This window comes from Cydia pomonella, chromosome 28 (genome assembly GCF_033807575.1).
Source record: "Cydia pomonella isolate Wapato2018A chromosome 28, ilCydPomo1, whole genome shotgun sequence".
Classification (NCBI taxonomy): domain Eukaryota; kingdom Metazoa; phylum Arthropoda; class Insecta; order Lepidoptera; family Tortricidae; genus Cydia; species Cydia pomonella.
In genome coordinates, this window is record NC_084730.1 from 8,091,435 (window position 1) to 8,212,238 (window position 120,804).

General features: G+C 37.8%; 4 protein-coding genes across 5 annotated transcripts; 1 reads left to right on the forward strand and 3 right to left on the reverse strand.

Annotated features, from left to right (window-relative positions):
• Positions 1-2,455: 2,455 nt before the first annotated feature.
• LOC133533123 (serine/threonine-protein kinase BRSK2-like) lies at positions 2,456-75,732 on the reverse strand. The gene is made up of 26 exons (XM_061872082.1): positions 74,167-75,732; positions 69,752-69,895; positions 63,050-63,144; positions 60,282-60,367; positions 58,573-58,713; positions 57,561-57,711; positions 47,478-47,594; positions 46,684-46,782; positions 44,926-45,060; positions 43,708-43,772; positions 41,470-41,605; positions 40,795-40,868; positions 40,076-40,131; positions 39,302-39,367; positions 37,469-37,540; positions 32,966-33,064; positions 32,056-32,146; positions 27,666-27,769; positions 22,412-22,581; positions 21,120-21,224; positions 17,576-17,657; positions 13,316-13,447; positions 8,829-8,950; positions 8,251-8,310; positions 6,134-6,221; positions 2,456-5,333 (listed from the first exon to the last, which is right to left on the reverse strand). Exons 2-26 carry the CDS (start codon positions 69,825-69,827, stop codon positions 5,200-5,202), a joined length of 2,556 nt encoding a protein of 851 aa, XP_061728066.1. The 5' UTR covers positions 69,828-69,895; positions 74,167-75,732; the 3' UTR covers positions 2,456-5,199.
• On the forward strand, positions 47,840-52,904 carry LOC133533114 (kinesin-like protein KIF23). Its single transcript, XM_061872071.1, has one exon. It carries the CDS (start codon positions 48,782-48,784, stop codon positions 51,398-51,400), a length of 2,619 nt encoding a protein of 872 aa, XP_061728055.1. The 5' UTR covers positions 47,840-48,781; the 3' UTR covers positions 51,401-52,904.
• Positions 75,733-82,595: 6,863 nt separating the features above from the next.
• LOC133532996 (zinc finger protein 808-like) lies at positions 82,596-83,905 on the reverse strand. Its single transcript, XM_061871899.1, has one exon. It carries the CDS (start codon positions 83,647-83,649, stop codon positions 82,663-82,665), a length of 987 nt encoding a protein of 328 aa, XP_061727883.1. The 5' UTR covers positions 83,650-83,905; the 3' UTR covers positions 82,596-82,662.
• Positions 83,906-87,872: 3,967 nt separating this feature from the next.
• On the reverse strand, positions 87,873-99,759 carry LOC133533119 (uncharacterized). Of its 2 annotated transcripts, XM_061872078.1 has the most exons (5): positions 99,321-99,759; positions 96,149-96,223; positions 94,732-94,835; positions 93,773-93,907; positions 87,873-88,473 (listed from the first exon to the last, which is right to left on the reverse strand). In XM_061872078.1, exons 1-5 carry the CDS (start codon positions 99,538-99,540, stop codon positions 87,895-87,897), a joined length of 1,113 nt encoding a protein of 370 aa, XP_061728062.1. In that variant the 5' UTR covers positions 99,541-99,759; the 3' UTR covers positions 87,873-87,894. The 2 variants fall into 2 exon arrangements, with proteins under 2 accessions (XP_061728062.1, XP_061728063.1); XM_061872079.1 differs by lacking the exon at positions 96,149-96,223 and having other exon boundaries at positions 99,321-99,758.
• Positions 99,760-120,804: the final 21,045 nt, after the last annotated feature.

Below are 120,804 nucleotides of genomic sequence, written 5' to 3' on the forward strand. Positions count from 1 at the left end.
GGGAGACACCCTGTGGCATAATAACTTAACATCCAATACTGCAATGTTCTATCAACGATGTAGTTTAGTGAAACCAGAAATGATTAATTAGTTAGAAACTTTGCCCATAACTATTACTACGAAATACTATGAACGCACATTTTTCTTTCGTTTTCGAATAAGTGAATTTTCTTTATCGTATAATGTTTTACGATTTTTAAATAAAGTAGGCAAAGTCACATTAAACGGGCAAAGTTACATAATCTTTTAAAAATAACTAAGTAAGAGCAGTTTTTGACAGAAAACTGCTTCATGAAAATTATATAAATAAGTGACTAGATGTATTTTATGTTACCTAGGTATGACATTTATGATGTTTAGGTGATTTTTTGTATATGATAATATACGTGATTCTGAAGTTCATCCTGAGATCTACAATAAAATTAGACTTTCACGTACTTAATACAGACATATTTATCGCCCTCTGCTAGTCAATAATACAGTAATATTCAGCTATTTGGTTTATACAAATTTAAATTATGTTTAACAAATAAAACAAAATAATATTTTAAATTAAATTAAATTAAATATAAATCATTATAGATAACCCTTTCATTTGTAAGAATTTAATGATAGAATACGATTTTATTTACGACATTTAGAACTATGTGTATGTATGTCGGTGCTATTCATATAATCCTCATACAATGGAGCGGCCAGGTTGTTCAAAAATATCTGACCTTGCACTTTCACAATCATCTTTCCATTCTCAAGAGATAATGGAAGCTTTGTTCAGATATTTGTGAACGCCTTGGTCGCTCTGATATATCCGATGGCGACTGTACTCACTATTATTATCATATAAAATCATTATCACAAATGAAAGGGTCTCCAAGTCGGATTAAATTGACATATTTGTTACATATGGCAAGTTTCGCCCCTGCGTACAGTAATAGTATATAACCGGACATATAAGCATTTATACATATATTTAATGTGGACACCGGTTTCGACTAAGTTATGTGCACACTATATAATTTATTTATACATAGGAGCAGAAATCGGAATGGTAACATCTACTTGTTTTACTGGACAGTTTTTGCTTTAAGTACTGTAATCCACTTGGAATTTACAATATGACGATCAGAAGTAGAAAATACATAAATATATACGTGTATTATATACCATTAACCGATTTCTGCAGAATCTATAAGCAATGCCTATGGTTAATATGGCAGTAGGTAAGACAAGACAGATGACCGAAGGCAGTCCCAAAGAAAATGTATTGCTCGTAAGATTGACTAAGACTGGGAACTTATAAACATGAACTGTCAAGGTCATAGCATAGATATATACGTTTATGACCTGATAATTAACAAGAAATATTGCCTAACATGATCATCATCAATGTTTTAAATACATTTTATATCAAGTGGTTTGTGGGCAAAGTTATAAGAAAAACGAAATATAATAACTATCACGTTTTTGTTATAACTTTGCCCATAAACAAAATAATACATTTGACTGTCGGTCAAAAATCCTGTCCGAAAATTTTATAGGGTTTCTTTAAACACATTCTTTGCAAAAATACAGCGTTAAGTTTACATCTCCAGGCCTTACCTATGTTAATTATAATTCAGTACATGGATAGCATTTAACATACAATGGGCGGTTTCAATAATGATACACGTCGGGGATACATCTTAATTGAAAGACCAGCCCATTTGGGTATTTTATTTAAACTGATGACTACATGCTTTGGGAATGAAAAAAATTATTTCGCGTAAAATTATTTAGAAATAAAAATACCGTGTCACGAGCTCTTTCGATTCTCATAGAATAAAAAAAGAGATTTTTCATAGACTTTGTAAGACGATAACGGAATGGAAGAAACGAAAAATGTACAGAGAATTGTAGGGTTTTTTTCTCCTATTAGGATCGAAAGATTTCGTGATTCTAGGTAGAAATAACTTCAATTTTCCTAAATTTGAAAACTGTAGTGTACTTTAAATTAAATAACCCACTGATAAATAATAGTCAATTTTAATTTAATAATACCTGAATTTTAATTTAATTTTAATGTAATATAATACCTGTACTATTATTTCTAAGTGCAATAATAATGGTACAACATAATTATGATGAGGAGTTAACGGCAAAATTAAACCATCTCTAAGTTTCGATCTTAAAACTAAGGTATACCCCCAACACATATAACTTTTAACGTACATCAATTAAGCTTACTAGATACAGCTATTATATATAGTATATATAAAAAAATTCGCTAATTCTCATTGGGCGTTAAAAACTCGAAATTTGGCTTCGAAATACTTTTAAAAAACCGACTCTGATACCGAAAGCACTCCTATATTTGAAGATTTTTGGTATTTCCTATTTTCTTTATAGCATCTTCAATGCATACCGCCAGATCGAGAGAATATGCCTATATTTAAATGTTTTAAATTATGACTGTGTTATTTCATAAAATAGGAAATAATACTATTTACGATCATGTCCCAAAAATCTTCTACAGTATATCATAATTGTTCAGCAGATTCGCCAATAAATATATACATCCACTCCAGAGTCGGTTAAAGATTGGAAGTTTGCCGAATTTTCTCGAAAATCGTGTTTTTAAGGAAGCGTCTGTGAGATTTTTAAAATCCTATAACTGTCATTGGCGTAACTAAGAATAATCAGTACCCCTAGTGTAAATAAATTCGATTTCGAAACGTGACGTACGCGTTTGCGTTTAGTCTCATTTTATATTGGATTTAGAAAGAGCGCGCCAAGCGGGACGTTTTGGAAATTCAAAATCCTATACAAAATGAGACTTAACGCAAACGCGTTCGTCACGTTATGATGTCGATCAAATTTACACTAGGGGTACTGTACTCCTAGTGTAAATTTAGTCGATAGCGAAACGTGACGTACGCGTTTGCGTTAAGTCTCATTTTGTATGGGTTTTTGAACAGCGCGCCAAGCGGGACGTTTTGGAAAGTCAAAAATCTCATACAAAATGACACTTAACGCAAACGCGTACGTCACGTTTCGCTGTCGAAAATATTTACACTAGGGGTACTGATACTTGCAACAATTTCGTCATGTTTTTGCGGTTTTGCTATGGGATAAATTTATTTAAATACAAGTATCCCCATAAAAAACAAATTAAGGCTGTTTAAACTATTATTTTTGGTTATAACGTTAACCCCGATATTCATAAAATCAGATAATTGTCAAAATGCTGAATTAGTTGATCGAACTGTCTTGTACAATCGCCATCAGATATATCGGAGCGGCCAAGGTGCTCAAAAATATCTGTACACGTACTCTAACGCCATTACAATAGCAGCGTGTTCATATATTTGTGAGCACCTTTACCGCAACGATATATATGATGGCGACTGTACTGGGATATAAAAACATGGTTTTCTTACTAATAATTCAAGAAAGTGCCGTCATAGTTACGCCAATGTCAACTGTAAATAGCCATTCATAAGTCCATCCGTTTTCATTTTTGTGCACTCCATACCAAGCCTAAGCCAACTAATTATCTATTCTTAATACTTTTAAGATTTTGGCGTAAAAAAACGAATTTGACTAGATGCTTATCTCTGGTGTAAATGCCACGATTGTTTTTCAATTATGCCTAATATTGCAACTTTGCCCACACAAAACGTCATATGTTTTTCTCTCGTATGAATATCGAAGTAAAAATGTCACTGGATAGAAATCAAAACTCTGTAAGTAATAAATACATAACACATTGAGTGCTGGGAACCCGCTCGGCGGATCCTCTGTTCGTAGTCGCTTTCCTCCACAAAGCGGTAAAACGCTGGGATTGGCCACGAGCGTAGCGCTACGAAAACGTTGGCAGTGAACATGATAAAACAAATATCTAATTTAGTATTGATTTAGCATTTAATTGAATTGAATATGTTTAAATATCGAATGAGAACTCATACGGGCAAATTTAGTATATTAAAATGTTTTGCAATTTACACCAAAGATATTAGCGATTTAAAACTGTACAAAAACTATCATCTCAACAACACGCGTATTATTTGTTTATTTATTAGTATTAAATAGGTAGAATGATTTTTGGCGTTAGTGAACCGCTTCATCCTTTTTTTTGTTCAGGTCTAACTAAAAAAACATTCTACAGATTTTAATACAACCAACGTATATGAAATGATTTGCGATATCTAATACATTTCAACGTGACGTCTCACAATAAATCTGTCACATACAATTGTGTCAAACTTTGGTAACTATGTGTATAGTACAAAATGTATAATACAAAAGTACATGTACAATGTATTTGTACTATTGTATAATACATTGTATGGTGTGCTACCAATACCAAACAGTGTAAAATACAATACCAATGGTATCTAATCCAATACAGCCATATTTTGTATGACAAGAACAATAATGATCTTGCCCAAAGAGTCTGCGAGTTGTTGTCATAGTAGATTACAAAGTTATAATATTCATGAATTTCAAATTCAAACATCTATGAAAACTTTGAAATACAAACGGATTATATTTGAAATTCATCAACATACGACGACCCTCAACATACATCTTGGACATAACTTTGCCCATATGAAAACAAAATTTATTATATCTTTACCAACAAGATGTAGCAATTTTGCCTATATTTTATGGCAACTTTGCCCACTCCAGACGCCACGTATACTTTGCCCATATGAATATGATATTACTAAAATTGTGTCTACTATCGCAACTTTGCCGTCATGATATAACAATAGGAGTATTCCACGGGTATTAGCGTTATTTCTGCATTATTAATCGAAGTAATCAAACACGCAATTTCTGAGTCTCTTTGAAAAAACCTCCTACACGTGAAATTTTCGTTTTTACGAGACATCATAGACTGTTCTAAAATACAACTTTGCCCACAAGTTACTTCAACTTCCTCGACATAGTATGACTAAGCAAGAGGTCACGCATTTACATTTACAACGAGTCGAGAGACGAATGACGAGGCAAATATCTGGAGTATTTGGACGCTGAAAAAATGGTAATAACCTCTCATTATTCGCCTCGTTCGCATGCTTATCAAGTCAACTGTAAACTCAGTCAACTAAGCGTCAAACGTTTAAAAACTAGATCTCAACACGCTACCTCAATTTCGACAATATTAGGACGATTATGCCCAAGTAAGTGTCGTATCAAGTGCTTGTCTTGACAGTCTCACGCGACGCGCGGCAAGTCTCGCTCGCCGCGGCGCTCTCGTAAACTGTTGTTGCGGCGCAGGTCGTCTTTGAGGGACGAACGAGAGTCTAGCGAGTCTCGGTGCTCGGAGGAAGAGCGTTTTGTATGGGTGCCTGAAAAAAAAATAGGCTTCGTTAAGACTTCCATAAATCGTTTATAGAACAGGATTTCCACCGGCTGCCTAATTTGCGAACAGTTTAGCAGTTTGCCACGGCTCATGAAGAAAAAGAAAGTAAAATTAGGGCCGGTTTATTACATTAATAATATTTATAATATTAGATAGATTAAGCCCTTATGGATTTTGATAACATTGGATAAAGTCGTAGAGTTTGAGTAAAATGACTGCAGATACAAAAGTAGGATTCAGGCACTTTTGTCAAAATGTGAATGAGAAGAAATTTAACTATTAATACAAAAATAAATTCCATTGAAAAGAGTTATATTTGTATTGTACCGTGTGGATACGGCGATGGATGAAACAATACACAATATTTTTCATAAAAATATACTAAATAATACTGTCATTCAGCCTGATTCATTAAAAAATAGCGTAGGTATTTAATATTAGTGGAAAGTGGAGTAATCTCCATTTTATTATTAAAACCTTTGACAACATTGCCAATTGGCCTCAGCAATTTCTACAACTTTACCCACCCACCCAATATTTACACTCTTAATACAAAACTTACTGGGCAACTCTCTGGGACAGCTCGCGGTCCACGCGTCGCCGCCACAGACTTTGCTATAAGCTAGTTACGTGTATACCTACAACTTTGCCTACCTACAGCTATACTCGCCGACAATTTAACACATTTACAACTTTGCCCACCATAACTGTGCTCACCCACAATTTTGCCCGCCTAGAACTTTGCTCACTCACAACTATGCTCATGTTTTCATGATGAATACTCACCGGGCAGCTCTCTGGGACAGCTCATGATCTCGTGGTCGAGGGAGGCGGACGCCGGCTCGCGGTCGACGCGCCGCCGCCGCACACTTTGCTGCAATCGGACGACTGTCATCATGCATATTGATAGCGTTACAGCAATGCAGCATTTTTGTATCATCAACGGCGAGCGAGACAGCGCTTTAGACTTGCAGCGCTGTCTCACTCGCGCACCGGAAATAGATTATTAATCGAGCGTTTGTTTAGATTTCCTTTAGGCGCTTTTCTGTCTTGACAATCGGACAGACATTCGTAATTTTTAAAGGGTAAAGTTAAAATATTTTAGACCTTAGGATAACTTTGCCCATTGAAAAAAAGGTAAGTACATAAATGTCAGGGGTCGGCAAACTTTTTAGAAGAAGAGCCAATCGCAGTGGAAATCACCAGTTTTAGGAATCCCAAAAAGTTACAAACGAAAAACACGTTGTCTAATACCTTTAAGTATTAAGTAATCTTGTAAAGTGACAAAAAGAGCCGCAACTGGCAATTGAACCACATTTCATCATAAAAGACATTTAAACTAAATTCCTAAAGGAATCGTCAGCCTCCGAACAGCAAATTAAGTATGTAGATTTAATCCAAGTTCATAATAAAAACAGGTCAAACCAAATTTTAGAAAAGTAACAAAGACCAAAATAACATATACGTAAAACCCAGCCAAGACAAATCTTATGTAAAATCAGAATTTTCTACACACCACAGAACTTGGCACCCATATAAATCTCAATTCTTTTGTCGGCGAGTCAACAAACACATATTCTTAACATTAAACTTGGCTCTCATTTCGTTTAATAGTCTACCTTCATGCCAAATATCAAGTTTTTAGGTCATCTAGAAGTGGGGTAGGTTTTATGGCCTATAAGTGTTAATTAATATAATGATTATCTATATATGATTTTGTTTCCATCCAATTATCCATAATTTTCATTTTTCTGATTTTTTTTTATACTACGTCGGTGGCAAACAAGCATACGGCCCGCCTGATGGTAAGCAATCTCCGTAGCCTTTGTACGCCTGCAACTCCAGAGGAGTTACATACGCGTTGCCGACCCTAAACCCGCCCCCCTCGTTGAGCTCTGGCAACCTTACTCACCGGCAGGAACACAACACTATGAGTAGGGTCTAGAGTTATTTGGCTGCTGTTGTCTGTAAGGTGGAGGTACTTTCCCACTTGGCCTCTGCTCTAGATCTGGAATGACATCCACTGGCTGTGCCCTACCACACAAAGCGAGATGACATTCACAATGCCCATACCTCTCTTTTGGACGTAGTTTAAGGACGTACCCGGGTCGGGATTATATCCTCTATATACAATTAATATTTTACATTAATACCAAATTTCAAGTTTCTAGGTCATCTGGAACTGGGTTATATTTTTGATAGGTTTTTGATCTATAAGTCAGTCAGTCACAAAAATGCCGATTTTTAAACGTTAATTTATCAATAACTGTTTGAGGGACGTTTATGAAAATTTGTATTGTAGACAAGCTAAGGGGCTTCAATAAATTTGCCAAATTTCATATGTGCAGGTTAAATAGGTTTTAAGTTGTGAAGGGGTCAAAAGTAGCTCGAAATGGTTCGTGTAACACACGGTTGCTGCGTCGCCAGTTTTTCTTTGAACTTGGCTGGACACGCTACCGCGTGTCTAGATATAACTTTTTAAATCAATGTTATTCATTTTAACATAATTAAACAAAGAATTTGGATTTGGACAGTAACAACAAACACAACACAACAACAACACAGTAACAAGTATTTTACAGTACATATGGGGCTACTTTATAGCACTAGTGCGAGAAGTAGCATATTACGTTACTGTGTCGAACATTTAAAGGGCCATATGTACTGTAAAACGTTGTACGATACATGTGCGAATAGGTAATTCGCAACTCGTGTCGATTTAAAAACACTCCCTTCGGTCGTGTTTTAATTTATCGCCACTCGTTTCGAATTTCCTATTTTTCGCACTTGTATCGTAATGTACTATTTTAATACCTATTAAGTATTTATTATAGACAAAATTCTTATCTTCGTAAATAAATATCTAGGTTTAAAATAAAGTGTATGAAGGAGTAAATACTTACTTTGTATCCACTAGAACCGCTAGTCACTGAAGAACTCGACCCCAGTGTGTGAGAGCCATTCTGTAACAACGACATTTATAAATTAACAACAACATTTATAAGTTAACAAAAACATTTGTAAGTTAACAACAACATTTATAAGTTAACAACAACATTTGTAAGTTAACAACAACATTTATAAGTAAACAACAACATTTATAAGTAAACAACAACATTTATAAGTAAACAACAACATTTATAAGTTAACACTAACATTTAAAGTTAACACCAATGAACTAGAATAACTATAGAGGTCTGCTAGAGCTCAAATAAGATTTTGGCAAAAATTTCATTTTTGATACAAGCTTTTATCGCTGACTACTTTTCTTACCAAAGAAACGCGTAATTTTTCCGGATTGCCATAAAACAAACCTAACCTAACCTATATAAAGGATAACCCAAGAAAATTCCTGAAAAGTGAACGATTTCAGAATGAATACTAATGATAATATGACTATCATTACATTATGACTTTCAATAATTATGCCAAACAAAGGGATCCGATAAGAATATCCTATAATTTTTATTTATTATAGTACCTGGTCTAGGTTGTCTATAGAGTTGTGGCTGGTATTCGTTGGGCTTTTGGTGGCATCGAAGGTGGTGTCCTCGTGTTCCTGATGATGAGGGGTCTCTGGGCTGTCTGGGATCTCGTTGGCCGCTGGAAAATAGAAGGGTGGATTCACAATCAGTCGAAAAAAATGGCCCCACAAAACTAATGCTCGCCTTGGGCACGACTTTTGCTCCCAGTCTCGTTTCGGCCGTCGACAACAACAACTGTCAAACATGACGAAATGTTTTGTGAAAAAATCCGCTTATAATTAGCAAAACAACAAGAAAAAAACCGGCCAAGAGCATGTCGGGCCACGCTCAGTGTAGGGTTCCGCAGTTACTCTTCCGTCACAATAAGCTAAATTGGAGCTTAAAGTATAGTAAATTGTTAACCAAGGGATGAAACGGTACCTTTCACCCGAGTTAAACAAATAGGCAAATTTGCATAATCAGTACCTAATTAAAGTAAGTCTTTTTACTATGAAGGGAAAACTTTTTGCGATAACTGAAAAACAGCTAAACTGATCATGTCCGCTATAGTTTTCATTTAATGGCTTTCTTAAGCTCTACTTCCACGATTTATTTCATATTTTTTGGACCTATGGTTCAAAAGTTAGAGGGGGGGACACATTTTTTTTTTCTTTCGGAGCGATTATCTCCGAATATATTCACTTTATCAAAAAATGTTTCTTGAAAACCCCTATTAGTTTTGAAAGACCTTTCCAATACCCCACACTCTAGGGTTGAAGCGAAAAAAAATGTCACCCCCACTTTACGTGTAGGGGAGGTACCCTAAAAAAAATTACATTTTTAGATTTTATTGTACGACTTTGTCGGCTTTATTGATTTATATATCCATGCCAAATTTCAGCTTTCTAGCACTAACGACCACGGAGCAAAGCCTCGGACAGACAGACAGACGGACATGGCGAAACTATAAGGGTTCCTAGTTGACTACGGAACCCTAAAAAGGATGGCATATATTTCTTTCAGTGAGTTCTAATGATATTTTAACAGAATTAATGTCAATTCGTCGTATTTCAGGGTACTTTATAATTAATTCACTCGCTATTTATTTTGACGTTTGCAATGATCAACTTACCAAAACGTCATTTAACCCATAACACAAGCCTTATTGAATGTTTAAACTAGTGGAATCATATAGGTAAGCAATCCAAAAGTATACATCTTACAAGGAAGGGTACCCAACTGTCCGACTCCGATTTGATTCATTTTGATATATGTTATAGAGTATTCTAAAATAACGGACACGTATTTTTTTTTAGCTGCCCAAACTCAACCTATTGGGAGAAATTGTCCTCCAAAGTACTAAAAAAATACTAAATCTTCTAACTCCTATAGAAAGTGATGCTCAAGCAACTTGCTAGTTAATGGCTTGTTTGAGTATATGTTTGAGAGCAGGAAAAAATAATGTACACGTGTTTTGTTATATCTGCTAAACTCAAGTTTTCCTAAAAAAACCCCCGTCTTTATGTGTAACTATAGTGATAAGATATTATAAAACTTAGAATGTCGATTTTTTTAGGAAAAAATGAGTTTTAGCCGATATAACAAAACACGTGGTCATCATTTTTTGCTGCTTTCAAACATATACTCAAACCAGTCATTAACTAGCAAGTTGCTTGAGCATCACTTTCTATAGGAGTTAGAAGATTTAGTAACTTTTAAGTACTTTGGAGGACAATTTCTCCCAATAGGTTGAGTTTGGGCAGCTAAAAAAAAAACGTGTCCGTTATTTTAGACTACTCTATAACATATATCAAAATGAATCAAATCGGAATCGGACAGTTGGGTACCCTTCCTTGTAAGATGCATACATTCTTACGCGCCGGCCCGCCCGGCCCGGCTGGTCAACGACGTCTTCTCGTAACTCATGAGGCCCTGGTACTTGCTCTGCGCTAAATTCTATATTTCGACTGTTTTTTTTTTCAATTTTGGCCACAGTAGCCTATGGAGACTAACAAGCACCGCTAAGCGGTCTTCGTAGTCTATGAATGTTGCTATATTAAGGGTGTCACATGCGCGTTTCTGACTTATGAAACAATAATTGTTTCTATTATACAATACAACCTAATGAATATTTTGTAAGTTGGCAGAAATACGCTTAGTTTGAAATTGTGTTAATTTTGATTTTGTAGGTTGGTAGCCATGAATCGTATCGTTTTAGGGATTTTAAAGCACAAGTACTGTTATGTAGAATAGACAGTATAGAATTTTCTTCAAACCTTTTATGTAGGTTATTATATTAGTGTTTATGAATTTATAAATGACAGATAACAGTAGAGGAGTAGGAAAACTTAATAATATGGCATATCCTCCTAAGGCCCAGCCATACAAACGAAAAATCCAAAATTTGACACTGAAATTTCAACCTATAATGCAGGGAATAGAGTTGATTTTGCTCCGTTTGAAAATCGAACGAAAGAAAGCAAATGAAACTCTGTTCCAATTGATAATGATTTAAATTTCTTTGAACTGAATAAGTACTATAGGTAGGATCTTGGGCCTTAGGGGGATATATGGCTGTTAGCAGTTGCTCGAAGTACAAATTAAAGAATAATTACTTTCCACCCTAGGGTGGGAAGTGCAATTTACAGTACATATGGTGCTACTTTACCGCACTAGTGCGAAAATTAGCATATTACGTTACTATGTCGAACATTTAAAGGGCCATATGTACTGTAAAACATTGTACGATACATGTGTGAATAGGTAATTCGTAACTCGTGTCGATTTAAAACACTCCCTTCGGCCGTGTTTTAATTTATCGCCACTCGTTTCGAATTTCCTATTTTTCGCACTTGTATCGTAATGTACTATTTCCACCCGGCTATCAACCTATGAAAGGTGAACTTTCCGAATAGGATGGATAAAAATGAATATTTTGTAAGTTGGCAGCTATACTCTTAATTTGAAACTGCATTAATGTTGTTTTTTTTTAGGTCGGTAGCCATTAATCGCATTATCGTTACAGCAATTTTAAAGCACAAGTGCTGTTATGAGGAATAGACAATATAGACTTCTTCAAACCTGTTGTGTGTTCTTATATTAGTGTAAATTAATGTATAAATGAGAGATAACAGTAGAGGAGTAGGAAAAAAACATTCATGAAGCGCTGGTGGCCTAGCGGTAAGACCGTCCGACTTGCAATGCGGAGGTCGCGAGTTCAAACCCCGGCTCGTACCAATGAGTTTTTCGGAACTTATGTACGAAATATCATTTGATATTTACCAGTCGCTTTTCGGTGAAGGAAAACATCGTGAGGAAACCGGACTAATCCCAACAAGGCCTAGTTTACCCTCTGGGTTGGAAGGTCAGATGGCAGTCGCTTTCGTAAAATCTAATGCCTACGTCAAATCTGGGATTAGTTGTCAAGCGGACCTCAGGCTCCCATGAGCCGTGGCAAAATGTCGGGACAACGCGAGGAAGAAGTGTAGGGTCTCGTCTTATTTATTCAAGTAAAATCACTTTTAGTAGTTATTCCCATTTATTAATGAATTATAATTAAAAATAAGCAGGAAAAATCATTCAATCATAAACGTCAAGTCTCCCTCTCAATTATATGTCACCATCGTCATTAAAAAAACAATTAAGTTGCCATATCAAAATGACATTACCCAGATTGACATAGAATTGCCACAACAATATCGAATTACACCCAAAAGGATACAAAAATACACTACAGCATTAGTATTAATCGGTTATACATATTATAAAGATAGTACATCTTTATAATAGTATTTTATGCAACAGTTGTATAAGAAGGGTCAAAAAAGGCGAGTGGCGTGAGTTACAAATTGTAAAGGAATACGCCACGAGAATTTTTTGACCTACTTATACAACGTTGCATACAATATTTTTCCTACGAGTCAACAAAAAGAAATCTTAATTTAGGTAAACAAATTACAGCAAAAGTATATAGCCAAGACGCGCGAGCATACCTTGTTCCGCGCCCGGCCCGCCCCGGGCCGCGGCCGGCCGGTCGGCGACACCTCCTCGTAACTCATTAGGCCCTGGTACTTGCTACTTGCTAAATTAATTTTTTGGACAGTTTTTTCTCAATTTTGGCCACCGTAGCCTACGGAGACTAACAAGCAACGCTAAGCGGTCTTCGTAGTCTATGGGTGTTGCTATATTACGGGTGTCACATGCGTGTTTCTGACTTATGAAGTAATTATTTTTACTATGCAACCAAATGAATATTTTGTAAGTTGGCAGCAATGCACTTAGTTTAAAACTGTATTCATTTTGGTTTTGTTAGGTTGGTAGCCATTAATCGCAGTAACGTTATAGCGTATAAAAGCACAAGAGCTTTTGAGGAATAGACAATATAGACTTTTCTTGAAATCTTTTATATATGTTCTTATATTCGTGTTAATGAATGCATAAATGACAGATAACAGTAGAGGAGTAGGAAAAGAACCTTACAGCTGAGAGTAGAAAAAAAACTTACGATGTGATGGAATGTTCCTCCTGGAAGCCCTCGGGCTGGGCGGGTGCAGCGGCGGCGCGCGGCCCGCGCCCGGCGCGCGGCACACGGCCGCCTGCACCACCTCGCACACGCGCCGGAAGCGCCGGATGTTGCCTGCGGGGTGTGACGCGCACGACTTGCATTCATTACACATTTACGGCTCTCTATTGGCTTAAGATGCTGTCAATACCTAAAGCGCGCACACTGTCTATTTCTATCGGAGTAAATGAGATAGCACTGTCGCATGTTACCGGGCCTGGGCAAGGGAATAATAAGAAATATATTTAAATAAAAAAAAGTTGATTATTAGTGTAATATTTTACTCAACCACGGTTTAGATATAAATGTTTTGAAATTGTGATTTTAATTGCAGACCCATAAGTCAAAACAATAAAGACATAGAACCGTTTAATTGTGATTTTAAGACCAATCTTTGCAATTATTTTCTATCGAGCCGATTTCGTTCAATCGTGTATCGAGTACGACCACGGTCTTTGAAATATAATTAATATGAACATATATTTTTCTTACTTGACTAAAACAAATAGTCTTTCTTAAAAAACTGTTTAAGTAACATAAATTTCAAGGACATTGGGTGTTGACAGCCTCTTAAAGGACTCGCATCCAGGCCATAATTGTTAAAAAAAATTATGGGAAACAATTTTGAAAAAACAAATTATGAGTAACGAAAATGCGGACAAACAATACGTTATGACAAAAAAGTTTTGTCATAACGTATTGTTTGTCCGCATTTTCGTTACTCATAATTTGTATTTTTTTTTTTTCAGAAACGCGCAACATATCAGGATTGCCATAAAACATACGTAACCTAACCTATCTATAGGATAACCTAAAAGTTCTGAAAAGTTAACGATTTCAGAATGATGGCTAATGATAATCTGACAGTCATTACATTATGACTTTCAATAATTATGTAAAAAAACAGAGATCCGCACATTTACAGATGACGCGAACTCAAATCAACAGTGGCGAATGGGTCCCTCACCCACAGCCTCGCTCTTAAGAGGCCGTTATCGATTTTAGTCGCAAAAATGTGAAATTGATGGATTTAGTCGATGAAATTGTACACCTTTTGTTAACTATTAGAAATAACAAGTACTGGTTTCTATTAGCACGTCTTGTTATCTTTCATTTATTTATTTTTTTAAACAGACTCAATTAGTAATGATTCTTTTTCTGATGGACGTTTAGATAAACGCGCGTAAAGCATTGATTTTGTCGATCTTATTTGTAAATTTCGTAAAGTTTGGACTGCTCAAAATGGTAATTTAGTATTACACATATCCTGTACTTCAACTTTAATAAAGGACATTTTTGTTATTATACATTTGAAGTAGTGTACATAAAAGTTAGACGAAATCTATTTTCTCCAGAAATTACTTCAAAACGAGTTACTATTTCTCTGAAAATCGACTTAATTTCAACGTGATTTTGATATTTAAACATTCTACAACATTTGCTAAAACTGTTCTTATACATCATTTTGTATAATTCACCGCCATAATTTTTTGATGAATTTTTAAAAACTGTCTCTTGTCGTCACATATTACCGGGGACGCTCGCTTGCGACCTCAATATTAAAAGGCAAGATGAGTAAACGTGTTAATAGAAACCAAAACTTGTTATTTAGATAGTAAGTAACAAAAGGTGTACAATTTCAACTACTAAATCTATGAATTTTACATTTATGCTGTAAAATCGTTACCGGGCTCTTAAGGGGCCCACAGATTACCAGTTCGCCGGACGATATCGGCCTGTCAGTTATTCGCAAAAGCTGACAATCGCGAATAACTGACAGGCCGATATCGTCCGGCGAACTGGTAATCAGTGGGTGCCTTTAGAGGGACCTCGCAGTCACCCTTTTTATTACCTTGGGAAAACACATTAAAAAAAAGGCCTTGCCGATGTGGTATCGCCCACGACTACTTTAGTTCATGCTACGCCACTGCAAATCAAAAGACTCATTACTATAGTAGGCCTACTATAGTAATGAGTCTTCTCTCTATGAAAAATTTCAGTGCCTGTTTAAAAAAAAAAAATTTTAAAGGAGGGTGGGCTAATTGGGTTCTCTAAATTATTACCGAAAATTATTTTTTTCGTCCTCGCTTCGCTCGTCGTCGCACCTATCATGTCTCTGTCAAATGATTATCGTATTTTTTTTGGCCAAATCTATGATTTGGCGACAGAAATATATTCCAAATGTTGTATACCATAATAACAATCTAATTAACAATAATTGTACCAAAAAAAACGTTATCATAAAAGTTTGCCGAATGTAGGTTGCCAAAATAAATCATCTGCGAAAAGTTGGTTGACAAATGAAATTCGGTCAATATTTTACATTGAACTAAACAGAAAAGTGCCGTGAAACCCTGTCGGGTTTGTATCGACACTCCATTCGTGGATACTTTTTACATTATAAATTGTTGTGATACATAGGATAAATAAATATACATTAAGTATATAAAAATTACGAATGAGTTAAGTACAAGAAATACATCGGCGGGTATAACTAAATAGCTCATACACAAGTAGGTGTAGGTACACAGTCCGGCCGGGCATTCCTTATCATCGCTGAGCGGCTTGCGTGATAAGAAACTCTTAAACGGCGAAGGTTTTCCTTATATAACTTCGGCGAAAAGGCAGAACACCGCTAATTGGCCCATTTGACCAATAAGGGCAAGCGGTATGTTATCGGATAAGTTATAATTTGTAAACCCTCTACATCTCCAAGGATAATTTAATATCTTTTTTATATTTTATTTCTGACACTTAGAGACTTATACATCTCTAAAGAATTTTAGTATTTGTTGGTTATATTTTTTTATCATAGTTTTTTTTTTGTCTAATTTAACATTTAGAGACAGTATACATCTCTAATAAAGTATTTATTATTTCATCGATTCCATATTTGTAATTGGTTTTTGTAATTTTATTGTTTGTAAAAATGGACATGTAAAAGTGCCCCTGTGGCCTATTTGCTGGATAAATGTTGCCACGACCAGTGAAACCTGCGTCGGAACGGAACGTCGGAAATAAAGGTAACAAAATAAATTAGCGATTCGGTTTCAAATATGTTTTTCACCACACCAACTGGTAAAGGCCCTCTTGATTGTTCAAAAACTAATGAGAAAGTTGTATTTTATCCACATGTGGGGCAAAGTAATCAGATGCAAATTTTGAGTTGTTTCCTTATGTTAGCTGGTGGAATAGACTTTTATTTGATGTTTTTGATGTTTTTGGTATTTCATAGTTAGTATTGTCCTCGCGTTGGTGTGGTGAAAAATTATGTGTTTCACTCGGAGGCAAAGTTAGTTTAACCCTCGTGCCTTGAAACCCTCGCAACGCTCAACATTCCACTTCTCGAACTTCAATTTTGGAATCTTTCACTTGCTCGGGTATCAATATTAGCACCAGCGGTTAAACAACAACTTTGCCCCCTTGTAAAGCAAATAACTATTTCTGCCCTCCGGGCGGGAAGCGTCAACTTTGCTCCCGCTGCGCTAAACGAAGTTGCCGCTTTCTGCCTCCGTCAATAAGAAAAATAGTATGCGCACCACGGGAGAAAACGGTAGGACATTCCATCCCGCGTGTCTTTGCCATCGTCTTCGGCTCAGGTGACAATTTTACACGCGGCACGCAATTGGCTACTTGACTGTTTTTTGTAAATAACGTCAAACGATCTTGATTTTCCTGAGGATCAAATGTCTATACAGGACTCATGGCATTTAAGCAACACAAAGATCAGAAATGAGAGTTAAAGTCTGACGCTCGCACTCGACGATTGAAACGCCTCTAACAAAATGATAAGGTGATGTGACGTCACATCATATAAGTCTGTCCTAAATGTATGGAAGATCAAGCAAATTGCCATTTTGACCCTGAAACCCTTGCGTTTATGTGTATAATTGTCATACAATTTATTTTTCAATAAAATGTAAGGAATCGAATGGTACCATTTTCTTTTCTATTTCTGAAAGACAAAAAAATTTTTTTTTTTTAGATTTTCCGAGCCTTGTATTTTTTTATAATCTCAATATATTTTTTTAAATTCCACTTTTTTTATAATGGATGGCTCATTTTCTATCCATTTAACTAAATTTTGTTATAAAATTCAACATGTGTCAAGTACCCAATTACCTACTTTTCCTCCCTTGGGACACAAATAACTATTGAAATGTGTTCAAAACGCGAAAGTTTTAAATGTGATATTGAACTTACCCGACAATAGTGTGAAAGTGATAGCGTATAGATACTCTTTCCCGTTCTCGCCCGGCGCCTTGGTAATAGTCGAAATATCAACCTGGAACATACATTTATACAATACAATTAATACAATTTATACAATTAAATACTAATTTAAATTAAGCAGGGTCTAAAGTATGAGATTCTTCAAAAAAGGAGTGTACAGATTTTTAAAGGGTCGGCAACGCGCATGTAACACCTCTGGTGTTGCAGGCGTCCATAGGCTACGGTGACTGCTTACCATCAGGCGGGCCGTATGCTTGCTTGCCACCGTCGTGGTATAAAAAGAGCATTCAAATTAGATTTCAATTAATTTGTTGATGTAATTTATTCTATCTTTTTAATTTAATTTTTATATTTATTTACCAATATTTAAATTAATTTTATTTTTTAATATTTTATTTTTATTCCCGACCGGTTTGGCCTAGTGGGTAGTGACCCTGCCTACGAAGCTGATGGTCCCGGGTTCAAATCCTGGTAAGGGCATGTATTTGTGTGATGAACATGGATATTTGTTCCTGAGTCATGGGTGTTTTCTATGTATTTAAGTATTTATAAATATTTATATATTATATATATCGTTGTCTAAGTACCCTCAACACAAGCCTTATTGAGCTTACTGTGGGACTTAGTCAATTTGTGTAATAATGTCCTATAATATTTATTTATTTATCTAATTGTATAATTGAATGTTGAATTTATTATTATAATTTTTTGTTATCTATTTTTAGTAGTAGTAAAACACTTTATTGTACAAAAAGAAACATAAAACACGAAAAAACACACATCATTTATACAAACGCGAACTTATCCCTTTCAGGGATCTCTTCCAGCATTGTATTTTTGTAGCATAACATAGAATAAGTTTTGTATGTGTAACATTTTATGGGTTTATGGCCTGAAATAATAGTATTTTATGCAACAGTTGTATAAGAAGGGTCAAAAAAGGCGAGTGGCGTGAGTTACAATGTGAGCCGGAGCCGAAGGCGTAGGCGAACATTGTAAAGGAATACGCCACGAGAATTTTTTGACCTACTTATACAACGTTGCATACAATATTTTTCCTACGAGTCAACAAAAATAAATCTTAATTTAGGTAAACAAATTACAGCAAAAGTATATAGCCCAGACGCGCGAGCATACCTTGTTCCGCGCCCGGCCCGCCCCGGGCCGCGGCCGGCCGGTCGGCGACACCTCCTCGTAACTCATGAGGCCCTGGTACTTGCTACTTGCTAAATTAATTTTTTGGACAGTTTTTTCTTAATTTTGGCCACCGTAGCCTACGGAGACTAACAAGCAACGCTAAGCGGTCTTCGTAGTCTATGGGTGTTGCTATATTACGGGTGTCACATGCGTGTTTCTGACTTATGACGTAATTATTTTTACTATGCAACCAAATGAATATTTTGTAAGTTGGCATCAATGCACTTAGTTTAAAACTGTATTCGTTTTGGTTTTGTTAGGTTGGTAGCCATTAATCGCAGTAACATTATAGCTTATAAAAGCACAAGAGCTTTTATGAGGAATAGACAATATAGACTTTTCTTGAAACCTTTTATGTATGTTCTTATATTCGTGTTAATGAATGCATAAATGACAGATAACAGTAGAGGAGTAGGAAAATGTTTTTATAATTATTTGTACAACTTTCCCATTACGGAACAATTGTGTTCCAAACCTTTGGGAGGCGAGCGCGGAGCCGGACCCGGGTACGTCCTTAAACTACGTCCACAAGAGAGGTATGGACACTGTGAATGTCATCTCGCTTTGTGTGGTAGGGCACAGCCAGTGGATGTCATTCCAGAGCTAGAGCAGAGCCCAACTGGGGAAGTACCTCCACCTTACAGAGAATCGCAGCCAAATAACACTAGACCCTACTCATAGTGTTGTGTTCCTGCCGGTGAGTAAGGTTGCCAGAGCTCAACGACGGTGGGAGGGGGTTAGGGTCGGCAACGCGCGTGTAACTCCTCTGGAGTTGCAGGCGTACATAGGCTACGGATACTGCTTACCATCAGGCAGGCCGTATGCTTGTTTGCCAACGACGTAGTATTAAAAAAAAAGCCGAAGCCAACACGTAGAGGCCCTTTTGACACTTTAATGAAATGTAAGGGGTACACTGAGCGGATGCTGCCCATGTCATGGGACCCACGCAGAGAATCTAAACAGAACTAGGTTATTGGGCGAAAGCGATGGACTAAATACTGGGCTATGGGATAAAAAAACCGGACCATTATTATTATTATATGTCTTTCCCAATGGTGTTCCGGACCTTTGGGAGGCGTGCGCGGAGCCGAAGCCAACACGTAGAGGCCCTTTTGACACTTTAATGAAATGTAAGGGGTACACCTAGCGGATGTTGCCCTTGCCCGTGTCATGGGACGCACGCAGAGGCAGCACCCGCCAGGGTGTAAGGACTATTTGAGAGTTGATGGAATCTAAAATGAACTGGGCTATTGGGTGAAAGCGATGGACTAAATACTGGGCTATGGGATAAAAAAACCGGACGCCTGCCTAATAAAACGGTATTCAATTTTATTTCCGGCAGACGGTGACTCGCCCCCCAAGATGGGCCCCCACAAAGAGCGACATCTAGGATGGCTCAAGGGCAACACCGGTGTGTCGGCTCAGGGGTGTCGAGAGGTGTACGCCGCTTTCTATCCAGTGGCTGATAACAGCCACTGTGCCAACTCGCGTCTTATGCAATTTTTCACTTCCACCCCTGGAGCTTATAGCTCTAACGACTCCACTCTGGGCGGCCGGCTAAGGCAAGCCAGAGGCAGAGAATCCTGTCCCACCCACCCTCCTTGCGTACTCGGGTACGTGAGGTCGCTACTCCCCAACAGCTCGCCACAAGCTGCCCTGCGTTGACTGATTGCACTGGTAAAACCAGCGGGCGATGGGGTCGTCACATCCCTACGCCTTTATTATTATTATTCTTTATTATTTTTTAGGTATTTAAATAAAAGTAAACAATTTGTAAATTTTCGGGTAGTTATAACATTATTTGGTTAACCAACCAAATACAAAACCGCCTGGATCTGTCACTGAACGACCTGACTTTAAACCTACATTATTTGATCATGTAATGTTTTCATCTACCCTCAACTGGCTTAATGAGCCATATGAGGGTAGATTTTGTTTACCTTTTTTTAAATACCTAAAGATGAGAGGTATGGGCATTGTGAATGTCATCTCGCTTCGTGTGGTAGGGCACAGCCAGTGGATGTCATTCCAGATCTAGAGCAGAGCCCAACTGGGGAAGTACCTCCACCTTACAGAAAACAGCAGCCAAATAACACTAGACCCTACTCATAGTGTTGTGTTCCTGTCGGTGAGTAAGGTTGCCAGAGCTCAACGAGGGGGTCGGGGTTACGGTCGGCAACGCGCATGTAACTCCTCTGGAGTTGCAGGCGTACATAGGCTACGGAGACTGCTTACCATCAGGCGGGCCGTATGCTTGTTTGCCACCGACGTAGTATAAAAAAAAAAAAAGATACAGAGTTATAGTCGAAGTGTTTACCTGAAACCGGACGTGTCTCTGAAACATGGCGGGCGCGTTGGAGCCCCTTTTATATTCCACCCGAAATGACATGGGGCTCAACACGCTATGAGACAGCTCTGCTATCTGTAATTAAAATATTATTTATTTATTTATTTATTTATTTAAACCTTTGGGAAACAAACAGGCAAAAACAACACATATAGTTAACCATATTACACATTCATAAGCCAAACAGTTTCCACTAATGAATAATAACAATTATGTTGCTCAGAAATTAACATTAATATTAAAACATGCAAAACTCAAATAACACTAACTGTTGAAAACAATATTAACAAATTGGCAAGTATGCTGAAATATACTAACTAATCAATATTATTATTAGCTGTACATTTTATTGCAGTAACAAACTGCTGTAATGATGGAATCGTTAAATATACTTAAAAACTTAGAAAAAAAGAGAATTTGAAATAGAAGTGGATTGTCAAAGTAAACTTTGTAGCCACAGTAAATTTACTGCCATCTTTCGACACATGATTAAAAGTTTTAGAACGCCATTTGACTTTTATCCATATTCTTTCAGTGTTATGTGTTAAATTTGTCTGAAAGTAGTGGCGCCATCTACTAGAGCATAGGCCAAAGATATGGCGCCGAAACTCGAAAAGATGCCGACATACCTTTGGCTTTTTTTGTAGACTGGCACTTGACATATCGTTCGACAAGTTCGTACATATTCATTAAGTACGAACTTTATCTAAAATAACAGCTCTGTCGTAAAAATTGACGCAATCAACAGTTTTTTTTTATTCGTAATATTTTTGTATATTTCATAAAACTCGCCAAACTGTGACGTTTGATGGCGAGGTACGCTCATTTTTTTTATGCTAATAACTTAACTTATTTTTAATATGGTTAACTCGTTAGCGTTTTTCGTGTAGACATCGCAAAGTTACAAAAATCTAAAATTTTACTACCTGGGATAAAAAAAAACAAAGATTAACCTTTTGACCGCCAAAGACGTCATATAACGCGCGCGGCTACAGCCCAATATCAACCTTCATGCGTACCGACAAGGTTCACGATTACGCGCCGCGTGCGATAGGCGTGGCGTTCAAAAGGTTAAATACATTAAGTCAAAATGGCGCCTACTTTTAGTTGTCTCTTCTATCCATCTATCTTTCAATTCAAAGTAGGACAGAATACTTACACTTAAGAAGCTGTCGTTTTTGAAAGTAGTTAGACACAATCAGACCACAAACGAAGAAAATCAAAATGGCGGCGACTTTTCAATTTTTTCTGGGAAAACTTACACTCAAGAAGGCATGTATGAGGTCCGCTTTGACGGTAGCCAGGGGTTTCCCCTTGACGAGCGCCGTGAAGGTTTCCTCCTTATCAGCTGATAGTAGTAGCGACCCGAACCAGGAACGCTTGGTTAACTCTGGCGATGATTCCGGAGTTAAGTGGACTTCTTCTGATGACGCTGGAGGTAAAAAAGGATAGTTAGGTTCTAAGGGATAATTATTAAGGGTGATGTTCATATACATGGTGTAACATGAGGAAACCGAAAGATTTTAACAATGTATTACTGATCACATTTAGAGAATAAAATGTCATGTAAACTTTTCTAGATTTCGCCTTCTTTCATAGTTAATACCGATTAATAAATACATCTTATTGTAACTTAGTGGAAAACGCCTTTTTGATGGTGATGATGCGATTATGGGGCGTAGTCTAAATATACTTATTGATAGATGTCAAAAAGTGACAAATAACCTTTGCAAAAAGTAGATTTTACTTTTATTGTTAAGGAGTTCTTGATGGTGGCCAGCCGCGCGCGCCCGCACTAGTGCACACGCGAGGTAAGACACACACATACCCTGCATCTTGCGGCGGTGGAAGCGCGGCGAGCCCAGGAAGGAGTTCTTGATGGTGGCCAGCCGCGCGCGCCCGCACTAGTGCACACGCGAGGTAAGACACACACATACCCTGCATCTTGCGGCGGTGGAAGCGCGGCGAGCCCAGGAAGGAGTTCTTGATGGTGGCCAGCCGCGCGCGCCCGCACTAGTGCACACGCGAGGTAAGACACACACATACCCTGCATCTTGCGGCGGTGGAAGCGCGGCGAGCCCAGGAAGGAGTTCTTGATGGTGGCCAGCCGCGCGCGCCCGCACTAGTGCACACGCGAGGTAAGACACACACATACCCTGCATCTTGCGGCGGTGGAAGCGCGGCGAGCCCAGGAAGGAGTTCTTGATGGTGGCCAGCCGCGCGCGCCCGCACTAGTGCACACGCGAGGTAAGACACACACATACCCTGCATCTTGCGGCGGTGGAAGCGCGGCGAGCCCAGGAAGGAGTTCTTGATGGTGGCCAGCCGCGCGCGCCCGCACTAGTGCACACGCGAGGTAAGACACACACATACCCTGCATCTTGCGGCGGTGGAAGCGCGGCGAGCCCAGGAAGGAGTTCTTGATGGTGGCCAGCCGCGCGCGCCCGCACTAGTGCACACGCGAGGTAAGACACACACATACCCTGCATCTTGCGGCGGTGGAAGCGCGGCGAGCCCAGGAAGGAGTTCTTGATGGTGGCCAGCCGCGCGCGCCCGCACTAGTGCACACGCGAGGTAAGACACACACATACCCTGCATCTTGCGGCGGTGGAAGCGCGGCGAGCCCAGGAAGGAGTTCTTGATGGTGGCCAGCCGCGCGCGCCCGCAATAGTGCACACGCGAGGTAAGACACACACATACCCTGCATCTTGCGGCGGTGGAAGCGCGGCGAGCCCAGGAAGGAGTTCTTGATGGTGGCCAGCCGCGCGCGCCCGCACTAGTGCACACGCGAGGTAAGACACACACATACCCTGCATCTTGCGGCGGTGGAAGCGCGGCGAGCCCAGGAAGGAGTTCTTGATGGTGGCCAGCCGCGCGCGCCCGCACTAGTGCACACGCGAGGTAAGACACACACATACCCTGCATCTTGCGGCGGTGGAAGCGCGGCGAGCCCAGGAAGGAGTTCTTGATGGTGGCCAGCCGCGCGCGCCCGCACTAGTGCACCACGCGAGGTAAGACACACACAGACCCTGCATCTTGCGGCGGTGGAAGCGCGGCGAGCCCAGGAAGGAATTCTTGATGGTGGCCAGCCGCGCGCGCCCGCACTAGTGCACACGCGAGCTAAGACACACACATACCCTGCATCTTGCGGCGGTGGAAGCGCGGCGAGCCCAGGAAGGAGTTCTTGATGGTGGCCAGCCGCGCGCGCCCGCACTAGTGCACACGCGAGGTAAGACACACACATACCCTGCATCTTGCGGCGGTGGAAGCGCGGCGAGCCCAGGAAGGAGTTCTTGATGGTGGCCAGCCGCGCGCGCCCGCACTAGTGCACACGCGAGGTAAGACACACACATACCCTGCATCTTGCGGCGGTGGAAGCGCGGCGAGCCCAGGAAGGAGTTCTTGATGGTGGCCAGCCGCGCGCGCCCGCACTAGTGCACACGCGAGGTAAGACACACACATACCCTGCATCTTGCGGCGGTGGAAGCGCGGCGAGCCCAGGAAGGAGTTCTTGATGGTGGCCAGCCGCGCGCGCCCGCACTAGTGCACACGCGAGGTAAGACACACACATACCCTGCATCTTGCGGCGGTGGAAGCGCGGCGAGCCCAGGAAGGAGTTCTTGATGGTGGCCAGCCGCGCGCGCCCGCACTAGTGCACACGCGAGGTAAGACACACACATACCCTGCATCTTGCGGCGGTGGAAGCGCGGCGAGCCCAGGAAGGAGTTCTTGATGGTGGCCAGCCGCGCGCGCCCGCACTAGTGCACACGCGAGGTAAGACACACACATACCCTGCATCTTGCGGCGGTGGAAGCGCGGCGAGCCCAGGAAGGAGTTCTTGATGGTGGCCAGCCGCGCGCGCCCGCACTAGTGCACACGCGAGGTAAGACACACACATACCCTGCATCTTGCGGCGGTGGAAGCGCGGCGAGCCCAGGAAGGAGTTCTTGATGGTGGCCAGCCGCGCGCGCCCGCACTAGTGCACACGCGAGGTAAGACACACACATACCCTGCATCTTGCGGCGGTGGAAGCGCGGCGAGCCCAGGAAGGAGTTCTTGATGGTGGCCAGCCGCGCGCGCCCGCACTAGTGCACACGCGAGGTAAGACACACACATACCCTGCATCTTGCGGCGGTGGAAGCGCGGCGAGCCCAGGAAGGAGTTCTTGATGGTGGCCAGCCGCGCGCGCCCGCACTAGTGCACACGCGAGGTAAGACACACACATACCCTGCATCTTGCGGCGGTGGAAGCGCGGCGAGCCCAGGAAGGAGTTCTTGATGGTGGCCAGCCGCGCGCGCCCGCACTAGTGCACACGCGAGGTAAGACACACACATACCCTGCATCTTGCGGCGGTGGAAGCGCGGCGAGCCCAGGAAGGAGTTCTTGATGGTGGCCAGCCGCGCGCGCCCGCACTAGTGCACACGCGAGGTAAGACACACACATACCCTGCATCTTGCGGCGGTGGAAGCGCGGCGAGCCCAGGAAGGAGTTCTTGATGGTGGCCAGCCGCGCGCGCCCGCACTAGTGCACACGCGAGGTAAGACACACACATACCCTGCATCTTGCGGCGGTGGAAGCGCGGCGAGCCCAGGAAGGAGTTCTTGATGGTGGCCAGCCGCGCGCGCCCGCACTAGTGCACACGCGAGGTAAGACACACACATACCCTGCATCTTGCGGCGGTGGAAGCGCGGCGAGCCCAGGAAGGAGTTCTTGATGGTGGCCAGCCGCGCGCGCCCGCACTAGTGCACACGCGAGGTAAGACACACACATACCCTGCATCTTGCGGCGGTGGAAGCGCGGCGAGCCCAGGAAGGAGTTCTTGATGGTGGCCAGCCGCGCGCGCCCGCACTAGTGCACACGCGAGGTAAGACACACACATACCCTGCATCTTGCGGCGGTGGAAGCGCGGCGAGCCCAGGAAGGAGTTCTTGATGGTGGCCAGCCGCGCGCGCCCGCACTAGTGCACACGCGAGGTAAGACACACACATACCCTGCATCTTGCGGCGGTGGAAGCGCGGCGAGCCCAGGAAGGAGTTCTTGATGGTGGCCAGCCGCGCGCGCCCGCACTAGTGCACACGCGAGGTAAGACACACACATACCCTGCATCTTGCGGCGGTGGAAGCGCGGCGAGCCCAGGAAGGAGTTCTTGATGGTGGCCAGCCGCGCGCGCCCGCACTAGTGCACACGCGAGGTAAGACACACACATACCCTGCATCTTGCGGCGGTGGAAGCGCGGCGAGCCCAGGAAGGAGTTCTTGATGGTGGCCAGCCGCGCGCGCCCGCACTAGTGCACACGCGAGGTAAGACACACACATACCCTGCATCTTGCGGCGGTGGAAGCGCGGCGAGCCCAGGAAGGAGTTCTTGATGGTGGCCAGCCGCGCGCGCCCGCACTAGTGCACACGCGAGGTAAGACACACACATACCCTGCATCTTGCGGCGGTGGAAGCGCGGCGAGCCCAGGAAGGAGTTCTTGATGGTGGCCAGCCGCGCGCGCCCGCACTAGTGCACACGCGAGGTAAGACACACACATACCCTGCATCTTGCGGCGGTGGAAGCGCGGCGAGCCCAGGAAGGAGTTCTTGATGGTGGCCAGCCGCGCGCGCCCGCACTAGTGCACACGCGAGGTAAGACACACACATACCCTGCATCTTGCGGCGGTGGAAGCGCGGCGAGCCCAGGAAGGAGTTCTTGATGGTGGCCAGCCGCGCGCGCCCGCACTAGTGCACACGCGAGGTAAGACACACACATACCCTGCATCTTGCGGCGGTGGAAGCGCGGCGAGCCCAGGAAGGAGTTCTTGATGGTGGCCAGCCGCGCGCGCCCGCACTAGTGCACACGCGAGGTAAGACACACACATACCCTGCATCTTGCGGCGGTGGAAGCGCGGCGAGCCCAGGAAGGAGTTCTTGATGGTGGCCAGCCGCGCGCGCCCGCACTAGTGCACACGCGAGGTAAGACACACACATACCCTGCATCTTGCGGCGGTGGAAGCGCGGCGAGCCCAGGAAGGAGTTCTTGATGGTGGCCAGCCGCGCGCGCCCGCACTAGTGCACACGCGAGGTAAGACACACACATACCCTGCATCTTGCGGCGGTGGAAGCGCGGCGAGCCCAGGAAGGAGTTCTTGATGGTGGCCAGCCGCGCGCGCCCGCACTAGTGCACACGCGAGGTAAGACACACACATACCCTGCATCTTGCGGCGGTGGAAGCGCGGCGAGCCCAGGAAGGAGTTCTTGATGGTGGCCAGCCGCGCGCGCCCGCACTAGTGCACACGCGAGGTAAGACACACACATACCCTGCATCTTGCGGCGGTGGAAGCGCGGCGAGCCCAGGAAGGAGTTCTTGATGGTGGCCAGCCGCGCGCGCCCGCACTAGTGCACACGCGAGGTAAGACACACACATACCCTGCATCTTGCGGCGGTGGAAGCGCGGCGAGCCCAGGAAGGAGTTCTTGATGGTGGCCAGCCGCGCGCGCCCGCACTAGTGCACACGCGAGGTAAGACACACACATACCCTGCATCTTGCGGCGGTGGAAGCGCGGCGAGCCCAGGAAGGAGTTCTTGATGGTGGCCAGCCGCGCGCGCCACGGCGCCGCCGCGCCCGCCGCCCCGCTGCCGCTCGCGGCTCCTGCACACGACACATGACACATAAATACTTATAGCAAACACTTTATCAAATAGAGGTGGAATGTCAAAAAAAACTTTGTAGCCACAGTAAATTTACTGCCGTCACATGATTTAAGTTTTAGAACGCCATTTGACCTTGATCCTTATTCTTTCCCTGATATGTGTTAAATTTGTTAAATGTCAAAAAGTGGCGCCATCTAATAGATCATAGGCCAAAGGTATGGCGGCATCGTTTTGAGAGATGGCCTCATAACCTTTTAGCTCGAGAAAATTAATAAAATCAGGAGAAATAGTTCCTGTAGTTTTGAAAATTGACGTAGTTTATACCTTGGGGTATCCAGATAAACATATTAAAAGTCCTCGAGGGTGGGAGTTGTGCTGAGGGTGTTGAGGGGGGAGAGGGGGAGGGGGTTTAAGGTACCTTTTTTTCAGTCATCTGTACAAATGACATTATAATTACTTCAGACAAAAGTAACAATACAAAATTTCCTTCAAATTTGGTTGTTTATTTTTACTCTACGATCAATACTTTACGAGCTACAGGACAGGGTGTGTTAACGAAGAGACAAAACATACTTTTAAGAAATTGTCGTTTTTTCGTAATTATTCATCAGTTTTTAGGGTTCCGTAGCCAAATGGCAAAAAACGGAACCCTTATAGATTCGTCATGTCCGTCTGTCTGTCCGATTCCGTCACAGCCACTTTTTTCCGAAACTATAAAAGCTATACTGTTCAAACTTGGTAAGTAGATGTATTCTATGAACCGCATTATGATGTTTACACAAAAATAGAAAAAAAACATAAATTTTGGGGGTTCCCCATACTTAGAACTGAAACTCAAAAAATCTTTTTTTTTTACGTCATAAAAATTTAAAAAAAATTTTTTTTCATCAAACCCATACGTGTGGGGTATCTAGGGATAGGTCTTCAAAAATGATATTTAGGTTTCTAATATCATTTTTTTCTAAACTGAATAGTTTGCGCGAGAGACACTTCCACAGTGAAAAAATGTGCCCCCCCCCCCCCCTGTAACTTCTAAAATATCAGAATAAAAATCTAAAAAAAATATATCATATACATTACCATGCAAACTTCCACCGAAAATTGGTTTGAACCAGATCTAGTAAGTAGTTTTTTTTTAATACGTCATAAATGGTACGGAACCCTTCATGGGCGAGTCCGACTCGCACTTGGCCGCTTTTTTTTGTTTAGAATAAGCGAGCTTAGTCACCTGTTGACCAAATATAAAAAACTGGCCAAAAGCATGTCGGGCCATACTCAGTGTAGGGTTCCCTAGTTACCCGATCGTCAACATATACTTTTTGCAAAAACTCAAAAACGGTTGGACCGATCAGATTCGCTATAATTTTTCTTAAATTATTTTACTAAGCTTTACATTCACGATTTTTTTCATATTTTTGGATCCATAGTTCTGAAGTTAGGGGAAGTAGAAGTTCTATTTTTCTTTCAGAGCGATTATTTCCGAAAATATAACGTTTATCAATAAATGGTTAAAATATTTGACTTTGACTTTGACTTTAGACCCGTATTCATTTTGAAAGACCTATCCAACGACGTCCCACATTATAGGGTTGAATCCAAAAAATCCCCGCTTTTGGTGATCGTAGAGTAAAAAAAAAACATAACCAAATTTGTAGAGAATATTATTGTATTACTTTTATCTGTAGTAATCATAATGCTATTCGTAAAGATATTCGAAATATGAGTAAAAATCTGAAAAAAAGAACCTTCAAACACCCCCCCTCCCCCCTACACCCTCAGCACAACCGCCACCCTCGAGGACTTTTAGAACAAGGTATAAATATATCAATTTTCAAAACTACACGAATTTTTTCCCCTGATTGCCCATATTCGGGTTAATTTTCTTGAGCTATTTCGCCTATGCCCGGTAAGATGGCGTAAATTTACTGTGGCTACAAAGTTTTCTTTGACAATCCACCTCTATTTCAAATTCTCTTTGCTTATAGTTTATCTTTTCATTACTACTCGCCACTGTCGCGGAGATTCACAACTAGATGATTTTTTTATTAATGCTATCAATCGATCAGGTTTGTTTGATCATAAACTGCTCCAGCGGGCAGCGAGCTCAGTGCGTCGCCCGCGCTCTGACAGAGGCTCCCAAAGATTCGCACTAAACGCACGCCGCTCTTCTCCGCCTTAACGCTAGCTTCTGCTTACGCGCGTTACGCGAACATAATATTCTATTTAGCTTCTTTCCTAAACTCCGCAATTTGCACGCTTGTAATCATCTTTTAATTATTATAAACTTTACATGGATCTCCGAGTTTGATTTCTACGCCGCTGAATAGGAATCCATACTATGGATTCCATAGGCCCCATTGCAAGCAATACAAAAGTCGGGAAGCGCTTCTGACAAAACGATAAGTAAACGTGACGTCACAGTAACTGAGAGCCCATCTTGAAATATGGAAAACAAGAAAATTGCGATTTTGAAAAACATTGTGTGTAACTCCGGGGGTAAGAATATTGCGAACTCGGGTCTTTAATTCCCTCCAGCCTGCGACTGTCGGGAATTACCACCCTCGTATCCAAAATTTCCCTTACCCCCCCTCGTTGCACAATGTACTATTAAAGGTCAAAACCGGACGTAAAAACTTCAACATTTATTCAGCAAATAGGAAATGGAATTTACATACAACCAAAAACAAGCACATCAACAATTATAAAATACAAATCATTGAAAATATTAATGCAAAATAAAGTATTATTGTTTCAAGAAAAAGTATGTACTTAAACTATTATTATTACTTAGAGATGTATAAAGTCTCTAAATGTCGAATTACAAAAAATAATAATAATAAACACAAACAGATACAAAAAAAATCTAAAATTACTTAGAGGTGTCAATATCTCAAAATGTCAGAAATAAATGATTTTTTATCAAATTATCCTTAGAGATGTATAGGGTCTGTAAGAGTAAAAAATCAGTATAATTAAAACATTCATTAGGATAAAAAAAAAACGAGAACCGAATGAGGTGTCTCACTGTAATTATATACTCAATAATAAAGTTAGCTTAAACAGACCAGTCTCCACAAACAGTACCCGTTCACGAGCATGACGCGTATCTCAGCCATCGCCTCCCCCAACCTTCATTCGGGAAAGTGGCGACCCGATCAACGACGCCACCGCAAGCAAAGACTTTTTCCTAAACTTGCTATGAAATGATGACATGACTTACGTCAAATTAGGTCCGGAAATACTACATATCAGGTGCGATGAGTGAAGATGATATGTAAAGGAATTTCATACTGCCTTACACACCTAGGACTGCAAAGCAACCTTCTTTTGTTTTTTAACGTCAAATTGTCACACAACGTCTTGGCATTCAACCATCAACAAAATATAGGTACGCTACCGTTGCTTAGCAACGAATATGCACAACAAATCACCGTTGTTGTGCATATTCGTTGCTAAGCAACGGTGGTGGCGCATCGCGCAGGCGCGCGGACTTACGCGCGTAAGGTTGTACACAGCTGGTTGAGTGGCGAGCCGAGTAGGTCGCCACAAAATAAATTGACTAAATTTTTGTTTTAATTGCAAGTTTGAGAAAAGCACTATACAAATCTCGGCGAGAAACGGGGTTTCCGGCCGCGTATCTCTATCCGGTCTTTATCTACTTGGCCTGCAACCCTACGTTTCCCGGCCTCTATAGTAATGTACTATTAAGCGAGCATGACATGTTCAAGCTAACGGGGTATATTGATATTTAAATAGTAATAACATCTAGCTGTGAGACATAACATTTTGTGCTTGTATGGTATATGAAAGACGGTATAGCTACACAAAATTACTAGCTTAAGGTGGTACGATTTCCATACAAAAAATGATTGCGTTTTATGAAGTCATTACACACTATTACTACATAAATATGTGCGCATCTATCTACTTTCGACTATTAGTTTGCGCTAAAATGATAGAAAAACTATGTTTCATACAGAAACCACGCAAAAAATGTTATTTTGGTGTTATTTTGATAGAAAAATATAACGTTTTTTGCGTGATTTTTGTATGAAACATAGTTTTTCTATCAATTTAGCGCAGACTAATAGTCGAACGTAGATAGATGCGCACATATTTATGTAGTAATAGTGTATAATGACTTCATAAAACGCAATCGTTTTTTGTATGGAAATCGGACCACCTTAAATTTACTTAGAGATGTAAATGATCTCTAAGTGTTAGAATCATTAAAAATATAGGTATATACAATCAAATGAAAGAAAAAATATAACTCACCAGTAATAGTATTTAAATTGGGGAACAGAGACGGCTGCGCTGGCGACTGCGTGCTCGGGGGACCGGGTAAGGACGAGCGTTCCCGAACTGAAAGAGAACAAACGTCATGCGAGGGCGGATGCGGCATCACGAGCAGGTAACGGGTTCTAATGGATTGTAAATGACTGTGTTTTTAGGTTATTCATTCAAAGCAAGTTCTTAAACCTTTATTTTTTAATCATTCACGACATAAAACACTTCTGAAAGATTTATTTTAATTCCTAAAAACAAATCGGTCAAATGTGTCACACAACAAACGTACGTGCAAGTTAAATAGTTATTTGTAAATTGACTAGATATCGTTGCTGGTCGCAATCATTTCAATTTAACCCACTTAAGAGTTACGGCACGCTCGGCCGAATTTCACCTTCTCATACAAACGGAGTTTCGTTCTACTTCAAATATAAACAAATTAAAATATTATCTGAAAATAATTTAATTTGTTCTAATACTTCTAATAGTAATTACAGTACGGCTATACGATATACCTTATCCTATTGTAAGTACAAAGTTTCAGAGCAATCTAGCTAGTCGTGTTAAAATGAGAGCGTAACTACGTTTGTACGGAGAACCGAGCTTGCTGGGGACTTTTAACCCTTTAACGATTAATATTTAAAAAATACACGATTTAGCCTCATCGCCACCTTACATTCCTAAAAATTCTGCTTAAGAAAAAATACAAAAATACGGTGTGAAAGGGTTGGTAATTTTTGCCATATAATTTCCAACAGTGTAGGCATAAAGCATAGTATAGGTTTAACAGGATTAAGGGAATGTACACTAACACTATGGACATGGTCCGAAATAAACAAATTGAATTGGATTAAAAATTTTGGTGTTAAAAATGTTTTTGTAATAGTATTGTACCTCGATGAGACTGCGAAGGGCTGTGCGGTCTGACAGGAACGGTGTTCCCCAGTAGTGGAGATTCATTTATAATAATGACTGCCTCGCCTGGTTCACCGCCTGAAAACATAAGTAAATCATCAATCAGTCTTTAAAAATCGTTTAATTCAGATCAGGTGAACCATATTTGTTAGTAAAGTAGAATAACGGCAATCTACGCGTGCAGACGTCCTCAGGAGGCTTATAGCCGCCGTGCAGGTCAGGATCCCGACAACTCAAATACAACTTCGATTTATAATGAAGTGTTAGTTATAATCTTCCAAAAGGTACTGGTTTACGAGGGTTCTTGCCAAAACGGTTAAATGTAGAAACTGGGTGTTGATAGTATGGAAGATGATGAGAGAGGGATTTGCAATATTTAATCGGTACAAAAGGTGGTAGTGGTGGTCGTTGATTCAACGAACTAGTTGATAAAACGTTCTTCGTTCGTCAACGAACGAAACGTTTTGTGTAACAGACTTAACTAGTTGACGACTTTAACGTACACACGTAATCGAAATGGAACGCTAAGCTAATGGCATGGCAGTATAGTTGAGATCAACATTTCTTTCATTCATTGATTCAACTCAAACAGATTCCTTTGACGCCAGTGCGAGCGAGATGCAAAGACGCAACAGCAAGGGCTCGAAAACGAGATGCAATTAGTCGACGTTGATTGAAAGATACTTCGTTGATCGACAATTCAACTGACTAGATTCCGTTGACGCGAATTCCTTTTTCTCTTCAGTTAAAGCAAAAACCTAGTTGACGAAATCAACCAGTTTTTCAACTAGTTGACGTTTTCTAAGTTAACGTTTCGTTGAAGCGAAAACCGTCAACGACCCACCACTAAAATGTGGTTAAAAAAATTTTTTTTTCTGTTTGGAACTGCCATCAGTCGATAACGACTATAATCAGTTTTGATGTATGTAGGAATTGACATTGGGGTTTTGGAGACCATCGTCTCATTTAACCAAACATTAATTTTGCACAATGTGCTTCCTTTTAAGTCTATGTACAGTTTTAGTCTTATCCAGTAATTTTGAAGCCAGTGGGTTAGGGTGGCTTGCTAGGCGCTCAATATAATTGTTTGTGAATTTTTTGATCTCTTCCTTTATGGTGGTCATATTGAGTAATCGTGTATTTCATCGTTTCGGGTGAACCACGGTGCGTTGGCAATCACTCGAAGAATGGCGTTCTGTGCTCTTTGAAGACACATTATGTTACTATCACTAGCAGTTCCCCATAGCTCTAATTGGCCGCGATACACAATATGTGGAGCGCTCCTATTGGTGCTTTTGAAAAGCCTCCGAATACTAGCCGAGCCCGACGGCTGCGTTTAGCTACTGCATCGGGAATATTTTTATATAATAATAAGGTGCATTCGCAACAAGGCTGTTGCTACTGCCGCGCACGCGTTTCAGCATAGACGCTATTCTTTTACGCCTAAGTGTAAGGCCTGAGTGGACGCTCGCTCGGCGGGCGTGCAGCGTGGCGTCGGGCTCACAGCTGATCAATGCCGGATTTAGAGGTCTGGAGGCCTCGGGCAATAAAGGAGTGGAGGCCCCCTGGCCCCAAATTATTTTCCAAATAAAATGGTAAATTTTCTGAAGTCTCTATTGTGGAGGCCCCGGGGCTGTAGCCCCCTTTTTGTGGAGGCCCCGGGGCTGTAGCCCCGGTTGCCCTCCCCTAAATCCGGCCCTGCAGCTGATGTGAGCAGCGTGCACCGCGGCCGCTCCTATACGTTCGCATTTGTTCAACATGCACGCCGCACGCCCGCCCCGCTGCACGCCCAACTCCAGCGTCCACTCAAGTCCGGCGTCCAGCGTCCAGCCTCACACTAATGGCACAAAATTCATCCATTCGCGCGTCGGCAAACATGCCCGAGGCACTACAGCTAAAAAAAAAAAAAAAAAAAAAAATATATTATAGGACATTATTACACAAATTGACTAAGTCCCACAGTAAGCTCAATAAGGCTTGTGTTGAGGGTACTTAAACCACGATATATATAATATATAAATATTTATAAATACTTAAATACATAGAAAACACCCATGGCTCAGGAACAAATATCCATGCTCATCACACGAATAAATGCCCTTACCAGGATTTGAACCCGGGACCATCAGCTTCGTAGGCAGGGTCACTACCCACTACGCCAAACCGGTCGTCAAGGAGCAAACAGCTCTTCGGCAGTTTCAACAGCATCCTCAGGACTCTATATATTATTAATTTATGTTCTTAGATTAGGTCGTTTATAATATGAATATTAAATTAAAATATAAAACACAAAACAATACAAAATATATTTATTTTTATTTTATTTTTATTTATTTGGAGATCCAACAGCTGTGACATTAACATATAAAAATATAGTAGATACAGGAAGCCAATTATAGGAACTCACAGGTAGTGGCATAATACTAAACTAAGATTACGCACTATTGCAACCACATATGTGAACAAAGCGAATACAAATCTTATACCTTTAAACGAGCAATTCTTGCATATATATAAATATATATATTTCTGTGATCTCGGAAACGGCTCTAACGATTTCGCTGAAATTTGGTATATGGGGGTTTTTAGGGGTATACAATCGATCTAGATTAGTCTTATGTTTGGGAAAACGCGTGTTTTCGAGTTTTCATGCGTTTTTCTTTCGACGCAGAATATGGTCGCTAATTTCGTGTTGCCGGCCGCTGTCCGTCTGGTCCAGCGAGTAAAGACGCGGACTGCTAAACGAGTGTTACGGGTTCGAATCTCGCCCGGTGACTAACTTTTGTTTTTTTTTATATGTTCAAGTTTATATATAATTTTTTAATTTTTATTGTTTTAGACAAGTTTAATTTAGTAAAAAAATGTAGTTAAGATTATCACCTGTAGACCACCATATTACAATAAATAGTTATAACCGAGCAAAGCTCGGTCGCCCAGGTACTGATACCTAATAAGGATAATGTGGGAGTTCAAAATACTAATTAACTAAATTATGTTAATGAGGTCTAAGGCAAAAGTATAAATAGTATATATATACCACACATTATAAAAAACCTAACCTAGGGTGCCGCCAGCAGCGGGGCAGGGCCCAAGCTGCCGGTGGTCAGGGCCGCAGAGAGAGGAACCGGCGGACTATCTGTGCCGTGTCCAAGATCAGAGCCTTCTGCATCTGACCCTTGATCCAACCACCTAGCGAGTCTGCGTTATACCCTTTAATGGTCAGGGTCAACACCCAATGTCCTTGAAATGTATGTTATTTAAGCAGTTTTTTAAGAAAAACTATTTATTTTAGTAAAGCAAAAATAACACATGTTAATAATTCATTATATTTCAAAGACTCGATACATGGTTGAACGAAATCGGCTCGATAGTAAATAATTGCAAATATTGGTCTTAAAGTCACCATTAAACGGTTCTATGTCTTTGACACTGTCGTAAAAACCGTCGGTGGCAAACAAGCATACGGCCCGCCTGATGGTAAGCTGTCTCCGTCGCCTATGGACTCCTGAAACTCCCGTGAAGTTAGGAGGCGGCGCTAGGCGTGGGCGACGTAGGCCTCGCGATCCCAGGGGCCTGGCGCCTATATTAACTTGGACACAACGTAAACAAATATTCGTTATTTCTTGCGTCACCAGAGGGCCTCGCTGAATTACCTGAAGCGCTGGTGGCCTAGCGGTAAGAGCGTGCGACTTGCAATCCGGAGGTCGCGGGTTCAAACCCCGGCTCGTACCAATGAGTTTTTCGGAACTTATGTACGAAAAATCATTTGATATTTACCAGTCGCTTTTCGGTGAAGGAAAACATCGTGAGGAAACCGGACTAATCCCAACAAGGCCTAGTTTTACCCTCTGGGTTGGAAGGTCAGATGGCAGTCGCTTTCGTAAAAACTAGTGCCTACGCCAAATCTTTGGATTAATTGTCAAAGCGGACCCCACGCTCCCTTGAGCCGTGGCAATATGCCAGGACAACGCTAGGAAGAAAGAGGGCCTCGCTGAATTACCTTGCCCACACCAATTTATGGTCTTGACCCGCCACTGCGTTAAGTGATAGGTTTATTGTAAACAAAATCTACCCTCAAATGGCTCCTTAAGCCAGTCGAGGGTAGAATTCATAATTCATAATTCATTTATTGCATTTATAATCATGTGTTACATATGGTCTTACAAAGAGCATTTTACAGCTAGTGTTCACATGAACCCTGTTAGGGTATATGGCAATATACTTATAACTAAAACTATTTACTAAAACATGATATTTATATATTTAACATTTAAACTATTTTTATATATTATATATGCAAGATAGAAGAAAACATTACATGATCAAATAATGTAGGTTAAAATCAGGGCGTTCAGTCACAGATCCAAGCTGTTTTGTATTTGGTTGGTTAACCAATAAATGTTGTAAGTACCCGAAAATGTACCAATTGTTTGTTTACTTTTATTTAAATACTTATATACAGAGTATAGGTATTATACTCACTAATATTGAGGCTTATCGTAGGTCCCGTAGAATTAGCTCTCTGATGGTGGTGTTCACGGACTGACGGCGACGCTGCAAATATATTTATTATTATTATTTTAAATAAATAAAAAATATATATTATAGGACATTATTACACAAATTGACTAAGTCCCACAGTAAGCTCAATAAGGCTTGTGTTGAGGGTACTTAGACAACGATATATATAATATATAAATATTTATAAATACTTAAATACATAGAAAACACCCATGACTCAGGAACAAATATCCATGCTCATCACACGAATAAATGCCCTTACCAGGATTTGAACCCGGGACCATCGGCTTCGTAGGCAGGGTCACTACCCACTTAGCCAGACTGGTCGTCAAAATTGCCCCATGGGATGTTCATATCCTTTATTAAGAGAATTAATTGTTTATTTTAGATAAATTAAGTTAATTATACCACATACTCGTCTATACAAAAAGAATGTTTTTCCACATCTAAAACAGTTTCCATTCTCCATGATTTTTTAGTATGTTATTAACACAATGAATAACTAGGTTTATGGGTTTTACTTTTTTGCAAAATTTGCAAAACATTTTTTTCTTCATAAAAGCGAAATCTATATACCTAGAACTTATTATGCTGAAGCGATCGACATCAAAATCAAAGTGAATTGTTAAGATTTAGTTAAGTTTTCTCCCGAAATGGAATTTCATAGAAAAAGTACCGTTTTATCGTTAGGATCGCAAACCTATAATAATATACCTATATAATTCATTTGTAGTATTACATGTATGTAAAATGTATAATAATTGTTGGTGCAATAAAGAATATTTACTTACTTACCTATTCTTCCCTCTTAACTGCTTTATATAGACCGCTTTTTTGTACCTAGAAACGACAGCCTTCGTCGACCAACTGACAATATTTTTGCGTATAAAAGATAAAGGCAGATACATCTAATAATCCCTAGCTAATCACATAATGTAAATCAGATGGTCTTCTTCAACTAGGGAAGGTCCGACTGAGCTGAGAAAAAAAATATTAAAACAATTGAAATTGCATTAACGTTTAAGAAGGAAGAATATCTTTTCAAATCCAACGAAGGAAATTTTTCTATAAAATTCAATTTCGGGAGAAAATGTAACTAAATCTAAAAAAATCACTTTGATTTTGATGTCGATCGCATCAGCATAATATATTCTAAGTTTATAGGTTTCGGTTTACAAAAAAATTGTTTTTCTTTTTTTTTTAAGTTAGCATGTCAGCAAACCAACACCATAGGAGCCACTTAAGTGTTGCGTTGGTGTTTTGCATATTTTGAAGAAAAGGAGGACCCCCCCCCCCCCCCCAACCTTCCCCTACACACAAAATAGGTGCTAGCCATCGAGTAGCGGAAAATCGCCCGAACTACAATACAATACAATGGTCTGATTGTTGAATATTTTGTTGTCCTCACCATAGAGAAATAAAAAGTAATAGAGTGCTCACTCCATACATCAGTTTTGGTACCAAAATGCTTATTATTTTCGCAGTCGACATCTAGCATCGAGTAGCGGAACTCTCAGTACTGCTACTCGACAATAGATATCGCGGCAAACAAAAAGTCTTATATTTTCAACTCCTACGCTTACTCTGGTTATATAATATTAGCGGAAAATCGATGAGCATTAGCCTTTTTTTTTGCCGCGATATCTATTGTCGAGTAGCAGTACTGGGAGTTCCGCTACTCGATGCCAGATGTCGAGTGCGGAAATAATAAGCATTTTGGTACCAAAACCGATGTATGGAGTGAGCACTCTATTACTTCTTATTTCTCTATATCCTTACATTAGGTTGACATACCTAGTGGCGAGCCCGGCGTGGCCGGCGTGCCTCCCAGCGACGACACCCGGTGCGGCGTGTGGCCTGCTGTGAAGACAATGCTATTTCATTTTCACATATACATTTGGCATGATAACAGTAACAAAGAAACATGGAAATGGCGACGAGGAATAAGAAGGCGCGCCCATGCAGAGCGAACAGCCTCGCTAGGTTTCCTCGCGAGGCAAACACCCAGCCTCGCGCAGCCGCATGCTCGTGTAACTTTTGCCTCAGCCGAGCCATTTTGCTCAGCAAGATGGCGTCAGTCAGTCAGCTGCTCAAAATGGCTCCGCACGTAATGACTGCAGTGGCTTGCGTTTTTTTTATTTTGTTATTTAAAGCAATGCAATAGAAAATGAGGAAAAAAAGGACACGACAATTTTCGACACTCCTTATTATTATTATTTTCCAACGTTGTCACGTTTTGACAACTTTGAATGTAAGTACGATCAAAATAACGACGCGCACCATAAACAAACACACGCGCGGCAAACGGTTGAGGCGCCTTTGAGCATGCCAAAAAACCGACACCAAGCGGCTTGGCCAAAGTCGCGCTCGGGCGAGGAAAACGCGCGCGCCGCCTCGGCCGAGGCACTTCTACACTGGCCGTTTTGTGCGCCAGGAAATTTCCTCGCGTATACTCGCTCTGTATGAACCCACTTATTAGTGAGTTTTGGTGGTCACCTGAGATTTACATTAATACTATTTCAGCATCTAGTCAGTCAGTACATGTGATCAGGACATAGGTATACTCACTCGGCGGGCTGGCCGGCAACTGCGGCGAGCTGCGGCCCTCGCGCCGTGACGCCGACCTAACAAAAACATTATATTACGCGTTATTGTCAACTTCAGGTACTATGTGATATAGTAAACACCTCTATGATGGGACTAGCACCAGAAATTGGATGGTATATACAAATCCTCTAAAACAAGTACAATCAGTTTTTAAATGGTGGCGACATTTGACCATAAACAAGAGCTAAAAAACTGCTTAAGTTTAAGTTTCCATTGATATTTGTTAGTTTGAACATTAATGGCGCCATACATCCCATGACTGGAGCAAAAAAGATAGTTTGAGTTTGTTAATAATATTGAAACCAATTGCAGTATAAAATATAGAACGAATAGGACATTCAACTTTTAACGCATAAAGCGGTAGAAATTTCACAGGTGTCGGTGAAATATCAAAAATCCTCCAAATTTTCTCTTGAATGTCCCATGATTGGTGCCGTTAACATAAAGTAAACTGAAAGAGAATGGGGGTTGTGTCAGTTATGAATGGCCAATGTGGGCTTTAGGTAGACCTTTGTTGATCTAATGTGTGTTTCGATCAGAAAAAAATACCCCGCATTCTTGACGTTAAAGTATCGACATGACATAATAAAATTATCGTACAAAACGATTATGCATATTTTATTTTTAGTACTAACTAGATAATCTAAAATGGGTCTCACCAAAATGAAATATTTTCGCACCTGAATTGTGACCGGCGGGGCGTAATCGGCGAGCCTTCGCTGATTTGCCCGAAATGTGCCGACTGACCGTTCACCTATAAAATAAAAATTTAGACATAATGAAACCCTTAACTCGAACTTCTTTCACACTGCTTATATGTTTTACGGCCGCACAACAAAAGCGCGATGTAGTCGTCAGCGGCCGATCGTAAAATCAGGCAGATCGTAATGTTCCTGTGTAATGTTTTGAAGGTATTAATCTTGGAAGACTCAACAACTGGAGACGCCTTGTCTGTCATTTTCTGTACAAAACAGTCTGCCGATTTTTGTGGGGGAGGGGCACGTCAAAATGTATGAACGTCAGATGAACGTCAGTCCATCAATACATATGACCATTGGCCGAGGTTTTCGACAGAGGGGTAAGCTCTTGAAAGCGACTCCAGTTGTTAAATCCTCCATGTAGCTTTGTGATATATACAACAAGTAGCTTTGTGGTACCTAAAACCGGCGACCGATTCTAGAGTACGACAGGGTAAACTTGACCTTTTTTAATATAAAAAATAAAGTCGGCCGGAGAAATCCGTAATCTACTCGCACTACTTACGTATTCTACGTCAACACATCACTAGCGCGATGTAGGAATCACGCGCACCTGTACAGCGCCCTCTAGCGTGGTCTCGGGTAAGCCGTACTCACCCGGCAGGTGTCGAGCCGCTTGCGCGGCGGGTCGGGCGCGGGCGGCGCGGGCTGCGGCCGCGGCTCGTCGTCGCGCGCGGGTCTTCTTCTTTTGCGTTCCAGAAGTAGGAAGTAGATTACTTTCTCCGTGTTATGGCTGCAAGTATGATAGCATTTCACTAATAAGATACAAATAAATAAATATTATAGTACATTATTACACAAATTGACTAAGTCCCACAGTAAGCTCAATAAGGCTTGTGTTGCTAAGCTAGGTACCTACAACGATATATATGATATATTATAACTACTTGAATACATAGAAAACACCCATGACTCAGGAACAAATATCCGTGTTCATCACACAAATATATGCTCTTACCAGGATTTGAACCCGGGACCATCAGCTTCATAGATAGGGTCACTACCCACTAGGCCAGGCCGGACGTCAAATCAAGTTACTTATACTAAAATACAACAGTAAAATAAAAACAGAAATGCTTTCACCTAACTAAATTCAAGATACAAATAGGTACATACTCGTACTATAAAAAAGTTTTTTTTTTTCAATCAATCAAATCATTTATTCTGCATAAAATGTGGTACATAAGTTATTTCACACATTTTACCAGCAAATGGCATGCAAAATAATATAAAATAACAATACAGGAAAATAAATCATAAAATATAAAACAGAATCTATTTACAATGCCAATATTAAAATGTTTATATAAAAACTTAAATAGTAATACCACGATTTATAATATTCAAAACAACCATGAATAGGCAGCGGCGGACACAGCTCGCTCGCGCACACAACGGCCAGTGTAGACTTGCCTCGGCCGTTTTGCGCGCGAGGAAATTGCCTCGCGCGTATCCCCTCTCTGTGTGGACCGGCCTATTATAGTAGAAGCATTCTTGTATAAACCATTTTTTTTATATAGATATAAATAAGGTACGTGGCAATTCTTTGATGTAATCATGCAATTGATTATAAATACTAACTGACATACAACAAGAAATAAGATAAGTTTGTTATTTTTTTAAGATTACAACCTGAAATATCGTCGCTATACTTAACCTCGTATCTATATATTAGATGGGTGAATCAACTTGTCCAAGGGACAACAGTGGCACAGTTTGTTTGAAGAGACATTGTATACCGTTCTATTAACATGCTTAGTAGGGGGCCCATTATGGACATTGGTTATAACGACCACAAAAACGCAAGTTTGATACATTTAAGTACCATAAAATCAGTATTTCAATGAACTTTTGTCCCCTGGACAACTAATCGTAACCGTGGCAACGAGTGACGCTAAAAAGTTGATTCTCCCAAATACGTATATCAGATACGAGTTAGAGTGAGTATATCGACGATATAAAAGGTGCCCGTGAGCATTGCGAGAGATTTTAACGGTGCATTCCTGATGGCAACAAAAGCTTAAAATGTTATATGACTTTTTGTGAAATTCGAAAAAAAATTTTTTTTTTGTCTTGTTTCCTTTTTTTTTTGAACACTCCTGTACATAAAACGTAATTTTTACTGATAAACACATAACCTAAAATTAACTAAAAAGTTTTTTTTTATTTGGGGGTATAGCCTCTCGAATACATTTTTTAAATTTTTCGATGTCAATCAGTAGACATGTCCAGACTAGACCTCAAAGTGGCAATACCGCAGTCAAAATAGTACATTACGATACAAGTGCGAAAAATAGGAAATTCGAAACGAGTGGCGATAAATTAAAACACGACCGAAGGGAGTGTTTTAAATCGACACGAGTTGCGAATTACCTATTCGCACATGTATCGTACAACGTTTTACAGTACATATGGCCCTTTAAATGTTCGACACAGTAACATAATATGCTACTTCTCGCACTAGTGCTATAAAGTAGCCCCATATGTACTGTAAATGTATTTTGTACCGACTTATGTCGAAAGAATGATGTCGAAAAACATTTAATTATCTCTGAAACTAGGCCTAATCCAGAAAATTTTATATGACATTTCGACGCTTAAGAATCAATACTGTCTAACTAACATTTTTTACGTTTTTTACCTTTTAATGCAGTTAGATGCAGAAAAAGATAACGAACATAACTGCATTAAAAGGTAAAAAAATTAAAAAATGTTAGACAGTATTGATTCTTAAGCGTCGATTTTAGTTTCTAAATGTTACCAGGAATGCTTAGTTAAAATGTCTCGCAATGCTCACGGGCACCGCCTTGTATAACATATGAAGAAACAACTTACTGTGGACTCAGAAGCTCTTGAACTAATTTGTCCCGTTGTTTAAAACATCCTAAACTGCATATAGCCTGCAACACAACAGAAAATTTTGATTACAAATAAATACATAAATAAATATTAGGGGACATCTTACACGGATCCACCTACCACTATGTGGTTACTGAGATACAGTCCTATAAAATCAAAATCTGACAGAGAGACGGACAGATAGCTTAGGCTTAAGAGTCATATAATATATTGAAATGAAATGAAAACCTTTATTTCAGGCAACTAGATACCTTAAAACTAAAATAGTACATTACGATACAAGTGCGAGAAATAGGAAATTCGAAACGAGTGGCGATAAATTAAAACACGACCGAAGGGAGTGTTTTAAATCGACACAAGTTGCGAATTACCTATTCGCACATGTATCGTACAACGTTTTACAGTACATATGGCCCTTTAATTGTTCAACACAGTAACGTAATATGCTACTTTTCGCACTAGTGCGGTAAACTAGCACCATATGTACTGTAATACATATTATAACAATATATTTTAAAAGTAAACACTAGAAATCACATAATGGTTGCGATTAGGGCTGCCATCTCGAATTTCGCCAAACCCGGACAAAGATTAAAAAAAAACCGGACATTTGGAGTAAATCGCATTTTTTCCCCGGACGAGTCCGAAAATAATATTTAAAAAACAAGACCTTTAAATTTACATGTAGTTTTAATGTGCTTCCTTACCTCAAAAGACACTTCTTGACACCCCCCCCCCCCCCCCGGACGGCCTCCAAACTAGGACAAATCCGGGAAAACCCGGACGGATGGCAGCCCTAGTTGCGATGCATTACGCAACCCCCCAGTGTCCGGCAGCCGGCCACGGAACCGCCGAAACTTGACACCCTTCGGCCAAAACTCCTCCTTGTTGAAGGTCGCTAGATGATCAGTCGAACGCTCACCACAAACGAATTAAAATTCGCATTGTGTCGAGATTCCAACTTCGCGATCTTCAGGACGAGTCCGTACTTTACTCTTACATACTTTACGATATTATTAGCACCCTGGATTTTGAAAGAACAGGTTCATAATTGTGTCTAAAAGTTATGCATCATGTCTATTTTGCGTGAAATAAGGTAATACACCTCTACAAAGCTAGGTAGTACATTTGAAACTTATTATCAATTTGTCTCTTATATACTTCTACATGTCGTAATGTCTATAATAAATATACCTGTAACACATCAGGGTCTATGGCTTCCGCACTGGGTAACACCCTGGTCTGAACTACCTCCATCATAGGCAGCTCTTGTTCTAATTCACCCCGGCCTCCTGCAGTCACCCAGCCGTGTCGGGTTATCTCTGCAAGCTGCAGAAAAAAAAAAAAAGATTTTCTAGATTTCATATTCATAATTAAGGTATTAAAATTCATACAAAGAAGAAAGATCTCAAGTGATATCTAAGCAAAGCTCGGAACGTGTTTTTAAAATATCAGTAAATACCGGTTTATTTTGGTTTTACCCTGAACTTTCATAAAAACGTGAACGTATTAAGAACTTTATTATAACCTAAATAAACCGGTTTATTCGACGAGCGACGAGACGGCCGGCCTGGTGGTGTGCACCGTAATTGAAGACCCACATAGGAAGAAACCGGTTTTTATTGTTCGAAACCGGTTAATATGACAAGAACTTTATGGAAATGTTCACCTAAAAAACTGGTTTTACGAACGTAACCGAAATTAAAAAGTTTTTCGCCAAGTACATGATAACGGTTTTGAAATTTAACCAGTTTCTGAGCCTTGTAACTAAGAACCAGAGATCGGATTTTTGGCATCATTACTTGCAATAATTAAAAGACATTACTGCAAACTTCATGAAATTGAAATTGAACTGCAAGACTTAGACCATACCGAACTGGACCTACCTTATATGAGAGGTGAAGAAATAATGCATGCATAACTCACACATGCACATATGAATAAAAATTAACACATTGTCTTTTTGACGCACACAAACATATGGAAATGTATAGACAATTTTTTGCTCAATGTGCAAGGTTTTTTACAGAGGGTAAGTTACTAAAATGCTAGCCCAGTTACTTGTATGTTCTAAGTCATAAGAATAATAATCAATTAATTTCTTACCTGAAGTTTTATTTTTTTTTCTAACAAAATAACTGAGATATATTGTGTAGATTTCTTCTTCTTCTTCCTCGCGTTGTCCCGGCATTTTGCCACGGCTCATGGGAGCCTGGGGTCTGCTTGACAACTAATCCCAAGATTTGGCATAGGCACTAGTTTTTACGAAAGCGACTACCATCTGACCTTCCAACCCAGAGGGGTAAACTAGGCCTTGTTGGGATTAGTCCGGTTTCCTCACAATGTTTTCCTTCACCGAAAAGCGACTGGTAAATATCAAATGATATTTCGTACGTAAGTTCCGAAAAACTCATTGGTACGAGCCAGGGTTTGAACCCGCGACCTCCGGATTGCAAGTTGCACGCTCTTACCGCTAGGCCACCAGCGCTTTTTATATTGTGTAGATTTATAAAGAAAATAAACATATTCACTACACACCTTATTTTAAGAGCATATACATAAAAAATGGATCTATTTGATTTTACCATTATTAGGTACTAAATTTGTTACTGTGAATTTAGGAATCAAAATTAATACAGGTTAGAAATCAATTTATTGATATTTGGATCCATGTTCACATTATAATGAGTTAGGGCCTGTTTCACAATGTCCAAGTGAAGTATTGGAGCTAATTAACAAATTAATTAACTGCCAGAGAAAACTACTTTAAGTTGTAAAGGAATTTACCTATCAGTTACGCTTATTTGAAGATTGTGAAACGCCAACAATGACTTTGTTCGTTGGATAAGTGGCAAGTAGTTTATTCAGGACATTACTTGGATATTGTGACACAAACTCTAAGCCTAAAATTCAATGCCTGTTTGAATAAAATAAACTCAAAAATGAACATACAGTCATTCTCTTCTCCGGGTTGACTTCTATCATGCCACGCAATAGCTGCTGGCAGTCGGGCGGCACGAAATGTGGCACGTGAAACACACCTCGCTTCACCTATAACATAACACATTGTCATCAGTCAGGATTAAGTTATAATTATGTAAGTAGTTAAGATTCATCCAGATTGTAGTTGCAAATTGTAGGCATCTTTCTCTTTCACTCTAATTTGCCGTTGTTGGAGTAAAAGGGAGAGATGCCAACTTGCCAACTTAGGTGTTTACGGTAGGCCCTCTGACAAATAAGCCATGAAGGTGCCGTTGAAGCACCATTAGGTGGGTCCACACAGAGCGAAAGTAAATTACCTCGCGTGTATGCTCGCTCTGTGTGGACCCGCCTATTCGCGAATCGTTCGCGCACTGCACGCGGGGTATACATCAAAGTATGTAAAATATGCGAGCAGTTAGCAAGAATTCAACAGATATGGACACTTTTTTCTTGTTTCAGTTCTTCAATACGAAACAAGCTGTCTAAGCCCTAATTATGACAAGGTATAGCCTGATTGTGTAATATTTTTGGGTAAATTTATGGGCCTTTTAAGTGTTTATAAGTTCATACAATTGCAATAGTTTGCGACTTGTATTCTTACTTAAAACTGTTGAAGTAAGGGTTTTAACAACGATTTTACAACATAAAGTGACTAAAAACTGATCTTGATGCCAACATTTGACTACATTTTGCAGTTAACCAACTTTTATACCTTTCATATATAATTTTTAAAGTGGTTTTGGACGTAGCAAGAATAAACAAACCTTTTCAAGTAGCTGTCGTAGATTATCATCGTCAAACGGCAGGGCGCCGACGAGTAGCGCGTACAGGATGACGCCACACGACCACACGTCGGCTCTTCGGCCATCGTATTTCTCACCCTAAAAATATAAATGAAAATAAACTTATTAAACATTTTGAACTGTAAAGTGTAAACAAATTACAACTCTACACAGTACACATACAGGGAATGAAACTGTCACTGTCAAATACGGAGCTGCCATATGGCAAAATCTAAAACCTCCACAATCACTCTCGCCTCTTAAGTAAAAAATATCAGGAAATAGTTTCCATTTCAATCTATATCAATAAAATTGTTACGTTATGTTTGAACTTAGATGAGAAACAATAAAATTAAGTACTCAATGTTCTTGTTCCAAAATATGAAGCGATAAGTCCATTTGAATCTATATCAATATCAAAATAAAAAAATAAAATAAAGGTTTATAAACTTCCGGTACAAATTCATCCATTATATCTCTTATTTAAATAAATTTTATAGTAGTGGCAACATCTTAAACGCCCCTTTTAACGCAAAATTATATGGAAAATAAATAGTATTTTAGCAATACAATTCTAAAGCATTTTTATTTTAATACAAAATCTTCACAATTCAGGGCTATAAACGCGAAAATCGAAGTTAGTCAATAACGGGCATTTATCTCTGTCACTCTAATTACGTCTTAGTGAGAGTAAAAGAGAAAGATCCCCACAATTTGCGAATTTCGGTTTTCGCGATAGGCCCCCAGGATATTAAGTAATCGGTAAAAATTTAATTATTATTATCATAATTTTGAGAAAAGGAGTGTTTTTTTTATTGTAGCCATAATAGGTTGCCAACTAAATGTTTTCACTTATTCAAAAATAAAGTGCTTGGTAAAACATTACTAAAGCACTTTGGAATCATCTCAAAATATGTTTTTATAATATTAACTAAGAGTTTATTTGATTAACTGAACGCATTGCGAACGTTTAACGTGTGGGAGCACAATTAAAAAGCTTGCAACACTCCTCGCTAGTAAACGTCATTTTTAATGTTACCCGACCCGTTTCTCGAGTCATACTTTTCAACATTAGAAAGAGATACCTACTGCAAATAGCTCAAGAGTAAAAGGGACAAACTTCTTCTGACCCTTGAACCGACAATATTAAATTTGTTCGCATTTAATTTAATCAACGGGCAACGGCTGCTTTGATTTCGTATAACCGTCGAAATTGTAAAACGTTAATTCTTATAAACAGAGTGTGATATATCGTACTACGAGTGTAAAAACGGACATTAATTAAAATGAAGTCCGCCAAATCGAAACAGAAAATCAACGAGATGCGTACGCCGGCGCGGAGTAAGCAAAACGTGAACGGCGAGCGCGATCCTGTGCAAGTTTTCTGTAGATTACGCCCGATGCAACGAGACTCCGATATCCCGTGCATGAAGATTATTTCCCCGACAACAGTACTCCTAACTCCACCAGCAACGGCTTTGAGCTACAGATATGAGAACAACAAGTCGATGAAATACACTTTCAGAGAAGTTTTCCCTCCTGAAACATCGCAGAAAGAAGTCTTCGATAAAGTTGCATATCCGCTTGTAGAAGGCCTAATCAAAGGTAAAAATGGTCTATTATTCACTTACGGCGTCACCGGCAGCGGGAAAACCTTCACAATGACCGGCGAGCCCCAAAACTGCGGAATTTTGCCAAGATGTCTGAATATCTTATTTAAAACTATAAACGAATGCCAGGCGCATAAATACGTGTTCAAACCTGACAAAATGAATATGTTTGAAATTCAGTCTGAGGCGGAAGCCATGTTGGAAAGACAGCAGGAGCTACATAAATTCAAAATGGGGAAGAAAACCAACTCGAACCCAGACTTAGCAATGGCTTCGATGGAGGTTACAAAGGTTGAAGGTTTGAATGAAGACAACCAGTATGCAGTGTTTGTTTCATATGTAGAAGTCTACAATAACAGTGTCTTTGATTTACTGGAAGATGGACCGCCGGTGTCCAAAAATTTACCTGCCAAAATCATCAGAGAAGATGCAGCAAAGAACATGTATGTACATGGTGTTACTGAGATTGAAATTAAGTCTGCAGAGGAGGCATTTGATGCATTCTATTTAGGCTTGAAACGGAAAAGGATGGCTCATACAACTCTTAATGCGGAATCAAGTCGGAGTCATTCGGTTTTCACCATCAGGCTGGTGCAGGCACCCGTAGATGAGGTAGGTGAGGCTATCATACAGAATAAGAAGTTTCTATCCATCAGCCAAATAAGCTTGGTTGACTTAGCTGGCAGCGAAAGGACAAATCGGACGAAAAATACTGGGCAGCGGTTACGAGAGGCTGGCAATATTAATAAGTCGTTAATGACGCTCCGAACGTGCCTGGAAGTGTTACGAGAGAACCAAGCTACTGGGGCAAAAAATATGGTACCATACAGAGAGTCCAAGATCACTCACCTGTTCAAAAACTTCTTTGAAGGAGAAGGGCAGGTACGTATGATTGTATGTGCTAACCCGAGAGCAGAGGACTATGATGAGACGCTTCAAGTTATGAAGTTTGCTGAAATGGCAGCAGAAGTAGAAGTAACTAAAGCCCAAGTCAACGATATTGCAGCCTCTATTGGCCTGGTATCTGGTAGGCGTAAGGCTAACAGACTATTTGCAACAGCCAGAGACAATTTAGGTCGACCTGATGCTAAAGAGTTGGAATTAGACCTAGGTCTTGTGTATAGCCTTGGCCCAGACTTCCCAAGTCTAGAACTGAATAGCTCACAAGCTGGCCACATTATTAAAGAACTCATGGCCCATTTGGAGATGCGGTTAGATCGGAGAGAAACCTTGAAACGGAGTAAAGCTTTGAAAGATGAGAGATTCAGAGCTGCTCTTATAGACATAGAGAAAGAGTCTCTTGAAGTAAGAGGAGAGAATGCTGCTTTAAGAGGACAGCTAGCAGCATCTGAACGCAGAATCAGAGCTCTAGAAGACCGGCTGACAGCTACTGAGAATGAAGCGACTTCTAACAAACGGAAACTGAATGAACTGACTGAATACACAAGCACACTGAAAAGGGAGCTGCAAGATAAAGAGCTACAGCTAAGCCAGAATAAGCTAGAGAAAGAGAAAATGAAGCGCATCTTAGAAAGAAAATACAATCACAAGATAGCAGCAGAACATGAGCGGGCAAAAGAAATACATACTGAAAAAGAGAAATTACGCAATGCTATAGAAGATAAGGAGAATCGCTTAAGGATTATAGCTGAAGCGTTAGACAGAGGTGATATAGAGCCGAAGCATACTGGAGAGTTTGCAGCACAGACTAGTGTAAGAGACTACACTCCAGGGTCGACACCTAGAGCTTTACCAGCGCACTTACTAACTCCATTCAGCTCAGTACCTCATACTCGGGAAACTAGAGACACACCAGCATCGTCTCGACGCGGTGTAGCCATTGCCAACCCTAGGCACCGTCGTTCATTATCCGCCGACGGTCGAGGTTGGATTGAACATGCTCCAAACAAACTCGTCCCAATGGGTACCGTTATGAAACCTTCCATAAGTAACAGCAAAGTAGTCAACAAGCTAACAACAGTCAAAGACATAGCTAATTCTAAAGCATCGAAATACTGCTTAATATCTCAAGAGCAAGACACAGATGGAGAACTAGAAACAAAGCTGTACAAAGGCGATGTTGTGCCAACTTGCGGCGGTGGCGCTCAAGTTATTTTCAATGATGTAGAAATGCTAAAACAGTTCTCTCCGACTCGGGAATCAAATAGGGAGTCGGCTAATACTCAGAGAACTTCAGGATGCGCCAGACATTCAGGAAAGAGAAGAGAGACAACGCATTCGCCGCCGCAAACTCCTTCTAATACTAGCAAGAAACAAAGGGTAGATGATGAATGAATATGTGTTGAAATTGTGACAGGCGAGGTTGTAGTAGGATGATTTGTGGTATAGATATTTCATAGTAGAGAAAGACTTGGCATATATCACATAATTTTTTTCGGGCATAATATAGTGTAAAAATTTGAGAGATTCACATAAATTTAAAGTAAAATATGCCAAAATCTGACACTCTTCGGTTTAAAGAATTTTTTTTTATTTCTCATAAGAATTTTTTACAATTCACTTACATGAGAATTAGGAGTAAATAAGTTAACAATGTACGGGTGAGCGTATGCATGCATATTTACATTCACACAATATTAACAAGTGCCTTAAATTACCTTAAAATATATACATATCTACAGTTTTCATTTAGTGTAACTACACAAAAGGCAAAACATTATTTCTGCACTAAATGCTCTTCTGCTATATATTAAAATCCATGAATATTGGTCCCTGTCGTTTTCTATCGTCGTTTTTTTTTTTTTATACTACGTCGGTGGCAATCAAGCATACGGCCCGCCTGATGGTAAGCAGTGTCCGTAGCCTATGTACGCCTGCAACTCCAGAGGCGTTACATGCGCGTTGCGACCCTAAACCCGCCCCCCCCTCGTTGAGCTCTGGCAACCTTACTCACCGGCAGGAACACAACACTATGAGTAGGGTCTAGTGTTATTTGGCGTCGTCGTCGGCTGTCGTTTTTACTACTCAATAAAAATAATAAAGCAAAATGTGTTTTGTTTAATAAATCAAACGCATTTATACTGAATATACAAAATTTGAAAGATCTTACGGGGTCGAGACAAATCTCACGACTTCTCACCAGCGGGAATGGGGGGGGGGGGCCTAAAAACCCTCAAAAACTGCGTAATTAATGGACGCCCCCTAAAATCAAAGTGAAAATATGAACAAATCAGCCTACGTCCACCTTGCTTTAAATAATAGTGTGTTGTATTGAATTGTGGCAAATAAACACATGCTTTACTTGTTTGTTAAGATCTTCAATATATATAATTAAAGCGCATTTTATACATTGTGGTCTTGAGATACTTGGCAGATTTTCATAATTTATTTTATTTTATTTTGGTTCATAAAACAATTTTTATTTTGCTTTCGTATGTTAACCATCCCTATGATTGGAGCTTGGTATATGTAATAAAGTTGTACATTTAATTAATTTAAAAAATAATTTACATCTGGTTACCTAAACAGGATAAATAAAAAGTAAGCTACTTTAACCTTTTGAACGCCAAGAACACCTTAATGTTGTTGTTACTAGTTGTGCCCACAGCGCCAAGGACAACTATAGGCGTTATGGCGGATGCTGTCAAAGTATCTTTGGCACTTTCAAGTAAGGTTTACATTAGCTCGCTTGGCGTTAAGTGTCGTCTTTAGTCAAGACGTAAAGTTTTCAAAAGGTTAATATTATATAAGTTTCTTGATTATTTTAGGGTTAGGATACCAAAACACTGTTATGATCTGTCAGGTTACTTAGAGCCATGGTGTATAAATTTGGAGGAAATCTCAAAACCTAATCAGTACATTTTTAATCTGTGATTGCATTTGTATTTTTAATTGTTTATAAGAACAAAATAGATTTAGTTTTTTACTTAATTGATTGGGTGATTGTTTTTTAGTTTAATTAAATTAAAATAATTGGTTACATTTGATTTAATCATGATTCTTGGAACTTTTGATTACGGTTTTGATTAAATATTGTCAGTAGATATATGTGCACAGACGAAAGGTTCAAAAATATGTACACAACTACAGGATGTTTATTTAGTCACCTGCAATAATTTACGGGAGAATATATAGGTCATACTAGCAATATTAAACAAATGTTTGCCTATTTCATACATTTTGGTTGTCTGACCTTGACATTTTGTATTTTTTTTTTATACCACGTCGGTGGCAAACAACCATACCGCCCGCCCGATGGTAAGCAGTCTCCGTAGCCTATGTACGCCTGCAACTCCAGAGGAGTTACATGCGCGTTGCCGACCCTAAACCCCCCCCCCCCCCCCCCCCCCTCGTTGAGCTCTGGCAACCTTACTCACCGGCAGGAACACAACACTATGAGTAGGGTCTAGTGTTATTTGGCTGCTGTTTTCTGTAAGGTGGAGGTACTTCCCCAGTTGGGCTCTGCTCTAGATCTGGAATGACATCCACTGGCTGTGCCCTACCACACAAAGCGAGATGACATTCACAATGCCCATACCTCTCTTTTGGACGTAGTTTAAGGACGTACCCGGGTCCATGTATGGGAGAGTAAATTTTTTTTTCGCAATTTCGGGGTTGGTCCCATAGTAAAAGTTGCTCAGTATTTCCGTAAATTATTGCAGGTGACTAAATAAACAACCTTTATATTCCGAATACACATACCCCCTTATTCTTAAACGTGTACTAAAGTTACGATGCCGCTGATCATCGTTTGTCCCTTTCCGACGTATTGGTATGATGGAAAGGGACAAACGATGATCACCGGCATCTTAACTTTAGTACCCGTTTATGAATAAGGGGGAAAATATATAGCTGTGTTATGATGTACTTAATTAGAATAATATGTTAAAATATATCTAGAGACGAAAGTCTATATTTCGTTGTCTTTAAAGACTACGATGAGGGCATCCGCTGTTGTGGGCGGGCGCACGCACGCGGGTGCCAATATAGATAAAATCTGTCGCACACGTCCGCGCAAATCAGGGATATAACCACAAAAATCGAAGTTCGTCCTTCGCGGGCGTTTTTCACTGTCACTCTAATTACGTCTTAGTGAGAGTAAAAGAGAAAGATCCCCGCAATATGCGAATTTCGGTTTTCGTGGCAGGCTCCCAGGTACACCCCACATTAGTCTCCCGAGCGTCGGCGTCTAGTCAACTCTATGGCTGCTGCTCGACGCAACGTTAGCGCAACTGCGCAACGACGCCATTTTCCATGGCGCTGACTAGACATAGACGCTAGTGTGGGTTTACTTAGCGTTGCTCATACTATTTTTCTTATATACTACGTCGGTGGCAAACAAGCATACGGCCCGCCTGATGGTAAACAGTCTCCGTCGCCTATGTACGCCATGCGCGTTGCCGACCCTAACAGTGCGCACCCTCGTTGAGCTCTGGCAGCCTTATTCACCGACAGGAACACAACACTATGAGTAGGGTATAGTTATTTGGTAGTTATATTATTACATACTATTTTTCGTTAACCCGCTTCATGTAACCGGGCCCGCTAGCGGACGCCCTAAAACCTGTTGTTACCTCTATTCAATTGTTTCTGTTCCTGTATAATGTATTGTAAACTGTGAGGTGTGCAATAAAGTGTATTGTGTATCGACCATAGAGTTAAAGTCGGAACACGCTAAGTTTTCATGCCAAGTGATATTTCGAGTATGGAGATAGGAATATGTATACATTCTCACTGCAAAGTTAGCGTGGTATTTGTCAAGCAATATGGCGGTCTTCATTGGATGGGGATTAGCAAGCCGCTCCGGTGTGTGAGCGGAACATCGCTATATACGTGCATAGCCTTGTCTCGCTCATACACGTCGGCGTGTCATCCGCATCAGTGTCGTAACTCATATAGAATTAGACTATTTTATATAAGAAACCAATTACCCGTTATGAAACGACTTTGTGAATATTATAGTTTTATAGTAAGTTGTAGCTTTTCTAGCAGTATTTTGTTTGTACGTAGTTTGTATAATAAATTACCCTATGCGGTATAATTATGGGTATTTTTATTAAAAACTTAGTAATTAACAACCCACTTTTTACATGGTATCAACATCTGATTCATGAAAATCGCTTCAGTAGTTTCAAGTAATAATGAGATAACAAAGTTAGTATTAAGAGGAAAGGGGACCGCTTCTCCATACAAACGTAGTCCCCATTTTCCTCTAGATACTGACATTATGGAACATATTTTTATTTAATTTATATATACAGTGTGTCCCTAGCCATTGGACAAAGCCGAATTGTACATATGCATTAAGGTATTTAGAACCAGTGTACAAAGTATCATAACAAACGGTGTAGGTAGCGGTTTCGAAGAAATTAACAAATTACCATTTTTTATTTACTTTGGAGCAGCCTGTATGTGTTAGTAGCTCCTAAGGCAGGGTTTCCCAATCTTTTTCAACCTGCGGCGCAGTTACAAGTCTAGTATTTTGCAACGGCGCCCTTGTAAATTTAAAATCACGGTCGAAAAAGAGTGACACGACGCTATATTATTTACCGATGCGAGCGCTCAAATAGGTACCCGCGAATATTTGTGGTTTCGGATAATGACAGAACTCACGGCGCCCCTCTTTACTTTCTACGGCGCACCAGGGCGCCGCGGCGCACACTTTGGGAACCCCTGTCCTAAGGTAATATCCTCAAAGAATAGTATGGAATCTTCTTCGACCTTTTTGATTATCTTTTTTATTTATGACACTAATAAGCTTCTGACTTTTGAAAAATGTCGTCATTATCAAATATTTCGAACAAATTGTCAAAAACACTGCCAAAGATTAACACAGTGTGTTTCTTTTTGTTGTCGATTATTGCAAAGAACATTTGTTAAAAATTTTTTTTTTATCTTTTGTTATAATTAAAAAAATATTGCATGCAACAAAACCGTTGCATGGACTGAGCACTCTTGGTCTTCTTAATTCTCTTTGCGTAGACATAGAATCAGTTGAAGAGACGTCATGCCAAAGTTCACTATCTAGAAATTAATCTATACTATAACTAATTCATCAAAAACTTTACTAGATATCGCTGTAAAAACTGACACTCACGTGGTATCTTCGTAATTTGTGGTTGTACCTTCAAACCGGATTTTATTTTTGAGAGATAGACGTCACGCATCGAACATTCGAGAATAAAAAAATAAGTTTTTGGTAAAAAAAAACATTGTTAGTACAAGCTTTTATCGCTGTCTGTACTTTACTTTCCATAGGCAACTAATACTCATTAAGACAATTCAAAAAACACCAAACACAACTAGGTTGCGTTGTTTTATCACAGATTTCCTATGGGTACCTCCTGTCTCCATCATCAGATTAGCTCTAAGGTACCATAATATTGCATTGTCACCCGACTTACATATGTATGCAAAGTTTAAGTTTCATCGGAAACCGGGAAAGGGGGCTAAATTTATCTTGCAAGATTTGATCCGTACAAACATAGGTATAGGTAAAAAACTTAAGTAAGTCACCTTTTTTTTCTGTTGTATGTAGTTGTGACGAGTTCGAATAGACATTTGTTTTGTTTGTGTGTGTCTTTTAAACATGTATTGTCTATTCGAACCCGTCACAACTACATACAACAGGTTATTTACTTAAGTTTTTTACCTATACATAGTTACATTTGTAAGTTAAATAAAAGCTTATGTAAAAACCTGCCGTGACACTGGGTAAAGTTCTTGCTTGCTGCAACAGTGACTTACCCGTATAACTTCAGGACAGGCGTAATTATATACTTACTTTACTCTTTGGGCGTAATGCGAACACCCACTTGGCGTCTTGAACATGGAACCAGCCGGCTGTAGAGATGCTATGTCGAAATAATGATAAAAATCTCCACTAGATGTCGCTGTCACAACTCTAACTTACCCGTATAACTTCAGGACCGGCGTAATGAGGACTCCCATATGACGTTTCTAACATGGAACCGACTGGTTGTAGAGATAATATGCCGAAATAATGATCAAAATCTCCACTAGATGTCGCTGTCACAACTCTAACTTACCCGTATAACTTCAGGACCGGCGTAATGAGGACTCCCATATGACGTTTCTAACATGGAACCGACTGGTTGTAGAGATAATATGCCGAAATAATGATCAAAATCTCCACTAGATGTCGCTGTCACAACTCTAACTTACCCGTATAACTTCAGGACCGGCGTAATGAGGACTCCCATATGACGTTTCTAACATGGAACCGACTGGTTGTAGAGATACTATGCCGAAATAATGATCAAAATCTCCACTAGATGTCGCTGTCACATGTCTCACACGTAGTATCGTAGTAGACTTACCCGTATAACTTCAGGACAGGCGTAATGCGGACTCCCACATGATGTATCTAACATGGAACCGGCGGGCTGTAGAGATGTTATGCCGAAACGATGATCAAAATCTCCACTAGATGTCGCTGTCACAACTCTCATACGTAATATCTTAGTAAACTTACCCGTATAACTTCAGGACAGGCGTAATGCGGACTTCCACATGACGTTTCTAACATTGAACCGGCGGGCTGTAGAGAAGCCATGCCGAAGTCTGCTATTTTGATGTTGTTCCGTTCGTCTAGCAATAGGTTCTCGGGCTTTAGGTCGCGGTGGCTGTAACAGAAATGTAAAATTTATATCATAAACTAGAGAAAAAGCGACCAAATCTCCCAGTGGCCGAGCCCGGAATCGAACCATCGTCTTCAGCTTACGTGGCTAACGCCCCGAGCCTCTAAGGCCACCCGGCCATGGCGAAACCCGTTCGTATATATTAATATTATGCAATCTTTGATAGTCTAGGCGTCTTTGACAAACTCAAACCCCCTTATTCATAAACGTCTACTAAAGTTACGATGCCGCTAATAATCGTTTGTCCCTTTCCGACGTATTGGTATGATGGAAAGGGACAAATGATTATTAGCGGCATCGTAACTTTAGTAGACGTTTATGAATAAGGGGGTAAAGGGTTAAGGGTGAGCAGTACGTGCTTGATGCGTGCTTGTACGAATCCCTTACCGAATAAATAATAGTATTATCGTACAGAAATGAACACTTCCTACAAAACCGAAGTTTGACAGCGATTCAGGGACGAATCATGCTGTCACTTTCTAATGTATGGAACTATCCCTTTCGGCTATTTAGGGTTGTCAAAATTCCAGTCATTATCTGTGTTCGTGCACGCATAGAGACGTCAAGTTGTGGAACCCTAATAATTGCTCGAAGCAATGCTGAGCCGGACGGAGCCGAGAATACCCGAAAGGAGTGTCGCTCCACTGCCCTTACGGGATTACGCTATAGCGTGAAAGATGGTGCGGCCATGATTTTTCTCTATTGTTTTAATGTAAATTGTTAGTTGTAAGTTGTGGTAAAAATTAAGACACAATATAAATTGAAGTCATATGATGGTACAATTAGGGAACAAATCCAATAATTTGGATTGGATCGCATTCGGCAAAAAAAATCGTAAAAACTTACCATATAGAATGGCTATGACAGAAGTCGAGAGCGGATATGATCTGCCTAAAGAACCTCCGCGCCTCCTTGGGCGTCAGCCGGCCTTTCTTCACCAGGTAGTCGAACAGCTCGCCTCCGCTTACATGCTCCAGCACCAGGTACCTGTGACAGATAGTGTTGGTTAAAACTTGAGTTGTTAGAGTCATCTGGGGGCCTACCGCAAAAACCGCAATTCGCAAATTGCGGGGATCTTTCCCTTTTACTCTCACTAAAACGTAATTAGAGTGACAGAGCAAAATGCCCGCAATTGACGAATTTGGATTTTGCCGGTAGCCGCCCTGCTTTAAGACTTGATTGTGTTTTTCAGACTCGTTATTTTCAACGTTAGAGGCCCGAGTCTTTAGTAGACTTAGGTCCTTTTCAGAGAACTCTCATTATTTTTACGAAAAAATTCAAAATGCATTTGCTTGCATGCTCAGTTAGCTGCACCGTACCATAGCGAAATAAGTAACATAGAGTCCTCTCTCCATACATCAGTTTTGGTACCAAAACGCTTATTATTTTCGTAGGCGACATCTAGAATCGAGTAGCGGAATTATCAGTACTGCTACAAAACTGATGTATGCAGTTAGCACTCTATGTTACTTACTTATTTCTCTGTGACCATAGCATAACGGTTTTTTTCTTTACTGTTACTAGTATTAAGATACAGCCTACAAAATTGTTGGTGGAGTCTTTATTCAGTCCCAACAGCTTCCTGAAAGTATTATCCGATAGATGCGACTGTCGAATATGGAGGCACCTGGTAGTTGTGACTGGGCGACCTGTACGTTGTTTTGTTACTTTTTAGTTTAGTTTAGTTGTAATTAGTAAATACTAACACTAGTTATTAGGTACGTAGCTTAGATAAACTAACAAAATCTATGGATTGTAAAGATCTGAAATAAATGATAATTTAATTTTAATTTTATTGGGCTTGTGTTCTTTTTGAGTCCTCGTAAAAAGACACCACTAACGGAAGTTTGATGTTAGCGCCATCTTTTGGTGAGTAGATGACATTACGTAGGTATTTCGTAAAATTAACCCTTTTCTTGTCCATATATCTTACAGAAGTTACAAGTTAACTTGTATTTTTTTATTATAAATGCAATTCTTATTTATGATGTAGTAATCAGGCTTGTTTTGTTGCCAAGAAGCGGATTAAATGGATTATATTGTGTATTATTTTTCGTTAATAGTAAAGAGGAATATGGTATTGGTATCTATATTTGAAATCGAATGTAGGTTTATATATAATCTGCGAAAATACATAGAAAATCAAATAACCACAACCGAATACTCCTCCTCATCTTTCTTGGAATTGAAAGTCATGCAGTTAATATTGATTATATTTTTGTAAAAAATTGGTTATCTTTTTATTTTTTGAGTATTCATATGTTGGTTACGATATGTTTTAGTTTAGCAAAGCAAAGATTTGTAGAAGTTATCAACAATAGGTAGTATTATTTGTGGTCAACGTATTGTTGTGCCAACTTGTATAGTTTGCCGCAGGACTGTCTCATTTCAAACATAGACAGAGACAATCAATGCTTTATTTGTCTTACGCTAGTACTAGCACCCGAAAGAAAGGGATGAGTATATTTTACTTTGTTCTTACTCTTACTGACTGACAAGTTGTGTTCGTCAGACTATGTTATACAACTAAGCCTTGGTAAAAAAAAAGTACTTACAGGTATTTCTTATTTTCATAAACGTCTGATAATCCTAGGACATGTGGGTGTTCTATTAATTTCATTATTGCTATTTCTCGCTCCACCTGAAACAAAAACAATTGCACATTTTAACTTTATGCAGAAAATATAAGAGTACCTATTTTCGGAAAAAAGTGTACAATTAACTTTTTTTGGAAAACCACCAAGTTTTGGGTTATTTCTACTCAAAATAAGTATTTGTTTGTATTTATTATAATACTGTGTATTTATGCATGTTTGTTTATAATAGTGGTGTTTAGATAGTGACTTTTATCTCTCTGTACTGATTTCCGCACCAATTGTAAGTTTCTGTTTGGCCCAATGGTTGACTGGTAGAGAATGCCTTAAGGAATTAAGTCCGCCATTTGTACATATTTTAGTATTGTGCAATAAAGGTTAAATAAATAAATAAAATCACGATGGCTAGCGATCAAAAAAAGGACAAATTAGTCCAAAAAAAATTGACAGTTGTGACGCATTTTCACATGCATTTTTAGTCACAAAACTGACACCCAAAATTTTTATAAATAACGGGGACACTTTTTTCTTTTATTTAATTAATATGCCTCGTAATTCGGAGTCGAAATAACCTAAGAGTCATTCGTTTTTAGAATAAAAGTAAATGATATTTTTTGTAAAAGAATTATTTCTTTAGATAATGTAAAGTTAAGCTATCAAGTGTGTGTGGTCTCAAAAATCGTGGGTCTCAAAAAGTATATTTATTCCGTTAGATTTCGATAAAATTTGGTACAAAATAAGCGCAATTTCAAGGAAGAAAGGTTTTTTTGTCCTAAAAAACCTTCCTCTAAATTTGGGAAACGTAGGTACGATATTTTCTTAACTCAATGTAAATTTATATATTTTTTCCGGGAAATGACTAGCTCTTCATACCAGCCAAATATTTAACCAAATCTAACGAAAAAAAAAAAATTGTTCTCAAATTAAAAATCGGCCCACATGTTAAAAAATATTACTTGTTTTAATTCAATAATATGACAGAAATCCGCTGGAGAATGACCTTAAGCTTCCATGACAGCCGTTAAGCCAGTTAGCCATTGATTTTATTAAGCCTTTGCTCGCCAAAACTTATCTTTTCAACACCAATGACAAATTTAATCCAATAATATTTTTGGCCTTTGTGGATTGCGGGGGAACTTGGAGAGTGTTAAGGTCTAAGAACAAAATAAATTACTTTCTTATAAAAATATTTTAATTTGTGTTTTTTACAATATTTAAACTATAAACGAAATAAACTTTGAAATTTCGTTTATAGCTTCGTTTCGTTCGTGTTATAGTACATTACTATAGAGGACGGGAAACGAAGGGTTGCAGGACAAGTAGATATAGACGGCCGAGCGTAGCGAGGTCAAATAGGGATACGCGGCCGGCAACCCCGTTTCTCGCCGAGATTTGTAAGGTTTTTTACTTAACTAACCACTTGATGTTAGCTAAAAGTTTAGAGTTGGGCAGAGGAAAGGGAAGGTTATGATGTAGCTAACAGCATATAGTGGTGGGAGGCTCATTGGATCATATTTAAAGAAAAAACTTCAGGATTTTTAGGCTGATGTCCGGACTTTTGTCATTAGAGCGTAGTGAAATTTTTTAAGGGCTTGACGTTTTAAATGTTGAATGATAAATTAATACGTGGGTACTTGCATTAGCACGGATTTACTAAGTTACTTCCTATTGAGATCTTAATAGTAACCTTGCCCGTGATGCGATAAATGTTGAATTATGAAACATTATGCTTAGAAATAAAGGCGAAGCGCTGGTTGCCTAGCGGTAAGAGCGTGCGACTTGCAATCCGGAGGTCGCGGGTTCAAACCCTGGCTCGTACCAATGAGTTTTTCGGAACTTACGTACGAAATATCATTTGATATTTACCAGTCGCTTTTCGGTGAAGGAAAACATCGTGAGGAAACCGGACTAATCCCAAAAAGGCCTAGTTTACCCCTCTGGGTTGGAAGGTCAGATGGCAGTCGCTTTCGTAAAAACTAGTGCCTACGCCAAATCTTGGGATTAGTTGTCAAGCGGACCCCAGGCTCCCATGAGCCGTGGCAAAATGCCGGGACAACGCGAGGAAGAAGAAGATGCTTAGAAATAAAGGAAAAATGAAACTCGAACTCCTGACTCCGAGATACCAGCATGTCGCTCTGCCAGCTGAGCTACCGAGGCTTACCCGTTGACAGCGAATATTTCCACCATATCCTTTATATGCGCCTAGCGACATCTACCGTAGTAGTTTAAAATAAATAAATATTTAGTTTGACATGTATTCCATTATTTCTTTTTAGTTTTCCTGTTTCTTTTGTTTCGTAGTTTTTAATTTGACGGTAATTTCGAATTTGTTATTTTTTTTTTTTTTTTTTATAATTATTATTGACGTTTTATAATTATATGTTTGCATGCCAAATCATTGACGATCATAATGTAAATTCATATAGATTAACATAAGAATAATTTATACTGTAATTTATCGTTATGAAAATAAATAAATCTAAATCTAAATCTAAGTTCTAAACCGGCTACGCAATAGTTATGAAACAGATACGTACTTTCATTATGAAACAGATACGTACTTTCATTATGAAACAGATACGTACTTTCATTATGAAACAGATACGTACTTTCATTATGAAACAGATACGTACTTTCATTATGAAACAGATACGTACTTTCATTATGAAACAGATACGTACTTTCATTATGAAACAGATACGTACTTTCATTATGAAACAGATACGTACTTTCATTAGCACGGATTCGCTAAGTTTCTCCCTGTTAATGATCTTGATGGCGACCTTCTTGCCCGTGACGCAGTGGACGCCCAGCTTGACCAGACCTGTTGACAAAATATTGAGCATTTTAGTAACATGATTTAATTATGATAGCGTTAGTGCTTACTCGATAAATCAGTTTCTTTACCAAAACGCGGGTTATTTCACAGTTGACATGTAGCGACAAGTAGCGGGTTGTTTCACAGTCGACATTTATTAGCGGTAAGTAGCGGATTTATCAGTGCCGCTACCTGACAATAGATGTCACCTGCGTCGCGATTGTCGAAAAGTGTATTGCTCAACAATTTAGAACTAATATCAATCAATGAAATGATAATTTAATTAATGAATCAGACAGTAATGTCAAACCTGCTTATTGTATTTTTTTTTCTCCTCTGAAGACTAGTAAATAGAATTTAAGTATGGCTCATGATTTCAATGATTTCATTTTCTTTATGCTGTTGGTATGTTTGTTAACATTATGTACTTAATAATGAACCTCCAGGTCTATGATTCTTAAGTATGTTAAGTACTCTACATTGTACTTCAAATCCATTTGTATATGTGACTGTTTGTGTTCTAAATAAAAAAAAAAAAAAAAAAAATAAGCAGAAGGAGTTGAAAATAGAGTTCCGGTTAATCCGGTTATAATATAAGCTGAAAATTGTTGAGCATTCGACTTTTCATTCGTCGCGACATCTATTATCAAGTAGCAGTACTGATAATTCCGCTAGTCGACGCTAGATGTCAGCTGCGAAACAATCCGCGTTTTGGTAAGAAAACTGATGTATGGAGTTTAGAGAATGGATGCTGGCGTCACTAATGACCATAGAGAAATAAGAATTAATAGAGTGCTCACTCCATACATCAGTTTTGGTACCAAAATGCTTATTATTTTCGCAGTCGACATCTAGCATAGAGTAGCGGAACTCTCAGTAGTGCTACTCGACAATAGATATCGCGGCAAACAAAAAGTCTAATGCTCGACGATTTTCCGTGTTCTACAGACAATAATTCAATTATTATTATATTATAACTAGAGTAACCGGAACTCTATTTTCAACTACGAAAATCGTGAGCATTAGACTTTTTGTTTGCTGCGATATCTATTGTCGAGTAGCAGTACTGAGAGTTCCGCTACTCGATGCTAGATGTCGACTGCGAAAATAATAAGCATTTTGGTACCAAAACTGATGTATGGAGTGAGCACTCTATTACTTCTTGTTTCTCTAAGGTCCTATCCTAATGTAATTACATTCATTTTTTATCTCTAACTAGGATTTCGTATTTAATCCGATCAAAATGAAGGAGCTCTTCAAACTTACCAGATTTTATCAAAACCTGACGAAAGAAAACTAAATACAACAACGAGGAAATGCCGCCAGCATCCTTGGTACAATGTCTCAAGGGCCTATTTTAGATGTAAGCTAGTTATAGTAGTAATCTGTATTTATCCATTATGTATATCAGGGATCGGAACCGGTTTTTTGCAAAAACATCGAAATAACCATATATTTCGGTTTATTTTATACTCAAAATGTAGGACTCAGTTGTGTTTTTAGATAACGACTTCGTATTATTAGATTGCCCGATTAGGAATGAAATAACTAACAAAGAACGAAAAAATACCGTTTTCGTTCCCATACAAAAAATACCGGTTTCCGATCCCTGATGTATATTGTTATTGTAAATAAAGAGCTAATAAAAATTAATTAAAACAACAACAATTTAATACTGTTTTTTTTTTTACAAATTACCACATTTCACGGCTCCTCGTAGTCTAAAAGAGAGCTTTATCTAGGACAATAGCAGCCGTCAGCTCTGTACACAAACTCCTAGGAATCCGGCCCACATTTATAATTCCATTCACGCTACGTGAGTTATTCTGTACATTCCTTGGAGCTTTGTGTTAGTTTCGAAAAGCTCGTATCTCGCATTGTCAAAAGAAAGAGGTGGTAGGTAACTAATCTCACATCTAAAATTAAAAAGCGTGAATGATGAATTTTATTTAAAGTTATACCTATAGTCGCCTTCTAGCGTGCCTTGACAATACAGACGCGTTCAGATATTTCTGAGCACCTTGGCCGCTCTGATATACTTTTAAGGATGCATTATTGAGCTTAAATTAAGTAACTTTATCAAAGAAACTGGTATTCTAATTATGTCAATTTTGGAGATATTCAATAATTTATTTTTAGGGCCTGTTTATATTGATTAGTGTTTAATGTAATGTAGGTGCTGCGTTTTTACTTTGACTAGCATGAGATACGACAATTTCAAAGTAACAATTAGAATGTTGGGTGTGTTGGCACCAATATTTGTGATATTTGTAGTGGCTGCCTCAATTAATCGTGCAAACCTTTGCCAATTTATACTTTAATTGGTTTTTTAGCTTCTATGACGTGGTGACGTGATGGTGTGAGGACTGTGAGGTAAAAAGTTAACGTTGAAAAAATTTCAGCGTTGGCAATTTAAACATGTACATTTAAGTAACATATAATACTTATATTTATGTCTGGTAATAATTTTCATTGCTATAAATTGTAATACAATAAAAATAAGAGCGAGTTGAAGTTTACGTAACAAATATAGGCTATAGAAAGTAAGAAAATGAAGGAACAAATACATATATATATTACAAGTAATAATGGCCCATGTTATTGGAAAGAGGAAAACATCGTCTGGACGATCGCTGACCCACATACATTCAACCAACGGAAGTGTTTGGCGGCGGTCTGACGTTTCGCTAACATTTTTAATGTTGTATTTTGTTTGCTTTACTCCTATTGGTGAACGGCTGTAATGACAATATTGCTTGGAATGGAAGCTATATTTGTGTGTATCATGACTTATTACTAAGTTACGGGTGTTTTCTAAGCACCTAATAGTGCGTATTTATTTATTTATACATTCAACCAACGGAAGTGTTTGACGGCGGTCTGACGTTTCGCTAACATTTTTAATATCCAATTATTTTATTGTTTTTAATGCTTTCATGAAGCATATTCAAGCATTTTTTTCCTTTTCCTCAGACAAAAACAATGTCAATCGTCTAACGTCCCAGCAGTGGGACACAAAAAAGGCTACAGAAAGTAAGGAAACGAAGTTACAAGTTACAACATTACATTTTTTTCTTTATTTAACGAGCTTAGTCTAAAAGACGGTGCCGCTCAGTAGTACGCATCGAGAAGTGTTCTTACACTAAAACATTAAAAACCTAAACAGATCATTATTATTATTAGAGGAAAATATTGTCTGGACAATCGGTGACCCACATACATTCAACCAGCGGAAATGTTAGCGGCGGTCTGACGTTTCGTTACCATTTTCAATATTGTATTTTGTTTGCTTTTCTCTTATTGGTGGACGGCTTTAATGGCAATGCTTGAAATGAAAGCTATAAGGCCATTTCGTCAAGCCATTTCCGTAAGCAGAAAAAGCGGCAAATAAATAAAAAAACAACTTTTTATTACAAAGTTTTTATTAATTTTCCCAGACAAAAAAATGTCTGGAGTCTAATCCCCACTAATATTGTTTTATGTAAAAGCAACTCTGTCTGTCTATCACATCTTCACTCTTAAACCACTGAACCGATTTAGATGAAATTGGACATGTTGACAGTTTGAGGCCCGGGGAAGGACGTAGAATATTTTTATAAATCCATCCCACGTAGAGGTATAATTAGTCAACAACAGCGTATAAAGGGTTAATTTTGATACGGAGTTGAAAGTAAAACGTAATAATTAATTTGCTTAATGGCGATCGAGACTTGATGAGATTTAAAATTGCCGCATACGTGTACATACTGTAAATTAGTTACTGCATTGATCGCTAGATGTCGCTTTGTAAAATTCAAACTGGATAACGATGTGTTTTCCTAAAACAATGGAGTCAAATAGTTTCCATGGTCAAGTCAGTAACCAAAAATCAAGTGACAGTGATACAGTGAAGTAGTAGTAAAGTAACAGTGTTTAGTTACAGTAAAGTGAACCTTAAAGAGCAGTGTTTAAGTGCGGATTTACAACAGCCAGGTGCGAACAAGACCACATCAAGGTAAAGGATTCGTGATTTCGTGGAACTTCGCGTAATTTAATTCAATCTATAATAATACGATTTGATAAATGATTATTTTTATAGTCGACATCTAGCATCGAGTAGCAGAATTATCAGTACTGCTACTAATTAATTACTAACAATTTTATAGTACAAACCGGGCAAGTGCGAGTCGGACTCGCGCACGAAGGGTTCTGTACCATTATTTATAAAAACGGCAAAAAAAAATTGTATGGGAGCCCCCCTTAAATATTTATTTTATTCTTTTTTAGTATTTATTGTTATAGCGGCAACAGAAATACATCATCTGTGAAAATTTCAACTGTCTAGCTATCACGGTTCATGAGATACAGCCTGGTGACAGACGGACAGACAGCGAAGTCTCAGTAATAGGGTCCCGTTTGATCCTTTGAGTACGGAACCCTAAAAAATATTGAGATAATATTAAAAGCAAATTAAAAGTAAGTAAATTATTATTAGTGCATACTACTACCCGCTAGATGGCGTTTAATAATAATAATAAATTCTTTATTACGAAGCAAGTAACTCCATAGGTGTTAGTGTACAAATTCGAAATTAGAATAATTAAAAACTATGTTAGTACTTAGACTAAGATAGATTAAAATTAAAACTACGAACATATTAAATATAAGTATAAGTATAGCTAAATATATGTATATATATATATATATATACACATACACATATATTTAGCTAATCAATAAAATTTACAGCTACACTCTTTACTTGCCCTATCCAGTAAGCAAGAATCGGGCAATCAAACTTGACAGCAATCACATTCAGAATGCTATTGGGACTCTGTCTCACTCGCGTCAGCAGGGATGCAATCTTTTTTCGCATGATTGCAGGAAACCCATCAGTGCGTGCCTCGCAAAACATGCCTGACGCGCTACACCTGCTGGGCAAGCCCAACAACATTCTGAATGTGTTGTTGTACTGCACTCTCAGGGCACTGTAGGCACGCTTGGTATACCTCACCCACAGGCTGCTCGAGTAAAAAGATTGGCAATAAGCTTTAAAAAGCGTTATTTTTACACATTCGTGACACAACATTAAAATTATGACCGCATTTTAACGATTTATTTTAATACTGTCTTTGCTTTAAATTTTTTATGGGTTTTATTGTTCATAATATTTAATTTACATATGCGTGCTAATTATGTGAAACACCGACTGAATTTAATTTAATTTTGATAGAATTGGAACATATAATTAATTATTTAATTTTATTGCTACGCTGCGAAAAAGTGACAAATTAGCCCAATAAGTATAAAAGTTTTTTTACTATTTTAAGAATTTTAATATAGATGAACTAAGCAATCCAATTACATACAAATGTTAATAAATACATACAAATGTTTTTAATACTACGTCGGTGGCAAACAAGCATACGGCCTGCCTGATGGTAAGCAGAATCCGTAGCCTATGTACGCCTGCAACTCCAGAGGAGTTACATGCGTTGCCGACCCTAACCCCCTCCCACCCTCGTTGAGCTCTGGCAACCTTACTCACCGGCAGGAACACAACACTATGAGTAGGGTTTAGTGTTATTTAGCTGCGATTTTCTGTAAGGTGGAGGTACTTCCCCAGTTGGGCTCTGCTCTAGATCTGGAATGACATCCGCTGTGCTGTGCCCTACCACACAGAGCGAGATGACATTCACAATGCCCATACCTCTCTTTTTTTTTCTTTTTTTTTATAAAAGAGAAGTTACATCGGCTATGATCACTTATCTGCCAAACTGCATAGCAGTTTGTTGGCAGAAAACTTATTCTACCCTCCAACATTGTTAAGTAAGTTATTGCTTACTTGATTTATAGCTATATTTATAGTGCGAGTGCGATTTCTTACAAACAATTGTAATAGCTTTAGATAGGCAGACTAGATAAACATTAAGCTAACATAAACATTAGTAGCAATAACAGACTAACTAACTAGGTTTGTTTACCTATTTAGTCAGTCTGTTACTGCATTGTCATGGGAACAGTAGGTATAGGTGCTCGATTTCATTTCAACCAGATTTCTTGTGGACGTAGTTTAAGGACATACCCGGGTCCATTTGGATGTAACATTTAAGTGAGAAAAATATGGTAAAAACATATTCCTTCAATGATACTTTAAATTAAAAGGAAATAAAATAAAATTAAAGTATTAAATTAAATTAAATAATTATTAAATTAAAATGGCCGCTTCTCCACACAAACGTAGTCCCCATTTTTCTCTCTGGATATTGACATTACGGAAAATATTTTTACATAATATGATGTATATTTTTTGATTTTTGTTATTGTAAAAATTAGGAGCGAGAAATAGGTATTAACCGCAGCCAAATAACACTTGACCCTACTCATAGCGTTGTGTTCCTGCCGGTGAGTAAGGTTGCCAGAGCTCAACGAGGGGAGTGGGGTTAGGGTCGGCAACGCTCATGTAACTCCTCTGGAGTTGCAGGTGTACATAGGCTACGGAGACTGCTTACCATCAGGCAGGCCGTATGCTTGTTTGCCACCGACGTAGTATAAAAAAAAATACAATTTTTTTAATGCTCCTAACTCTTAAAATACTATAAATACTGCAACAGTTCATAAAGCAAAGGCTCACCTGTCTGCCCCTTTCCCAGGGTCTTCTCCAGTCGAAAGGGCCCCACATACTGGTAGGCCTCCGTCGTGGTCTCCATGCTGGCGGTCAGAGCCTCATTTTGGCGTGTGCGGCTTGCTTTTTAATCTTATCATAACTGTTTGATCACTGGAAATATACGTCTATTTCAAAAGGTATAGAGTTAGAACAAGCTAAGTTGTCAGCGATTCTGGCATCACAGACTTCACAAGTGTTATTTTAAACGTCAGACTTTTATAACATATACGTTTAAAATAACACTTGCACAGTCTGCGCTGTCAAAATCGCTGCTTAGTTAGCTTGGTCTAGCTCTAACGTTATAGCGCAGAATAGTAAGTCAGTGCCTTTATTATTAATTGAAGGTTAACTGGAAGAGATCCCTGATATGTATTTTAGAATAATAAATCAGAATCAGAATTGTTTATTGCACTCATGTTAGTGTACAGTTCTTTAAAACTATTTAATACAGTTCCACATGAACCCTGTAAGGGTATAGCAATATTCTTAAAACTAACTTATGAAATAACATGCATCATGGGCATAAGCCAATTAGAAAGGGCTGGTGTATGATATATTATATATATTTGTATGTCTTATTTGTGCCGGTGACGTTATTCGTCCATATTATCGTTAAAAAAATTATTTAATGTGTAGTACGTTTTTTTTTACTAGATAAGTTTTTAATGAATTTTTAAAGTTACTAAAATTATTTATTTCTTTAATTTCATTTGGGATTTTATTATATATTTTTATGGCCATGCCAAAAGGGCCTTTGTGGATCATCTGTAGCGTAGAGTTTGGTGTGGCTAGTCTAGTTTTAGGTCGTAGGTGGGCCGCTCGCGAGTATTGAGGAAAGAGATTTCCATTATTCTTTACGAAACCTGTTTTGTTTCTTTTTTGTTTTTAACCTGTTTTGTTTCTTTTTTGTACTACTTATAAAGTGTTTTACTGTTACTAACTACCTAGGTAAGAATTATCAGGGCTCGAAAAGTGACTCAATTAAAAAAATCCTACATTATTGCTTATTGACCACGCATGCTACTCAATGATGAGTTTATGTGTATAACCTTAACCAATATTATTGACCCAGCACTGTGAAACGAAAATTATTACTGTTTTTTTAAGGAATCTATAATTATTTCGACGACCGGTCTGGCCTAGTAGGTAGTGACCCTGCCTATGAAGCTGATGGTCCCGGGTTCAAATCCTGGTAAGAGCATATATTTGTGTGATGAACACGGATATTTGTTTCCGAGTCATGGGTGTTTATATGTATTTAAGTATTTATAATTATAATATATTATATATATCGTTGTCTAGGTACCTACAACACAAGCCTTATTGAGCTTACTGTGGGGCTTAGTCAATTTGTGTAATAATGTCCTATAATGTTTATTTATTTATTTATTTATTACTTGTAAAGTTTGTGTTTTATATTTACTTGTAAAATGCACATTTATTTTACCAATAAAAAATTGTATTCGGTATTGACATATTTACCCAAACTAAATTTTGGCCTTTGTAGAGGGTCGTCGGCCAGACATAGACGACCATGCCCTATAGAAAAAAAAATATCGCGTCGTCGTTTTTATGCTTTTACTTTTTCCTGATCAGAACACGAAAATTTTTTTTGGAAAAACTAAATGAAAAAAAAAACTTTTATCTGAGTGCCCTTATATGTTACGTGACCCAACATCTTGTGAATACGATAAAAAATCGTTTTCAGATAGCAATTTTCTCCTTCACGTCTTCAATTCGTAAGGCGGTAGACTACTTGGCTCGCTTCCAATGTTACTAGGTATGCAGGCTGTTAGGGTATTAACTGTCTTTGTTCGGAGACTTGCTAAGTACTTGTACTTGCCAAGCGAGGTAATTTATTTTAAGGTGCTTTTTAGTGTTAAATAGATTAAGTAGTTACATTAAAATATTGTAAGCTAATATATGCGTATATGTCCATTATGTATATTGTTACTGTAAATAAAATGTATATTGTATATATCGATTTCGTACCTTTTGGCGTCGATACCCTTGGCCCGTGGGGTCCAAATGCGTCTACACTATTTAAGGAATTAGCTAAAAAATTAGCAGACGCCACCGGTGATCGTAGAGCTGGCCGCTTCCTCGCAGAAATAATAAATTTTGCGATATAACGAGGAAATGCTGCCAGTGTGTACGGCACCATGCCGCAGGGGGTCAGTTTTTAATTATTTATTTTAAGATTAGTTTTATTTAGTTTTTAAGTTTTATAGGTTACCAATAAAATGTATATTCCATATATACGTTTCAAGGTTATGGTGTCAAAATATTAAGGAAAGTAACGGTAATATTTAAAAATGTATAGGTACCTATTAATCCTATTATGTATCATTCGTATAAAATGACTTTTTTGTTAAGTATTATTGACGTCAAATAATATTGATTCTGTCATTTGACGATAAATAACTCAATTTCCGAAATGCCTCGTGTCATCTAAATTTAATAAGTTAATAACTTCATTATCATCTGTCTTTTATTTCTGTTATTCCATCATTCCAATCGTTACACTGTAAATAGTGCAAGTTAATACAGGGTTTTTTTTTTTTTTTTAATTATTATAGGACATTATTACACAAATTGACTAAGTCCCACAGTAAGCTCAATAAGGCTTGTGTTGAGGGTACTTAGACAACGATATATATAATATATAAATATTATAAATACTTAAATACATAGAAAACACCCATGACTCAGGAACAAATATCCATACTCATCACATGAATAAATGCCCTTACCAGGATTTGAACCTGGGACCATCGACTTCGTAGGCAGGGTCACTACCCACTAGGCCAAACTGGTCGTCGTATTACTTTGTTATTAATCCGTACTGAAAGTAGTATTAAATTAAACTAACTTCATTACTACCTAACTAATCTAACTATCGTTCCTTCATTCCAATCCTATCATTAGTAATCTCATTTCCTTTAATTCATATTATTACCCATAATAAATAATGGAATCCTAATACAAAGCCCATAGAGATTTTTTTACATTTATCATATCTCGTACACTTGCTCGTAAAGCCTGCAGTAATATATGAGCACGCGCCATATTGCGGCATTTAATTTGAACTAATTTTTCCATACTAAACTGACATACCTCTTGACAATGATCATATTTCTGACTGGGTTTTAAACCCAGCCAAAAAGGTATCGGTATCGGATTTATTAAATCTAAATTCGGGTTCAATATTGCTAAGCTTGCTACGAGCTACGAGAGATATTTATCCCTGAGTCAGGGGTGTTTTCTATGTGTTTATAAATATTTATATATTGTATATATGGTTGTCTAAGTATCCACAGTACAAGCCTTATTGAGCTTACCGTGGGATTTAGTCAATTTATGTAATAATTTCGTTTAATATTTATTTATTACCTTTATATACGCTTCAGATATAAATTGAAACTTTAAAACACCTTACTTGTGGAAATCCGGTTCGAAGGACCATTGCAACTGATGATTATTTTATAACACTTATAACACTGGGCATTTCTAAACACTTTCCCTTATATTGTTAACTTCGTATTGTAGTAAATATTATTACATATAGGTACACATACGCAATTAGATACACATATATAATTACAAATTTAATTAGATAAGTACTTAAATAGTAAACGTTATATGCGGTAATACACTGACATTTTAAATGCTCACATTTTCTACGTCGAAACTATTTTGTCGTCGTTATTGTTATTAAATTATTTTAAAATATGACGTACGGTTACCTAGAATTTGTATTGAAATAGGTAGAACTATATAAATGAAATTAACTTTAAATATATGGACAGTAAACGCCAGTATACTACATTTTGGTGACAGGTACTTGGAATTGCTTGAAAGGTTAGTTTGATTTCTTCAATATAATTTTTATAGCACTTATTTACAATAATGCATTGTTTGCGGGGATTTACTGTCTTAGGCCATGGATTTAGTAAATGTAATAAATATAAACTAGTGCTAGATATGTAGTGATGTTCGATATACTTGCAAGACATACGCAAAACCATAGATAGTGCGATTCCAAGTTAAAAATAGAACCACCTACGTCTAGGTTTAGCTTGAGCTATCGATCGAAAATTGATGCCTAATATTTTAAGTCGCAGAAACTAAATACAAATAACTAAATTTTAATTCGTATTTTGATTTATTTGATATAAATATGGCGTCTATTAAAAATATGTTTATTTTTATATTATTTTAGACCTGCATTTAAAAAGAAAACTAAATATTTTAATCAAATTAAAATGCGTTTATGATCGATTTTAAAAATGAAAAAAAAAACATTGTAAAGGCACTGATATTTCTATTATGCTCCGAGTTTTTTCGTAATATATTTTATATAAACACTTCGTTGCACTTACTATAAATAAATTACACTACATATATACGAATATGTACACTGTAATAACACAGTCCGCATTCACGGGACGTCACGAGAAAATCAATATCTGTTTTCACTAAAGTATGTATTTAAAACTAATTTAACAACACCCGCGAACGATTGAACGCGCCGTTCCGTCACAGACATTTCACTTGATATTTTTTTTATTAAAAAACTTATGTGTGTTACATAATAATTGTGAATTTGGTGTGTTTTCGGTGCGGCACGGAGCGCGCGGGCCGAGGGGGCTCGGGGAGGCTCGGGAGCGATCGGACGAGGGTGAAGAGTGAGTCATTAGCCTCGCAGGGGTGGTTTTGCGTTTCGTTTCACGCATTTTATTTTAACACATACTATTTAATTCGTTTTTAGTGATAGTAGTATTAATGAAGATATTGTATATTTAAAGTACATTTAAAGCAAATATATATTTTATTAATTTAGGATATATTCATCATAATCATAATGTCTTGTTGATTTAAAATGTGTATATAATAGTCGGTTATGTTTTGACTTTTTTTTTCTTCATATTATTATTCATTTTTATTTATTTCTGCTTTAAACTTTGTAATTAATATTAAATTAAAGAAAATATTGTTTTATGATTATGGAGGCCGGATGATGTCTCTTTTTTTCTATGTCAATACTGACACACATAGATTGCGTTTGCACCTTACTTTACTCTTTGGTTTGCACGGTCTTTGAGAACGTCACTGTTAGAAATAATTCAGAGGGCGTTTTTGATTTGCTGTAATTTTCTTTGGTCTGATTTTTATAAAGTTGGGTAAGTTTGAGTTTTTTTTTTTAATACTACGTCGGTGGCAAACAAGCATACGGCCTGCCTGATGGTAAGCAGTCTCCGTAGCCTATGTACACCTGCAACTCCAGAGGAGTTCCATGCGCGTTGCCGTCCCTAACCCCACCCCCCTCGTTGAGCTCTAGCAACCTTAACTCACCGGCAGGAACACAACACTATGAGTAGGGTCAAGTGTTATTTGGCTGCGGTTTTCTGTAAGGTGGAGGTACTTTCCCAGTTGGGCTCTGCTCTAGATCTGGAATGACATCTGCTGTGCTGTGCCCTACCACACAAGGCGAGATGACATTCACATTGCCCATACCTCTCTTTTGACGTAGTTTAAGGACATACCCGGGTCCAAACAAACTTTAAACCTAACTATAACTCGTGTAACTATAAAAGCGAAAGACTTCTTATCAGAAGTACTATACTAAGTATAATTGTGTACAGCCCCATCTACCGGCAAATTGTCTAACTAATTTGCGCGAGGTAATGGGCGTATGTTGTTTTTTCGAGGATAATTATCTATCATGTAAACCGATTTTAAATTTTTTTTTTTTTTTTGGAAATTTGAAATTAGGTGTCTGTTAATCTCATAGCAATTTCAAGTGTAATAAACAACACACGTAAAGTTGATTAAATTGCATACTAAATTATTTAGTATTATTGAGATACTGACTGACTGAAAGCGGAAAAGTTTTTGTTATTTAAAAAAGTTACTAAGTTAGAGGTCTGATTATATTTTTCCTGTAAAATTTATAATTTCATAAATTTTATTCGGTAAACTTCGGAGATTTGGGGGTGAGGGGGGGGGGGGGGGTTGTTATTATTTTCCGTCATAAATATTTTTTCCACTATGAAAAAAAAAGAAAGAAGTTTTGGAATGTACAATTTGAGCTCTTTCAAATGATCCCCACTTGACCTAGTCACTAGACTTTTAAATTTTGCCCCCTCTTCCTATTGGGTATTTTCCATAGTTTATAAAAATAAAAGAAAGAATAATACTGTCAATGTGTCTGGGTAAGCGTTGTTCATAACTATTACAAATATCAAATCATAGCTTAAGTGGTTCTCGCGATATTTTGCGATGTGACAGACAGACAGACAGACATACAAACAGACAGACAGACAGACAGACAGACAGAAAGACAGACAGACAGACAGACAGACAGACAGACAGACAGACAGACAGACAGACAGACAGACAGACGGACGGACAGACAGACAGACAGACAGACAGACAGACAGACAGACAGACAGACAGACAGACGGACGGATGGACGGATGGACGCACGGACGGACGGACGGTCGGACGGACAGAGTCGCATCATAAGGGTTCCTTTTGTACCTTTTTGGTACGGAACTCTAAAAACGAACTTAATCATTCATCTATATAAAAAGTACTACGCAACAATTAGGCGCTTACCACATTCGCATCTTATAAAAAAACGTCACGTTCTTTGTGATTTATTCATATTGTATTTCAACTTTATGGCATTAATTATTACTGTATAGTAAAGCACAAACAGCGGGCTAAAATCCCAATACATTATCATTATTACGATAAACTTTCTATAAATAATATCAACATGGGCGCCGTCAGGATTACTTTCAGGGAGGTGCATTATAAATGGAATAGAGGAATAGATGCAGTCATTTATTTTTCTTGGGTTAAATAGTTCCGAGTTATGCTATCAAAATCATTGCAGACTCTCTATCTCTTACAAACTCTAATGCTGGTGCAGACGCATAAAAAACATGTATTTTATATTTCTTTCCTGCCAGGGGGGGTGCAAGTACACCCCCTTGCAACCCGCTGCCGGCGCCTATGAATATCAAAGAGAATTTGCAATAGAGGTGGATTTTCTTTGGCCTATGATCTATTAGATGGCGCCACTTTTTGATATTTAACAAAGTTAACACATATCAGTTCAATAATAAGGATCAAAGTCAAATGGCGTTCTAAAATTTTTAATAATGTGTCGAAAGATTGCAGTAAATTAACTGCGGCTAATAAGTTTTCTTTGACAATTCTCTATTTCAAATTATCTTTGATTATATCTTATAAATAAAATAAAATGTTATATTATAGGCATAAAAATAAAAACAACCAATAGAAGTCTTAAATACAAGCTTAATACAAACAGAAATAAAAATAATTAATAATAAACAAAATCTTATTTTTATATACAAACCAGCGGTAGCAGCATGGTTCCATTTTTATCACCTGTCACTATGCCCGTCACTTTCGCACTGACGTACATGTTAGAACGTGACAGGCATGGTGACAAATGATAAACAGCCGACCATCTTAGCCCTACTGTAGGGGTAATGGTCGGCTCTTTATCATTTGTCACCTTACCTGTCACGTTCTAACAAGTATGTAAGCGCGAAAGTGACAGGCATAGTGACAAGTGATAAAAATGGAACCATGATGCTACCGCTGAATATACATAAAATACCGTTATGTCTACGTGAAGTTATTTATGCGGGAGCGCCATTAGCAAGTTTATTTTTATGCTAATAATGATACCCATTGAACTTATAATTAATGCCCTGAAGTTTTATTAATTAGAGGAACTTTTGATCCCAGTTGTAGCCAACATTTTTTGATAATGATTGTGACTAACAAGCGTATGTCCCATCTGAAGATAAACGGTTAGGTTTAGTACCGTCAACCGGGTTAAGTAGGATTTGCAGTGGTGAAACTAAAAATGAGATTGACCTGACTATTTCTTAATTTATTTTATTTATTCAGGTAAGTAATTGCAAAAACAAAACTAAAGTAATAACTACCTACAGAAATAGGATTGTTTCCAATTTTTTGAAACGCTTGTATTACCTAAAAGTTGCCCTAAAATTCAACTTTTATACTAAAAAAACCGGCCAAGAGCATGTCAGGCCATGCTCAGAGTAGGGTTCCGTAGTTACTCTTCCGTCACAATAAGCTAAACTGGAGCTTAAAGTATGGTAGATTGTTAACCAAGGGATGAACTGTGGGTGTACGTCTTTTTATTTTTACTATGAAGGGGAAAATTTTTGCGATAACTCAAAAACAGCTAAACTGATAATATCCGCTATAGTTTTCATTTAATTTCTTTCTTAAGCTCTACTTCCATGATTTTTTTCATATTTTTTGGACCTATGGTTCAAAAGTTAGAGGGGGGGGACACATTTTATTTTCTTTCGGAGCGATTATCTCCGAAAATATTCACTTTATCAAAAAAATGTTTGTTGAAGACCCCTATTAGTTTTGAAAGACCTTTGCAACGATACCCCACACTGTAGGGTTGAAGCAAAAAAAAAAGTTGACCCCCACTTTACGTGTAGGGGAGATACCATAAATTTTTTTTTAGATTTTATTGTACGACTTTGTCGGCTTTATTTATTTATATATCCATGCCAAATTTCAGCTTCTTAGCACTAACGACCACGGAGCAAAGCCTCGGACAGACAGACAGACAGACGGACATGGCGAAACTATAAGGGTTCCTAGTTGACTACGGAACCCTAAAAACGGCTTTATTATAAGTCTTATAATATAAATGAGGTTATGTATAAAAACTGTCAGAGCACAATAGGGTTGTTTCCAATTTTTTGAAACGCTTGTATTACGTTCTATATTAACTAAAAGTTGCCCTAAAATTCAACTTTTATACTAAGAACGGCTTTAAATATGTTAAATTAACAAAATATATTTTGACAGATGCTTTCGCGCCCATAACGCTCTTCGAAAATTGTGTGACGTCACAGTTTACGGTTTGACACAACTACATACATTTGTTGTTTATCGCCTAACTGTCAACAGTGTCAATCCGAGAGTTGTGACGTCATCACAATCTTCAATGAAGTTTCGAGTTTGGTCACGTGACGTGTGCCAAAAGATATTTGATTGACGTAACTGGTGACCGAAGAGCTGGCGGCTTCCTCGCACAACGTATCAGTATTGCGATACAACGAGGAAATGCCGCCAGCATCCTTGGTACAATGCCTCAAGGGCCTATTTTAGATATAAGCTAGTTATAGTAATCATCTGTATTAAATTCCATTATGTAAAGATATTTTAAATTCATATTTACAAAAATATGGTCATTACAGGTCCCCTAAAAGTAGTTTAACATGTTCTTATAATCCAAAAGAATTTGTTGGGATACAATTCTGCCCTAAGATTTGTAGATGGAAACAACCCAATTGTATAATACACTACGACACTACTATTATTTTCGATCGAATGCAGTGGCGTAGCGTGCCTTGGCGGGGCCCCGTATAAAAATTTGTTTGGGGGCCCTTAGGAAGGGTAAAAATTTCTCACAAAAACGCACGTTGGGGGCCCCCGTGGCCCGGGGGCCCCGTATAATTGATACGGCAGATACGGCGGTAGCTACGCCCCTGATCGAATGATACAATTTGTGTGGTTATTTTTTTAATAAATTGACAGATATATCACATTGTAAGGTTGTTGTTCTTATTCCCCCCAGCCATCCCTATGAGGGGTATTACTGCAATGTTCTGTCGCCAGCACTAGAACCTATCGTAAACCATAGAGTAACTTATACATACTGTGCCTTAAACTGTTTTTTTGACAAGTTTTCACAGATAATAAAATATGACATTGAACCATATATGTGTCGCCAAGGATGTCGGGTGACATGGCGCGACGTTGTCGGACACGTGTCGGCAGACATTTGTCTCCTAGTGTATCCCTGGCATTAAAGTAAATTAAAAAATGTTGCGAACCCCTGACTTGATGAGAAAACAAAATTTATGTACGTACTTTTATCCAACAGTTGTATTTTTATATCTGACTTGTCTGTGTCTTGTGTACAAAGAAAATCAGGTAAGCGTTTTTGTTTTATTAAGCGTAAATTATGGTTCGAAATTTTTAATTTTAATAGTATGAGGTGTCTAGCGACTTTCATGTTGTTCGTCACTGGGACAAGGAACGAAATGGGACACAAATTAAATCTTTTGACTGTACATACTAACATAGAGAAATATAAGTAAGGAAAGCGTGGTAATTCCATCAGTTTTATTACCAAAACGCGAGTTATTTCGTAGTCGACAATCGACATCTAACGTCAAGTAGTCGATTTGGCGTTATGGAGTTACCACTCTTAATTTTCGGATCCGTACAGGCGCCATCTCGTTTAGGTGTCAAATTCGAACCACGAAATTGTCTTCGTATTGACACATCTTGGAGGGTAGAGGAATGGAGAACAATCTATTTGTATAAAAAGTGTCCATCAAAAAACCTTAAATAGGTGGCGCTAAAAAACATCGCGGATTTTTTTTTAATTTGTTAAAAAAAGAACAAATCTCTGAGAGCGCACTTCACTCCGTCAATAACGTCTAAGTTCATGTTATGTACTTGTGCTACCCTAGCGCCACCGGAGACATTCCGAACTATTATTTACAGCTGCCAGCTGGACACTTTAGCAACAGTTCTCCCATAGGGGAGATAAGTTACCTCTGCCCTCCATAAGATGAATGATAATTTTTTTGTTCTTCAGAATGACTACCACGGCAGCATCAATAGGCAAGCACAGCCGCTACTTTACCACCGTTACTCCCGAGCGTTTCATCACGCTCCGCAGCCGCTTCGACCAATTCCTCCTAAACCTGGACAAGGATGTACCGGTCGTTCAGGTCTACGATAAGCTGCGGGAGGAGCAGCTGGAACAGCTGGCCGTGATCAGGGAGGTCAGCCAGACGCTACAGCAGAAGAAGGATGAGGATATATTGAAGGCTAAGGTGAGATTTTTTTAAATGGGGAAGGTTAAAAGTCTGGCTGTCAACTATATATCAAATTATTTTATTAAATAAGTATTTCGTTTTGTGTTTTCTAAGTAATCACACTACTGTAAACATTATAATACCTATAATAGACATAATTTTTTTAAATGGAAAAATTACTGTCTTAATAGCATCGTTCGCAGACGTTTCTGTTTCTTAGAAATAATTTATAATAGACTTCATTTGAAAAAACAGTGTTAATGGGATGGTGCTATACGCATGAGCCCGTGAGTGACGGACACTGTTTAGTCGAGTTCATAAATATGTATACATTTCTTCATTTTAATCCATTGCAATATGGTGAAAAAAATTATACATATTTATGAACTCGACTGTATCTACTGCGATTAACAAATTGAAGTCGCTTTCACTACATATAACTTGCATGAATTTCACTTTTGATAATAGCGCCATCTAGTGGTGAGTAGTAATACAATGAATTTTTTTTTACAGCAAGCAGCAGAGGAAGCTCAGAAAAAAGCCGAGGCTGATGCCGCAAAGAAAGAAGAAGAAAGTAAAGCGGAAGAAAGCAAAGAAGGGGAGCAGGAAGTTAAAGAGGAAGACAAAAAGGAGACTGTAGCGGCGTTGTATTCGCAATAAATGTATATTAAAAAAATATTATTATATTTATTCATGATAAAATATAAGATAAGTTAAAGGGAAAATAATTGTTTTATTATTATAAACGGTTGTATAAAGTACCTTTATTCCTGCCTGCATTACAGGTTTTCATTGATTTACATTTTTTTTAAATATAAGTAGTTGAAAATTGCACCTTTAAAGACGTCTAATAAATCGTTGCTATTAAAGACGTTTATTAGATTTACCTAAAAAAAATATTAGACACAAATGCACTTAACGGTTACCTATCTTAACTTCAAAAATTTAAATTCAGATTAATTAAACCCCAAAATTTTAATTTGACCAAACGTCTTATTTTTTGAAAACCGTTGAAATTTCTGAAAAGGTCACCAATCTAACCTAATCTAATGGCTTCTACATGTGTCCTTTTTAAGTTTGTAAAACTTAAAGATTTCTGAAAAAATTCGTGCGATGCGAATTCGGCAAATGAAGCGTGGGGCAAACATTTCAAAGTAGTTACCCTCTTAGGCTAAACAATAAAGTAACAGACTTGACAATTAAATTGGATTTAAAATTCAACCTTAACACATACACAATAAAGTTAATTTTTAAAACGAGACAGAACAATCATAATAATATTGACTATATGATTAATGAAACACACAGAAAAGGTAAGTGTATACATTGTACGCTTTTATTATTATTATTAAAAAATAATATTTATAAATATATATATCAAACGATAAAATTCTCTGTGGAATATTGAAGCTCTAATAATAATAATTGTACGCTTAGTCCTTATTATATTTAATATAATATAATAATATATTTAATATAATAAGGGCAATCTTACACGAATTTACCAACTACCTTAAGCTCAATAAGGCTTACTTAATGAAGATAAATAGTGCCATTTTTAACTAAAAGGGTACTTATTGCCGATGGTCAATATGGCGCTCTTTCCATATAGCTAAATTTTAAATCAACCAACAAGATACCTTTTGGTTGAAAATGTCACAATATAATACTTATATGCACACACTTACTAGTAGAAGGCACGGACATTACCAACTAGGCTAAAAACAGTTTTTTTTTTAAATTGTTGTGTCTTGAATACTTAGAAGTTCATCTGCAGTATTTTGAACATCTACACGTCATTAGTGTGGCCAGTTTGTTTTTGCATTCAATGACTCATCCAACAGAAAAAACAAGGTCATTACCAGGTAAAGAAAAACAACTCCTAATGGTTAGAATAAAAAAGTATAATTATATCCAATACATGATAGGTTACAGATTTAAGAAATAAAACTAAGAGTTATCTGTCATAACATCTTCCTCTTCTTCTTCCGGTTCAGCTAGGTCTGGGTGGCAGACGCGTATATGCAGATTCAAGTTGATCTTTACGATAAATGACTTTCCGCAGGTCGAGCATTTATAGGGCCGTTTTACATCATCATCAATATTCGGAGGATGAGCACGGGCCATGTGTGTGCGCAGAAGTGAAGAGTGCATCGTACGGTCACACTGCGGACACTTAACCAGACAGTCTACAGGCTGCCCCTCATGCGTTAGCTTATGTTTCTCCATCGTTATCTTCGAAACGAACAGCTTGCTGCATATATCGCACTTGAAATTCTTCACCTTTGTATGTTTCTTCATGTGAACTTTAAGACAGTTCTTAGTCGGAAACATCTCATCGCATTTAGAGCATTTGAACTTCTTTATATCGTTATGTAGCTGCATGTGGAGCTTCAAATAAGCTTGACCGGTAAAATTTTTGTTGCAAATCTCACAATTAATAGTGCTGGTTGCCGAGTGAGTTTGCATGTGTGATTTTAAGAACTGAGCTGCCACGAAACTGCGATCGCATACCTCGCAAATGTACTTCTTGGAGGTGACACCCTCATGCTTACTGCGGTGTATGTCCAAGTGGTACTGACTGTTGACTTTGACGTCGCACTGGTCACACCGGAATTTACGACGTTTCTTCGCTGTTTCCTTGTGACTCTGCGGCTCGGGATCACGAGAAACTGGCCCGGAATCTTTATCATTCCCGTGAAATTTCTTGTGCAGCATCAAATACTCCATTCCTTCAAACGTCAGATCACATACGTCGCAGCGGAACCGAGAATCACTTTGAGAGTAATTGACTTCAGACCCGTTGTAGGCTTCCGCCATTTTCTCTCGCTTCACCGATTGACGATTATCGCTAGATTTCTCGCCACCGGCCGGCTCCATCATGCTTTTCATCCAATGATGGTGAACGCCACCGCCTGAACCTGATTTTGCCTCCATTTAATGAGCGACGCTATCACAGCATCGCGACGCAACGCAACTTCGATATTGATCCGTAATAACGGGTACGTGTAATCAAATTCGTGTACGCGCGGCCCGTCGTTATAGAAGCTTTAATTGTGCATTGTTGATATGATTTGCACCAAATTTTACAACATTCACGGGGCGAGACACAAAAGGAAGCCTTGTTACAGTACCATAAATTCCAAAAGAGAAGCGAAGCGCGTTGGTTTTTTTTTCAAGCGGTTAATGACAGTGATAACTTTTTAATTTTGACATAGTTACAGTTGCCAGAGTAAAATTTTGATCATTAAGGTTTTTGAGTTGAAATTGGTTGTAATAAAATTTTAACGCTATATAATGAAAACTATAATAAACAATATTAAATACCTATTAAAAATAAAATATGTTTTTATCAAAAATATTCAAGTAAACAATGTAATGCAAGAAGTTTATAACCAAACTAGAGATTATTGATTAAAGCGCCAATTACAACCACACTTCCCGATATCGGGCCCGAAATCAGGGGGCTTACCGCGAAACCCAAAATAGCAAATTGCGTGGATCTTTCTCTTTTACTCTCACTAAGACCTAATAAAATTAGAGTGACAAGAGAAAAATGCCCGCAATTGACGAACTTCGATTTTGGCGGTTATAGCCCAGTCCCGATTTCGGGCCCGAAATCGGGAAGGGTAGGGTTAACAATATTTAAAATGTAAAAAAAAACTGTGAAAAATATTCAATGTTTGATATTTTTTCTTAACGACCATTTTTTTACATTTCAAATATTGTAAACGATGTCCTGATATTTGGTGAAACGGAAAAATACTCTTGCTCGGGCCCGATTTCGGGCCTGATAAAGTGTGGATGTAGTTGACACTTTTGGAATAGTATATCTATGGTTAGGTTAGGTTCAAAGAGCTGTGGCCCTAGTGAAAAAGGGTACAAGTCTCTGGCAGTTTAGGTGTATAAGGGCATAAGTGTTACTTGGAACTTACACCCCTTTACACCTGCGCTGCCAGAGACTTGTACCCTTTTTCACTAGGGCCACAGGATATAGGTTAGGTTAAGAATGAGATAGTACTTACCGTTATAGAACTCAAAGTTTGTCCTACAAGATTTTTCTTCTAATTTTTTTAAGAGAAACCAATATATTTATTTAAAGAGGATGTGTTATTCCAATTGCATTGTAACTCATTTTAGAAAAATGTGTATATGTATAGTTAAGAAAAATTTGATAATAATGTGTTATTTATTTGTTATGTTCATGTGGATTTATTATGTAAATAAAGTTACGGTTTATTTAAGAAAGTAAAATGAATTATATATATTTATGGAATACAATTTTCTTAGATACCTAATGAGTTTTGGAGCAAAAATATCCACTTATAACTTTAATTGCAAGGGAATCGTCCTGCAGAAAGAGACAGAGCATATTTAATGGGGTGAATAACCTTATCGAACCGTTTTTCTCTGCTTACAATCTCCAAAGTGTTTATAAACTTCATGACAACTCCCGTTGCAACAAATTTCAGATTGTACCTTGTACCTCTATCTATGCATATTGATATAAATATAACCAAAGAGTAAAGTAAGTATATCTACACTCCATATACCGAAGTTTGTAAATTCCGTGAATCTTTCTCTGTCACTCTAATTACTCCTCTATTCGAGGAAGAGAAAGATGCTCCTTTGCGAACGTCGTTGTCGCGTTAGGTCCTCAGACCAATCACAGAACGTTGTGATAAAATAGAATGACAGCTATCAAAATTGGCATCCGGCTGTGGTATTGTATGTTTATATATTGTATTGTTTACTATTTATATTTATTTACATTATTATTTTCGTAATGAACGAAGGTGAAGGTCACTCTAATTGCGTTTAAAATGTTGTTGGAGCCGTAATTATAATAATTCTTTAATTATAAGTTATCATGACCTTGAAGTTTCTTCTTCAGAAGAAAGCTTATCCGCCATGAAGAAAAGAAATAGCAAAAATTTTAATTTAAGGAAGAAAATAACATAGTACATTAATTACCGCATATTCAAATCATAGCTAGGTAAACTTTATTTTCCTTTCAAAGTAATAGATAGTAATTTCAATTAAACGTTTGTATAAACAAAACCCTAAAATTTAAAGAGTTACACTACAAAATATATCAAACATACAGTAGTTTATATTTGCTAAGTTCATAGGAATTGCCTTACTTTTTCTTTGGACATTAATCTTTTTTACAAGCTTTTATTTAACTTTCAATGTACTTATGTATGTAACTATGTATGTTTGTACGGGTGAAATCTTGCAAGTCAAATTTGACTTACTTCCCGGTCATCGGAAGAAGTTGAAAATTTGCATACATATGTGAGTCAGGTGACAATGCAATATTATGGTACCATCGCACTGAGCTGATGATGGAGACAGGAGGTGGCCATGGGAACTCAGTGATAAAACAATGCAACCTAATCGTGTTTAGGTTTTTTAGAATTGTCTCGATGAGTATTAGTTGTCTGTGGAAAGAAAAGTACAGTCAGTGATAAAAGTAAGTAACAAAAATGATTTTTTTTGCCAAAAAGTGAGTGAGACACTTCATTCGGTTCTTGTTTGTATGTCTTGGAGACCCTTTATATCTCTAAGGATAATTTAATGATCGTTTTTTTAAATTATATTTTATCTCTGACACTTGGAGACTTTTACATGTCCAAAGAATTTTAGTAGTTGTTGTTTTTATTTTTTTATTATAGTTTTTTTTTGTGTAATTCGATATTTAGAGACTGTATACATCGCTAATAAAGTATCTATTATTTCATTGATTCTATATTTGTAATTGTATTTTGTTCTTTTTATTGATTATAAAAATTTGACATGTGAATGTGCCCCTGTGGCCTATTTGCTGAATAAATGTTTGTTTGTATGAAGATGTTTTGACGACCAGTTTGACCTAGTGGGTAGTGACCCTGCCTACGAAGCTGATGGTCCCGGGTTCAAATCCTGGTAAGGGCATTTATTCGTGTGATGTGCATGGATATTTGTTCCTGAGTCATGGGTGTTTTCTATGTATTTAAGTATTTATAAATATTCATATATTATATATATCTTTGCCTAAGTACCCTCAACACAAGCCTTATTGTGCTTACTGTGGGACTTCGTCAATTTGTGTACCAATGTCCTATAATATTTGTTTATTTATTATTTATTTATTTACAAGCAGAGTTATAATAAAGAGATTCCACTATATTCCCATTATTTATTATTCCAGGGTATATATTCTCAGAATCGAACACTGCAGCACCCCAACTGTCCTGCTAGTACCACAACAAGCAGTTTTAATCTCCTAGCTTACTCAATAGTGACCAAAGAGAATTTGAAATAATACCTATCGGAGCGGCCAAGGTACTCAAATATATCTGTACCCCTAGTGTACATTTGATCGACATCATAACGTGACGAACGCGTTTGCGTTAAGTCTCATTTTGTATAGGATTTTGAGTTTCCAAAACGTCCCGCTTGGCGCGCTCTTTCTAAATCCAATACAAAATGAGACTAAACGCAAACGCGTATGTCACGTTTCGAAATCGAATTAATTTACACTAGGGGTACTGAACAAGCACTTTAACGACTTGATAATAGAGGCTTTGTTTAGATATTTGTGACCACCTTGGCCGCTCCGATATATCTGATAGCGACTGTATATTGTACAACATTCTATATTTACCAAATCTGGCTACCCAATGGTAGGGTTGGCGGCCTGATTTTATTTTGAATCTAAAACTATTGTCACTAGTTTGGACTGGCTCTAGTGGGTCTTTGTATCGAAAGCCGATTCGGTTCCGGTGATTCTAAGTACTTATAATGTTAATTAGCATACTGTTACAATAAAAATAATTATAGATTAAAAAAAGTACAAATGAAATGACCCAAAATCATCATCTCCAGATTTTTTTTTTTTTTTTTTTACTCTCATCTGCCATCGGCTTTCTTAGCCATAATCAGATTGTATCTATGTATCTAAAAAAAATCTTTTTTCAGGTGGTGGTCCATTAACCACCATTCCTTTATTATGTGAAAATTAGCATATTACGTTACTATGTCGAAGATTTAAAGGGCCATATGTACTGTAAAACTTTGTACGGTACACGTGCGAATAGGTTTATCGCCACTCGTTACGAATTTCCTATTTTTCGCACTTGTATCGTAAATAACTATTAGATACATTCAAAGATCTATTAAAAATTTACAATAGTATCTTTACTTTTTTTTCGCATTCGCGTACAGCTCCTTAAAAACGTTTGAATAATCCGACTCATCTTTCGCCTTAAATGGTCTCTGAGCTTTAGGAATAGGTTTTGCGTACAATTCCTTATTGTCATTATTTGCACCAATTTCAGCATAATTTCCTTCTGATTTAGCTCCAATTTCAGCATAATTTCCTTCCGAGTTACCTATTGCAGCATAACTCCCTTCTGATTTTCCAATTGCAGCACATCCTCCTTCAGAGTTTCCAATTGCAGCATAACCTCCTTCAGAGTTACCTATAGCAGCATATCCTCCTTCAGAGTTATCTATAGACGCATATCCTCCTTCATTGCCTATAGCAGCATATTCTCCTTCTGATTTACCAATTGCAGCATAACCTCCTTCCGATTGACTTCCGATTGCAGCATAATTCCCTTCCTTAGGCATGTAAGGTTCCGCGTAATCTGCCTTGTTCGGTTCGGCGTAAGTACACGGATTAGAACCGGATTTGACGTACGGTTCGGCGTAGGTCTCGGAACCGTTGAAACGGTTCGGGTCGGCGTATAGGGCTTCGCTCATGTCTTGGGAGTCCTGGGAAAAGAAATAATAGCAATGCAAAGTCGATAACAGTTTTTTTGTCAAACGAAATAATTGAGAGAATTGGTTGAGAGAAAGGGGCTGCGACCCACGCTCTGGTTCGTTCCTGATCCAACAAATATAACTGGCCATTGAGCAAGGGAACGCCGCCAGTATTTTTAATACATTTGATTTGGGTAAATATCAGAGTGGGGGGGGGGGGGGGGGGTAATTTTGTATTTGCTATATGTTTAGTATAGATATGCAGTGGACGAAACCTGTGGATGTATATTTTGTAAAATTAAAAAAAAAAATCAGAGTCAAGTGAATGCAGTGGAAATGAGAGCGTTGAGAAGTGTGTGTGGTGTAAAATTACAAGATAGAATTAGGAACAGTGTGATAAAGGAAAAGTGTGGACTGAACGAAGATGTAGTGACAAAAATTGAGAAAGGTATGTTGAAATGGTTTGGACATGTGGAAAGAATGAGTGATGGAAGGTTAACAAAGAGAGTGTATAAGGGAGAAGTAGAAGAGGGAGCTGGAAGGGGTAGACCTTGGCGGACTTTCTCTGATCAAATCGGGGAAATCCTGAAGAAAGGCCAGGTCAAGAGCACCCTAAACCGACGAGCGTGTATGAGGAATGTCATGAAAGTGAAGGAAGCGAAAGAGGTATGTCAGGATCGTAGCAAGTGGAAATCCGTGGTCTCTGGAGACTATACGTCTCTGTCATATTGTATAATATACTTGACTTGGTACATACTAGTTATGTACAGAATGTAGCATTAGTTTATGAGACTGCTAGTTTAACAGTCCAGACGCGGTTTATTTATTTAGTATAAATTTTATTTTGACACTTGGAGAGACTTTACACCTCCAAATTTTATTAGTATTAGTACTTTGACATTGGGGACCTTTTACGTCTCCATATTTAATGTGTTTTTAACCATAGAGACTATACATCTCTATTGTATTGTATTAATTATTTATTTTAACCTTTTGAACGCCGCTTAGGATGTCATCGGACGTGCCCGTGTCGCCGCCTATACTAAGTAATAACAAACTGTGTAGTGCTTGCCACATAACTTACGATAACATATTTTATTGTTTATAGTTTACAGTGATTAACTTCATTTTTTACCACCTTATCATTAAAAAAAAATATTATAATAATTAAATCACGTTTACCAATGTCTTTTTTATGGTTTCGTTCCTTTATTAATGGATTGAATCTGTGAATTTTACCAGCTATGCAAATTTATTGATGGACTTTGCTACATCACTATTATTTTTTATTTCGTATCTGTGACGTCATGAGCGGTCTACTATTTCAGACATTGGCGAAGGCTTCATTGTATTTTCGTTGATAAGTTGACACTAGTAGGGAGAGGATTGATCACATTAGAAACGTATCGAATCTGAAAATTTCAACGTTGTTTGGCATAATAAATCATGAAATTTTACACAGTAACACAATTCTTTTGATAAATAAATATTGTAAACTCAATATTATTATAGTATTCAAAGTTTTAAAACTACTAAATAGTACCTTCTTATATATTTTGTTGACCTAACATAACTTTGAAATATCGAGTAATCTACACCACTAAAATTTTCTAAGTTATATCTTTGACGTCACATGCGGTCTCATTTTTAAGACGACGGCGTAGTCTGTATTGATTATTATTGCGGAATATAATAACTTAGTAGGGATTACCGATGAACCACGATAACAGAGTCTCGCCTTATTTATCGATTCAAATATCTATCATCGATGAAAAAAACCGACTTCACGAAACCCTGGAAGGTAGGCACTAGTACAATTCAAATATATTTATTTCTAAGTTCAACTTTGAAAACGTCCAAGGACTCAATATGTCCAAGTGTCAAAATGTCCAAGGGTCAAAACATCCATGGAATCAAAATGTCCAAAGAGTAAATGGTAAAGTGGAACTGCTTGGATCGGGATCACAATGACAAGGATTAGGTACTCGATCATTTACTGCGAGGCCATCATGGCATGTCGTGTTGCTAGAGTCAAGTTTCTGGACGCTGAACGTGCACCTAGAACTGCAGAAGGAGTCTCTGCATGGCAATTGCGTATGAAGCGAATGTATCAACACTTGTTGTGGCTACTTAAGTCATTGGGTAACTTGATTCAGTTAAGGACAGATTCTGGTTACGGCAGATTATTTTTATGACAGATTCAGTCATGGAAAAAGTGTCTACCAAATCTATCATTCATGGATCTATAAAATATTTTACAGTACATATGGTGCTACTTTATAGCACTAGTGCGAAAATTAGCATATTACGTTACTGTGTCGAACATTTAAAGGGCCATATGTACTGTAAAACGTTGTACGATACATGTGCGAATAGGTAATTCGCAACTCGTGTCGATTTAAAACACTCCCTTCGGTCGTGTTTTAATTTATTGCCACTCGTTTCGAATTTCCTATTTTTCGCACTTGTATCGTAATGTACTAATATGTATAGACAATATAGTAGGTGACGCCAAACCGCATCAGACCGGTAGGTCAGGATTATTGGTAACAATCAACCAGGGTCGCGTTTTATAAATCTTCAGCGGACGACATTGTAGAATAATAGACAACTTACGTCATAATTTTATAAGAACATATCGAAGTGATAAAATAGGTTAGCTAAGTAAGGTCAGTCGCATGCATAAATCTTACGTCGTAAATCTAAACATCGAATGAGAAAGTCGACGTAGATATTTCAATACCAATCATCGTCACATCACTGGTGTCTTTTAAATAAGACTTTGGCTACGAGACTTGGGGTAAAATCATACATAATCTAATGGTATAATTAAAGTTTATTTTCAACTAGAAAATATAATAAAATCAACAGATCAGTCTCACTGTTACTTAATTAACAATTACTGCGACTTACTTATGCAAAGAACCAAAGTAAACTTTATTAAAGTAAAGAATGTCTTGAGAAAAACATGAAAAAAATTGTCTTATTTATCAGACTGCGGCGACACGAGCTGGGTATTGATTGTCTGATATATCAGACTACGGCGGTCAAAAGGTTAAGATTATTATAATGTAATGTTTACCCAGGTATTGGCTATTGTATTTATAAATGTTGTTATGTATTTTTCATGTCACTATATGATGTTACTATAAATGTTGTATTGACTTGTAAAAGAGCCCTTGAGGCCTACTTGCAGAATAAATTTATGAATTTTGAATTTGAATTCTGCCTACCCCTTCGGGAAATAGGCGTGATTAAATAAATAAATATTATAGGACATTATTACACAAATTGACTAAGTCCCACAGTAAGCTCAATAAGGCTTGTGTTGAGGGTACTTAGACACCGATATATATAATATATAAATATTTATAAATACTTAAATACATAGAAAACACCCATGACTCAGGAACAAATATCCATGCTCATCACACGAATAAATGCCCTTACCAGGATTTGAACCCGGGACCATCGATACCCGGGATTATCTTATACCTTTAAACGAGCAATTCTTGTATATGTATATATATAACTAATTATGTACTTAACGCTAAATGATATAATATATACGGACACACACATCCACACATACACACACACACACACACACGCACACACACACACACACACACACACACACACACACACACACACACACACACTTAGTAGCATACGTAAGTAGTTAGTAAGGTAATCTTATACAATAAGTGGGTTCATTTTATATAAAACTAGTGGATAAAAAAAAAAAAAAAAAACAAAATGTACTTACCATTACAGGAAGAGCGAGTTCTCCTGACACAGGTGTCTTCATACCTACTAGGAGGGCTCAACACTTGTAAAAATTGTATACGTGTTTTTTTCACGAAATAATTTTTTTTTTTTTTTTTTTTTTTTTTTTTTTTTTTTTTTTTTTTTTTTTTTATATATATATAGTATATATTTCCGGGATCTCGGAAACGGCTCTAACGATTCGCTGAAATTTGGTATATGGGGGTTTTTGGGGGTAAACAATCGATCTAGATTAGTCTTATGTTTGGGAAAACGCGTGTTTTCGAGTTTTCATGCGTTTTTCTTTCGACGCAGAATATGGTCGCTAATTTCCTGTTGCCGCCCACTGTCCGTCTGGTCCAGCGGGTTAAGACGCGGACGGCAAGAAACAACCAGTGTTACGGGTTCGAATCCCGCCCGGTGACTAACTTTTGTTTTTTTTTATATGTTCAAATTTATATATATTTTTTAATTTTTATTGTTTTTAGACAACTTTAAAAAATGTGGTTAATGTTTGAGATAACAATATATACTCCTCAAAAGAAAATAAGGGCCACTGAGTTTTTTGGCTGTAACTTAAAACATACTTACTTATTTTATGTGATATTTTTTGTTCAAATAAAAATGGCATTCTTTTTTTACAATTTAAGTGTATTTCTATCCGAGCTTTGCTCGGTCGCCCAGGTACTATGTATGTATGTATGTATGAAACAAGAAATTGGCTTTGTAACTTGTGACAGTAATAAATAATACGAAAGCGGCCAGGGATCCCATGTGACAAGGTACGAAGTACTTGACTGGACCTACCTACCTACCTAATATTAATTATGACGTAACCTAAGTGTAGTTACATAATAATAGTGCCGTAGAGAAATGACACTTACTACAAAACCGAAGTTTGACAGCGATTCAGGGACGAAGTCATGCTGTGCCCTTTCTAATGTATGGCACTAACCCTTTCGGCTGTTTAAGATTGTCATTCAAGCCATTCTCTTATCTGTGGTTATGCACGCATAGGGACGTCAAGTTGTGCCAACCCTAATAATCGCACCCGTACACTTCGCGGGGACTGGACCCAAAATTTTAAACGCACAATAAAAAAAAAAAAAAAATGAACGGAGCCGAGAATTCCCGAAAGGAGTGTCGCCCTACTGGTGTAGTTTTGATTTAACTGGTTGAAATCTATCAAATAACTTGGGACTATCTGAAGTTACAATATAATTGGGTTCACAATGTACCTTAGGTTCACTGTAGGTCTCAACTGTTATCTTCAGTTTGACATCACCTGGCACCGATAGTGTCGCGTAGTTCTGATCTTTAGTCAATAGTCAAGTTTGGAACGCCTAACCTATCTGGAGTATCATTGAGTTCATTGTGTACCTTCGGCTCACTGTAGGTGCCCTCAACTGTCACATTCGGCTTGGCATCCTTCAGCAAGGTCCTCGGCGCTGGCAGGCGGCAGTGTTGCGTAGTTTTTCTGATCTTTGGTCAAGTTTGGTACGCCTATAACCTATCTGGAGTTATATCTAAGTTCATTGTGTACCTTTGGCTCACTGTAGGTGCCCTCAACTGTCACCTTCGGCTTGGCATCCTTCTGCAAGGTCCTCGGTGCTGGCACTGGTAGTGTCGCGTAGTTCTTCTGATCTTTGGTCAAGTTAGCGTAGGTTAAATCGTCAGTCTGGAAGGAAAATAGGAAAAAATTAAATTAGGTGACATAAAATTCGAAGGCAAAACGGTATTATTAAAAAAAGTGCGAGTCAGACTCGCCCACCGCGGGTGCCGTACTTTTTAGTATTTGTTGTTATAGCGGCAACAGAAATACATCATCTGTGAAAATTTCAACAGTCTAGTTATCACGGTTCATGAGATACAGCCTGGTGACAGACGGACGGACGGACAGCGGAGTCTAATAACCACATCGCAAGGTTACGGACGCTGCATTATTATTAACTATAGTTTTAAGTTTATTATAGATTCATGTCCGAAATAAAAGCTGTTTAATTTAATTTTTATTTAATTTAATTATTTTGACGACCGGTTTGGCCTAGTGGGTAGCGACCCTGCCTACGAAGCTGATGGTCCCGGGTTCAAATTCTGGTAAGGGAATTTATTCGTGGGATGAGCTTGGATATTTGTTCCCGAGTCATGTTCTATATATTTTAAAAATGTATAAATATTTATATATTATATATATCGTTGACTAAGTATCCTCAACACAAGCCTTATTGAGCTTACTGTGGGACTTAGTGAATTTGTGTAATAATGTCCTATAATATTTACTTATTTATTTATTTATTATTTATTATAGTCACTATTTAGTCATTTTAGCTACCTAGACAAAGTTTACTATGTGGGCAAAGTTGCCAACTTACCTGCAATTTCTTCTTGCGATAATACACAATAATGCTTACCATGACGCAAAAAGTAAAGAATATAGCGCACAGTACCAGTACATTTTAGCTACCTGGACATAGTTGTATGTGGGCAAAGTTAACAACTTACCTGGGGTTTCTTCTTTCTATAATAAATAATTACGCACACCACGACGCAAAGAGCAATGATAGCTGCGCCACCTCCCAGCACGAATTTAAGCCACCATTCCTTCCCTGAAAAGTAGCATTATATAAGAGAAAAGTGTATGACCGCTTTTCCATAGAAACGTAGTCCCCATTTTCCTCTCAGAATATTAACATGGTATCAGATATATCGAAGCAGCCGAGGCGCTCAATAATATTTGAACACGCACTCTAACGCCTTGACAATAGAGGCGTGTTCAGATATTTGTGAGCACGTTCGCTGCTCCGATGTATCCGATGGCGACTATAACAAACAGCTGTTTTCATGTGCTGCCGGCTTTTATTTTTCTGACGGGACAGATTAAAAAAAAAAATGAGATAGAAAATGTGCCTTAAAAATTTCTCGGATTACTGGCAAAAAATTGTTTGGTTTGAAAATGCCATCACAAAATAATCCGCAAAATTCATTGTATGAAAAATCGAATTTCGTTAAAGTTCTCCATTAAAAACGCCAATTTCATAGGTAATGACCTAATGCATTATGCCCACGCGTGTAATAGTTTTTTTTTACTTCATTACGCCCATGGGTATAATGGGCATATTTTTAGGGTACCGTAGCCAAATGGCAAAAAACGGAACCCTTATAGATTCGTCATGTCCGTCTGTCTGTCCGATTATTTTCAAGTAGGTTTAAACGAGTTTTGCTTTTAAAATACTGACGATTATAAATTATTTTTTGTGCAATTTTCTTGATCTTCCGTACATTTAGGACCGACTAATGTGTGACGTCACATCACATTATCATTTTGTTAGAGGCGTTTCAATCGTCGAGTGCGAGCGTCAGACTTTAACTCTCATTTCTGACCTTTGTGTTGCTTAAATGCCATGAGTCCTATATAGACGTGCTATCTTAGATTCCTTTAAAAACCCTTAATAGAAATTCAGGTTTAGTAATATGGTTATTTTTTAAACAGCGAATAAACTTAAGATTAAATCTGCATCTGAATTTGGCAAGAATGTTCCACGAATGCACATACTTATCTCAGCAAACACTTCATTTCTTTTCGTTACCTGTTTGTTATATAAGGCATGACGTAATTAACATAGGATACCTTTTTCCCCTGTTTAAATAAAGCACCTACATCAAATAATTAACTGTTCTTTTTTGTGCCAACCATTGCATAGTTTTGTTGTAATTTGTGGATAATGTCGTTGGCAATGCATTACATTAATTTTAATTGTAATACTAAATGTAACATTATATTGTATAGGTGTTTGTTATCCCTAAAATGAATAAATAAAATAAAATAGACATTTCATCCTCAGGAAAATCAAGATCGATTGACATTTTTTACAAAAAAACTGTCAAGTAGCCAATTAGGTTTCAAAGATAAAAAGTTTACCTGCCGGCGACTCGATATTTTTGCTTTCTAAACCTGATGGCGATGACATTTGAATTGCAGTTTTGTCAGTGAACGCTGGAGAAATAAATAAAATATTTATTTAAGAATGTATGTACACTGTAAACTCTACACGGTGTAACACGTGGAACCCGAAAGATGTTAACCACGCACTTAGGCCAAAAGAACGAAAAAAAATTACATGAGTTTAAGTAAATTTCGCCAAAAAAAATTTATTTTTCCAAGTTTTGAAAAGTTAATGTTATGATAACACTGGCACTGATTCTGATAACGATTTTTGTAAAACCTAGTTTTGGCAAAGGTATTGTATTATTTGTCACATTATGACATCTATCAATAAGGATATTTAGACTACGCCCCATAGGGACCATGCGCGTTGGAGGGTCTGCCATCTTGTGGCCAGAATCGGAACCATAAACATGTAAATTTACACGTCACGTGTTTTCTTGTGCATAGTAGGTTCTGCCATCTTTTGGCTACATCGGAACAATAAACATCACATTTACGCCTCGCGCCAAAAATCTGACGGCTCCTGTGCTGCCCCCTACAGTTCATGCACGCTCCCTATAAGGATATTGCCATTAAAAGGCGTTTTGCACTAAGTTACAATAAGATATTCTGTTTTAATTGGTTATCATATTAACTCTGAAAGTAGGCGAAATCCAGAAAAGTGTATATCCTCGTAAGGCCCAAGGTCCTACCTATACGACTTATTCAGTTCGATTAAATTTAAATCATATTCAATTAGGACAGAGTTGCATTTGTTTTGTTTCGTGCAATTTTCAAACAAAATAAAATCAACTGTATTCCGTGCACTATAGGTTCAAATTCCAGTGGCAAATTTTGGATTTTTCATTTCTATGGCTGGGCCTTAAGAGGCTATGACATTTTAGTCTAAATGTGATTAGGAATACACTGTTAAAATCTTTCGGTTTCCTCATGGTACACCGTGTATATAGCGACACTCAAGGGACCGGACGTTTTTTGAGGATATAGAGTTTTCGTTGTATAGAAAGAAATTAATATCAAATTAAAGCAACTATATGACGTTATCGGAAGTGAATCCTTATATCGAGTGACTTTATATACTTACCTATATGGAGTTTACACCGTACTTATAAATCATATTTAAGGGGCTGTCAACACCCAATGTCCTTGAAATTGATGTTACTTAAACAGTTTTTTAAGAAAAACTATTTGTTTTAGTCAAGTAAGAAAAATATATGTTCATATTAATTATATTTCAAAGACCGTGGTTGTACTCGATACATGATTGAACGAAATCGGCTCGATAGAAAATTTATTGTTTTGACTTATGGGTCTGCAATTAAAATCACAATTTCAAAACATTTATATCTAAACCGCTAACGAGTAAAATATTACACTAATAATCCACTTTGTTTTATTTCAATATTTTTCTTATTATTCCCTTGCCCAGGCCCAGTAACATGCGACAGTGCTATCTCATTTACTCCGATACAAGTGTGCGCGCTTTAGGTATTGACAGCCTCTTAATTGTAATTGGGCAATAAAAGATTAGACTGGCTAAAATAACATCCTCAGTATATGTGAAACAACTTGCTCGGTCTTTATTTGGCCTTGTACATACGTAAGATACGTTTCAAGCTGCGTGCAATTGTGCAGTACAGTTAAGTCGCTCGCGGCACACCAATATTTAAATAAATTTAAATAAATAAATATTATAGGACATTATTACACAAATTGACTAAGTCCCACAGTAAGCTCAATAAGGCTTGTGTTGAGGGTACTTAGACAACGATATATATAATATATAAATATTTATAAATACTTAAATACATAGAAAACACCCATGACTCAGGAACAAATATCCATGCTCATCACACGAATAAATGCCCTTACCAGGATTTGAACCCGGGACCATCAGCTTCGTAGGCAGGGTCACTACCCACTAGGCCAAACCGGTCGTCAATATAGATAATAATATAATATAAATATTATAGCGATATTCTTACATAAATTGACTAAGTACCACGGTAAGCCAAGAAGGCTTGTGTTGTGGGTACTTAGACAACGACATAATATATATATATACAAATACTTAAATACATAGAAAACATCCATGACTCAGGAACAAATATCTTTGCTCATCGCAGAAATAACTGCCCTTACTGGGATTCGAACCCAGGACCATCGGCTTCATAGGCAGGGTCACTGTCACTACTCTTGGCGTAAAAATGATCGTATATAAGGCTTCCGTTTTTCCTTTAGAGGTACGGAACCCTAAAAACCCTAAAAAATGCGAACCACCAGTCGTTCACCTTTCGAATAAGAGTAATGTAATGAGTATTACTCTTTTCAGTAGACACTTTCTGCTATCTGGCTGCCAAAAGATAAAAAAATAAAACTATTTTGAAGAGACCCTTCTTCGGGTGAACGGCTCCTCCAGATTCTGCCAGTTTTCCCTATCCTTGGCCTTCTGTGGCCATATTGGACAGATAGAGGGGCGGGCGGCAAAGCAATTTGTGTAAGAATGCCCCTATAATATTTATTTATTTATTATTTATGATTCAAAATCAAAATCATCACATAAAAGTCAACTCCACCAGCCAAAACAAGGAAGACAGAAGACACTCCAAATTTGCCCCACATGTGGATAAAATGCAAATTACACATCAGTTTGTGATGAATAAAGAGAGCCTTTACCAGTTCGTAAAGGCCCTCTTGATTGTTCAAAAACGAATGAGAAACGTTTCATTTTATCCACATGTGGGGCAAAGTAATCAGTAGCAAATTTTGAGTTGTTTCCTTATGTTAGCTGGTAGAATTAACTTTTAAAAGATGATTGCGAATGATACATTTTTATTACGTTCATTTGGATTTCATTTGGTTTGATTTTTTTGGTATTTTGTAGTTAGTATTATCCTCACGTTGGTCTGGTGAAATTTTTTGTGTTTCACTCGGAGGCAATGTTTGTTTAACGCTCGTGCCTTGAAATCCACGCAGTGGTCAAGATTCCACTTCTCGAACCACTCGCTGGTTCAATTTTGGAATCTTTCGCTTTCTCGGGTATCAATATTAGCACGAGCGGTTAAACAACAACTTTGCCCCCTTGTAAAACAAATAACTATTTATGCATTGTTCAAATGTAAATCGGGTTAAATTAGATTCTTACGTGTTGCCTGTTGAGTAGATGGAGTCGCTGGCGGGATGTAGATAAAATGTAATACAACAGAAAAAGAAAAACCAGAATGTTCTTTTCTGATGGCTTTACATTTTATCGAGTCGTTATTTTCTTCAAGGGTTTTTTCTTGAGATATCGTTGTCACAGTACCTTTCGGGGCTGAAAACCAATAGAACAAACGTATTGTAAATGATATACAGGTTGATTTCATGCCAATTTTGAAAACGGTTAAAATTTAAGTAAGTACCCCATTTTGATAATAATTTGGAAGTAGCTCGTTCCTGAGCAGGTAATAGACAAAAAAACTAATGCATAAAAGTTTTTTTGTAAAATAGTCCAAGTATAGTAATGTACGAGGGTTACTTATATATCCGGAAACAAAAAAACAAACAAACGTACACGGCTGAAAATAGTTTTATTGTTTTTCAAAGTATTCCCTTTGATGATCTATGCACTTTTGCATTCGTGTGAACCAATTTTTGAAGCATTTCTGCCACTCCGCCTGAGGTACCTCCATAACGTGTTGTTTGAATGCGTCGAAAGCATCTTCAGCGGTCGAAAATCGTTGACCGCGTAATTTATTTTTTATATTGGGAAATAAATAAAAATCATTGGGTGCCAAGTCAGGGCTGTACGGCGGATGACCCGTTAATTCCACATTTTGGCCTTCCAAAAATAGAGTTTATAGTGCTTCTTATTGCATGGTTACCCTAAACTATTACTACTACAGCAATCGGGATACTTGCAGGTACTCTGACCTAACCAGTTCATTACGATGCTTCCTCTTTGACAGCCTCAACCCAAGTGAACGAGCCTGTCCAACATTTACCGTGTCCCCACCACCTGCTAAAACTACCGTGTTTTGACATAATGTTAAATCGTGTTCAGTATAATGTTATTTTTCCAACTACCCCTGTATTAATCGGGGTAACATAATAATGTTGTCACGGTATAATTATTATTTAACTGCTATCTTAAATGTAAACATAAATAAATCATGACATTCGGCCATCCAACTTCGTGCATGACTCCGGCGCACGAACCTTCTCACTAAAAGCTAGATCGATTTAAATCTTACACCAACCGTGAAAAAATATTTAAAGCGTCAAAACAGTTTCTAATGAAGTAAATTTAAACTTAACTTATCACAATTGATACATTTACATAATCAGGAAATGTGTTAAATAAAATTATAATGAGATACATGAAAATAATATCATGACATTCGGTCTTCTGTTTCCCCTTGTTCATATAACTTACTACTATGCCGTGACATTAGCATTTTGCTACGTTAATGAAAAATCTTAATACCTGTTGTTAATTTCGTATAACTAAAAAAAAAAAAACAGACAAAGCTCAGTTTTTATTATGTATAAAGTTTGTTTTGTTTTCTCAAAAAACCAAACATTACTTCTGTCCGTTAAAACTTGTCTTTGATTTAATTCAATACCCGTTGTTTTACAGGCAAAAGTGGTTCGACTTCAGCACTATCTGTTTCAGTTCTACATTTAACAATCAAACCTTTCTTGACCCAATATTGTATTATACTACATTGCGTTAATGTAGACTTCATCTTACTCCATTCATGTATTAATCGTTACGTAACGTAGCAACAGGTTAGAGATAATATTTAACCCCTAAATGGCTTTAACTCTGAAGTCGACGTGACAATCTTTATAGTCATTAGTCCTGTGTTCAGCTCAAAACTATTAAGTTCAGTTGAAATTTTACACATTTACAATATTATGTCTCTGGATCCATATCTGCACGTGAAGTGTCAAACTTATATAAACGTATAATTGGATTGTTATATGTAACAATACCTATAACAATGTTCAAGTTTTTGTACTTTTTTATTTAAAAGGTTGCTCTGATTGTTAATAATACTACTCATTTCATAATGGGTGTTCGTATGACAATAACACACGACAATTTCTTTATTCAAATGCCACCTTGAATAACATCGCTTTCAGAGGCTATTATACAACTCTGCTAGGGGTGATACTAAAGTGTCCTTGAGGTAATTAAATTTTGTGTCTTGAAAGGAGAATGGGCAATTTGTCCCATGGATGTATACTGTTGAGACATATCTCGTTTGAAAGGGTTTACTCTTAGCATTATTTTATTGTATGACACCAACTTTGGATAACGTGCAGGGACTGAGCAATTTAAAAAAAAGAGTGGCGAATATAAACTGTTGTTTTACAAAGTACTTGTTACGTAGCCGGTTGTTAGGTGTTTTGTATGAAAGAATATGAGAAATTCTAGATTTCTGTTTACCACTACTTACGTTTAAGTACGTACAGGGCTGGAATTAGTTGATATAACATATGCTTGAATTAAAAATACTGCTATTAAACACTGAAACTTGCTTGTATACTCAAGCCATATATATCATTTAAAAAACATTTTTATAAGGTATTTTAATATATATATACTTGCACTCAAATGCTTGCAGGGGCGGTAATAAAACGAGTTTTTTCGTTAATTAATTGTGGTAAATGCCGCTTTGTTTGTTCTACCTGGCACTAGATGGAGCCTTGGTAGCAGTTTGGGTAATTTTTACTATTGGTATATACAATTGAGTCATATCCTATTTGGAAGGTCTTCAATTAAGCATTAATTACTTATATGACACCAAAGACCGAAAGTGTCCAGGGAAGATGATATTAATAATTTTGATCATGCGCTGCGGCGTAAACTGGAACTAAAAAATGTCATTCATATAGAGTTACTTTTGTAACCATTTACATCACTTTGCATGCCTGAAATATAATGAAAAAGTAATTTATATATTTTTTTAAATTATTACTGCTCAATAAATGGCACTAAACTACTTAATTATGATTTTTCAAATCCTCTCTAGTACTGACATCTTGCGTGCAATAGAAGAACCGAATGAGCGGCAAATGCTGGATCCGTATAGTCGCTTATAAACGCTAAAAATGTCACCGAAGAATAAGTTTGTTTAATTCGGAACTTTGACAATAAAACGAGTGGTTACCTTGAACTAGTAAGTTTCGTCTATTTATCTCTCTTGCTCTTACATATTCGAGTGATAAAGCTAGCAAAAGCATTACATTTTTTAAAGTTCGCGTTATGTCCCGCTAGAAACGTTATATAAACTTATTATTAAACATGAAATAAGATTCCTAAGCAATAAGTAGGTAAGTAAATGTATTTATGGAGTAGTTGGAGTACCATAATTAGCAGCAAGAAAATAAATCTAAGTTTATGTTACGATAAAATAAATCGTAAAAAGGTACTATGTACATACTTGTTTTGTCTCTCTGCAGGAAAATTGTGTAAAAGTGAAACATTTGAGATTGCGTCACGGTTCAAAGCAACGTTTCCTTCGTTTGCCATATGAAGCAGGATTAAATTGTGTAGTTTTAAGTTCTCATGTAAGTGAATTGTCAAATTCTTAGTGAGAATAAAGAATCTTAAACCTAAAATTAACGCAGTGAATACAATAAAAGCATCAGCGACTCTTAACTGCTTGCCAAGCTAAGATAGTAGCTGTATTTCGTTCCATTATATATACATATGAAATAAAAACTTTTGAATACATTTAACACCTTTATTTCATATAAATTGAAAAATAACTGACGGCATACATTTTCTTCACGGTCGCACAAATATTAGCAGGATGAGTCGACAAGTTAATTTAAAGCAAGCATTGGTGAATAGGTGCATCCAGATCCAGATAAGAGAATGCATGGTTATTGCGCCAATCTCGGACCATTTGCGATTGGTTTGCTAAGGGCACCGCTAGCTGGTGCGGATGCACAGAGCACTTATACATACCTTATTAAATAAAAACTTTTGAATACATTTAACACCTTTATTTCATATAAATTGAAAAATAACTGACGGCATAGATTTTCTTCACGGTCGCACAAATATTATCAGGACGAGTCGACAAGTTACTTTAAAGCAAGCATTGGTGAATAGGTGCATCCAGATCCAGATAAGGGAATGCATGGTTATTGCGCCAATCTCGGACCATTTGCGCTTAGTTTGCTAGCTGAAGCGAGTTAACGAAAAACAGTAACTGGCGACGCTAGCTGGCGCGGACGCGTGCGACGAATTTTACCTACAAAAGCACCCGCGCACGTGCACCCGCTCCGTGCACTCGCGCCAGCTAGCAAACGCCCTTAACCTTTTGAACGCCAAGAATACCTTAAGGCGTCGTAACTAGTTATGCTCAAAGCGTCATAAATACATTATAGCTGATATAGCCGCTGTCAGAGTAACCTTCACACTTTCAAGTAAGGTTTAGGGCATAGGGCGTCCGCAACGTCGCGCGTGTGCATGGAGCGGGCGTGCGGCTTAGAGCTCGTTCCCACTATGTCGGATGTCGTGGCGATTTTTAATCGTGTGTCGTTGCCGCTGTTCTCACTATGTCGGATGTCGGATCCGGATTTCAATCGGGTGTCGGCGGTACTGTTCCCACTAGTCGTCTGTCGTGCACGATCGCAGCTGGCGTGTATTTTTCGAGTGGGTAGCGAGGCTTAGTACAAGATGAACGTCGACGAAATGTTTGTGGTTTTGTATTATTTGCGAAAGAAACGATTAGAGGCAGTTAAAAAAAGGAGATATTGGGTACACCCAATTCTCAGGGAAAGATTTACCTTATGAATATTTCAGAATTTGATAGCTGAATTAAGAAGCGATCGCAACGACGCGGCAGCGACGCGCGGGTGTGTGAGGGGGTGCCGCGCGGGCGGCGCGGGCGAAATCGTTCCGACATTCGACAAAATGTGAACAGCGCTATATTCACTCGTACGCGAGCGAGACACGACACGATTTTTTTCCGGGCAGGGAGGGCTGGCAAAACGCACGACATTTTATGTCGTATCCGACACAAAATCGTTGTCGGACGAGTGTGAACAGCTTCATTTTATATTCTGCCAGTGGAACGTACGATTAAAAATCGCCACGACATCCGACATAGTGGGAACGAGCTCTTACAGTATGAGCAACGCTACTAACTGGCGCGGACGCGTGCGACTGATTTTACTTACAAAGGCACCTGCGCGTGTTTGCCCGCTCCGTGCACTAGCGCCAGCTAGCAAACGCCCTTAACCTTTTGAACGTCAAGAACACCTAAAGGCGCCGTCACTAGACATGATTTAAGGGCCATGAACACATTAATGATTATAGCTGTTATAATCGCTGTCAAAGTCCCTCATGCACTTTCAAGCTCACTTGCGCCCGTGACCTTGGCATGTGAGTAACGTTTTTATTATGGCGTTCAAAGGGTATGTCAATGTTGTAATGCGTCGCTAGCGCGTTATTTTCGAATCGCACCCGTGCTCCCGTGTTGGACTGCACACGCGGTGTACACTTCTTGTTATTGTAACCGTTTGTGCGCCTAGATAACACAAGTACACATACACAACTCGCAAAATGCTCGCGTGCTCTTGTTTATATGTAAAGTACGTCTTCTAGGGCCGTGGATTGGACCCACGCGACCGGCGGGGCGGTGAGCGGCATACATTGGTCGCAATGCAAGCTGTAAAGCTAGTGCAGTGCATGAGGGACGCGCGGCTTTCTCTCACCACATCTTTAGGTGTTCTTGCCGTTCAAAAGGCTAAAAGCACCTAATGAGGTGGCTTTACATTAGCTAGATGCCGGCCCACACGCCGATCCGGTGTGCAGGCTAAGGAAATCGCTATGTAGGCCAATTCGAAAGTGCAACTGACATTAAACCAATTTTAGAATAATATTGGAATGATACCAGTTAGCTGTCATTCGTGTGTTCATTTCGCACTTATACGCATGTATTTGTGCGAGCGAGACGCCCGCAACTAACTGATATGATTCCAATATTACTCTAATATCGGTGTGCACGCCCCTTATTATTCATAAGCAAGGTAAGATTGAACCACTATAGAAGGCAGCGAAGAGGCCGGCAATGGAACTGGTAGCGTTTGATGGAGTCAGTTTTCTGTCAAATGCAAGTTCAAATTGGCCTGACTGTCTCACTCGCACACCGGAGTAGCGTTTCATATAAGCGTACTTTGTTATATCCAATCGACCCGCTCTATTCAGTAGGTTTCATTATCTCGATCCATCAGTTAAGTAACAATCTCTTCAATCTGGTGGATCGAGATGGTGGATCCTACTGGACAGATGGAACCTATGGATAGGAAAACGTTATGCTCAACAATTTGGTAGCAGAAGCGATGTGATTTTTTAAAATCGCGACTGTGTCGTTGACATAATATATCTGAGGACGGGCCTTACGGGCAATAAGAATGGGGCCAGTACAGCGGTGTTACGCACACGAGTTTGAGCCAATCGTGCAGTCTAACGCCACAAGTACCACAACGTGATTGGTTGATGAGTTCGCATTATGCACGCGATTGATCGCATCTAGTTGTGTTAGACAGCACGATTGGCTCGAATTTGTGAATGACACAACTGAACTAGCACTATCGTTATTGCCCCTAAGGTCTTAGATATATGGTAAGCGTCAGGATGGCGGTGGACCTCAGCGAATTTCAAAGAAATATTTATAAACATATTGTACCTTCTGTGTACCTCAGTGTACCTTTAATATAAACCAGTGTACCTTTCCCCAAAACGAGATATTTTACAAAACGGTCCACCCGCCAACCTGACGTCAGGATGGCGGGTGGACCTATGAAATCTTGCATTATACCGCACTAAAAGTATGCAGTTATATTGTGCATGAGCTTAGCCTAGCTTGTTTTGGGGAGAGGTACACCGGTTTCTATTTCTATTTACAGAGGTACACTAAAGGTACAGTCACCATCTTATATATCGGAGCGGCCAAGGTACCCACGAATATCTGAACATGCCTCTACTGTCAAGAGGTTAGAGTGCGTGTTTAGAGATCTTTGAGCACCTCGGCCACTCCGATATATCTGATGGCGACTGTACCATATAACTGCATACTTTTAGTGCGGTATAATGCAAGATTTCATAGGTCCAACCGCAAACCTGACGTCAGAATGGCGGGTGGACTTTTTCTTAAATATCTCGTTTTGGGTTAGGTACACAGAAGGTACAGTATGTTTATAAATACTTACTTACTGCTATGGCGCAGCGACCCGAAGTGGATCTTGGCCTCCGACACCAAAGACCGCCATGCTTCTCTGTCCAAAACCGTTTCCATCTAGTCGACGGCGCCGAGTTCGCTAAGGTCTTTTTGCATTTCATCTCTCCAGCGGGACCTACCTAGGACGTCTAGACGGTCTTCGGCCATTTGGAACTTCAGAGTACGCCCTCCAGGCTGCACGATCCTCACCCATCTGGACTACGTGCCTGAGTCATCGGAGTCTGGCAGCGCGAAAAATCCTAGGACTCACACGTGGAGAGGATGGAACCTGGAGACTCCACAGGAATCAGGAGATTGAAGATCTGGTGTCCGAGCCGGACGTCATTGGATGTTTATGAATATTTCTTTGAAATTCGCTGAGGTCCACCCGCCATCTAGACGCCAGATGTCAATGCCGAGTGCGACCGCCCTTAAAGCGGTGTATTATCTCTAGTCTCTCCAATATGTTCTCCTGGTGGGTCCACGGGGTTTATTTAGCGGGTCTACGTGTACCTAATTATTTTTACCATGGGCCGACCATGAACACGATTCTATTTTGAAAACGTTGCCCGCGTAGCTACTTCAGTCTTAGGCGGTATATACTCTACACCACGTTCACAAAAGATTGATATTTTAGGTAAAAACTCACATTTCGCTATATTTGTCCATAGTAAATACTAATTCAAAAACTACTGTAGGGCCTAAAATCTTCTGTGATAGTAATGTAGAAATAAATACTGTTGACAGGCGGTCAACGGTATTTAGTACAATAATTACACTGAAACAATTCGTATAGAATACAGAACCTATGAATAATATATATCTAGAGAATCTAACTTTAATGCAATAATATAATTGAACAAAAGAAATACATTAGTACGAGTAGTACGATCAACCTATATGTCTATTTTTAATAGTCTTAATGTTCGTGTATCGGTTCTGTATTCTATGGCCATTAATTATGCTTTATTTTTCAACTTTCTTTGACTACACACAAGTACACATTATATTTGCTTTTTTCTTGAACTTTATCTTGCCCATGTTCGATTCTTCTTATGTCGATGCATCCTCATTATTTCCTTATGGTTTCTGAAAATACAATAACAGTTTTTGTATTGTTTTCTAATACCTATGTTTGAAGTCGGTTTCCTATTTTTAAGAGAAGTTTTTTTTTCATGTAAGTACCGTCAAGTGGGGTAAATTAGAGCAGATGGGATACCTATCGACAATTATGTCAATAAACAGTTTTACGTTCCATCAAGAATTGAGAGGTTGCCTCAATTCCTCATGGAACCCATGATGTAAGCTAGATCTTTACACAAATATTCCTTAAACCTCGTTAAGCAAGTAGCTTCTTTACAAACATAACAAAGAAGACAAATCGTCTAGCGTGAAATACGCATCGTTAAAGAGTTATTTTCTGGTCCTGATCAGAAGTTCCACTTCTTCAAATAGCACTTTTTTGAATGGCAATGCCTGGTCTGTTGATGAAACTAAAAAACGCCTATAAGATTTGGGGAGTTCCCTTAATTCCTCGTGGTTTTGTCAAAAATAGGACCATCTTGGAACTATATACCCACTTTCAAACGATAACTAATTTTCAACATTGGTTCAGAAAGTTTTTGAAGTCGGTTAAAAAGTAGTATCTTTACAATACTTTCCTTTTACTAAGAAGGGATGACTACTACAATTTGCTTACTAAGTAAGTACTTACTTACTATTAGTATCAGATTGGAGTCGACTCGAGAGTCGATAAAATGGGCGTCGCTACCCTTTCCGGCTGGGGGGGATTTCACCGCATGAAAAAGAGACACATATAGTGAGTTCTTACTGTTCTACCAAACTACATATATAAAGTAGTCGTACTTTTTGAGTCAAATTAGTTTAATTCTAAAGGTGCGACGTAATTGCCTGAAGCCCGCTCTTAGCATACCTAGTTATACTATTTGATGGATATTGGTGTCAATTTATAATACGTTTAATTATTCATTGTCTTTACCTAATTATCTTTACCTTTTGCCGACCGGTTTGGCCTAGTGGGTAGTGACCCTGCCTATGAAGTATGAAGCCGATGGTCCCGAGTTTGAATCGCGTAAGGGCATTTCTTTGTGTGATGAATACAGATATTTGTTCCTAAGGCATGCGTGTTTTCTATGTATATACGTAAATATATATTTATCTAAATAAGTATGTTTAACGTCGCCTAGTACCCATAGTACAAGCTTTGATTAGTTTGGGGCCAATCTGTGTAAGATTGTCCCTACCTATTTATTTATTTATTACCTAACGTAACCTACATTAGGTAATGAAAGCATTTTATTTTTGTAAGGGTAACAGTTTTGTTGGGATATAAAATGGTTAATGATAAAAACTAATACTTTTACCAGCATTTTAACTTTATATTCATGCATTCGAAACCTATACATTTATGACAATAACTTTTGCAAGACGATAAGATTTTTTATTCACAATAACTTGTCCGTATTCGAACTGTCTGGCTACCCGGCTGGCCGTGGCTGTGTACCCGGATTTTATACTCTGAAACTGGAACTAGTGACAGATAAGAGTCGATTGATGTTTTTTTTAAAGACACTTATACCTACTTAAATAGAATTACTTACCTATGTTTAATTAAAAGAAAGACTACTTATACATAATAATCCTTACAGTTTTAACCTATTTAACCTACCTACCTACCTACCTACTTTTAATAGTAGCAGTTCGGTTCACTTAGTAGAAATACCTGTTCTAAGAATAATGAAAAAGAAAGAAGAGTAATAAAAATAAAGAATCTGGAAGTCGTTGAGGTGTTCCGTTCTTCATCAGCAATTCTACTTCAACAAATGTCACTTTATTGAGTAAAAATGCTTGTAATATTGATGAAAATCCTAAAATGACTATATGTATCAGTGGCGGATCGTTCAAAGAACTCGATTCCCACCGGCTTGTCTAACTTCAGCCCGTTGAGTACTTTCACGATCGATTCATGGAGAAAAGGAAAGCAAAATTAGCTCCGGGTTCCCTACGAATATTTGTGACGCACCGCCACTGATATGTATGCCTATATTGCCTATCCTATACAATATGAGAAGCTCCTTCGGTTTCTCGTAGAACCTATCATCAGAACTGGACCTTGACACAAATGTTCCTTAAAAGCCTTACATGCTATAAACGAAATAAAATAAAAAACACGCCTAAGGTAAAATACTTGTCGTTGAAGAGTTCCATTTTGCTCAATATCAGCAGTTTCACTTCATCAAATGTCACTTGTTCAAATAAAAAAAACTTGATATGTTGACGAAAATCCTCAATTCCTACCAATTGTGAATTCAAATCGATTTAAAATCCTCAATTCCTCATTGAATCCATCATCATAACTGGACCTTGACACAAATGTTTCCTAAAAACCTAGCTTGCTACAAACTTAACAAAGAATAAGAATCGCGCGCGTTGAAGAGTTCCGTTCTGGTCAATATCACTAACTTGTTTAAATAAAAATGCTTGATATGTTGACGAGAATCCAAACATTACTGTATGTATTGTATGCCTATAAGATTTGAGGAATTTCTTCGATTTCTCATGGAACCCATCCTCAGAACTAGACCTTATGACACAAATGTCTTCAAGAACTTTACTTGCTACAAAATAAACAAATAAAACATATCGCGCGCGAATTGGCGAGTTCCATTTTGGCCAGCATCAGCTGTTGCATTTCGTCAAATGTCACTTTTTAATAAAAATGCTTGATATGTAAATAAAAATCCAGAAATTATAAGATGTCAGGAATTCCCTCGACTATTTATGAAACCCATCATCAGAACTGAACATTGATATAAATACACCTTAAGAACGTTACTCGCTACAAGCTTAATAAAGAATACAAAACGCGTGCGTTAAAAAGTTCCGTGGAACCACTTGATCAAATATAACTTTTTTTAAATAAAACACCTAGAGATATTGATGAAAAAAAAAACTATATGTATTTCTATAAGGTTTGAGGTGTCCATCATCAGACCTAGACACTAGACACTGGTGTCTAGCACAGATATTTCTTAAGAACCTTACTTTCTACAAACTTAAAAGTTCCGAGGAATTGTTCGGATTAATCTCTGCCGCCTCTTTCCGTCACCGCTTTACGCTACATCATTTATATCTTCACCACTTAGATGGTTGGCAGTCCTCAACTGTGCATTTCTCTAGAAACTTCCTGCCTCATACAGCTAAACTATGAAATGATCTGTCGCATGCGGTATTTCCGGCCCAATACGATCTTTCAAACTTTAAGGAAAGAGCGTGTTCCTATCTTAAATGCCGGCACCGCACTTACAATCCCTATGGTGTAACAGATGTCCATGGCCAGCGGTAATTGCTTACCATCAGTTGATTCGTCTGCTAGTTTGCCTCTTATATCACAAACAAAAAACAAAAAATCTCACGCGTTGAAGAGTTCCGTTTTAGTCAACATCACTAGTTCCACTTCATCAAATGCCACTAATGTGAATAAAAAAAGCTAAAGATATTGATGAAAATCCAAAATGACTATATGCCTATAAGAATTGAGGAGAATGAGGAGATCCCTCGCTTTCTCATGAAACACATCATCAGAACTGTACTTCGACAAAAATGTTTCTTGAGAACCTTACTCGCTACAAACTTAACAACGAAGAAAAATTGCGCGCGTTGGAGTTCCGTTTTGGTCAACATCAGTAGTTCCACATCATCAAATGTCACTTTTGTGAATAAGACTTGATAATATGTTGATGAAAATCCAATAAGTACTATATATATACCTATAACATTTAAGAAATTCCCTCGATTCTTCATGGGACCCATCATCAGACCTTTACCTTGACACGAATGTTACTAAAAACCTTAGTACTTAAAACTTACTTGCTACAAACTTAACTAATAAAACAAATCGCGCGCGAGTTGGCGAGTTCCATTCTGGTCAACATCAGCTGTTACACTTAGTCAAATGACAATTTTTTAATAAAAATGCTTGATATGTAAATAAAATCCCAGAAATTATTACATGTATGCCTATAAGATTTTAGGAATTCCCTCGATTCTTCATGAAACCCATCATCAGAACTGTACTTTGACAAAAATGTTTCTTAAGAACCTTACTTGCTACAAACTTAACGAAGAAAAATTGCACGCGTTGGAGTTCCGTTCTGGTCAACATCAGTAGTTCCACATCATCATATGTCACTTTTGTGAATAAAAGTTGATAATATGTTGATGAAAATCCAATAAGTACTACATATATGCCTATAGCATTTAAGAAATTCCCTCGATTCTTCATGGGACCCATCATCAGACCTTTACCTTCACACAAATGTTCCTAGAAACCTTAATACTTAAAACTTACTTGCTACAAACTTAACTAATAAAACAAATCGCGCGCGAGTTGGTGAGTTCCATTCTGGTCAACATCAGCTGTTACTTTTAGTCAAATGACACTTTTTTAATAATAATGCTTGATATGTAAATAAAATCCCAGAAATTATTACATGTATGCCTAAAAGATTTTAGGAATTCCCTCGATTCTTCATGAAACCCATCATCAGAACTGGACATTGATGTATTAAGTACACCTTAAGAACCTTACTCACTACAAGCTTAATAAAGAATACAAAACGTGTGCGTTGAAAAGTTCCGTTCTGGAACGTATCAGCAGTTCCACTTGATTAAATGTAGCTTTTTTTTTAATAAAACGCCCAAAGATATTGATGTAAATCCAAAAAAAACTATATGTATTTCTATAAGGTTTGAGGTATCTATCAGACCTGGATCTAGACACAGATGTTTTTTAACAACCTTACTTTCTACAAACTTATCAGGACAAATCTATTACGGCGAGTGTTCCATCGAATTGCTCGGATTAATCCTTGCCGCCTCTTTTCGTCATCGCTCTACGCTACAACATTTTTATTTTCACCACTTAGATGGTTGGCAGTCCTCAACTGTGCATTTCTCTAGAAACTTCCTGCCTCATACAGCTAAACTATGAAATGATCTGTCGCCTGCGGTATTTCCGGACCAATACGACATTTAAAACTTTAAGAAAACAGCGTATTCCAATCTTAAAGGCCAGCACCGAACTTACAACCCCTATGGTTTAGCAGGTGTCCATGGGCGGCGGTAATCGCTTACCATCAGGTGTGACGTCTGCTCGTTTGCCTCTTATATCATAAATAAAAACAAAGAAGAAAAATCTCGCGCGTTCAAGAGTTCCGTTTTGGTCAACGTCAGTAGTTCCACTTCATTAAATGCCACTAGTGGGAATGAAAAAGCTTAAGGTATTGATGAAAATCCAAAATGACTTTATGCCTATAAGATTTGAGGTGTTCCCTCGCTTCCTCATGGAACCCATCGTCAGACCTTTACCTTGACACAAAGATTCCTAAAAACCTTGGTACTTGAAACTTACTCGCTACAAACTTAACAAAGAAGACAAATCACGCGCGTGGAAGAGTTCCGTTTCTGATCAACATCAGCAGTTCCACTTCACCAAATGTACTTACTTACCACCCATTTATTTGAAACAGTACCTAGGTACTCCATTTTGATGCCGCCAGCTTGAAACTTCAATGGCCTCAGTGTCCGATGAACAACTTAAAAATGCTGAAAGTAATAACAATTATAATAAGTTGGGGAGTAGCGACCTTACACACCCGAGTGCTCCTGGGGAGTTCTAAGTAATAATAACAATAAATAAATATTATAGGGACATTCTTACACAAATTAACTGAGTCCCACGGCAAGCCGAGAAGGCTTGTTTTGTGGGTACTCATACAACGACATAATAATATATAATATACAAATACTTAACTACATAGAAAACATCCATGACTCAGGAACAAATATCTGTGCTCATCACACAAATAAATGCCCTTACCGGGATTCAAACCCAGGATCATCGACTTACTAGGCCAAACCGGTCGTGAAAAAAGAGCAAAAAAAAAGAAAAATATGTCAAAAGAAAATGCGATTTGGAAACGTTATTCGCCACTTAATATATATCTGGTTCACAGCATTTATTTGGTGCTGATATAATGCCTGCAATATTACCCGAGTACATTAAAATATGAATAAATTATCATAAATTCAAAAGACGGTCCCTATAACAGTTCATTTTTACATGGAAAAATGGCTTTCATATAAAATGTTTGTCAGACATATTTTTGGAAGTATAGTACAATCATTAACTTAGAAATATAGGTAACATTTCACGAATAAAAATACGGTAACACATATTTTTAATTATTTTTTTAACTTATCCTACGCAAAAAACTGACATAGGGACTATCATTCGACACGACACGTATAGTAAAGTATGAATCCGCTCTAAGTCCCCTTACATAGACAGTGGGAAGTAAAATAATTCTTGTTCTGAAAACAATAAAATGTAAAATGATTAGGTAGGACAATCCAAACTTCTAAGGTCGCGTAGATCAGAAGTAGATATGAATTTGTTCGACAATACGATAGGAAACTTTTCAGCATTTACATAGGCGCATTTTTTTCTGGAATACTATCTAAATTGCACTTTGTATATATGCTACATTTTTTATATAATTTGGAGCCTTTATTTTCCATGGAGTCGAACGCTATATAGCAGCTATACGAGAAAAAATAATACTTTGATCTTACCTACCCCATGAATAGTGAAGATCATCAAGGAGCATACTCTCTGAGATCAATGGAATGGAGTGCCTTTCGATTGGAGAAAATTATAGCGTATTAGAAATATACTATTTTGTAATTACAATGTTGAATATTTTAAATTGCGTGTTTTGACAATTATTGTTGACAATATTACATTCAGAGTCATCTTGACATAACTTTAGAAATCCATAAACTAGTCTATACTTTTTATAATGATGGAGTAAGACTGACGAGATTACCGCGATGTATAAATGTTTTACGTCAAGTAGAATTTTGCTTTAGAGCGACATATGGCGTTGAGTAGAAAAGTTAAGGCGTAATTAACTACAATTAATTAACTCATTAAATGGTTTTATTTTGGTCCCTGCAACGATTTGACCCCAGTTATATTATACGAAAAATAGCTTATAAAAATACTTTTCACATGATATACATGGCATTTGTATACACTCTTATTTCGCTGTGTATCAAGTAATTTTTAGAATGACGATTTTTTAAAACTGTTCATTGTGTCCCTTTAAATACTTTATCATTGGTGTTGATACAAAAAACATAAAGCATTTTTTATATTCTTTCGAATAAAATACGCTAAAACTTTTTATATCCCGCGTATAAGGAAATATAACTGCTTATATGCGCAACTTCTTTTTTTATATAGCTCGGTCCCTGCAAGTGGTCCAAGGTTGGTGCCATACAATAAAATAATACTACGATTAAGAGCTTTAAAACGACATATGTCTCAACAGTATACATCCATGGGACACTCCCCATACAAAAGTGCCCATTGTCCTTTCAAAGGATGCCAAACATTTTGCAAAAGTTTCAGTTTCAATAATTGGTTGTATTTATACATTAACATAAGATTCCCGTATACTGCTTTTAAGGTGACTAAAGCACTGCTAGATACGCCTTTGACATCAATGTAAAATGACAAGTGTCAATACTAAAAACTCAAGTTCATTTAATTTAAACAATGATTGAAACTACCAAATCAAATTATTGTCATATCCAATAAAATCCATTTTTTTCTTTATATATATTTTTTTTTCTAGGACTACATCTATGCCATAATATATTGTTCATGTCATTGATCGAAGTTCACATTTTTATTAGTATTATCTTGCCTTAAACCTCTACGAGCTTTTTTTTTTTCTTCCAATATCTTGTATTACTTTTGTAAACAATATAAATTATGATAATTAGCAAACCATAACAGATATATCTTTACTAAAAGGACAATAACCCCAAATGTGCCTCATGGCATTAAGTCCGCCTTTTAATAAATAAGGTTTTCTTTTGTGCAATAAAGATTAAATAAATAACTGTTCTGTCAAACCTATATCTATAGCTTATTTGGGCGTTACTTGTTATTATCGTCAGGTAAATACTATATTAACTAACTATCCTCATTAAGCTTATTACATACAATTTATTGCGTATTTACCTTGTAACGCTACTAATAACTCTACAGATACGTCAAATCTCTATCGTCTATGCACTCTTTTCTCACACATCTCTTTTTCATTCGTTTTTTTTTTTATGAATTATACATCGTTTTTTACTACTTCCACTTTTGAATTTCAGGAACTACGTAGCAGTTTAAAACGTTTTCTGGATATCTGTATCATATTTTTATACTTTCAACTTGCGAAATATGACCATGTACATTTGCGTTCAACTCAATTATCTTATCTGTCCCGTCGTAATTATCTAACTTTAACATCGCTACTAACTGATGCTGTTACAACGCATACTCCCATAGGTACTACAAGTACAAATTATATTGAATCGTTCGAACTGAACACCGCGTTTGCTAAGTTTCAAACGTTAGTTATGTAAATATAACTTCCAACTAATTCTAGATAATCACCATTCAATCTGCAAACAAAAGATTCGTCTCTCTATTGATCTTTCTGAATAATTGTTCCTTTATCTTCCCTGTTTCCCTACGTAATCTATATTTAGGGCAATTATCATCATCTACACTCAAGTGCCTACTTTTTTTCACTTGTTAGCCTTTGTCACAAATCCCATGGATACAACAAATCGTTTGCAATATGTCCGATCTGTTGTTTACTTTACAATCTCGACTACTCAAAATCTGTTTACCTGAGATACTCTTGTACTGTCTGAAGTCTACTCTATACTATATTTGTTCTATATTTAAGTCGTACAGTAAAACATATTTATTATACTATAACATTTGGTATTTTGGTAATCTCCATAGGTAGGTATACATATGCTTATATAGGCACTATCCTGTTACTGTTTATTTGTTAGCACTTATCACTTCAACATTATGCGTCCATTTGCATTCATTAGTTTTATTAATAATAATTAGTTTTATTTAACGGAATATCTCGTTTAATCCATGATAATTACCTCTGATCTCTTATTTAATGCATTTCTATACATTTAACACCTTTTTATTCGAATAATAATTAAAGTTACTTCAAAATTATGATAGTTAGAACTTCGTGTGCATAAAATATACTCATACAACAATGTCTCTATTGTCTAATGTCTGTACAATATCTCAAAATGCAATATGAATATCGTCTAATCTATCGAAACATGAAAATAATTAACAATTATTTAAAATTTCATATATATATATAAAGATATTTCTTCTAATACTGATCATCAACAACATCGAGTTAATTATCCCAAAAGTTTAATCAATTTCACGAACTCGCTGTCACAAGAGTTTGCGACTCAAAAATTCAGTCAAAAACACTAAACATCCATAGCCAATATAAGATGTCAAATGTTATCACAATTTCATTTTACTATTTTTAATACTATCATATTTAGCTTGTTGGATACTAAAAAGGAGCTACAACTCTAACACATGTATCTTTCCTCAAGACTGCGTATAAGTAGTCATTTAGTCAACTATGTTGTTCTGAGTGGATTAAATTGAACAAAAGTTTATTTTTACATCGATAAAGCGACGTGTATACTATAATATTTACAAAAGCTCAACTAAACATGGATAGGTTTATTAGCATCCACTTCATTTGATAAACTCCTGATCATCAGCTAACTCGAATCAGTCAATCGTGTCATGTCTTTTAAGTATTTGATAGGATACAATCATCTTTCTATACTCCTATTTTGTTCCATATTCCTCTCGATATCAATTATAAAGAAACAGCTGTATGTTATAACATACCCAATCTCTCTGCTCTATTGTTTTTTGTCTTTTTTCAATAATTTTAATAATTCCTTTCTTTTACTACGTTCAACACTTATTTATTAGTTATCCTATTGTTCGAACATATGCGTTAAATTTTTTCAGGCATCATATTTTCAAATCTTCTATTATACCTCTATCTTGTCGCCTCTCTTTTTTTTTAACTGTTTGGGTCATTATTAACGTTTCTGTTTCTCATTTCACTATCGACTCACAAGAGATCACGAATTGTTCTACTATAAGTAAGCTAACAAACTACAGCAAATTTTTGCAATACTGTTTCGTGTCTTAATTATTGGTTGCATTAAGAAAACCCAGAATTCATTTATGAAAATACTACTAGCTTGTAGTTAATTTCATGTTCAAACTGGGTAACTTGATACTTTAGTCTGTAATGACATCACCTGTACACAGTTTGTCAATAAAATATTTCTATTCTATTTTAACTATGCATTTTGTCCTGCTCTGGTCTATCCATTATAAGTCTCTTTATCCCGTCAAATGACAATTAATTTCTGTTATATTTATCAATCTCGTATAAACTTTCAATATCTTTTTCTCTAGTATATCGGCTTCTGCTTACCTACCTAAGTACCTCGATACTTTTCTTTCTTCGAAATCTCTTTACTCGAAAGAAAGAAAGAAAACCTCGATCTGTGTTAGAACTCAGTCACTTTACGTACTTGCTACTGTATCATTACTCACGACGGTTTAAATTTCTGCAGTTCAGTTTTGGATCACTATATCAAACTCAAGAGCCTTAATCAATGCTCAAGCATTAAACGCATTCATGTTCAATTACGTTCTTCATCTGGCTCAACACCCGAAATTCAAACAACTGTTTTTTCCTAGAAAAAGAGAAAAACTTCCCCAAATTCTAACAATTTTTTGTAAAAAATATTAATTGTAACACACATTTCAATCGAACAATAGTCACAGACATACAGTATCTGTTCTCTATGTACAACTTGTCTCTCTTTTCATTTTAGCATCTATTAATAGTATTAACCATTTCAATCGGACAATGCTCACACACATACAATATGTTTTCTATGTATAACTTATCTCTCTTTTCATTTTACCATCTATCATTAGGTAGATGTAAACCATTAGGTTTTGTTATACTTTTTTTTTACTTCATTTCATAAAATAAAATATTTGATACTCTGTATTATAGAATTTAACGGAGATCAAACTTAATTTCGATCTAACTTGTAATCAAGACGCTGTCTTACATTTTACCCACTTATACTTTATATTCTCTTCTCACAAGGCCACTGTAAATTCTATATCTAAAAAAATCGCGTAAGTATATCTCCACACACGACAGTCGTGAAACTGCCAGTGTCGATAAAAATCTATAATTCTTATCTTCATAAGAGTGTAATTTCACTAATTCATCCTTCGTTTGATTCATCTCTCCAAAATTTGAGGCGTATGCTCAGGGTTATTTTAATTTCAACCATATATAAAATAAAAAAATATATGAACCATTTCAAGAGAACGAACGTTCGCTACTAACGTTCCGTTTTTTTCATATTTCACTTACAGCTCTCACAAGTCACTATTGTGATTCTGTATCTCCGTTTAATCAATACATACGTATGCTTGTTGGAATTAAAAATCAATATAAGCTACAAATTACTTTTTTTTATTATCATTCCATCAATAACCAGTTGCATTCTCGTCATCGTACTAAATACTGTAAATATTACTTGCAATGTCACGTTAGAATATAATTTATGAACAATCAAAGAAAAGATTAGTCATCTTATTTGGACTAAAAAAACATCCGTCGCGTTCTCGCGACCACCATAGAGAATTCACCATTCGCACATTCGCATTTTATAATTCGCAATTTCAATGTGTACACTTCCGTCAAAAAACAAACAATTTCATCTAATTCTCAACATCCGTGACGAACCCTCACGTCAAACAAAAATAAAATATTAAGATGTACTCTCACGTACTTTAATATTTACTTTCCTTGACGCACGCTCACTTCACACAAAAATCAAATTTCAGATGTACTCTCACGTCAAATAACTTCTAACTACCTTGACGTATGCTCATGTCAAATAAAAAACAATTTCCTTGACGTGCTCTCACGATAAACAAAAATCAAATTTAAAACGCACGCTCACATCAAATAAAAATCAAATTTAAGACGCACTCTCTCGTCAAATAATTTTCAACTTCCTTGACGCACACTCACGTCAAGTACAAATCATATTTCAGACGAACTCTCACGTCAAAAATTTCCTACTTCCATGACGCATGCTCACGTCAATCGATAATCAAATTTTAGACGCACTCTCACGTCCAACAAAAGTTAAATAACTTGATTGAACAATAGTTATTTGTACAACAAGAAAGCAAAGTTTGATATTTCTTCGAGTGCTTGTTTTGATTGTATAATAAAATACGTAAAATATGGTGTTTTTATTAAATTTTAAACTTTTATTTCATTAATTAATTATTACGAATGAAGACTCGTAGGGTGTTTCGGAACGATGCGGTCTGACTTATTTCGGGGGTCTATTATAAACCGTCAATATACCGTTGAATTACGTATGCACTTTTTTGTTCAAATATTCCGAACTTGTATTAGGCCCCGCTCGTTGAAATGACATTCGACTCTAAAGGTCACTTGAATGTTATTTTGTCTCACTCGGTGAGCAAAATGTGATTTTGCTCACTGTTTTTAAGCAGCAAATTACCCTTGTTCGAGCTGCTGACGTGATAAAATATTTTCATCAGTGAAACAAACAAATTCGTTATAAATTATATTTCTTTCGCTCTTTGTTGTCTTTAACAAAACTATCATCTGGCACTGACACTGAATAGTTCTGTATACAACAAACTCTCAATACTCGCTCTCATGCTAATAAATATATTATTTATTATTGTCATACAAAAACTTGAGTTAACTTCTCTTAAGTTACCTTCGCTTATGTTAAGCTACCATAATGCTCTCTCACATTGTTATTATATATCGTGTACCTGCGTAACTTTAAATCATACTAGTAGACCATATGATTGACCAGCAATTTTACACAGACTCTGCATGAGTTTAATTATCATAACTTCTTTCCAAGTTCTATATTGTCGTTTAATACTAAATAAGTGATTTAGAATCAATGCATTTAAATTTACACACTGTCAAAATCCATTGTCACATTATACATAAGTATAGTGTCATTTAACCCAATTAAATTATCTCATTTATATAAAAAAAAAAAAAAAAAAGGATTGTCTATTTCAGGCTTCTAGCCCATAACAAATCTCTTTATGTTTCATTAAGATCTCTTAGATACGCTCATTTAAAATTACTAGTACCTGGGCGACCGAGCTCCGCTCGGCTACAACTATCCATTGCAATATGGTGACGTATAATAGGTGATAATCTACATAAACTTAAAAAGTAAAATGTGAACTGACAATTATTATTATTTACAATCGAATTCAACCTTACAGCACTTGTCACAGAGTAACGCCATCTATTGCCAATTTCTCTTATTACATAGCTCATTTTTTTA

Coding starts and splice junctions, on each gene's coding strand:
- LOC133533123 (XM_061872082.1), bottom strand. CDS start 69,827: ATGGAGACCACGACGGAGGCCTACCAGTATGTGGGGCCCTTTCGACTG. Junction 43,773..44,925: donor TAGACCCTGATGTGTTACAG/GTATATTTATTA, acceptor GTTGTGTTGCAG/GCTATATGCAGTTTAGGATG. Junction 33,065..37,468: donor TACGATAAGCCTCAATATTA/GTGAGTATAATA, acceptor TTATGTTTTCAG/GCGGTGAACCAGGCGAGGCA.
- LOC133532996 (XM_061871899.1), bottom strand. CDS start 83,649: ATGGAGGCAAAATCAGGTTCAGGCGGTGGCGTTCACCATCATTGGATG.
- LOC133533114 (XM_061872071.1), top strand. CDS start 48,782: ATGAAGTCCGCCAAATCGAAACAGAAAATCAACGAGATGCGTACGCCG.
- LOC133533119 (XM_061872078.1), bottom strand. CDS start 99,540: ATGAAATCAACCTGTATATCATTTACAATACGTTTGTTCTATTGGTTT. Junction 94,836..96,148: donor AAATATCGAGTCGCCGGCAG/GTAAACTTTTTA, acceptor GCTACTTTTCAG/GGAAGGAATGGTGGCTTAAA. Junction 93,908..94,731: donor ATAGAAAGAAGAAACCCCAG/GTAAGTTGTTAA, acceptor TTTTCCTTCCAG/ACTGACGATTTAACCTACGC.